The sequence below is a fragment of the Thalassophryne amazonica genome, chromosome 2 (assembly GCF_902500255.1).
Source record: "Thalassophryne amazonica chromosome 2, fThaAma1.1, whole genome shotgun sequence".
NCBI lineage: Eukaryota > Metazoa > Chordata > Actinopteri > Batrachoidiformes > Batrachoididae > Thalassophryne > Thalassophryne amazonica.
Window position 1 is genome coordinate 153,500,169 of NC_047104.1, and position 136,869 is coordinate 153,637,037.

General features: G+C 42.0%; 3 protein-coding genes across 3 annotated transcripts in view; 1 reads left to right on the plus strand and 2 right to left on the minus strand.

Annotated features, from left to right (window-relative positions):
* The window catches only part of LOC117500747 (immunoglobulin superfamily containing leucine-rich repeat protein 2-like), a 16,659-nt gene extending 4,491 nt beyond the window's left edge, over positions 1-12,168 (plus strand). The window contains exon 2 of the mRNA XM_034159520.1: positions 9,930-12,168. Coding sequence (XP_034015411.1) covers positions 9,933-11,999 — 2,067 coding nt within the window. The 5' untranslated portion in view covers positions 9,930-9,932 and the 3' untranslated portion in view covers positions 12,000-12,168. The remainder of the gene's footprint in view (positions 1-9,929) is intronic.
* A 28,720-nt stretch (positions 12,169-40,888) lies between these two features.
* Positions 40,889-108,984, minus strand: LOC117500756 (receptor for retinol uptake stra6-like). The gene is made up of 17 exons (XM_034159532.1): positions 108,823-108,984; positions 104,634-104,700; positions 94,182-94,267; positions 93,944-94,083; positions 91,353-91,519; positions 79,419-79,526; positions 77,505-77,572; positions 76,487-76,566; positions 74,642-74,703; positions 74,386-74,548; positions 73,876-73,951; positions 63,931-64,064; positions 55,450-55,567; positions 55,277-55,378; positions 54,159-54,322; positions 43,078-43,215; positions 40,889-41,363 (listed from the first exon to the last, which is right to left on the minus strand). The coding sequence occupies exons 1-17, from the start codon at positions 108,921-108,923 to the stop codon at positions 41,080-41,082; spliced, it is 2,058 nt and encodes a 685-aa protein (XP_034015423.1). The 5' UTR covers positions 108,924-108,984; the 3' UTR covers positions 40,889-41,079.
* Positions 108,985-115,950: 6,966 nt separating this feature from the next.
* Positions 115,951-121,185, minus strand: LOC117503264 (calmodulin-like protein 4). Its single transcript, XM_034162475.1, is given in 6 exon segments — positions 115,951-116,168; positions 118,900-118,918; positions 118,920-119,089; positions 120,412-120,552; positions 120,899-120,929; positions 121,015-121,185. Coding segments are annotated over 6 exon segments (462 nt in total). The 5' UTR covers positions 121,018-121,185; the 3' UTR covers positions 115,951-116,070.
* Between the last annotated feature and the right edge of the window lie 15,684 nt (positions 121,186-136,869).

A 136,869-nucleotide genomic window follows, 5' to 3' on the forward strand; every position in this document is an offset into this window, starting at 1 on the left:
AAACCTTCCCAGTTATACATTCTGTTCACAAACTGTCATGAAGCCAGGCATTTAGATAAATCTTATATGCACCTAGGTTTACAGTGATACATTATTCATTCATTTTCATTGTCTATTGGAATATTTAAATTATCCACAAAGTTTTTAAATGGTCCCCAGATTTTTTCAAAAAGCAACAACTTCCCTTTTTTAAAACAAGTTATTCTTTCCAGAGGAAACACTGCTAACATTTTTTTTTTACCCAGTGTGTCAGCTTGGGCAAGTTATTTTCTTTCCAGTATAGCAATTAATCGTTTTGCTTGTAAGAAACACATATTGATTAACATTTGCTCAATCTTCGTGAATTTGCTTTTTTTTTTTTTTTTTTTCTTGACAAATTTCAGTCTGGGTTCTGTCACTTGGATTTCACTGAAACTGCTCTTCATCGAGTTTCAAATGATATTTTAATGCACAGAGATGCAGGTGAATATTCAGTACTGGTATTTTTGGATCTGTTTGTGGTTTTTAATGGGGTTTATCATGGTGTGGGTGGGCATCTCTGGGTCAGCCCTAGATTGGTTTTCATCCTATCTCTCTAACAGGAGTTTCTCAGTTGCTGCAACTAAATATATGTTGTCTTCTGCCATTCTGTCCTCTGGTGTGCCCCAAGGTTTCATTCTGGGACCTATTTTATTTTCATTGTATTTGCTCCCACTTGGACACATCTTGAGTTATTTTGATGTTGTCTCATATAATTGTTAAGCAGATTATACCCAGCTTTACATCTCATTTATTCCTCAAAATGTTACTAAGGTATCTGTGCATAGTGCATGTTTTGCATTTTGTGCCACCAGTTATACAATTTCATGATGAAGAGATATAGAGGAGGATTTTCTTTAAAAGAAGACCTGAAAACTCAACTACAATTTGCCAGAAGGTACATCTAAGATGCAAACCTGAAACTGATCTTTTGGTGAAAGAAAACCCTCCTCTATACAACTTCATCATGAAGCTGTATAACAAGGGGATACAAAATGCAAAACATGTTGGACAGTATGTCCCATGATCCTAGGCTTAAAACGCAGGTAGAGCGCTGTGTAAGAGTGGTTTGCAAGCTGTAATAACAACTCTCTATTCAGGAAAGGCATCTTTTTAATGTGACATCTAAAACTGAAGTCCGTTTCCTGTCAGTGTCTGAGTCTTCTGAGTTCGCTCACCACATTAAACTACCGGTGCGGAATCAGCCAGCAAGAAAATCCCCAACAATGCACAGTTTCTCCAATCACAGCCACATAAGCCTATAACTTCTTCTGGGTTGTCTGGGTGTCTTGGTGGCTTTCCTCACTTTTCTCCTTCTTGCACAGTCACTCAGTTTTTGAGAACTGTCTACTCCACACAGAAATAGAAGACTTAACAGTATTCCCTGAAAACTCCCTTCTGTCTGATCATTTCTTAATAACATTTACATTTACTCTGATGGACTACCCAGCAGTGGGGAATAAGTTTCATTACACTAGAAGTCTTTCAGAAAGCGCTGTAACTAGGTTTAAGGATATGATTCCTTCTTTATGTTCTGTAATGCCATATACCAACACAGTGCAGAGTAGCTACCTAAACTCTGTAAGTGAGATAGAGTATCTCGTCAATAGTTTTACATCCTCATTGAAGACAACTTTGGATGCTGTAGCTCCTCTAAAAAAGAGAGCTTTAAATCAGAAGTGCCTGACTCCGTGGTATAACTCACAAACTCGTAGCTTAAAGCAGATAACCCGTAAGTTGGAGAGGAAATGGCGTCTCTGTTATGTGTCGACGCGAGTTGAGGAGCGGACCTGCGTCAGACGGAACCCAGCGCTACAAATAACCAGAAAGCAGTTCCAACAACAGAAACAATTTATTTTTCACCTGTGCATAATAATGTGTACAAAACTAAAAGAACGTCCTTCTGGTGGAGTGACTGTTGGCACGCTCTTAAGCGCCCAAAAGGATAGAAGCCCGGCGTTCCTGGACCCACTACCACCAGACAAACACCCCCCAGGTGGACACGACAAACTGACTCTCTGTGAAGCAAAGAAGAGGTGAGGTAAGTCAGCAGTTACAACATCTTTCAAAAGACACACGCTATCCGCAACACATTCAGGTCTGTATTTTTTAACTTTATGCAAATGAGCAGCTTCTCACAACAAGTGGAGGATCACTTATCCACACGCCACAGCAGTGAGAAGCAAACTGCACAATTCTCATCACAATTCCAGTATACTGCGTAACAAAACACCAAGTTACTATCAACAATTAGTCGAACACTTAATCACCTTTAATGTGTGCTGACAGCAAGTGTCCTCACCCTTCCTTGCTTCACGGGCTCGATGTGTCAAACCCAGGCGCGGTCCTCAGCGTCTCACAAACGGACATCACAAGGTCGAGTTCCCGGCAGTTCTGCTTGAATCACACATGCCTTAAATGCAGAACGCCATCCAATTATCTGCTTCAGCTGAAAGTCTTTAAGGTTGCATGTGAGCACCAGTCACAGGTGCTACACATCATGTTGATGAGGATTCTTCAGCCAGCACCTTCTCCACAGACAAATCAATTCTCATGCCACCTGAAGAGCAAAGAAAAGAAAAGAACACCAAAACATCCAGCCACACCCCCAACACACAACAGTACCCCCCCCATCAACGGGAAGCCTCCCGGCGACCGAACAGACCAGGCCCGAGAACAGCACCTCCCTCCGGGGTCCACGTCAGGAAGCAGACAGCACCACGCTCCTAAGGTCCACCACAGACAGCAGGACAGGCACCGCAGCTGGAAGGCCGGCTGGAATCAACAAAAGCCCCAAAACATTCCCCAGTACAATTCAACACACAGAAAAAAACATAAAACCCACCCAAAACCTCCCCAGGGGACCGTCCCATCAAACCCCGGGAAGAAAAGAAAAACTCCCAAACGCAAAAACCCAACACAGCCCCACAAACACAATACAAACGTAAATGCATAAAAGAAAAACAACAAACAACCCCCCCAGAATGACCTGCAGAGCCCAACCCCCCCCCCCCCAGAAGGCCTTCATCGCCAGTTCCAGGAGGAACAGCCAGAACCATAATCCCACAAAGGTCCCCAGGTGTACATGGAGCAAACCGGCGCCCCCCAGGGGACCGTACCATCAACCCCAGGAGGTACCCTCCCCACAACCCCGGAACCCCAGACCTGGTCACACTTGGCTAGTTGGCCCCAAGCCAATTCCCCCCCAGAGGACCGTCCCATCAACCCTGGAGGTGGAACCCGGAAGGAAACAGAACAAAATCAAAAATCAACCCCCGGAGGACTACCAAAAACAACCCCGGGGGAATATAAAATGACCGTAAACCCTGTTACCCTCCCCGGCACCCCGAAAGACCCCGGGTCCCTCCCAGAGCCCCTCGGCGGCTCAACTTTGGCGAACGGCTCAAAACATTAAGCCGGAGAAGGGAACAGGAAAAAACTAACCCAGCTCCAACCCCAAGGCGCAGCAGAGAACCGGAAATACGTCCGGTGCCCCAACGCGACCATACCCCAGCCTCTCGGGAGGGGTGGAACTACCGAAATGGCGAACGGCAACAGATCGGCCCACCCCTCCGACTGAGGTAAGTCTCCGCTGCACCACACCCCGGCAACACCAATGACGAACGGTACAAAGGCTCACCGAGGCTGGAGTGGAACCGGGCCCTAACCAAACCAAGAAAAACGCCTCTAACACCCCCCCCCCCCCCCCCAGGTGCAGAGGTCTTCTGAGAATGCTCAGCGTGACCAACCTGCACCACCCCACAACCCACAAGACAAACGGTCTTGGGGCAAGTGAGGTTGGGGTTAGGGATGTAGAGAAATAAAAAAAACAACAAAATAAAACTACCCAACAACCCAAACAGAAAATACCTAAAAACACATAAAAAATTAACAATTAAGTGAGCCCAGGCGGACTTCTAACCGCCTAACAGTCACTCCACCAGATACGCCTCTGACTCCCCATACAATTATAACCCCTATTTAAAGAAAACAAAACATTTACTCGTGCTAGATTTTTTTTTTTTTTATGTGTGTTATTTTGCCTGTCCCAGAACACTTGAAGATACGTCACCATTATTTCTCTTGACGCTTACATGTCGGGGAAATACAGTAATCTCTGCTGGTCCGAGCCGCATGGGCTCGTCAACAGGAGGAGCCAGAGGTCCCGTCGGAGGAGCTTCAGTGGGGCGAAGAAGAGGCGGCCCAGATCTGTGTCGGGGAAAGCCCCGAGACGAAAAAACCCGCTCTGATGGGCGTCCTCTCTCGCGTCCACGCTCCTTCATCCGATCATCTAGACGAATCACCAACGATATTAGCTCATCTAAATCGTTTGGCTCGTCACGGACTGCCGGCTCGTCTTTTAATGACTCATTTAACCCATCTACAAACATTCCTCGTAAAGCTGCGACGCTCCAACCTGACTGAGCAGAAACCAGAGAACATTGCATCACCGCAAAAGGCTCCGGACGACAAACAATCGGTTCGGACGCCGAATCTCTGGGTGACGGAGCTATCTGCACTAGTATCGATGATGCCGCAGCTGGAGCAGCAGGAAGCGGAATGGCTTGCGCTGCAAGCTCCGTAACACGGGCGTCTGTTTGTTTAATTTGGTTTGCGAGATGCTGTAATTGCTCCCATATTTTCTCCAAGTGTTCTTGAACTTTTTCGGCAAAAGGAACCGCTTCTGCCGCTGGGTCCATTATGGAATGGCTGGGAACTACTGTTATGTGTCGACGCGAGTTGAGGAGCGGACCTGCGTCAGACAGAACCCAGCGCTAAAAATAACCAGAAAGCAGTTCCAACAACAGAAACAATTTATTTTTCACCTGTGCATAATAATGTGTACAAAACTAAAAGAACGTCCTTCTGGTGGAGTGACTGTTGGCACGCTCTTAAGCGCCCAAAAGGATAGAAGCCCGGCGTTCCTGGACCCACTACCACCAGACAAACACCCCCCAGGTGGACACGACAAACTGACTCTCTGTGAAGCAAAGAAGAGGTGAGGTAAGTCAGCAGTTACAACAATATCTTTCAAAAGACACACGCTATCAGCAACACATTCAGGTCTGTATTTTTTAACTTTATGCAAATGAGGAGCTTCTCACAACAAGTGGAGGATCACTTATCCGCACGCCACAGCAGTGAGAAGCAAACTGCACAATTCTCATCACAATTCCAGTATACTGCGTAACAAAACACCACGTTACTATCAACAATTAGTCGAACACTTAATCACCTTTAATGTGTGCTGACAGCAAGTGTCCTCACCCTTCCTTGCTTCACGGGCTCGATGTGTCAAACCCAGGCGCGGTCCTCAGCGTCTCACAAACGGACATCACAAGGTCGAGTTCCCGGCAGTTCTGCTTGAATCACACATGCCTTAAATGCAGAACGCCATCCAATTATCTGCTTCAGCTGAAAGTCTTTAAGATTACATGTGAGCACCAGTCACAGGTGCTACACATGATGTTGATGAGGGTGAGGATTCTTCAGCCAGCACCTTCTCCACAGATAAATCAGTTCTCATGCCACCTGAAAAGAAAAGAACACCAAAACATCCAGCCACACCCCCCAACACACAACAGTCTCACTAATTTAGAAGATATTCACTTAGCCTGGAAAAAGAGTCTGTTGCTCTATAAAAAAGCCCTCCGTAAAGCTAGGACATCTTTCTACTCATCACTAATTGAAGAAAATAAGAACAACCCCAGGTTTCTTTTCAGCACTGTAGCCAGGCTGACAAAGAGTCAGAGCTCTATTGAGCTGAGTATTCCATTAACTTTAACTAGTAATGACTTCATGACTTTCTTTGCTAACAAAATTTTAACTATTAGAGAAAAAATTACTCATAACCATCCCAAAGACGTATCATTATCTTTGGCTGCTTTCAGTGATGCCGGTATTTGGTTAGACTCTTTCTCTCCGATTGTTCTGTCTGAGTTATTTTCATTAGTTACTTCATCCAAACCATCAACATGTTTATTAGACCCCATTCCTACCAGGCTGCTCAAGGAAGCCCTACCATTATTTAATGCTTCGATCTTAAATATGATCAATCTATCTTTGTTAGTTGGCTATGTACCACAGGCTTTTAAGGTGGCAGTAATTAAACCATTACTTAAAAAGCCATCACTTGACCCAGCTATCTTAGCTAATTATAGGCCAATCTCCAACCTTCCTTTTCTCTCAAAAATTCTTGAAAGGGTAGTTGTAAAACAGCTAACTGATCATCTGCAGAGGAATGGTCTATTTGAAGAGTTTCAGTCAGGTTTTAGAATTCATCATAGTACAGAAACAGCATTAGTGAAGGTTACAAATTATCTTCTTATGGCCTCGGACAGTGGACTCATCTCTGTGCTTGTTCTGTTAGACCTCAGTGCTGCTTTTGATACTGTTGACCATAAAATTTTATTACAGAGATTAGAGCATGCCATAGGTATTAAAGGCACTGCGCTGCGGTGGTTTGAATCATATTTGTCTAATAGATTACAATTTGTTCATGTAAATGGGGAATCTTCTTCACAGACTAAAGTTAATTATGGAGTTCCACAAGGTTCTGTGCTAGGACCAATTTTATTCACTTTATACATGCTTCCCTTAGGCAGTATTATTAGACGGTATTGCTTAAATTTTCATTGTTACGCAGATGATACCCAGCTTTATCTATCCATGAAGCCAGAGGACACACACCAATTAGCTAAACTGCAGGATTGTCTTACAGACATAAAGACATGGATGACCTCTAATTTCCTGCTTTTAAACTCAGATAAAACTGAAGTTATTGTACTTGGCCCCACAAATCTTAGAAACATGGTGTCTAACCAGATCCTTACTCTGGATGGCATTACCCTGACCTCTAGTAATACTGTGAGAAATCTTGGAGTCATTTTTGATCAGGATATGTCATTCAAAGCGCATATTAAACAAATATGTAGGACTGCTTTTTTGCATTTATGCAATATCTCTAAAATCAGAAAGGTCTTGTCTCAGAGTGATGCTGAAAAACTAATTCATGCATTTATTTCCTCTAGGCTGGACTATTGTAATTCATTATTATCAGGTTGTCCTAAAACTTCCCTAAAAAGCCTTCAGTTAATTCAAAATGCTGCAGCTAGAGTACTGACGGGGACTAGAAGGAGAGAGCATATCTCACCCATATTGGCCTCTCTTCATTGGCTTCCTGTTAATTCTAGAATAGAATTTAAAATTCTTCTTCTTACTTATAAGGTTTGAATAATCAGGTCCCATCTTATCTTAGGGACCTCGTAGTACCATATCACCCCAATAGAGCGCTTCGCTCTCAGACTGCAGGCTTACTTGTAGTTCCTAGGGTTTGTAAGAGTAGAATGGGAGGTAGAGCCTTCAGCTTTCAGGCTCCTCTCCTGTGGAACCAGCTCCCAATTCAGATCAGGGAGACAGACACCCTCTCTACTTTTAAGATTAGGCTTAAAACTTTCCTTTTTGCTAAAGCTTATAGTTAGGGCTGGATCAGGTGACCCTGAACCATCCCTTAGTTATGCTGCTATAGACGTAGACTGCTGGGGGGTTCCCATGATGCACTGTTTCTTTCTCTTTTTGCTCTGTATGCACCACTCTGCATTTAATCATTAGTGATCGATCTCTGCTCCCCTCCACAGCATGTCTTTTTCCTGGTTCTCTCCCTCAGCCCCAACCAGTCCCAGCAGAAGACTGCCCCTCCCTGAGCCTGGTTCTGCTGGAGGTTTCTTCCTGTTAAAAGGGAGTTTTTCCTTCCCACTGTAGCCAAGTGCTTGCTTACAGGGGGTCGTTTTGACCGTTGGGGTTTTACATAACTATTGTATGGCCTTGCCTTACAATATAAAGCACCTTGGGGCAACTGTTTGTTGTGATTTGGCGCTATATAAAAAAATTGATTGATTGATTGATTTACCATAGCGTGCCATACTGTTTGTATTCCTTCATAACGGATGTAAATAAACTCCAAGACATATTCAGTGACTTGGAAATGTTCGTCTATCCATCCCCTGACTTGTCTGAAGAAAACTGGCTATAAAACTGATTATTTACAGGTATTATACCAAAGTGTTCCATTACTTGTACAACCCATCATCTTGACTTTTATATTTTTTAATTAATTTATATCAGGTTGTAGACATTTGCTTTGAGTTTGAGTTTAAGGAAGATCATTTTAGAATTTTGTTAGTTTTTTGTGTAGTTTTTTGTATTTTTTGTATTCAAAATGGCATAAACAATTTAAAATACATGAAATACCAAGTGGCCGAATACTTTTGGACTGAACTGCATATTAACAAATGAAATTAAGTTGACTACACAAAACATAAAATGTCTTGGGTTCATACTTGGGTTCAGTGAAATAGAACTCAAAGTAAATGTAAGATCACATTTTCTTTGTTTTTGATATATATATATATATATATATATACACTCAACAAAAATATAAACGCAACACTTTTGGTTTTGCTCCCATTTTGTATGAGATGAACTCAAAGATCTAAAACTTTTTCCATATACACAATATCACCATTTCCCTCAAATATTGTTCACAAACCAGTCTAAATCTGTGATAGTGAGCACTTCTCCTTTGTTGAGATAATTCATCCCACCTCACAGGTGTGCCATATCAAGATGCTGATTAGACACCATGATTAGTGCACAGGTGTGCCTTAGACTGCCCACAATAAAAGGCCACTCTGAAAGGTGCAGTTTTATCACACAGCACAATGCCACAGATGTCGCAAGATTTGAGGGAGTGTGCAATTGGCATGCTGACAGCAGGAATGTCAACCAGAGCTGTTGCTCGTGTATTGAATGTTCATTTCTCTACCATAAGCCGTCTCCAAAGGCGTTTCAGAGAATTTAGCAGTACATCCAACCAGCCTCACAACCGCAGACCACATGTAACCACACCAGCCCAGGACCTCCACATCCAGCATGTTCACCTCCAAGATCGTCTGAGACCAGCCACTCGGACAGCTGCTGAAACAATCGGTTTGCATAACCAAAGAATTTCTGCACAAACTGTCAGAAACCGTCTCAGGGAAGCTCATTTGCATGCTCAGCGTCCTCATCGGGGTCTCGACCTGACTCCAGTTCATCGTCGCAACTTCGCACAGCCATTGAAGAGGAGTGGACCAACATTCCACAGGCCACAATTGACAACCTGATCAACTTTATGCGAAGGAGATGTGTTGCACTGCATGAGGCAAATGGTGGTCACACCAGATACTGACTGGTATCCCCCCCAATAAAACAAAACTGCACCTTTCAGAGTGTCCTTTTATTGTGGGCAGTCTAAGGCACACCTGTGCACTAATCATGGTGTCTAATCAGCATCTTGATATGGCACACCTGTGAGGTGGGATGAATTATCTCAGCAAAGGAGAAGTGCTCACTATCACAGATTTAGACTGGTTTGTGAACAATATTTGAGGGAAATGGTGATATTGTGTATGTGGAAAAAGTTTTAGATCTTTGAGTTCATCTCATACAAAATGGGAGCAAAACCAAAAGTGTTGCGTTTATATTTTTGTTGAGTATATTATTGTTCCAACTTTTTTCTGATTTGTGGTTTTATTATCTTTAAAATAACAGTTAAAAGCAGACTACAAGGTGGCCCAAGTATGAACAAAGAACCAATTTGTACTAAAGCCTGTTTCATTCACAGAGCAGAGGAACAACTGTAACTCCAGCTTCCTAAATGAAAAGTTAGGATCCTGTTTCCAGAAGAGACAGTCTCGATATCCTGTTCTTTAATAACCTGTTCAAGTGTTGGTTTGAGTTTAAAATGTCTGGATAACATGATATTACTGTTGAATTTGCATTGCAGTCACTGTTCGGTACATCATTTTGCATGAAATGTAGCAAATAATGAAGTCACCGATTGACAAGTGCACTGTGATTCTGTTTTACAGAAAATGGCAGCTTCAAAGGTCCTCTTCTTCTTCATGCTATGGATTACTGTGGTCTTCACATTTGTACATGGATGCCCTGAAGTCTGTAATTGCTCGAACAAATATGGTCAAGAGTTTGCTGATTGTTCCTACAAGGAGTTAACCAAAATCCCAAGTGGTGTACCTCCTAGTGTCGCACACTTGAACGTGGCATTTAACAAGATCAGTGTGATACCATTCAGGAGTTTCCACAATGTCACCAAAGTGATGTCTCTGTGGTTGTCCTGCAATATGATCACCACCATTGAACAAGGGGCAGTTGCCCCTTTGGCTAATCTGCGTGATTTTGACATCAGCCACAATAATATTGTACACTTTCCTTGGCCGGATCTACAGACCCTTACAGCTCTGCAGGTGTTGAAGATGAACCACAACAAGATGTTCAACTTGCCAAGGGATGCCTTCTCCACTCTGAAAGACCTGAGCTCCCTTCATCTTCACAACAACAAATTCTTAACCATAGCTGACGGCACATTTAATGGCTCGATTTCTTTGTCTCACTTACAGATTTATAACAATCCATTTGCATGTACTTGCTCCCTAAACTGGCTTAGACACTGGATTTTAACAACCACTGTCTCGGTTCCAGTTTCCCAACTAATTACTTGTGCAACACCTGAGAATCTCAAAGGTGAGGAGATTACAAATTTGCCAGAGTCAAAATGCACAAGCCCAAAAGTCACTATAAAATCAGAGCTGAATATCCAGAACAGAACTGTTTTTGAAGGTAGCGCCTTGATACTGATTTGCAAATTTGAGGGCAACCCAAAGCCACTGGTAATCTGGAATATAGGCAGCAAGATCCATCAGAAAGAGATGGTTTTGTTCCATTCTGAGGATGACACATCAGAATCCACCGTGGATTCTTCATCAGTTAAACATCCTATCAAAGTGTACAGCAATGGCACCCTTATTATTTCACACCTTAGGATGGAAGACAGTGGCAACTACAGCTGTTCAGCCACAAATGAACTTGGAAAAGCTGATGATTTGGTATCAGTGGAGGTGTTGGCTTCACCCAAACCAACACAGTTAAAAGAAACAACTACAGCATCCTTTTATACGAAGACATACTCAACTTCACACGTTATAATGAAGAAACCATTTCTTACTGATCCTGTTCACCTCCTCGATTTAAGGGTGGTTGAGATGATGCCCATTGCTCCCACATCCACACCTGGTGTAGTCTTCAATTCTAAGTATTATGACCAGCAGCCAAGACACCTATCACCTCCCACAAAATGTGGCTTGACAGTAAATACAAGATCTGTCCATGTTTTTAACAGCAGTCTGGATGACTTCAGCCAGTACATGTCTGACTTTGGAATCATTGCCTTAAAGGTGTCAGAAACACAGGCAATAGTACGTTTCAACCCTCTTCTTGTACCAGGATACAAAAGTGCCAACCATGCTCCTGCGACTAATACTACCATTACCACCCCTGAGACCTTCCATGCTGTGAGACAAGATCAACTGTTGGATGTTCCTTCAAGCATCAAGGCTAACGGATTGTACCTGTGTGTTACTGCTGCCACCAAAGACTCGGCTTTGCAGTGGGCGAGGATCAAAGAAGGTGTTGACACAAATCTGTTTGGTGGCTTGCAACCCAGTACCAACTACTCCCTGTGTCTGACCTACAGAGGCGAGGACTGTGACGTCCAGGTGTTGTTCACCACCAGGAGAAAGGCACCCAACATGCAGGTCATCATCTCGGTCAGCATCTGCCTTCTGACTGTGTCTACTGTTCCTCTGTTCCTGGCAACATGTTTCCACTTGGTGTATAAATACCACAGCAAGACACGCCAGCTGTTCCTGAAAGCCAAAGGCCAGTGCCACATGGAAAGAACCCTCACTGCCAACTTCAGCTTCTACACAGCTCACACTGAGTCACAAAGAAGGCTGGATGAGGAAGAAGGGGAAATGGGAAATGAACATGAAACAAAAGAGGAGGACATGGAGGAAACTGTTGTGGCTGAGTCGTTCACATTTTCTCAGAGTAGAGGCAACTTGAATGATGCTGAATCTGACTAACGTAATGAGCTGCCTTTGGGAGCTGAAGCAGTGAATATTACAAGCACACTGAAGAAAGTCGGGGAATAAAATAACGGCTTGTACCCAATTTGTTGGTCAACATGGAAGGACACAAAGTGGCCTTATAGAAGAGCCCAGGCAAGGTCCAAAGGCAGAGAAGGGCACTGGGATTCCTCTCCAAGAGAACGTACTGAAGTGCATTCTGGTCCACTGTGAATTTACACAGAAAATATCTTGTTGATACCTGAAGTTATTGTACCTTCTGTATTGCATAGCAATTGACTGATTCTGCTGTTTATCCAGGTCTGGGTTGCGGGGGTTTAGAGAATCTTCCTCCTACTTCCGAAAAATGCAAGTTAGGTAATGTAGGCATGTGTGCGTCTGTGAATGTGTTTGTCTTTTTGTGGCCTTCTGACAGACTGGCATCCTGTCCGGGGGGGGGGGGGGGGGGGGGGGGGGGCTCCACCTTACTCCCTAAGGCTCCTAGGATATGCTAGTGGGTATAGAAAATGAATGAATGAAGGAATATATACAATATAATGAAATTCAGCTCTTTTTTTTTTTTGGTGGGGTGGGGGGTGCGTTGGAAAGTCTTTACTGAGTTTAACTGTGTGTTGCACTTTGTGAACTGTATGGTTGGAAAGTGTTACAAAAATATACAAATTTAGATGTATTATTTGTTCCATTTATGCAGTCATAAAATTTTAATGCATCACAAGATTGAATGATATTTTTGACAGTAATATATCTGCAAGCCACACTGATAATAACAGAATTCTTTCCTGTCACAGACACACTGTGACTGACAAAACAGACAGCTTAAACATCCTCATGTTGCTAAGGTTAGAGGTAGTGTTACTGTACAAAACACAGTGGGAATGACTGGACAGGTATGAAGTCAACCATGCAAGGGCATTCCCAGTAATCCCAAAATAATTCTCTGGCCTATCAAATAGAACATGATGATCCACGGCATCAAACGCAGCACTGAGATCTAACAGCACCAGAAATGTAGTGGTGTCCGAATCCATTGCAAGCAGAAGATCGTTCACCACTTTAGTGAGAGCCGTCTTTGCGCAATGATATTTTCTAAAAGCAGACTGCAGTGGCTCAAAAAGATTATTATAAAGCATTTCCTTTATTTGCATTCTCACATGCTTGTAAAAGAAACCTCACCGTGTAGTTTAGGTCCTTCAGACTTTTTTCAGTAAATGCTTCTGAAGACCATATGCATGGCTAAAAATCTTCAGCTTCTGGGGAGCTTCACTCTCCAGACCCTCCCAACTTCACCCCTGTAAGCATTTTTTTTTTATGTTGATATAAATTCAGATTCTAACTTTTCAGCTACTTCACAGTAGGGCCGCACAATATGGCCGAATTAGCTTTCAGGTCTTGTTTTTAAGACAAACCTCCTCAGCACTCCTCCACCAAGAAGCTGTATTTTATATTTTCAATTAAATTTATACCAAGTTGTAGAGATTTGCTATCAGTTTGAGTTTAAAGAAGATAAGTTTAGACATTATAAAATGGCTGTTTATTCATCAATGTAACTAGGAATCTGTGGTTCAGATGACATGTTCAAATTCAAAACTGGCTCAAACATTTTTCTTCTTCTACTAAGGGGGATAAGAACTTTTTCTGTGGAACACAGCACCAACTACTGTACAGGAGGGCCCTTGCAGTCAATATGGGTCACTGATTTCAAAATGGCTCTTTTCAACCAGACTTGTGGTGCCGTGACATGTCAGTCATCCAGGTAGCATCTGGGGTGTCCAATCAGATTTCAGGGAAGTCCAGTGCAACCCAGCTACACCCATGCCAGGAAGTGTTGAACATTTGACATTTCCTGTTTCACTGTGGACTCAAAATTTAGCACTTCCTGTTTCAGTCTCAACATCCCACTGAATTCCCATGAGATCCCACAAGATCTTGTTTATTGTCAAACCAGGAGGTGTTCAACATTTGAATTTTTTATTATTTAATGAGACAAACAAAAAGTTACACAGAAACCTTACAGGGGATTAAATACAGCAGCCTAAACAACATACCAAAGAACAGGTTAATAAAAAACAGATCAAAACCAGGGAGGAATTATTTTTAAAAAACTTTCCAAAGTTAAACACATTTGACATTTCCTGTTTCACTGTGGACTCAAAATTTGGCACTTCCTGTTTCATTCTCAAGTTGCCATGAGATCCCATGAGGTGTCCTGTCTTGTCAATCCAGGAAGTGTTCAACATTTGACATTTCTTGTTTCACTGTGGGCTCAAAATTTGGCACTTCGTGTTTCAGTCTGAACTTGCCACAGAATTCCGCAAAATTCCACAAGATCCCGTCTACTGTCAATCCAGGAAGTGTTTGACATGTGACATTTCCTGTTTCACTGTGGACTCAAAATTTGGCACTTCCTGTTTGGGACTCCATGTACCATGAGCGAGTTTCACGCCGCACAGCAGCGTGAAGCTCGTATTAGTTAAGCTCATGGATTATCATCAGTTCACGCATGAACTGATGATAATTCGTGTACTCTTACAGTAAAGTGTAACCAAAAATAGTTTTCACTAAATTACCCCTGTAGGGCTTAGACTGTTTTAAGTATGATTTCACTACATTTCTTTTTAAGATTGCATCTTGGTCACTGCTTCCGTACTACAGCATCCCCGCGAGGGGAGGGTCCGGCATAGAGTTCAGTGGCTGCAGCTTAGCATGGTGGATGAAGAGCTAATTCAGCCAGCACCGTCTTTGCTGAAGGCACATGTTTGGGCGCATTTTGGAGTTTATTATTTGCTGCATAAGAAGGAGCTTGACATGACTTATGCAGTGTGCAAAATCTGCAAAATGAAAGTCAAGTACTTTGGAAATACTTCAAATCCGCAAGCCCACATGTGACACCATGACCCGGAGCTAAAAGGAGGGAAGCACCGGTATCTGCTGACTACTGACCAGTGCTTCGCTAAAGTGCCAGCCAACTCTGAACGAGCAAAGCAGATGAGTAAATTTAGATCTAGAATCACTTAATTAACCTTGTAAAGCTGCATTTTCTTAAACATAAACATTTTTTAAGTAATATAACTATTTCTCAGAGCTCTTTGAATCGAAAATCGATTCTGAATCGAATCGTCACCCCAAGAATCAGAATCGAATTGAATCATGAGTTGTTGTATGATTCATCTCCCTATTGGTCACTGTATGGTCAAATAAACAAGATATGTGTGGATAATACATAGTATATGCTGGGTTTTCTTTTTTCAGGACGGTCTTGTCTTTCTAGATCTTCCATGATTTAATTGTATGGTACTAACGTGTCTTATATCGGCCTTCATATCAAGGGGAAAAATGTGTGTTTTGAAACTGTCATGTTTTTCCACATATCTCACCACAAAATGCTGACAGTAGAGATATTTTTCATGAAGAGAGGATGTCTTGAATCTGCGAATATCAGAACCATGATGGTGGGGTATTCACAGATTTAGCAGTTTGAAATTATGTATATGTGGTTTGTGCCTAGCAAAAATAAAAGTCCATATTTTATTCACTGAAGGTTTGTGACTGACTAACTGATCAAATGTGTTTTCTATGAAACAAATGCAGTCCATTTAGCATTTAGAAAAGTGAAAATAAGTTAAATAAGTTCAATGTTATAACTGTAACAGCATGAAAATAAAAGATGTCTCAAAATAATACACGTTGACTTACTGTCTCTCTCACTCACGTTTATTCCACTGTTTGTAACTCAAAGTGATCTGAAGAAATGTGAGGTGACCTTTGTTAGCATGTGTATATATACACATTAGCATTCTTGTGCAAAAGTCCTGCATGCGTCTTTTGATCACAACAAAGTGGACTGTAATGTCAGCGCAATGATAGAGAGGATTCAGAGATTTATTGTGAACTCAGAACTGGGTTACTCAGAAAAGCTGAGTTGCAGAAAGTTGCTTATTTTGGTATTTGATACTTTGTGTAGCGACATGCACGTCTTGTGTTATTCACCTGAGAATCAGGAGAGTGAGAATGGATGGGCAAATTACTCAAGATTTCACTTTGCTAGATTAGATTACAACCCCGATTCCAATGAAGTTGGGACATCAATCAATCAATCAATTTTTTTTATATAGCGCCAAATCACAACAAACAGTTGCCCCAAGGCGCTTTATATTGTAAGGCAAGGCCATACAATAATTACGTAAAAACCCCAACGGTCAAAACGACCCCCTGTGAGCAAGCACTTGGCTACAGTGGGAAGGAAAAACTCCCTTTTAACAGGAAGAAACCTCCAGCAGAACCAGGCTCAGGGAGGGGCATTCTTCTGCTGGGACTGGTTGGGGCTGAGGGAGAGAACCAGGAAAAAGACATGCTGTGGAGGGGAGCAGAGATCGATCACTAATGATTAAATGCAGAGTGATGCATACAGAGCAAAAAGAGAAAGAAACAGTGCATCATGGGAACCCCCCAGCAGTCTACGTCTATAGCAGCATAACTAAGGGATGGTTCAGGGTCACCTGATCCAGCCCTAACTATAAGCTTTAGCAAAAAGGAAAGTTTTAAGCCTAATCTTAAAAGTAGAGAGGGTGTCTGTCTCCCTGATCTGAATTGGGAGCTGGTTCCACAGGAGAGGAGCCTGAAAGCTGAAGGCTCTGCCTCCCATTCTACTCTTACAAACCCTAGGAACTACAAGTAAGCCTGCAGTCTGAGAGCGAAGCGCTCTATTGGGGTGATATGGTACTACGAGGTCCCTAAGATAAGATGGGACCTGATTATTCAAAACCTTATAAGTAAGAAGAAGAATTTTAAATTCTATTCTAGAATTAACAGGAAGCCAATGAAGAGAGGCCAATATGGGTGAGATATGCTCTCTCCTTCTAGTCCCCGTCAGCAGCATTTTGAATTAACTGAAGGCTTTTTAGGGAACTTTTAGGACAACCTGATAATAATGAATTACAATAGTCCAGCCTAGAGGAAATAAATGCATGAATTAGTTTTTCAGCATCACTCTGAGACAAGACCTTTCTGATTTTAGAGATATTGCGTAAATGCAAAAAAGCAGTCCTACATATTTGTTTAATATGCGCTTTGAATGACATATCCTGATCAAAAATGACTCCAAGATTTCTCACAGTATTACTAGAGGTCAGGGTAATGCCATCCAGAGTAAGGATCTGGTTAGACACCATGTTTCTAAGATTTGTGGGGCCAAGTACAATAACTTCAGTTTTATCTGAGTTTAAAAGCAGGAAATTAGAGGTCATCCATGTCTTTATGTCTGTAAGACAATCCTGCAGTTTAGCTAATTGGTGTGTGTCCTCTGGCTTCATGGATAGATAAAGCTGGGTATCATCTGCGTAACAATGAAAATTTAAGCAATACCGTCTAATAATACTGCCTAAGGGAAGCATGTATAAAGTGAATAAAATTGGTCCTAGCACAGAACCTTGTGGAACTCCATAATTAACTTTAGTCTGTGAAGAAGATTCCCCATTTACATGAACAAATTGTAATCTATTAGACAAATATGATTCAAACCACCGCAGCGCAGTGCCTTTAATACCTATGGCATGCTCTAATCTCTGTAATAAAATTTTATGGTCAACAGTATCAAAAGCAGCACTGAGGTCTAACAGAACAAGCACAGAGATGAGTCCACTGTCCGAGGCCATAAGAAGATCATTTGTAACCTTCACTAATGCTGTTTCTGTACTATGATGAATTCTAAAACCTGACTGAAACTCTTCAAATAGACCATTCCTCTGCAGATGATCAGTGTGATCAGACATTGTGTGAAATGTAAATAAAAACAGAATACAATGATTTGCAAATCCTCTTCAACCTATATTCAATTGAATACACCACAAAGACAAGATATTTAATGTTCAAACTGATAAACTTTATTGTTTTTGTGCAAATATTTGCTCATTTTGAAATGGATGCCTGCAACACATTTCAAAAAAGCGAAGACAGGTGCAACAAAAGACTGGAAAAGTTGATGAATGCTCAAAGAACACCTGTTTGGAACATTCCACAGGTGAACAGGTTAATTGGAAACAGGTGAGTGTCATGATTGGGTATAAAAGGAGCATCCCCAAAAGGCTCAGCCATTCACAAGCAAAGATGAGGTGAAGCTGATCACTTTGTGAACAACTGCATAAAAAAAGTCCAACAGTTTAAGAACAATGTTTCTCAACATTCATTTGCAAGGAATTTAGGGATTCCATCATCTACAGTCCATAATATAATCAGAAGGTTCAGAGAATCTATCTACACATAAACGGCAAGGCTGAAAACCAACATTGAATGCCCGTGACCTTTGATCCCTCAGGTGGCACTGCATTAAAAACTGATATCATTGTGTAAAGGATCTTACCGCATGGGCTCAGGAGCACTTCAGAAAACCATTGTTAGTTACCACAGTTCATCGCTACATCTACAAGTGCAAGTTAAAACTCTACCATGCAAAGCGAAAGCCAAACATCAACAACATCCAGAAACGCCGCCGCCTTCTCTGGGCCTGAGCTCATTTGAAATGGACAGACGCAAAGTGGAAAAGTGTGCTGTGGTCTGAGTCCATGTTTCAGTTCAGAATCAGAATCAGAAGAAGTTTATTGCCATTGCCAGTGAACAGGATTCACAGACTAGGAATTTGCTTCGATATAATGGTGCAACATTAAGAAGAGATAAAATGCTAAGATAAAATATAACATATGTGTCAAAATAAGATAAAATATAAGATAAAAAAAAAGAAATATGAAATATGAAAGGCTGTGTGCAACAGAAAAACAGAGAAACAGAAAAAACAGTGCAGTGGGAGGAGTGCAATTAAAAACCAAAGTACATTGTCTAAAGTGACCCGTGATAAAATGATAAAGTGACAGAGTTAAGGTTAAGGTGACTGAGTTATGAGGAGTTCATGAGTCTAACGGCAGAGGGGAAGAAACTGTTCTTATGGCGGGAGGTTCTGGTCCGGATGGACCGTAGCCTCCTGCCCGAGGGGAGTGGTTTGAACAGACCGTGTGCAGGGTGAGAAGGGTCAGCTGTGATCCGACCTGCTCGGCCCAGAGTCCTGGAGACGTTATCATTTTCCTGACAAACAAGTGTGCAGCTGCAAAAAAGCCTATCGGACATGCCTCACGACAAATCGGCCCGACTTCGTTGCAGTCACTAGTAATCAGTGGTGTCTCTGGGTGAAAACACAACTTTTTTGTGTTTTTTTTTTTTTTGTAATGAGTAATGGCATGGCACATAGAAAATGTATCGCAGTAGAAGTATGCAATTAAGGTCGGAAATGTACTGAAGTAAAAGTGAAAGTAAGCTGAATTTAAAAACCTCAAGTACAAAGTCTCCCAAAACGTACTTAAGTACAGTAGTGAAGTATTTTTACTTCGTCACTATACAACACTGCAAGCCACATTCTGCACGTGTTACAACAGCATGGCTTCGTAGTAAAAGAGTGCAGGTACTAGACTGGCCTGTCTGAAGTCCAGACCTGTCGCCCATTGAAAATGTGTGGCACATTATGAAGTGCAAAATATGACAACGGAGACCCCGGACTGTTGAACAACTTAAGTTGTATATCAAGCAAGAATGGGAAAGAATTCCACCTACAAACCTTCAACAATTAGTGTCCTCATTCCCAAATGCTTATTGAGTGTTGTGAGAAGGAAAGGTGATGTAACACAGTGGTAAACATACCACTGTCCCAGCTTTTTTTGAAACGTGTTGCAGGCGTCCATTTCAAAATGAGCAAATATTTGCACAAAAACAATAAAGTTCATCAGTTTGAACATTAAATATCTTGTCTTTGTGGTGTATTCAATTGAATATAGGTTAAAGATGAATTGCAAATCATTGTATTCTGTTTTTTACATTTTATGCAACGTCCTAACTTCATTGGAATTGGGGTTGCAGAAAGAACTTTGTTAACCCCTTGTAAGACTCCCTCAAAAAAAAAAAAAAAAAAAAAAAAAGAGGTTCCAGCAGCACACAGTATCAAAAGGAGAAGTAAAAATTTGCAAAAATGTAAATAAATATTGTACAGTCTGATGGCCTGAGGAGTTTTTCAGTCTGTTGGTCCTGCACTTGGGAAGGAGCAGTCTGTGGCTGAAGAGGCTCCTCTGGTTGCTGATGACTGTGTGCAAAGGCTGGCATCATCCATATTGTCCAGTGTTCTCTTCTCCGCCACCAGAGAAGCCTGTTAATGTTTTACATAACATACAAATATGTAGCATCTTCAGGTGCAGTTCTAAGATTTTTCTGAGACAGGGGCCATATGCTACATTCAGGGGCCAAGTACACAGTCAGCATCCCACCACACAAATTATTTTTCATGTAGTAGAAATACATTTTGCCAGTCACCTTTTTCAAGGGCAGCACAGTGGCTTAGTGGTTAGCACTACTGCCTCATAGCAAAAAGGTTGCAGGAATGAGTCCCACCCTTTGTGGAGTTTGCCTGTTATGTCTGCATGGGTTCCCTCTGGGTGCTCCAGCTTCCTCCCACATCCAGATATGCAGGTTAATGCAGTCAGGGTTAACTATTTTTTTAGCCCTCTTTTAAAGGCACTCTTCTAGACAGCTTACAAGCGTTCCTTCTAACTTTACCATTCACTGCTGCTGTATTTGCCACCATTTTGAGCTCACATTTGTTTCCTGCAGCTTCATCAGAAACTTCAAATTCCTTTCTACAAGTGTCATTACAGGTACTGTGGCTGAAGGTTACAGCAGGTCACTCGGCAATTAGAGCATTTGCAAAGTTGCCATAACCTGATTTAGAAGAAAGGTGAAGTAGTTACAAGAAATAAACCAGCAACTCAAGTATGTAAAAGGGCTGCCTAAATCTGGCAACGTCAAGTGTTTACCAAGTAAGTGTAAGAAAACTCAGGCTCAAGGTGTGAGGGTTTTATTTATTTGGCAGCAGGAAGTTTACTACAGAGCAGTTTGCTGTCGTGTCGGACAGCCCAGCAGCCTTTTAGTGTGGTCAGGTTGTGGAACGCATCCTTGATATCTTGTGGGGTGATCTGAAGGCAGAGTTGCTGAAAGCTGTTGTGCAGCACATGAGCCCCTTCCAGCATCGCCCCCAGACTGTGGAGAGCACAGACGCTTTCTGTGGATGTCACAAGGCAAGTCATCTTCACTGAAAGCACCTGTAGGAGGGCTCGACACTGAAGTGGCTGTGAGCTGTTGCGTTGTTCTGGCTGAGCACCTTCCAGAACTGCCATGTTGTGTGATGCACACTTTCCGTTTCCTGTTGCAGTCTGGTAGACCATCACTTATTGTTTCTGATTGAGAGCTTTTTGACTATTGTGCTGCACAGATTACTTCTAAAACCATGACCAGGCTGAAGTGAACACACCAGGGGCCTGTACTACGAAGCGGGGGTTAACTTACTCAGATGTAACCCAGGGTCAACCTCTTAAACCGGGGTTGACAAAACCTAGTGTTCTCAAGTGGTGTTAATCGGTACTACGACGCTGAATAAGATGTTGATTTGTTGAACCTGTGTTAACCTAATTGAAGTATGTGCGCGTTCACATAAAAGGGGCAGGTTGCAGCACACGTCACCATTTTTCAATGATGGCATGGTCACCTTACTTTACCGAAGAAGAATGCACGATTATTATGCGGAGCTACGAGGAATTTAAATTAATGTTAAGGGGGAAATCGAACACATCGTCTGCCAATAAAGCAAGACAGGCTTGTTGGCAACGTATTGCTGATCGGGTAAATGCGTACGTACAATTCAGTTGTTCCCCAAATCTGTTACAGATGATTAACCTGTGGAATGTCTAATATGTGTAAAAAAAAAGTGACCTTTCATTAATTACGCCCAGATGTAACATGATTCAGAAGTGGGCATAGGCCTACTAATAAATGTTAGCCTATTTAGGAAACATTAAATTAACGTACCTTGACTGTATGATTGCTATTCCTAATCCTGTCAATATTTCAGATGCAATAGTAGTGCCAAACGCACCTGGCAGCAGGTGAAGATGAAATATAAAAACATCCTTCAGAATGGTAGGTTTATATTCATAGCTTGATAAGCCCCACTTCGCCTAATTAATGGACATGCATTAGACCTATTTTGATATTAGTAATTACCCGCGATTGCATAAAACCCTTCTTTGATTTGCATTGCAGATAAATGGCCAGGGAAAACGACAAATGCATCCAACAGTTTAGATAGAGCAAGTACTACCTTGCGAATCATACGACATACAGTATTCTTGCTCAGATGTTCAGCATCACCGATGGAATACAGAAATCGTCCACTGGCAAAATAGGCACAAGGCACATTATCTGGTCGATTGTCGGGGCATTGTTACACTGTAAAACAAACGACTTTTGTACAGGAAAATGTTGGCAGCTGTGGTTACCAGGGAATTCCTGTAAAACATACAGCAGCATAGTAGATAACATTACAGACATAATATGTATATGGATTTACAGTGAATGAACCACGGCTGACTCACATTAAAAGAACTGTTAAATCTACAAACAAGAGCTCTCTTTTTTTGTACATTTAACTGCTGTATTTTTTACAGGAATTCCCTGGTAACCACCCCTGCCAGTGTTTTCCTGTAAAAACAACAGTCTTTTTTTACAGTGTACGATGGGTGATGTTACAGACTTCTGGCCTGATCAGCTGACAAAGATAACGAATTCCCTCGGCTGAGAAGTTATATCTTTCATAGAGAATATCGTCCGGGTATGTCAGCGGATTCTGGCGGTCTTTAAAAACCCTCACCCTGTGAAGAGAGCCCCTCACAATTTGTGCCCCAATATCAAACTGATCATCCAGGTAGGCCGGCATTGTCTGAGTGATTGAAGGTGGATGGACGGTACTTATAAAGAGAGTGGTTAAGCAAAAACCTCAAGCTAACCGAGAACATAACCTGCTCGGAGCAGGTTTGGCACACAGCATAAATTGCCATGGCAGCATACCTCAATCAAAACCTATCCACCTTTCATAGTACGGGTTAACCAGGAAGTTACTCCACACGTCATCAACTTACTCCCGAAGTTACCCTGATAAGCCCAGTATCCCCGCTTCGTAGTACAGGCCCCTGGTGTCTTGTGGTTTGGTCTGAAGGCAGGTCATCTGCAATGGGGTTGTTGGGATCCAAGTCATCATGGAAGCTCCTTAGTGGTGCAGCAGAGCTGTGTGAAGGTGATTCATCTTCACTTGCTGTGAAAGTAAGAGGGCTCAACAATTGTGTTGTCTTGGGGTGTTGATCAGAACATGCCAAGTGTGTTCCAGCTCTGTCTTGTACAGTGCAGGCTTTATTCATTTGGGGCAGTACGTCCCCCGGAAGACTTTCAAGCTGCTGTGTAGCACATGCTGGATGTCTTGTACTAACACCATTGGACTGTTTAGAGCCTTGCCAAGGCCTTGTGGTGTGACTTGAAGGCAGCTCACCTAAAGTAGGGAGGTGATCTCCTACATGAGGGCTCAACATTGGTTGTTCAGTGCACACAGAGCATCTTCCAGAGGCAGCACTTTGTGCAGAGGATGACTGGCGCCTTCCAGAGCCATCTGTGCCCTTATGTTCTGGTGGTTGTGCAGCACATGCTGGCTGTCTCTCAGAGTGCTTTGAAAGTAGTTCATCTCCATTGGGAAGGTCTGTGGGAGGGCTCACAGACCAGCTCTTGGCCTGTTGTGTGGCACAAGCTGAACGCACTGCAGAAGAATCATATGAGGAACAGAATTCATACATTCTAGCATGGTCTGAAGTAACCTCATCTCCAGTGAGACCTTTGGGTTGTTGGGCAGCACATGGCAAGTGTCCGTCAACATTGCTGTTTGGAGCACACGCCATGCATCCCTGGGTGCAGCGAAGACTTGTCAGCTGAAGTGCTAGACAGTGACAGGCTCCTGGGATGTTGTGTCATGCATGCTTGATGCTGTTTATGAGCATCACCATGATATCTGGAGCACATGGCAGGCCTTCTAGCACCTTCTGCCAGAGGAGTATGTTTTGCACATACTGAACACCTTCTCTGGTCACTGTGTTGCTCAAAGTAGACTGGATGGTGCCTGGAGTGAGATTTTGTGCTTGAATTTGCTTTTAAATATTCAGGTGCAATTCTCAGAAAAATCAATCAGTGCTTCAAACTGAAATCAGCAGTGCAACTCAAGCTGAAAATTCAGTTGTTACAAAGCTTATACAACCCCTGGCAAAAATTATGGAATCACTGGCCTCGGATGATGTTCATTCAGTTGTTTAATTTTGTAGAAAAAAAGCAGATCACAGACATGACACAAAACTCAAGTCATTTCAAATGGCAACTTTCTGGCTTTAAGAAACACTATAAGAAATCAAGAAAAAAAGATTGTGACAGTAACGGTTACTTTTTTAGACCAAGCAGAGGAAAAAAATATGGAATCACTCAATTCTGAGGAATAAATTATGGAATCACCCTGTAAATTTTCATCCCCCAAACTAACACCTGCATCAAATCAGATCTGCTCGTTGACATTGACCCTATGTGTCTTTTTGCAAGGAATGTTTTTGCAGTTTTTGCTCTATGGCAAGATGCCTTATCATCTTGAAAAATGATTTCATCATCTCCAAACATCCTTTCAATTGTCCAAAATATCAACGTAAACTTGTGCATTTATTGATGATGTAATGACAGCCATCTCCCCAGTGCCTTTACCTGACATGCAGCCCCATATCATCAATGACTGTGGAAATTTACATGTTCTCTTCAGGCAGTCATCTTTATAAATCTCATTGGAACGGCACCAAACAAAAGTTCCAGCATCATCACCTTGCCCAATGCAGATTCGAGATTCATCACTGAATATGACTTTCATCCAGTCATCCACAGTCCACGATTGCTTTTCCATAGCCCATTGTAACCTTGTTTTTTTTTCTGTTTAGGTGTTAATGATGGCTTTTGTTTAGCTTTTCTGTATGTAAATCCCATTTCCTTTAGGCGGTTTCTTACAGTTCGGTCACAGACGTTGACTCCAGTTTCCTCCCATTCGTTCCTCATTTGTTTTGTTGTGCATTTTTCGATTTTTGAGACTTATTGCTTTAAGTTTCTGTCTTGACGCTTTGATGTCTTCCTTGGTCTACCAGTATGTTTGCCTTTAACAACCTTCCCATGTTGTTTGTATTTGGTCCAGAGTTTAGACACAGCTGACTGTGAACAACCAACATCTTTTGCAACATTGCGTGATGATTTACCCTCTTTTAAGAGTTTGATAATCCTCTCCTTTGTTTCAATTGACATCTCTCGTGTTGGAGCCATGATTCATGTCAGTCCACTTGGTGCAACAGCTCTCCAAGGTGTGATCACTCCTTTTTAGATGCAGACTAACGAGCAGATCTGATATGATGCAGGTGTTAGTTTTGGGGATGAAAATTTACAGGGTGATTCCATAATTTTTTCCTCAGAATTGAGTGATTCCATATTTTTTTCCTCTGCTTTGTCTAAAAAAGTAACCGTTACTGACTGCAACAATCTTTTTTTCTTGATTTCTTATAGTGTTTCTTAATGCCAGAAAGTTGCCATTTGAAATGACTTTAATTTTGTGTCATGTCTGTGATCTGCTTTTTTTCTACAAAATTAAACAACTGAATGAACATCCTCCGAGGCCAGTGATTCCATAATTTTTGCCAGGGGTTGTATTTGTGGTTGTAAAGAAACCCAAGCAGAAAGAAGCCATTCAAACATCAACTGCTTGGTGAATGACTCCATGTTATGATACTATGGACCTAATTAACACCAGACTTGTTAAGCGATCAGCTGTTTAATGAGTGAACACACTGATTAATGGTGCAGTTGAACAGTTAGTGTCATTTCAGTGGAACAACTGTGCAGTTTCATCAGTTTGTATGTCTGAGGCCAACGTGACAGTTTAGCTCCTTTATGATTTTTAAACCAAACTGTCAGCCTTTGAAAGTGCAGTCAAGCACAACTCCAAGTGTCAACTCTATTAACAAGACACTCAGGTTTCACTGAAGTGACATTTCTGCCAACTGTTCCAGCAGTGTAGACAAGAAATCATGTCCGTCTCCATGTTGCACCCTCCTGTTTCAGGATTATGGTCTACACCACATCTGTACGTTGAAGCCATTGTGTTGTCTACGCTGATTAACACACAAACCGTAGCTGACAGACCCAAGACATTCAGACCCAAGATTCAAAGTCCTTCTCTCCTTCAGTGTTGAGCCAAAGTGGACTCAACAAACCAACCCAAATCCAGAACATCAAAGACCTCTTCAACCATCCTGGAGATATGGCCATGATTCACTTCTTCAACCACTACAAGTAACAAGCTGCTGATCATGTCCACCTGAGGGTTCAAAAAGCCTCCAGGACAATCAGATACAACTGATCAGCACATAATTAGATGGTGGAAACTGAGGAGCACGTGAGTCCAAGCAGAGGGTTGCCATGCAAACTGCACTGTTGCCAGGTCTGCTTATTGGAACCGGTTTTTATCCTCCAACTGCAGGTTGGCGATTTGGGGTCTTCTGGCATTTGAAGAATAAAATGATCAAATAAACTTTCACTTATATTTTTCCATGAAAACCTGAAAAAGAAAAAGCAGAATAATTCAGGAAAGGGTTTAAATGTTCTTGGTGTTCTTTTTGTTTTGTTTATTTGTTTTTGTTGTTTTTTTTATAACTGTATATTTTATTAAATGTAATATTGCTTTTGAAATTTACATAGAACCATGTTATACTGTTTTCATGTTTTAATTTGGTCAAAGTAGATCCACAGTTTTTAAAACTGTTTATTTATTTCACACTGATATGTGTTTTATATTTTATATTCAGGGGGAACATTGGGTCAAATCCCACTCCTGCCACATTTCTCCATGTAATGTGGAGTTGCATCAGGAAGGCATCTGGCATAAAACTTCTGCCAGTTCAACATTCAGATCCACCTCAGATGTGCTGTGGTGACCCCGAGTGCAAAACAAGGGAGCAGCTGAAGGGACTCTTATTCAGGGGGAACATGGTAGAAGTTGTTGGGAGGAGATAAAGTTTCTTCACCTCCACCTCCAGCAACTTTGTACACTTTGTGATACAAGCTATATGGAGGCACTGCTGCATGCAAGCACAAGATGGCTTAGTTTGGAGATGGTGGTCAGTCGGATTTGTGTCTCTATAATGCACCCTGGAGTTATTTTGGAAGCATCCGTAAGTATGAGGCTACTTTAGATGATTCTGAAACCTATTTGATGAGTGATATTTCCATCTAATGTTACAATGTTACAATATTACAGAAGACAGACAAGAGAGATGGAGACAGACAGACCCAAGCAGGAAAAAACAGCAAGAGAATAAATATACAAGAAAACAAATGAACCTAAAAGTAACAAAACAGACCAGAAAATAAAACAAACGACATGACAAATCTCATATCCTGACATTTTTGCCATTTTGCAAGTGCAGATGATTCAGTTTCTCTGCATGAATCAGATGTCTCAAGTTTGTTTATTTGTTTCTTTACTTACGTATTTAACTTGTTAGTAATGTTGTGACAAATGACAATAAACTTCATCTCCTGCCAACAACCTCCAGCATTAATTTAAAATAACATATCAGGGTGAAATAAATAAAGAAAATAGACTTACAGTGTTAAAAACTGATTCAACCAAATTAAAGCATGCAAACACCTTAATATAGTTCTATATGTTTTCTTCATATGATTTATGTGGAAATGTCAAACGCAGTAATAAATATTATAAAATATACAGTTATCCAAAAACAGGGGGCAAAAAAACTTTTTTAACCCTTTCCTGAATTCTTCTTTTTTTCTTCGTCTTTTTTGAGTTTTCATGGAAAATATGACTTAAGGATTATTTGATTATTTTGCTCCAGTTTGGATATTATTATTGAAATGCAGGAAGAAGCCCAAATCAGCACCTGCAGGTGGAGGTTTAAAAAAGCTTCCAATAAGCAGACATGGCAACAGTGCAGTTTGCATGGCAACCCTCTGCTTGGCCTCACGTGCTCTTCAGCTTTCACCTTCTAATTATGTGCTGATCAGGTGTGTCTAATTGTCCTGGAGGCTTTTTCAACCTTCAGGTAGATGCTTTCATCAGCTTATTGGTTGTTTGTGGTTGATGGAGGTCAATCATGGCCACATCTTCAGAGTGTTTGAAGAGGTCTTTGAGGTTCTGGATTTGGGTTGGTTTGGTTTGCTGAGGCCAGTTTGGTTCAATATTGAAGGAGAGAAGGACTCTGAGTCTGAGCCGCCAGGTCCGCGGAACAAAGAAAGAAAAGCCCTGATGTCAGTGTAGAAGTTCTTGTTGAGTTTTATTTTTAACAATTACCATTTGGCCTGTGGTATATTTGGTGAATTTTTATATTATTTACGTAACATCCAAAATGCAAGTACATTTAATCAAGGAGTAATGAACCATAAATTCTGAACAAAATGAAACACTGGAATTGAAAGTTGGTGGGGGGAATAACATTTTGAAAGTACGTATTTCCCAAAACCATGGTAATGGGCTGAAGGCTCCTCAGGGCCTGAGGTGTTGGGCCTCCTGCAGTGATGGATGGATAGAAGCATTGTTACTCTTGAAAATGTTGGCATCTTGTATTAATAATACAAGTACTGTGGCCAGCGGAATGAGTATTTTTGTTTTACTTATGAAACGATAAGCTGATGCAGTAATTACTGTGACAGGCCTACTCGTCATGTGAAGTCAGCGTCCGTCTCCTGACGGATGATCAGCGGTATATGTAAGTGTTGCTATTTCTCAGTATCACTCTAGAAGGTTTCAGTTAGCTGTCAAAGTTCTCTAAAACATGAGGAGTCAATCAAACAATAAGCCTTGCAAGGAAAAACTTTTTTTTAAAGTGACAAATGGGCATCATTAAATTGTGTAAAAAAAAAAAAAAAAAAAAAAAAAAAAAAAAATGGCACTTTTATTATAACTTAAAGCTTCAGTTAAGTATTTCTGCTGATGTTGGTAGAACCTGAGGTAAATGAACTGTAGCTCTGCTGTGAACTAGATCTTGTTCTCCTTTCAGTCTTGGCTCATGGTGACAACAGCAAGAAGTCTGACTCTGGTCAGCCACATTATCGCTGTGGTGAAGATGCTCTTCTGATTTGCTTTTCCCTCATCAGACACACTGGTCTGCATTTGGAGGGTAAGTTAGAAATTTCCCATGAACAGAACATGCTGTTATCATAACTGCTGCATTCCTCAAGATCAAAGAATATTTTGTCTTTAAATGTCTGAATGCAGTAAGCACATTTAAATATCTTGGTTTGAAGTAGGACTGTAGATATTTATCTCTGAGATGTCTTTCCTGAAACCTCCTTATGTTGGCTGCTACGGAGACCTATGGGTAAATATTAACCATAGAAACAACTTAAAACATGTGCAAGCTAATGTTGTTGCAGATCACTTGGGTCTGTCTGTCTGCTACAGGATCAGATGGTTTACATGTCAGTCAGGGTAGACTACATATGACAAAGGTTTCAATGCACAGAGGGTGCAACATGGAGATGGGCATGACCTCTTGTGTAAGTCGATAGAACAGCTGGCCGACGTATTTTCACTTCAGTGAAACGTTTTGATGTTGTGTTAGTGGTGCATGATTCTTGCACTTTTCAAGTCTCGCATGAAACTGAACACTGCTCTTTACTTTGTAAATCCAACACAAGCTCAGCTTTGTTGCCCTCGACCATATGAATCTTGACGCGTTTTCAACATAATGAAATTACTCAGTCGTTCTACTGAAACTCTTTAAATGACAAACTGTTCAGAAGACCAGTTTCAGCTACATAATCAGTGTTTCCTCATTCAGTCTGTCACCCCAGTAGGCTGTTAATTTTAGCTTTTTCAGCTTTCAGGCTCCTCTCCTGTGGAACCAGCTCCCAATTCAGATCAGGGAGACAGACACCCTCTCTACTTTTAAGATTAGGCTTAAAACTTTCCTTTTTGCTAAAGCTTATAGTTAGGGCTGGATCAGGTGACCCTGAACCATCCCTTAGTTATGCTGCTATAGACTTAGACTGCTGGGGGGTTCCCATGATGCACTGAGTGTTTCTTTCTCTTTTTGCTCTGTATGCACCACTCTGCATTTAATCATTAGTGATTGATCTCTGCTCCCCTCCACAGTATGTCTTTTTCCTGGTTCTCTCCCTCAGCCCCAACCAGTCCCAGCAGAAGACTGCCCCTCCCTGAGCCTGGTTCTGCTGGAGGTTTCTTCCTGTTAAAAGGGAGTTTTTCCTTCCCACTGTCGCCAAGTGCTTGCTCACAGGGGGTCGTTTTGACCGTTGGGGTTTTTCCGTAATTGTATGGCCTTGCCTTGGGGCAACTGTTTGTTGTGATTTGGCGCTATATAAATAAAATTGATTTGATATAAATAAAATTGATTTGATTTTGATTTAATTTGAACTACAGTATCATAACACAATTTGGGGGGGGTATACTTGTCTGTCCATTACACGCTCCATGTATTGACCAAACGGGGTTTATGATCAACTAAATCTTCAGCTTCTGGTTTTAATTTGAAGTGCTGACTGGCTTCACTGAGATCTGCTCCTGAATATTACCTAAAATACACGCAAGCACAAAGTATCAACAGTGCAATTTGGGAAAACTGATAACTTGCTGCTAGTGGGTGGTGTATTACCCCTTAAAAATATGGGAACTCTTATGAATAAGAAAATGCACATCATGGACCAAATGATCTAGTCTACCCCCCCCCCCCCCCCCAAAAAAAACAAAACAAAACAAAACAAAGTATGCATGTTTCTCTCCAAAATGTTGCCTGTAAACCAATAAGGAAAGCTTTTTTTAGTAGCATTTTCTCATATCACACACAAAATATTACAGAAACATTGTCTCTAATGTGAGCATTTATGGCCAGTTTCTGAACTTCAGAAATGGGCAAATGGCTTTTTTTTTTTTTTTTTTTTTTTTTTTTTTTTAAGTTTTCAAGCTCTGTCAGACGGGCAGCTTTTTGGAGTGAAACCTGCATGATTTGGGGGGCAGGTTCAACTTCACAGGGGTTAGACTGGATCATGTGGTCAATGACTTGCATTTTCTTAACAGTCCCCATATTTTTATGAGGTACTTCAAAATATTTGTGCTAACATCAACCCCTGTTGCTGCCTCTGATTTTGAAGGTGGAAGAGATGCAGGTTATTCTTGGACCTTGTCAGTGATAGACAAAACAGAGACGGGTGTTGCTGAACCGTAACCCACCCCAATGTAGATAAAATGTGGCAGACCTAACTACGTGAGTGTGAATACCATCTGATCAACTGCAGTGGTAGAGTTGGTGACTGTTGGGTTAAACTGAAGCAAATATCTCTTTGTGAATGCTTCAGGTTCAGCCACTGGCAGTTCATTACTTTGATCAGCTACTGAAGGCAAATATGACGACTCTGGCAGCCTGTAAACATCCAGAGTCACTGCCTGTGGTTACTTGTGGAACAACAAATGTTACAGTGAAACTGCCTCTGGAAACGAGACCGAAGAGAATGAGGACAAGATGATGTGATCCAAAACAAAACTCAAGATGCTGTTATTGTCACATCAACACACATGGTAAAGGTGCACAACAGAATTAGTCTTGTCAGCTGTTGTCTAAAATAACAAGCTTCACAACTGGAAGACTCAGTGGGTGACAGCCTCAGACTGCCCCAGGAAATGGCACGCATGCTTCACGCAAGAGGCTTCGAGAAGGTGCTCAGCCTGTGCAACTCGGCAGCCCACAACTACTTTAATGTCGAGCCCTCCTCCAGATGAATCTAGTGGAGGTGAACCACCTGTAGATGACTTTCCTGCAGACCTTCCTAGAAACAATCTGTGCTCTCCACAGCCTGGTGACTCTGCTCAAAGAGGTTCTTGTGCTACACAGCAGCTGATGGACACTTCCCTGACAAATCTGCCTTCACATTACCCTGCAAAGTATAAAGGATGTGCTGTACGTGACTCCAAAAGGCTGTTGGCATGTGCAACACAACAGTCTGCTCTCTAGATGTTTTGCCAGCCAAGCCAGTATGGAAGAATCTTCTGATCATAATTGAAATGAAAAAGCAAACTTAAAGTTTAGCAGAAAGTCTTTCAGTTGACCTATCTGAATAGTCTTCTTTAAGTATGCATATTCTGGCTGCCATTGTCTCTTGAAAACTTCCTTGCAGTCTGTACAGCACCAGACGTGTGGGTGGGGTGTATTTGGTTTTTCTTTTCTTTTTTTTATGCCACCAAGGAAAGTAACACTATCTGCACTGAACAGTTTTCTGCCATGAAGAATTAAAAAGCCTGTTGCTCTGTGTAGTGGAGTCTTACAAGGACATGGTTAAAGTCCACTAACATTTTACCAATTTGTTTCTGACACCACATGCTAAGAGGGCTTCACTTAAACATCAAACTGGCCACAACCAGGTTGTGTGTGTCAGCCCAGCTAAGCAGGGTGACATAACCAGATCTAGTTTCCAACTTCAAGACTCTGTTAATTGACTTACTGAGTCTCTGCAACCTACTTACTTTATTTCATACCAAAGTAGCTTGCTTTAACCAACATTGTCAAATCAAATGTGAGTTTGTGCTTTTACCTGCAGTATATTCAACCACAAAATGCAGTTTCAGCTCTAAAGAACAGTTTGGTTAGTATTGTTGGGTCACATTCATCTCTACAGCTCAGTATGGTGCATCCAGAAAGTATTCACAGCGCTGCACATTTTGTTACAGCCTGATTCAAAAATGATGGAATTCATTTTTCACAGTTCTGCATGATACCCTGTAATGACTGAAAAAAGTTTAAAGGGTTGGTAAGGTTAGACCTTGTGTGAAGCATCTTGAGGCAACTTTGTGATTTGGCGTTAAATAAATTAATTGAAATTGAGGTTTTTGCAAACTCATGTACAAAGTATTCACAGCTTTTGTCGTGACGCTTAAAATTGTGTTTGGTGCATCCTGTTTCTACTGATCATCCGTAGATGTTTCTGCAGCTTAGTTGCAGTCCATCTGGGGTAAATTCAGTTGATTGGACATGTATACACACCTGTCTACATATAAGGTTCCCCAGTTGACAGTCAGAGCACAAACCAAGCATGAAGTCAAAGGAATTGTCTGTAGACCTCTGAGACAGGATTGTCTTGATGCACAAATTGGGGAAGGGTACAGAAACATTTCTGCTGCTTTGAAGGTCCCAATGAGCACAGTGGCCTACATCATCCATAAATGGAAGAAGTTGGGTTCCACCATGACTCTTCTTAGATCTGACCGCCCATCTAAACTGAATGATTGGAGAAGGGCCTTAGTGAGGGAGGTGACAAAGTACAAACCACATGGCAGCCCACTTGGAGTTTGCAAAAAGGCACCTGAAGGACTCTCAGACCATGAGAAACAAAATTCTCTGGTCTGATGAGACAAAGATTGAACTTTGGTGTGAATACCAGGAGTCATGTTTGGAGGAAACCAGGCACCATCCTTAGAATGAAGCATGGTGGTGGCAGCATCATGCTGTGAGGATATTTTCAGCAGCAGGAGCTGGGAGACTAGTCAGGATTGAGGGAAAGATCAATGCAGCAACGTACAGAGACATCCTGCATGAAAACCTGCTCCAGAGCGCTCTTGACCTCAGACTGCGGTGACGGTTCATCTTTCAGCAGGACAATGACCCTAAGCACACAGCGAAGATATCAAAGGAGTGGCTTCAGGACAACTCTGTGAATGTCCTTGAGTGGCCCAGCCAGAGACCAGACCTGAATCTGATTGAACATCTCTGGAGAGATCTGAAAATGTCTGTGCACCAACGCTCCCCATCCAACCTGATGGAGCTTGAGAGGTGCTGAAAAGAGGAATGGACCAAACTGCCCAAAGATAGGTCACATCTGTCTGTTTGTAGGCCTTCTCTGAGGTAATAGGGATTTTTTTTTTCCTGCCAAGGTTGGTCACGTTTGTCTGTCTGTTAGCAGGATTACATCAAAACTACTGCACAGATTTTGATGATCTTCTCACCATAGATAGATATTAGGCCATGGAAGACTCCATTAAATTTTGGAGGTGATCTGGATTTAGGATCAAGATTTCACTTCATATAGGCTTTGGAGGATTATGTCAAAACTACATCACGGAATCTCACAAAATTTGGGCAGCATGGTGGCTTAGTGGCTAGCACTGTTGCCTCACAGCAAGGAGGTCATGGGATCGATTCCCATCTGTGGTCTTTCTGGAGTTTGCACGTTTTCTCCGTGTTTGCGTGGGCTCTGTCCAGGTGCTCCAGCTTCCTCCCACATCCAAAGACATGCAGGTTAGGGGGATTAGAAACTTTTTAATTGTCCAGGTCTCCCTTGTAAAAGATGTCTCCTGGTTGGTTTAACCTGGTTAAATAAAGGTTAAAATTTGCACCACTGATAGATATTATGGCATGGAAGACTCCACTGAATTCTGGAGGTGATCTGGATCTGGATTGGCGGACGTCAGAAATCTTGGATTGCTCTTGTTCTTCATGTACCTACTCAACCTGTCTGCCAACACCTTGTGTCTTCTTGTCGATGGGTACCATTGCTTATTCTACATAACAATAAAGACCAAATATAACGATTCAGTTTCAACTCACTTTGAGCCTTTTATTGTTCTTCTGCATTTACAGATTAGTTATGTTAAAATAGCACACTGGAAATAAAAGCGTAAAATAACAGGTACCTATGACCTGTTCATCCTTTGTGAAATTATGGAACTTTCACCTCTGTATTTTTGATTTCGCTCTGTGATTAATACAAAAAGTTACACTTAACTACAGTATAAACAGACAAATTTCAATAGACAATTAGATCGATTAGATAACTGAATGGAAATTAAAAACATAAAAACCAGGGTTGTCTGAACCAAAATCATTGAAATATATGTGCAAGAACCCAATGTCTGTGCACATATGTATGAAATGACTAAATTAAGGATTTTACATGATTACACAAGCAAACCCAATGTTTCATATTCATGTAAGATCTTGGGGACATAAACCTTTCCACTGGGGCCCATATTGTTTCACCTCCAGTACTGTGCAAAAGTTTTAGACACATTTATTGCACCATAAAAACATTAAAAATATAAAAACCTGATAAATATTCATAAATAAATGAAATGTGTGATGAATTTTAACTTTGATGACAACTGATATGACAATTGGGTTCTGTCTACGTGTGACTTTTTGGTATATACACTCAACAAAAATATAAACGCAACACTTTTGGTTTTGCTCCCATTTTGTATGAGATGAACTCAAAGATCTAAAACTTTTTCCACATACACAATATCACCATTTCCCTCAAATATTGTTCACAAACCAGTCTAAATCTGTGATAGTGAGCACTTCTCCTTTGCTGAGATAATCCATCCCACCTCACAGGTGTGCCATACCAAGATGCTGATTAGACACCATGATTAGTGCACAGGTGTGCCTTAGACTGCCCACAATAAAAGGCCACTCTGAAAGGTGCAGTTTTATCACACAGCACAATGCCACAGATGTCGCAAGATTTGAGGGAGCGTGCAATTGGCATGCTGACAGCAGGAATGTCAACCAGAGCTGTTGCTCGTGTATTGAATGTTCATGTCTCTACCATAAGCCGTCTCCAAAGGCGTTTCAGAGAATTTGGCAGTACATCCAACCAGCCTCACAACCGCAGACCACGTGTAACCACACCAGCCCAGGACCTCCACATCCAGCATGTTCACCTCCAAGATCGTCTGAGACCAGCCACTCGGACAGCTGCTGAAACAATCGGTTTGCATAACCAAAGAATTTCTGCACAAACTGTCAGAAACCGTCTCAGGGAAGCTCATCTGCATGCTCGTCGTCCTCATCGGGGTCTCGACCTGACTCCAGTTCATCGTCGTAACCGACTTGAGTGGGCAAATACTCACATTCGCTGGCGTTTGGCACGTTGGAGAGGTGTTCTCTTCACAGATGATGCGAAGGAGATGTGTTGCACTGCATGAGGCAAATGGTGGTCACACCAGATACTGACTGGTATCCCCCCCCCAATAAAACAAAACTGCACCTTTCAGAGTGGCCTTTTATTGTGGGCAGTCTAAGGCACACCTGTGCACTAATCATGGTGTCTAATCAGCATCTTGGTATGGCACACCTGTGAGGTGGGATGGATTATCTCAGCAAAGGAGAAGTGCTCACTATCACAGATTTAGACTGGTTAGTGAACAATATTTGAGGGAAATGGTGATATTGTGTATGTGGAAAAAGTTTTAGATCTTTGAGTTCATCTCATACAAAATGGGAGCAAAACCAAAAGTGTTGCGTTTATATTTTTGTTGAGTATAAGTCACACCAGAGTATACGCCACAGGACCGTAAAACAATTTTAACGATAACGTGACTTAAACCATGAGTTTTACAATCATTTTAGTAATATTGCATGATCATTTGCAACTGTGTTTGTGTGGTATTCTACTGGCCAGTACACTTACAAAAAGTTATGATTATTGTGGAATTTAAAAAATGTAGCTCACATATTCACCTTTTATTGGAAATGATTATGTGTTAACATGCCCATTTAAAAAATGGGGCCGGTGGAGGGGCATCAAACGTTATTTTTAATATAAATCTGCGATGCCTAAAACCTTTGCACAGTATGTACTAGAGAATCCCAGTGAATTTAGAAAAAATAACCGTGTGTGAGTTTAAGGACTGAGATTCTAAAATCATTACCCCTGTTTTACACTTCCTGTGTTGTGTGCGTATCGCAGCTGAGCCGCTTCAATGCCGCAGCTCACACATGTGTATGTATTTACACTGGAGTGTGATTCAGCTGTGCTTCTATTGTGTATCTTCACACATTATTTGTCTTTGATAATGTTTTTTTTTTCTACACTATCTTTCTATGGAGTAACTGTCATTTTACAGAGACCAATCAGTGTGTCTGTATGTTTGTTAACCAGCACATGAAGCTGAATTTTCCAGTGGTCAGCTGACAGCTCATGTATAGGCCCTGAGGCTACATATTGGCAGGCCAGCTGCTTATCCACTGAACTATCTGCATATCTACATATACGAGGTCTCTTAGATAATAAACCGACCCTTTTATTTTTTTTTTAACTATATGGATTTGAATGACATGCGATTACACCAATCATGCTTGAACCCTCGTGCGCATGCGTGAGTTTTTTCACGCGTGTCGGTGACGTCATTTCCCTGTGGGCAGGCCTTGAGTGAGATGTGGTCCCGCCCTCTCGGCTGAATTCCTTTGTTTCACACGCTGCTCGAGACGGCGTGCGTTGCTTTATCAAAATTTTTTCTGGACCTGTGAGGAATATCCGAGTGGACACTATTCGAGAAATTAAGCTGGTTTTCTGTGAAAAGTTTAACGGCTGATGAGAGATTATGGGGTGTTTCTGTCGGTGTAAGGACTTCCCACGGAGCGGGACGTCCTGCAGCGCTTCCAGGCGCTGTCGTCGGCCTGTTTCGAGCTGAAAACATCCTAATTTAAGGCTTAATTCACCCAGGACATCGTGAGAGAACAGAGAAGATTCAGAAGAGGCCGGCATGAGGAATTTATGCGGACATTCCACTGTTTAAGGACATTTTTTTTAATGAAAGACGTACGCGCAAATTCGCAGAGTCGTTTCCGTGACGACTCGGCAAATCTGTGTGCGCCGCGACAGGAAAAACACCTCCGTGTTGAAAACCATTTGTAGAATTCAGGCGGCTTTTAATGGCTTTCAACAAGTGAGTAACTGAGAAATTGTTTAACAGCTTGGGCATGTTCTAACTTGCCCGTTAAGATTTCCAACGGAGGTGTTTTTCCTGCCGCGACCCCCCGCGGTCGGGTCCAGCCCGACATGCGACTCTGCCCGCACGTTCTTTCATTACAAAATGACCATTAACAATGGAATGTCCGAATAAACTCCTCATGCCGACTTCTTCTGAAAGTTCTCTGTTCTCTGACGACTTACTGCGTCAACAGAGCCTGAAATGTGGAAGTTTTCAACTTGAAACGGTGAGACGCTGCCGCCTCGAAGCGCAGATCGCCATCAGGCGCCGTGGACCGTCCTTAAAGCAACACTACCAGACCAAAATCTCTCATCAGCCGTTAAAATTTTTACCGAAAACCAGCTGAATTTATTGAATGGTGTCCACTCAGTTGTGCCTTACAGTTTTGAAAAAATTTTGATCAAACAAAGCAACAGTCTCTGAGCCATTCCTAAACAATGAAAAAAATCGACGAGCGGGTGGATGACTCCTCACTCAAAGACTGCCCACAGGCGAATGACGTAACCGACAGGCGTGAAAAAACTCTCGCATGCCCACGAGGGTTCAAGCATGTCTGATGTAATCACACGTGATTCAAATCCATATGGTTTTTGAAAAAAATAATAAGGTCGGATACTTTTCTAATAGACCTCGTATACATTACAACATATTACTATATTATACTTGGGACTCTCCTGGGATGCTTCCCTCGTGCAAGTGATGTGCAAGTTGCAATCAACTAGTGCAGCAGATCAATCAATCAATCAATTTTTTTATATAGCGCCAAATCACAACAAACAGTTGCCCCAAGGCACTTTATATTGTAAGGCAAGGCCATACAATAATTATGTAAAACCCCAACGGTCAAAACGACCCCCTGTGAGCAAGCACTTGGCTACAGTGGGAAGGAAAAACTCCCTTTTAACAGGAAGAAACCTCCAGCAGAACCAGGCTCAGGGAGGGGCAGTCTTCTGCTGGGACTGGTTGGGGCTGAGGGAGAGAACCAGGAAAAAGACATGCTGTGGAGGGGAGCAGAGATCGATCACTAATGATTAAATGCAGAGTGGTGCATACAGAGCAAAAGGAGAAAGAAACAGTGCATCATGGGAACCCCCCAGCAGTCTACGTCTATAGCAGCATAACTAAGGGATGGTTTAGGGTCACCTGATCCAGCCCTAACTATAAGCTTTAGCAAAAAGGAAGTTTTAAGCCTAATCTTAAAAGTAGAGAGGGTGTCTGTCTCCCTGATCTGAATTGGGAGCTGGTTCCACAGGAGAGGAGCCTGAAAGCTGAAGGCTCTGCCTCCCATTCTACTCTTACAAACCCTAGGAACTACAAGTAAGCCTGCAGTCTGAGAGCGAAGCGCTCTATTGGGGTGATATGGTACTACGAGGTCCCTAAGATAAGATGGGACCTGATTATTCAAAACCTTATAAGTAAGAAGAAGAATTTTAAATTCTATTCTAGAATTAACAGGAAGCCAATGAAGAGAGGCCAATATGGGTGAGATATGCTCTCTCCTTCTAGTCCCCGTCAGTACTCTAGCTGCAGCATTTTGAATTAACTAAAGGCTTTTTAGGGAACTTTTAGGACAACCTGATAATAATGAATTACAATAGTCCAGCCTAGAGGAAATAAATGCATGAATTAGTTTTTCAGCATCACTCTGAGACAAGACCTTTCTGATTTTAGAGATATTGCATAAATGCAAAAAAGCAGTCCTACATATTTGTTTAATATGCGCTTTGAATGACATATCCTGATCAAAAATGACTCCAAGATTTCTCACAGTATTACTAGAGGTCAGGGTAATGCCATCCAGAGTAAGGATCTGGTTAGACACCATGTTTCTAAGATTTGTGGGGCCAAGTACAATAACTTCAGTTTTATCTGAGTTTAAAAGCAGGAAATTAGAGGTCATCCATGTCTTTATGTCTGTAAGACAATCCTGCAGTTTAGCTAATTGGTGTGTGTCCTCTGGCTTCATGGATAGATAAAGCTGGGTATCATCTGCGTAACAATGAAAATTTAAGCAATACCGTCTAATAATACTGCCTAAGGGAAGCATGTATAAAGTGAATAAAATTGGTCCTAGCACAGAACCTTGTGGAACTCCATAATTAACCTTAGTCTGTGAAGAAGATTCCCCATTTACATGAACAAATTGTAATCTATTAGACAAATATGATTCAAACCACCGCAGCGCAGTGCCTTAGATAACTGAAACAATCCTTCAAATGGTGATACAAGCACCAAATCTGGCACAAATACACCCTAGATATTATTCTTTTGAAAAAAAAATGGATTAGCCACTTGAATTTTCAATCGGTGGTCAGGTAGGGGTCAAATGAAGAACAGTTTTGACAATGTTGAGTGGTTGGTCCCCAAAGTAAATGTCAAAGAAGGTCAACGTCCCTTGGATTCTATGACGTGACATATGTTACCGTGTAACGTAATAACTAAGCATCATACATGGTCCAAAATATTCCTTTTTAAAACTCTGTTAACTAATAATTTGCATCACTTGTTACCAAAATAGGAGCAACTTTAATTTTTGACCCTTGTACAAACTGAAACTGACCTTTGTCACCATTCTTGCTGTTTTTATCCCATAACTCCACAGAATTCAGTCACAGATAGTCCAAACTATACCTTTTTGGAATCTTTATGATTAGGCAAATAATGTGATATAGTTTTCAACATAATTGGAGCATCTTGTAATTTTGACCCCTGTGTAATTCTTCAATTGACCTCTACCTGACCACCGACTGAAAATTCAAGTGACCAGTTGTTGTTTTTTTCAACAGAGGAATGTCCAAGGAGTATTTGTGCTGAATGTGATGCTTGTATCACCATTTGCAGGATTCCACTCTAAATATTCTCTTATCTGCTGCACTAAACTGCTAAAATGAAAATCAACACGTGCCCTGCCTCCATGCATACACAACACATCTGGTGTGTTTCAGGCCAAATAACTACTGTGGTGGCTGAATTTGTTGTGCTCCACTCGTGCAAATCACAGCACATGGACTGGAATATAACAAACACAAATGATGGGAATCTGTGTTGAACATTTGTGATGCAGAGTAGATTGATAAACTGTCATATTACCACCACCACCACCCCCCCCCCACACACACACACACACACACACACACACACCTTCAGTTTGACGTACATTTGTATAAGGGATTGTCTTGTTAAAGCAGAGGTTAAGATTGTATTTCAAGACTACATTGTTGGAGGCCCAGTAATCCCCCTCACCTGTAGCTGGTGTAAAATGAACAGATCAGTATTCACAGTAAGTAGTCATTAGACATTTGAGAACATACCACAGATAGTATGATTTGAGCTGAAGCATTCTATGAGTCTTATGATCTCCTCTTATTCCAGAGCTTCCTCAATTTTATCTGAGTTAGTTGCGGTCTCTGTGGACTGGACAGACTCAACAGCCTGTTCAGCACCCAGCTCAGTGACCGGCTTACTGCCCTCCTTCTTGCTTCTGTGGTTTGGTGTGCCATTTGGGAAGGTCTCAGAGGTCTGCCGTGACTGGAAGTGCTTCCTGGAGCCCAGCAGTGATGGGTTGTGGACCAGCGTGTACAGCAACTGCCAGCGAGCGTGAACTCGTCGACTGTTGGATTCCGTTCTCTGTGGGTTCTCCTGAATCCCTAAAAGCCAAAAGGGAGGAGGACATCAAACCAGGAGTAAGAGATAAGTGTCAAAATATACAACACTAAACCAGAAAAAAGCTGAGACTGTATGGAAAATGTGTTGAAAATTTTGAAATTAAAAAATGCAGTAGCAACCCCATGTGCTACACTGTACCAACGTTTTCTGAAATGTGCTTGTACATCAGTTTCCTGTGCTTTGGGCACAAAGGTTAAATATCCCGTTCAGGACATGCAAAGGATTACATTTTACTTACAACATATTACAATCACTTTCTGAAAATCTATTGTATGTCACGGATTGGGCCAGGTCAGGGCGTCGAACCCTTATTTTTCCCCTTTTCGTGGTTTCCCATCTGCTGTGCCTTTGATTTATTAGTTATTATTTTCATCATGTGATTTTCTGTCATGTTTTTCTTGCCACTTTATTCTTATGATTCACTAGGTATTTCATTTTCATCATATGGTTATTTTCTGTTTTGTCACTTTGTTTTCTTTGTTACTTTTTACTTTGGCCTTTCACTCTGTTCTAGTTTTCAGTCATTGTTTAGTTATCTCTTGTTCTTCTTGGTTATAATATTTGTTGTACTGTTATGTCAGGATTTGTTTGTTTGTTATTGTTTGTTCACTGCTTCTTCTTATGATTGGTATTACTGCCTAGTTTTCTTTAGTCAGTTTTTGTTTAATGTCATTTTAGTATTTTGCTCCGTCTTGTATTCTAGTCCATGTTGCCAGTTCTTGTTTAGTCTAGTCCATGTTCCTGTTTGACTCTTATTCAGTTATAGCTCAGTTTTGTTTTTGCCTCTTGTTCCTACTTCACATCCTGCACCTGCTTTCATGTCCTTGTCTCACGCCCAGTTATTTATGTTCACTTCACATCCTGCACCTGTCATGTTTTTCTCTCACTTTAACTCTGTCCGATTTGTCTTCTTTCACTCACGCTTTGTGCACCTGTTCACATATCTTTGTCTTTTCTTCACTCCACCTTAAGTTGTCCTCCCTCACTGTCTTGCACAATGAAGTATCTTCGTTCACTAGCCACGCCTCCTTCTTGATTGTTCCTCACGTGTACCTAGTTAACTCCTGTCCTATTTAGTCTCCACCCAGCCACCACACCCTTGCTCGTTTGTTGTCTTTGTACACTCACCAGCGCTTTGTCTAGTCCTGTTTTTGCCGTGTATCCAGATCCTGCCTTGTGTTTTTTGACTGTGCCTTTTGCCTCGCCCATGAGGTCTGTGTCTGCTCGTGCCTTTGAACCCTGCTTGCCCATGACTGCGTTTTTGCCTGACCCTGTTTGTGCTTCTGCCTCGCCGACTGATCACCTGTGTACCAAACCAGAGCCTGAATTAAAGGCCATGAGTACTTCTACATCCAATAGTCCGAGAGTTGCAGGGTGCCTGGCACCTGCCGGGCATGACATTGTATAATCTGTACAAGAATACAAAACCTAAATGGTGATTATCCACATCATTTGGATTCATAAATTATTATTTTTTTAACTTTCTGTAATTGAACATTTTTCACAGTTGCTCTTTTTTAAAATCAGGAACTCTAAAATCAATACACATAGCTTGGATCAAACTGGAGTGAAGGTGCACCAGATTATTGTCAACAATTTGTTCCAGAGCCAGACAGAAACCCAGATCTGGTGGATTGCTGCCCTTTGCAGATATGCAAGAAGTGCTGCTGTTCTTCTGTGTAAGTGTGTCTCTACCTTCCTCTGCATCTTGTGCTTTCTGTTGCATGCTGCCACGGAGCACCATCATGTCCACCAGCAGCGCACAGAATGCCTTCATCACCGGGTGAGACTGACTCACGTCCACTTTCAGGAAGTTGGTGTAGTAGCTGTAGGCTGGATTGGGGTTGAGGTCAAAGAATGGTCAATTAAAATGAGTGTGAGACCATACACACATTTCTCCCTATCATATATATATATATATATATATATATATATATATATATATATACGAGGTCTGTCCGTAAAGTATCGTACCTTTTTATTTTTTTCAAAAACTATATGGATTTCATTCATATGTTTTTACGTCAGACATGCTTGAACCCTCGTGCGCATGCGTGAGTTTTTCCACGCCTGTCGGTGACGTCATTCGCCTGTGAGCACGCCTTGTGGAAGGAGTGGTCCCGCCCCCTCGTCGGATTTTCATTGTCTGGAAATGGCGGAATGAAAAGGACTTTTTTTCCATCAGAATTTTTTCAGAAGCTGTTAGACTGGCACCTGGAAACCATTCGAAAAATTTATCTGGCTTTCAGTGAAAATTTTACGGGCTTCACAGAGAATAAGGACTTTAACTACAGGTTTAAGGACCCCTTTAAAGGACGGTCGGTACGCCGAGCTGCGACGATGCGGCACAAACCACTGGATCATTTCTAAGCTGATGGCTCTGTGGATACGTGACCGTCGTGTGCTCTTTCTCTGGTTATCACAAGAGCTGGACATCAGCCATTTTCCAGCAGATTTCACTTTTAACAAGAGATTTTGTCATGGAAAGCCGCGCGGAGGCTTCACGCGTCACGACCGATTCGCTGATGAAGCGAGACAAAGGAATAGCTCCGTTTCGGCGTGTTAGAGGACAAGTTGGGACATGTCTATCTCGGCTTTCAGTGCTTACCAGTCGAGTGAGTATAAAAGAACTTGTGGAGAGCTGGACATGTCCCAACTTGTCCTCTAACACGCCGAAACGGAGCTGTTCCTTTGTCTCGCTTCATCAGCGAATCGGTCGTGACGCGCGAAGCCTCCGCTCGGCTTTCCATGACAAAATCTCTTGTTAAAAGTGAAATCTGCCGGAAAATGGCTGATGTCCAGGTCTTGTGATAACCAGAGAAAGAGCACACGACGGTCTCGTATCCACAGAGCCATCAGCTTAGAAATGATCCAGTGGTTTGTGCCGCATCGTCGCAGCTCGCAGCGCGGCGCACCGACCGTCCTTTAAAGGGGTCCTTAAACCTGTAGTTAAAGTCCTTATTCTCTGTGAAGCCCGTAAAATTTTCACTGAAAGCCAGATAAATTTTTCGAATGGTTTCCAGGTGCCAGTCTAACAGCTTCTGAAAAAATTCTGATGGAAAAAAAGTCCTTTTCATTCCGCCATTTCCAGATATAGTTATATATAGATATACACTCAACAAAAATATAAACGCAACACTTTTGGTTTTGCTCCCATTTCGTATGAGATGAACTCAAAGATCTAAAACTTTTTCCACATACACAATATCACCATTTCCCTCAAATATTGTTCACAAACCAGTCTAAATCTGTGATAGTGAGCACTTCTCCTTTGCTGAGATAATCCATCCCACCTCACACGTGTGCCATATCAAGATGCTGATTAGACACCATGATTAGTGCACAGGTGTGCCTTAGACTGCCCACAATAAAAGGCCACTCTGAAAGGTGCAGTTTTATCACACAGCACAATGCCACAGATGTCGCAAAATTTGAGGGAGCGTACAATTGGCATGATGACAGCAGGAATGTCAACCAGAGCTGTTGCTCGTGTATTGAATGTTCATTTCTCTACCATAAGCCGTCTCCAAAGGCGTTTCAGAGAATATGGCAGTACATCCAACCAGCCTCACAACCGCAGACCACGTGTAACCACACCAGCCCAGGACCTCCACATCCAGCATGTTCACCTCCAAGATCGTCTGAGACCAGCCACTCGGACAGCTGCTGAAACAATCAGTTTGCATAACCAAAGAATTTCTGCACAAACTGTCAGAAACCGTCTCAGGGAAGCTCATCTGCATGCTCGTCGTCCTCATCGGGGTCTCGACCTGACTCCAGTTCGTCGTCGTAACTGACTTGAGTGGGCAAATGCTCACATTCGCTGGCATTTGGCACGTTGGAGAGGTGTTCTCTTCATGGATGAATCCCAGTTCACACTGTTCAGGGCAGATGGCAGACAGCGTGTGTGGCGTCGTGTGGGTGAGCAGTTTTCTGATGTCAGTGTTATGGATCGAGTGGCCCATGGTGGCGGTGGGGTTATGGTATGGGCAGGCGTCTGTTATGGACGAAGAACACAGGTGCATTTTATTGATGGCATTTTGAATGCACAGAGATACAGTGACGAGATCCTGAGGCCCATTGTTGTGCCATACATCCAAGAACATCACCTCATGTTGCAGCAGGATAATGCACGGCCCCATGTTGCAAGGATCTGTACACAATTCCTGGAAGCTGAAAATGTCCCAGTTCTTGCATGGCCGGCATACTCACCGGACATGTCACCCATTGAGCATGTTTGGGATGCTCTGGACCGGCGTATACGACAGCGTGTACCAGTTCCTGCCAATATCCAGCAACTTCGCACAGCCATTGAAGAGGAGTGGACCAACATTCCACAGGCCACAATTGACAACCTGATCAACTCTATGCGAAGGAGATGTGTTGCACTGCATGAGGCAAATGGTGGTCACACCAGATAATGACTGGTATCCCCCCCCAATAAAACAAAACTGCACCTTTCAGAGTGGCCTTTTATTGTGGGCAGTCTAAGGCACACCTGTGCACTAATCATGGTGTCTAATCAGCATCTTGATATGGCACACCTGTGAGGTGGGATGGATTATCTCAGCAAAGGAGAAGTGCTCACTATCACAGATTTAGACTGGTTTGTGAACAATATTTGAGGGAAATGGTGATATTGTGTATGTGGAAAAAGTTTTAGATCTTTGAGTTCATCTCATACGAAATGGGAGCAAAACCAAAAGTGTTGCGTTTATATTTTTGTTGAGTGTAGATATATATAGTTTTTGAAAAAAATAAAAAGGTACGATACTTTATGGACAGACCTCGTATATATATATATATATATATATATATAATTTGAACACCCTGTGTGAGAAACATAATCTAAAAAACAAATCCGGAAATCACAATGTATGATTTTTTTTAATAATTTATTTGTATGTTACTGCTGCAAATAAGTACTTGACCCCCTACCAACCAGCAAGAATTCTGTCTCTCACAGGCCTGTTAATTTTTCTTTAAGGAGCCCTCTTATTCTGCACTCTTTACCTGTATTAATTGCACCTGTTCACACACTCAATCAATCACACTCCAACCTGTCCACCATAGCCAATCAATCAATCAATCAATTTTATTTATATAGCGCCAAATCACAACAAACAGTTGCCCCAAGGCGCTTTATATTGTAAGGCAAAGCCATACAATAATTACGTAAAACCCCAACGGTCAAAACGACCCCCTGTGAGCAAGCACTTGGCTACAGTGGGAAGGAAAAACTCCCTTTTAACAGGAAGAAACCTCCAGCAGAACCAGGCTCAGGGAGGGGCAGTCTTCTGCTGGGACTGGTTGGGGCTGAGGGAGAGAACCAGGAAAAAGACATGCTGTGGAGGGGAGCAGAGATCGATCACTAATGATTAAATGCAGAGTGGTGTCTAAGGACACCAGGGACAAAACTGTAGACCTGCACAAGGCTGGGATGGACTACAGGACAACAGGCAAGAAGCTTGGTAGAAGACAACAACTGTTATGATTATTTATTAGAAAGTGGAAGAAACACAAGATGACTCTCAGTCTCTCTCGGTCTGGGAAGATCTCACTTTGTGGGGGTAAGGATGATTCTGAGAAAGCTCAGAACTACATAGGAGGACCTGGTCAATGACCTGAAGGGAGCTGGGACCACAGTCACAAAGATTACATTAGTAACACATGATGCTGTCATAGTTTAAAATCCTGCAGGGCAGCAAGGTCCCCCTGCTCAAGCCAGTACATGTCCAGGCCCGTTTGAAGTTCACCAGTGACCATCTGGATGATCCAAAGGAGGCATGGGAGAAGGTCATGTGGTCAGATGAGACCAGAATGGAGCTTTTTGAAATCAACTCCACTTACCATGTTTAGAGGATGAGAACAACCCCAAGAAAACCATCCCAACCGTGAAGCATGGGGGTGGACACATCATACTCTGGGGGTGCTCTTCTGCAAAGGGGACAGGACGACTGTACCATATTGAAGGGAGGATGGATGGGGTCATGTATTGTGAGATTTTGGCAAACAACCTCCTTCCCTCAGTAAGAGCATTGAAGATGGGTCATGGCTGGGTCTTCCAGCATGACAATGACCCCAAACACACAGCCAGGGCAACTAAGGAGGGGCTCCATAAGAAGCATTTCAAGGTCCTGGAGTGGCCTGGCCAGTCTCCAGACCTGAACTCAATAGAAAATCTTTGGAGGGAGCTGAAACTCCAAACCTGAAAGATTTGGAGAAGATCTGTATGGAGGAGTGGACCAAAATCCCTGCTGCAGTGTGTGCAAACCTGGTGAAAAAACTACAGGAAACGTTTGACCTCTGTAATTGCAAACAAAGGCTACTGTACTAAATATTAACATTGATTTTCACAGGTGCCGAAGTACTTATTTGCAGCAGTAACATACAAATAAATTATTAAAAAAATCATACATTGTGATTTCTGGATTTTTTTTTATTTTTTTTTTAATTGTCTAAAAATTATGTATAAAATTTCAGACCCCTCCATGATTTCTAAGTGGGAGAACTTGCAAAATCACAGGGTGTTCAAATACTTATTTTCCTCTCTGTATATATATATTTACACACACAGGTTCTGGTCATATAATTAGAATATCATGAAAAAGATGATTTATTTCAGTAATTCCATTCAAAAAGTGAAACTTGTATATTATATTCATTCATTCCACACAGACTGATATATTTCAAGTGTTTATTTCTTTTAATTTTGATGATTATAACTGATAACTAATAAAAACCCCAAATTCAGTATCTCAGAAAATTAGAATATTGTGAAAAGGTTCAATATTGAAGACACCTAGTGTCACACTCTAATCAGCTATGTAACATTTTAATTAAATCTTTATTACTGAATTGCGCCACATGGGGCACCAAAAGATGTAATGTTTTTGTTTAAATCTTTATGCCTCCACATGGGCGCACCATAAGATGTAACATTTATTTAATAAAATAATTTATTTATTACTGAATCACCCACACACGGGGAACCATAAATATGTAGCAATTTATAGTGAATAAGTAATTAAACTCCTAAATTGAATTAGATTGGACTAGGCCCAATGTAACGGGTCACCAAAATAATTAATTTAGGGTTTAATACTTATTATTTAATCAGTAATTGGGGCACCATCTATTAATTTTTTATATAGCATAGGTACTATAATTTAAACATTAATTTATCAGTCTCAAATGAATTAATCAGTCTCGTTTTAATTTAATCAATCTCTGATCTGAAAGTCTGAATTCTCACAATACGGCTGACCATGAGTTTCCTTTTGAGCACAAAATAAGCCACAGCATAAAATATTTACAATTTATTTACAATTTATACAAGAAATGGACATTTTACTGGCATTTTATGGACAGTGATCGAAAATAAGTTCATTCATGGAAACAATTTTCTTACTCACTCATGAGACATTGGAACGAAGAGAGATAAAGCTCAAAACTTTAAGAAATAAATCTGATTGGAATTTAGTGATGAATTGTGAAGCCAATTATGAAGAAAAATATTAAACAAGCATGAATATTTTTTAAAAAGGGAGCCACCTGTATCCATTGACAACAAACCTCTTTCATGGAGCTTGGACTGGGACAGTTAGCTGCTGTTGGAGGGTTGGTTCTGTCCATCCATCGTCAATATTTCTGCTCTGGGCAGTGTGAGCTCACTTGGGTCAGAGGTTATAGCTGCCTGCAGTCAGGTTTGAAATCAGCTCCATTGTCAGCTTGCAGGAACCAAGAGGTAGAAGGTGTTTGTTGAAAATGGTTCCTAGTAGCTTTTTAAAAAAGGTTGTTTGAACCAGATTAAAAATCTTTGTGAATTTAGAAAAAGGTAAACTTTAAAAGCCTTGAAAAATTATGAAAAGGAAAAGTCACTTTTCTGTAAATCCCCTTAAAAAATCAAGAGACTTGACGCACCTTAAAGCGTCAGGTTAAAACTTCGTTTGTCCAAAACTAAAGAATGAATGAATGCCACGTGGTATCTTAGCTTAGCTTAGCAATGCGGCCTTGCCCCCCCCCCCCCCCCCCAAAAAAAAAAAATTAAGCGTTTACAAAGAAGAAAGCAGAGAGAAGGAGGTAGAAGCGGCAGAAAATGGACAGGGAGGGGCAAGACTCTGTTCTAATTTTTAAAGGGGACTGACATCACCAAACTCCACCCATTGAGGGTGTGTAATCTCACAAAAACTTCATGTCTTCAAAAAAGGTCAGACAGAAATGATTCAACTATTTAAACACATTAATTAATTTGAACTACTATTATTCTAAGACACTCAAATGGACACATTATTCATAGTCACTTAAACACACCCTTTGGATAAACAGAATACTTCAGTCTCAACATTTTAGATACTGCAGAAAGGTCACATACACACATCAGTTAAAATGAACACGTCAATAAATGGAATGATTACATGCAAAGCAGTTTGAATAATCAATACAAACAAACATTATAAGTCTTTAGATATCAATGAAAGAAATACTGATCTAATTTTTTATTTCAAACCAAAGGTGTTTTCCTTTGCTTTAAACAAAGAAAGTAGTTGGTCGTGGAGACTCAAAGATTTATGGCCCCATCTTGTCGTGGGGGACGTTTTGTAGTCTTGAGAGGTTCCTGCCTTAGTTTGATCATAACGTTTGGGTTCTCCTGGCCTGGAGAAGCTCAAATTCTGACGTGAAGCAATTATAATGTCATGTAATTCATAATGACCGAAATTTAACCAATAAAAGCCGAGGGCTTCCCTTTGAAGAACTTTGAATTACAGCTTTGTTTTCCTCTGGAAGCAGTGTTGGACCATCTGGGGACATCTCCAAAACTTATCTGAAGATCTCCAGATGACTTAGGAATTTCTCAACTGGGGTGGAAAGCACAGTCTCTGTCTCCAGCTGCAAACTCAGGTTTTTGTGTTGAGACAGCATTAATGTACTTTATTTAATCAGGGCAAATTGAGGCCATGGCGCTACAGCTAATTAACTCATAACACCTCCAGAGGTCTTTAACTGGTCTCTCAGTCTAGTTCTGTAGGCTACACAATCACGGGGAAGACTGCTGACTTGACGTCTTGGCTGAGCTAAAGACAAAAAGGACTGGACTGCTGCTGAGTGGTCCAAAGTTATGTTCTCTGATGAAAGTAAATTTTGCATTTCCATTGGAAATCAAGGTCCCAGAGTCTGGAGGAAGAGAGGAGAGACACAGAATCCATGTTGCTTGAGGTCCAGTGTAAAGTTTCCACAGTCAGTGATGGTTTGGGGTGCCGTGTCGTCTGCTGGTGTTGGTCCACTGTGCTTTCTGAGGTCCAAGGTCAACGCAGCCGTCTACCAGGAAGTTGTAGAGCACTTCATGCTTCCTGCTGCTGACCAACTTTATGGAGATGCAGATTTCATTATCCAACAAGACTTGGCACCTGCACACAGTGCCAAAGCTACCAGTACCTGGTTTAAGGACCGTGGTATCCCTGTTTTTAATTGGCCAGCAAACTTGTCTGAACTCAACCCCATAGAAAATCTATGGGGTATTGTGAAGAGGAAGATGCCACACGCCAGACCCAACAATGCAGAAGAGCTGAAGGCCACTATCAGAGCAGCCTGGGCTCTCATCCCACCTGAGCAGTGCCACAGACTGATCGACTCCATGCAACACCGAATTGCTGCAGTAATTCAGGCAAAAGGAGCCCCAGCTACATATTGAGTGCTGTACATGCTCATACTTTTCATGTTCATACTTTTCAGTTCGCCAACATTTCTAAAAATCCCTTTTTTTTTGTTGGTCTTAAGCAATATTCTAATTTTCTGAGATACTGAATGTGGGATTTTCATTAGTTGTCAGTTATAATCATCAAAATCAAAGAAATAAACATTTGAAATATATCAGTCTGTGTGTAATGAATGAATATAATATACAAGTTTCACTTTTTGAATGGAATTACTGAAATAAATCAACTTTTTCATGATATTCTAATTATATGACCAGCACCTACATGTGTGTACACACTTCATGGTTTTGGTTATTCAGACTTCACATGTCTTTGTCTGCCTTAATACACAACTTCCATGAGGTTGGCATGACGTTATTAAGCTGTTAGGATTTTACCTTTTCTGTTTGTATCTTCTGCTGTGTTCCCCCCATATCTCTGTTTGTTTTGTTAGTCTATGATGGGCGTGGCTCACCTTTTGACATTTCGCACCTACAATCTATCAACCACTCCTGTGCAGTTTAAAGACCGGCTCATTCTTCCACTTCTCGCCTTTTCGTTGATGTCCTGTGGTGAACATGGCTCTCGTTCATAGTTCTTTTTTTATTAGGAAACGGAGCAGGCCACAGCTTTTATTGAAGCTTAGGGCTAGTGGCTGGCGATAACCTTAGTATTTCTTTTGTTTTTCTTGTTGTCACTGTTTGCGGTGCAGCTTCATCCAGAGATGGGTGGTGTAGATGTTCCAGTAACCGTAGTGGACCAAAAACATTTTCTGTATATTCGTTTTGTGAATTGTTTTGTAATTTACAGTGAGGAAAATAAGTATTTGAACACCCTGCGATTTTGCAAGTTCTCCCACTTAGAAATCATGGAGGGGTCTGAAATTTTCATCTTCGGTGCATGTCCATTGTGAGAGACATAATCTAAGAAAAAAAATCCAGAAATCACAATGTTTAATTTTTTTAATAATTTATTTGTATGTTACTGCTGCAAATATGTATTTGAACACCTACCAACCAGCAAGAATTCTGGCTCACACAGACCTGTTAATTTTTCTTTAAGAAGCCCTCTTATTCTGCAGTCTTTACCTGTATTAATTGCACCTGTTTGAACTTGTTACCTGTATAAAAGACACCTGTTCACACACTCAATCAATCACACTCCAACCTGTCTATCATAGCCAAGACCAAAGAGCTGTCTAAGGACACCAGGGACAAAACTGCAGACCTGCACAAGGTTGGGATGGACTACAGGACAACAGGCAAGCAGCTTGGTAGAAGACAACAACTGTTATGATTATTTATTAGAAAGTGGAAGAAACACAAGATGACTGTCAATCTCCCTCGGTCTGGGATTCCATGCAATATCTCACTTTGTGGGGTAAGGATGATTCTGAGAAAGCTCAGAACTACACAGGAGAACCTGGTCAATGACCTGAAGAGAGCTGGGACCACAGTCACAAAGATTATATTAGTAACACATGATGCTGTCATGGTTTAAAATCCTGCAGGGCAGCAAGGTCCCCCTGCTCAAGCCAGCACATGTCCAGGCCCATTTGAAGTTCACCAGTGACCATCTGGATGATCCAGAGGAGGCATGGGAGAAGTTCATGTGGTCAGATGAGACCAGAATAGAGCTTTTTGGAATCAACTCCACTTACCATGTTTAGAGGATGAGAACAACCCCAAGAAAACCATCCCAACCGTGAAGCATGGGGGTGGAAACATCATACTCTGGGGGTGCTCTTCTGCAAAGGGGACAGGACGATTGCACCGTCTTGAAGGGAGGATGGATGGGGTCATGTATTGCGAGATTTTGGCAAACAACCTCCTTCCCTCAGTAAGAGCATTGAAGATGGGTCATGGCTGGGTCTTCCAGCATGACAATGACCCCAAACACACAGCCAGGGCAACTAAGGAGGGGCTCCGTAAGAAGCATTTCAAGGTCCTGGAGTGGCCTGGCCAGTCTCCAGACCTGAACTCAATAGAAAATCTTTGGAGGGAGCTGAAACTCCAAACCTGAAAGATCTAGAGAAGATCTGTATGGAGGAGTGGAACAAAATCCCTGCTGCAGTGTGTGCAAACCTGGTGAAAAACTACAGAAAACGTTTGACCTCTGTAATTGCAAACAAAGGCTACTGTACCAAATATTAACATTGATTTTCACAGGTGTTGAAATACTTATTTGCAGCAGTAACATACAAATAAATAATTAAAAAATCATACATTGTGATTTCTGGATTTTGTTTTTTTTAGATTATGTCTCTCACGGTGGACATGCACCTAAGATGAAAATTTCAGACCCCTCCATGATTTCTAAGTGGGAGAAATTGCAAAATCGCAGGGTGTTCAAATACTTACTTTCCTCATGTCTGTAGCATGGCCCAAGCAGAGGGTCACCCCTTTGAGTCTGGTCTGCTTGAGGTTTCTTCCTCAGAGGGAGTTTTTCTTTACCACTGTTACTCTGGGAGTTGGTAAGGTTAGACCTTACTTGTGTGAAGGGCCTTGAGGCAACTCTGTTGTGATTTGGCGCTATATAAATAAATGAAAATGAAATGAAATGAAATGAAACATGTTAAATAAAACATAACTGCCAGATGCTTCAAAGTGAAACAATTCATGTGAATATGACTCTTTGCGGTACATTCTGGGTACATTTTTGCCCACATGCGATCAGGAGAATTCAATTGACTGTCTGACCTTTGATGACATGATAACATGTCATCAGTAAAGGGGTGATACATTTCAAATACTGTGGCAAGTAAGGCATGAAGAATCCAGAATGTGACATGGATTTTAGGTTTTCTTGTCGATTCCAGTGACTTCTACACTGCAAATCCCCATGTTGTGCCATCTGTTTGACAGATCCAAACTTAATATGAATATGACCATAAGTACTTGGACAGTGACAGTTGTCATTTTACTTCTGTTCACCACCACAATGAAGTTGAAACTGAAACATATCAAGATGTGGTTGTAGTGGAGACTTTAATCAGGATGACACACTGTTGTTAACCACTAAAGACATTGAGACCTGCAATAAGTAGTAAGACCCAACTTGGAGTCTTGAACACTTTGTTACCTGGGTCACAGGACTCTGAGTTTCGGTGCATCAGGCTGATGTCAATGCGGCCCAGGTGGATGATGTTGTACAAAGCAGTAATCACCATTCTCCATATTGCTGCTATTAGACCCACCACAGTGTTGATCAGGAACAGCAGATATGTCAGAAGGAACAAACTCTCCCTGGATGTCACCAAGAACTGAGTTAGTTTGATCTCTGAGTAGTAAAATAATACCTTAAAATGTTCTTGAATTTTAGTTGGATGCTCATATCAGTCAGGTCAATATCACCAGAGATTCTGGCCAAAAGTTGTGGCTGCCTTCTAAGAGCAACAAATCCTATCGGAACAATTTGGAATTACAGCTGATGTTGAAGGAAGGATCAAAACTGGCTACGTTTACATGCCATTAATATTCGGGATAAGGCCAATATTCCGGTTTCTGAATCATTAGGAATAACCAGTTTACATGCTTTAACAGACAGAGTTACTCCTGTATACATGGTCATTGGTATAATTTGGAATATCCCCATCTAAACAGTGACGCACGTCTTCCACTGGTTCTTGATTTGGTCTGGCGTTCGTGCAAATCCTGCTTCGCGTAACTTTTCGGCCACCTTCTTGTAAATGTCGCTATCTCGGTACTTTCTACATCAATAAAAGACATTATATTCACGTCTTTCACGATACTAATGAAGTACTCGGTTTCCTCCTCGCTCCAAAAGTGTGGTGCTGTGCTGCCGCATCTGGATTTCCCCATGCTTGTTTACCTCTGCTTCTGTGGTGTCCGGTGGGTTGCGCGCACCGCATACAAGTAGTTGCCGTACTCAAAAGACCATGATTCCTTGCAGATAGGACATGCGTAGAACACAAACAATGTTCCTTTCTATGGGGATATTCTGATGCGCGTTTATATGACCTGATATTCGAGTTAGAAAAGGAGTAACCCAGGGGTCATATTCGGGTTTTTAAAAACCGGAATATGAGCATATTCAGATTTTTGTGGGTGTTTACATGGCCATGCGCAACTGGGTTATTGCTAATATTCTGGTTATGAAAGGGTTATGAAAGGGTTATTGGCTGCATGTAAATGTAGTCACTGTGAAGGCATTAAACACCTGGAAGACGTTTCACGTACCTGTTGTTCAGGTCTGATGCTGATGCGTCCTTGTTGATGAAAGCAAATTTAGCAGTGACATGCTGAAGTGCTGTGACCAGAATCAGCGTGACCCAGGCTGGCCTGACACATGGAAAATGATGCATTATCTCAGCTCTGATCACAAAACCACATACTTCAGGTTGCAGACTCACCATGACTTTGCAGCCACTTGGAAGACAATGACATTACGAGCATAAAACACAGGGACAATGATCAAAAAGACCAGGAATAAGAAGCAGATGAAGAACACAATAGTCTGGATGACCACTGCTGCAAAGACAGAGACATGAAGAAAAAAGTTTTTCTTCATTTTGAATTAAAATACATTTCCAAAAACTATTATGAATCTTCAACAAAGAAAATCACAGAATATTATCTGGGATCTAGATCTGTACATTAGCTGTTCTACAGCAAATTGGACATTCACTCAGAAGTAATAAAGTGCTCGTTTATTACTGTTCAGCCTGTAAATAGACACACTGAATTCATCTTAATTTGGCTTTGGGAACTTGGTTTTGTAGAGGAATTTAAACCTGCTCAATATTTCACCAGTCTGATGCAGGTTGCTTCCCCAACAAAGGCCACATTTACAGCTGGGTGGACTGACACAATGCAGATTAAGTGTCTTGGCTGAGGACATGGACAGGAAGCATGAGCAGGATTGTTACTCAGGTCCACATATTGGCAGACCAGCTCCATATCCACTGAGCTACATGCCACAAACTGATGAGCTCATTCATGTGTCTGTTAGTTCTCAACTGGCTGAGCACACCTGAATGAGGTAATCAGTTTGTAGAAGAACAGGGAGAAATTGAAAAGGTGCAGTGATTCCCCCAGGACCAGGGTTGGAAACTATTGTTCTCCACACTTTAAAATGCATATATTGTAGCATGTGCTTCACAACAACTAAAAAAACCCAAACACTACAAGAATTTGAAGTACAGAAGGCCTGCCTGCACCTGTTTGTCCTGGTGTGCCCTAAACAACCTATTGATGGTTCTCAAAGACGCCAATCAAGTGCTGAACAGCAGCTTGAACATCTACCACTGTCAGAAGATGGTTTACCTTGAGATCACCCACAACTGCACCAAGCATGCACTGTATGTGAAAGCTCTGAAAGCCATGCAGCATGCATTGGTCAACAGCCCAGGACAACACAAACCCTCCTCCTGCATATAATCCCACTGGAGATAGACAACAGACAAACATCTACGGTGCACCACTAAGAATCTTCCTCGATTACACTCTTCCGAACAGCCCTACTGCAGATGACCTACTGTCAGACCACCACACAAGGCACCTGGTGTGACCCTGCAACCCAGCAATTTAAGGTATCCAGCCTGTGGCACACATAGCCAAAAATGCCCATGAAGATCAGTTTGCCCTCAGACTGCCCCAGAAAACATCAAGCATACACCTGAAAGGTACTCAGCATGCACTGCACAACTGGCCATGACAACACCCATGTCAAGCCCTCTTGCAGACACTTTAAAAATGTAGATGACCTCCTCAGAAACCATCTGTGCTATCCACAGCTTGGAGACCATGCTGGAAAGGGTCCAACATGGACTGCTCAATAACTCACATGTCCACCACTAACAGAAAATCTGTCTTCACATTATCCTAGAGGACATCAAGCCCACTCTGCACAATATCACCCTTGGTGTGCCATTCTCATCAGCCTGCTGCTGTCCAACCCTCCTGCCAGCCGCAGCACAGATGGTTCCCCCAACAGTAGACACAGCAGTCCTGGGGCCTGTACTACGAAGCGGGGTTACTGGCTTATCAGGGTAACTTCGGGAGTAAGTTGATAACGTGTGGAGTAACTTCCTGGTTAACCCATACTACAAAAGGTGGATAGGTTTTGATCGAGGTATGCTGCCATGGCAATTTACGCTGCGTGCCAAACCTGCTCCGAGCAGGTTATGTTCTAAGTTAGCTTGAGGTTTTCGCTTAACCACTCCCTTTATAAGTACCGCCCATCCACCGTCAATCACTCCGAAGACAATGCCAGCCTACCTGGATGATCCGTTTGATATTGGGGCACAAATTGTGAGGGGCTCTCGTCGCAGGGTGAGGGTTTTTAAAGACTGCCAGAATCCGCTGACATACCCGGACGATATTCTCCATGAAAGATATAGATTCTCAGCCGAGGGAATTCGTTATCTTTGTCAGCTGATCGGGCCAGACGTCTGTAACATCACTCATCGTAGCAATGCCCTGACGATCAAGCAGATAATGTGCCTTGCGCTTAGATATTTTGCCAGTGGACAATTTATGTATTCCATCGGTGATGCTGAACATCTGAGCAAGAATACTGTATGTCGTATGATTCGCAAGGTAGTACTTGCTCTATCTAAACTGTTGGATGCATTTGTCGTTTTCCCTGGCCATTTATCCGCAATGCATATCAAAGAAGGTTTTTATGCAATCGCGGGTAATTACTAATATCAAAATAGGTCTAATGCATGTCCATTAATTAGGCGAAGTGGGGCTTATCAATAGCAATTTCTCCTAGGTTTCCGAAGAGTAATAGGAGCCATTGATTACACGCAAATCACAATCAGTGCACCCCTGGGAGAGCACGAGGGCGATTATGTCAATCGCAAATCTTTTCACAGTATCAATGTGCAGGTATAGCCGTTCTATTCAGCCTATTTCATATACCCATTATCGTGTAGTCCACTCTAAGCTCACCTTCTTTTCACTTATTTCAGCCACATAAGGGTTGCTTTGGTTTGGGTGATTTTTCTAAATATTCTAATATACAATTACTATAATTACATATTTCACATTCTTTTTCTCCCCACATGGGGCTGTCCTGTTGGATAACCTTCATGCCAAAGTGATATATATGTAACTATGTTAACAGAATGACCATTAATGGCTTTAAATCCTTAGCTAGGTAGCCTATTTAGGAAACATTAAATTAACCTAACATTTATTAGTAGGCCTATGCCCACTTCTGAATCGTGTTGCATCTGTGTTGTGTGGGCCGCTGAAGAGGAGGTACTGCTGGCCCACCACCACCAGATGGCGCCCTGCTTGGAGTGCGGGCTCCAAGCACGAGAGGGCGTTGGAGCCGCCGGGAGTAACAGCTGTCACTTATCAGCACCAGCTGTCACTCATCACCATCACTACATAAGCAGGACTGCAACTCCACCTCCCCGCCGAGAAATCAGCAACCGAGAGGTAATCTGACTCAACTGTGATTATCTGGTTAAACTGAACTCTTTTTGCAGCCGTTTTTCTGAGTGGTTCCTTATCTGAGGATTGGCGTTTGGTGTGGACTGCGATGGCTTCGCCTCACACCCCACCTCAGATAAGTGGTGTAACAGGAGCTGCACGAGTGTGTGATTGGAGGTGGAGGTGCTCCCTCCCTACAGGAACATTGACTGTGACATTACTGAGTGTGTGGACTCTCACTCACCTGAACTGTTTCTGTTCTCTGACAGCTGTACCAGGTCTGACAGCCGAAGACCGTGGCCACCTGGGGATTCGGGACTTGGCGGCTCCGGTGTTCTTCAGATCCGTTGGCGGTGGAAGCCGTGTGGGGTCCGGCTCTTCTCTCACCGGAGGTCTTCTATCTTCGAGCCTGCCCACACGTCACCTATCTGTAGAATTGGCTGTCTATATTGTCTGGCTTTGTCTGTATGTAGTTGTGCGATTCACAACATTAAATTGTTACTCTTTTGGCTTATCCATTGTCCGTTCATTAACGCCCCCTGTTGTGGGTCCGTGTCACTACACCATCACAACAATCTGGGCGTAATTAATGAAAGAAGGTCATTATTTTACACATAGACACTCCACGGGTTAATCATCTGTAACAGATTTGGAGAACAACTGAACTGTACGTACGCATTTACCCGATCAGCAATACGTTGCCAACAAGCCTGTCTTGCTTTATTGGCAGACGATGTGTTCGATTTCCCCCTTAACATTAATTTAAATTCCTCGTAGCTCCGCATAATAATCGTGCATTCTTCTTCAGTAAAGTAAGGTGACCGCGCCATCATTGAAAAATGGTGACGTGTGCTGCAACCCGCCCGTTTTATGTGAACGCGCACAAACTCCAATTAGGTTAACACAGGTTCAACAAATCAACATCTTAATCAGCGTCGTAGTACCGATTAACACCACTTGAGAACACCAGGTTTTGTCAACCCCGGTTTAAGAAGTTAACCCTGGGTTACATCTGAGTAAGTTAACCCCGCTTCATAGTACAGGCCCCTGCTGTTCAACCTGCATCGTGTACTCAACAGAATACTCTCTTTAAAATACTGATCAGGTTTGCATTTGGACTTTGTATTTAGATTTTATGGACTTTACTGGCTAGTTTGCTCGTTTCTTATGTGAAACTTGGTCTGAAACTGCCTCAGCTTGTGATTTATGCACCAGGCAATGGCAACTTTAAAAAAAATCCAACTTAACCATATTGGTAACCTCAGCCTTCCAGCCCTTCAAAGTAAAATCCTTAAGAGTTTCTCACTTTAGTCTGAACAAAGTTATATTGTGACAAACATCAAGCATTACTAGCTAATGGAGGGGCCCCTGAATATTGATTTTCAGTTGGGAACACATCAGTCTGTATTGTTGGACTACATAACATCCAGAATTATGCAAATATTAACAAAGATGTCAATTCTACAAGTTTAACACTTCTTGTACAATCCCAATTCCAATGAAGTTGGGACATTGTGTGAAGTGTAAATAAAAATAGAATATTGTTTCTGTGAAGGATCTCCAGGTGATTTCCATAGCAGAGAAGCTTGAATCTTTGACTGGACTGTCCCAGCTTTTTTGAAAACATGTTGCAGGCATCCATTTCAAAATGAGCAAATAGTCGCACAAAAACAATAAAGTTTATCAGTTTGAATATTAAATATCTTGTCTTTGTGGTGTATTCAATTGAATATAGGTTGAAGAGGATTTGCAAATCATTGTATTCTGTTTTTATTTAAATTTTACACAATGTCCCAACTTCATTGGAATTGAGGTTGTAGGTTCTAACAAGAAAAAATTCACTCCAGGAGACATTTCAGGCAAAGAACTTGCATAAGGACATTTTATATTAGAATTTTCTACTGTCACTCATTAAAGTATGACACTCCCTTTCTTACCCCACAAAAAAAAACCTGCCGACAAATGATATTTCGATAGCAGTTCCTTGAAGTATAAGTAACTCAGCTACACTGGTTGTGCTCCAATGCTAGAAGGCTATATGTGTTTAGTGACTTTTGGGCCTGCTTTTCAAAAAGTTGGGGGCACAGCTGGCGCCCTTTCTACCTCTTCTGGATCACTCTCCAGATGGCTGGTCTTGATATAGCTATGTGTCTGGTGGATGATAGGTGATGCTCCCCCTTCGGTTCTGATGCTGGATCCTCAGTCTCAGTGGTGCTCGTGGGACTATGACCTTTCTTTCATGTGGAGTTTGGGGGGGGCTGTCGTATGCTTTATACTCATAGTCCTGTTTTGCTCTTGCATGGGCCACAGTGTCATGTGGCAGGTCTCGTTCCCTGCAGGTACTCTGGGCAGCCTGGCCTGTCCTCTTGGTACATGTCCTTTCCCATATGGGCTGGTGTAGTTGGCGTGTGGTACCAGCTGTGACTGGCTGATGTAACTTGTATTTACTTGGTATACTTTTTAATTCATGCATATTAAGGAGGAATTAGCACAATCTGTTTTCACTTATTGTCTTAGTTGTGCTTGTTTCCAGAGCAGAATGGTTCTGGTTCAAGACGACCCTGTCTGTTGTCCATTTAATGTGGAGTTGCATCAGGAAGGGCAAAACCTGTGCCAAATCAACATGCACACCCATCTTGGATCTGCTGTGGCGACCACGATTAGAAAAAAAGAGAGAAGCCGAAGGGTTGAAAGACTGAATGTTTCATTCAACACAACTGGTGCCTTGTTGAATTAGAATGTTCAATCTTAAAACTCGTGCAAGTATTCACACACTAATTATTTGTATACTAGTTCCTGCTGCCTTCAGATTAATCCATCCAGTTTTCTTGTTGAGTTTATCATGATGGAAAATGGATTTGTTGCATGCGACTAACTATGTTACAAGATCTGACTTGGACTCAACTGAACTCTCAACTCAACTTTATTTATATAGCACTTTAAAACAACTGTAGTTGAAAACAAAGTGCTGTACATACAGACATAAAACAATTAAAAGCAATAAAATAAATAAGAACAGTTGTTTCACTGTCTTTAAAAGAAATTAGAAACAATAAAACAATAAATTAAAGCAAACCATAAAACACTAAAACAAAAACAGAGTGTCGTGCAGAACTGAAAGCCAGGGAGTAAAAATGGGTTTTAGGACTGGATTTAAAAATGGACAGTGAGGATGCTTGTCTAATGTGCAATCGTAGCTCGTTCTATAACGTTGGAGCAGCAGTAGAGAAAGCCCTGTCCCCTCTGAGCTTCCGTTTGGACCTCGGTACCTCCAGGACCAGCAGGTCAGCTGACCTGAGGCACCGAGCAGGAACGTAGAGTTGAAGAAGCTCAGAGAGGTAAGGGGGGGCGAGACCATTTAAAGACTTAAAAACAAATAAAACAAGCTTTAAAAGGACTCTAAAGTGCACAGGCAGCCAGTGGAGGGAGACCAGGATGGGGTTATGTGCTTCCTCTTACGTGCTCCAGTTAGGAGGCAAGTGGCTGCATTTTGCACCAACTGATGTGCGAGGGAGGACTGGCTGACTCCAAAATAAAGTGCATTACAGTAATCCAGCCAAGATGTTAAGAATGCGTGGATCACTGTCTCAAAGTGCTTTTGTGCAAGGAAAGGCTTCACTTTTTCCAGCTGCCTAATCTGAAAGAAGGTGGACTTCACTACAGAACTATTTTGCCGATCCAATTTAAAATCACTGTCCATCTTAAAACCCAAGCTTGTGACTGGTGGCTTTACATAGTCTGCCAAAGGGCCTAAGTCAACAGTTCACGAGAGCAGCTGGGGCCAAACACCATCACTTCTGTTTTATTTTCATTAAAATTTAAAAAGTTCAAGGCCATCCAGGCTTTGATGTCTTCGAGACATGACAGAAGTGGTGTGAGGGAGAAAGCTTTCTTTTTTTTTTTTTTTTTTCAGTGGCACATACTGTATATCTGGCTATCGTCTAAATTCAAATCAAATTTTAATTTATATAGCGCCAATTCATGATGAGATTGTCTCAAGGCATTTCACACAGCATAATAAAAACAGAAAAAACTGAATTAAAAATAAAAAAAAACAATAAAAAAGGCAAAACCATAAAAGAATACAAGAATAAAAACACATAACACTAATGATAAAACAAGGAAAACAAATGAGTCTTTAAACGTGATTTAAAAGTCTCCACAGTATCTGACTGCCATATGTGTGCCGGGAGATCGTTCCACAGAGCTGGTGCACGGTAGGAGAAAGCTCTGTGACCGGCACACTTTTTATTCACCCTGGGAACACACAGAAGTCCTGCACCCTGAGAACGCAGGGCCCGAGCTGGTACACAGGGGCTTACCAGGTCATCCAGATAGGGAGGTGCAAGTCCATGAACAGTCTTATGAACTAATAACATTATCTTAAAATCCGATCTTACAGAAACTGCAAGCCAGTGAAGGGACGCCAAAACGGGCGTAATGGTTGAATTTTCTGCTTTGTGTCAAAAGTCTGGCAGCAGCATTTTGAACCAGTTGAAGACCCCTAATCCTGGACTGCGGTAAACCAGAAAATAGAGCATTACAATAATCCAATCTAGAAGAGACAAACGAATGAATCAGAGTCTCAGCATCAGCCATAGACAGGATGGGACGAATCTTTGCTATATTTCACAAATGGAAGAAAGCAGTCCCCGTAATGTCTCTAATGTGGAGGTCAAAAGACAACATAGGATCCAAAATTACCCCAAGATTCCTCGCTTTATCCGTATGATGTATAACATACAAACCTAAGCTAAGCGCTAGCTGATCAAATTGATACTGATACCTTGCTGGACCAAGAACCTTCACTTCAGTCTTTCAGAATTTAAAAGTAGGGTGTGCCTAAGAATGAAAAGACATGGTGCCATGCTTTCTCAGGATGGAGCCCAGGGGCAATAAATACAAAGAAAAAAGCAGCAGCCCAAAAATGGACCCCTGTGGAACCCCATACAACAGTGGAGCAGAGCTGGACTCCAAATTCCCAAGGCTTGCACTCATGCTTCTGTCAGCCAGATAACACAAAAGTGTTGTGGTCCACACTGTCAAAGGCCACAGTTAGGTCCAACAGAACAAGAATTACATGGTCACCAAAGTCATTAGCCATGAGGATGTCATTAAAAACCCTTACTAGAGCTGACTCTGTGCTATGCAGAGTTTTGAAAATGAAGGTGCACAGACCAATGATGTTGCCAAACATAACTTCCATTAAGATCAATTTAGTACACATGCATTGTTAAATTGCAATGTAACAATTAAAATAAAAATTCTTGGTAAGAAAATAAACCCTTGCACCATGAAAGGATTTATTTGTGTGCGTGCTTGTGTGTGCATGTGTGTGTGTGTGTGTGTGTGTGTGTGTGTGTGTGTGTGTGTGTGTGTGTGTGTGTGTGTGTGTGTGTGTGTGTGTGTGTGTGTGTGTGTGTGTGTGTGTGTGTGTGTGTGCCTACCAAGAGAAATGATTGCCGCGTGGTATCCTGTAAAACCCATCCAGCAAACAATTCCTGCTCGAGATGGACAGACTGTCTTCTGGCTGTTATAAATGCTGTAAATATCTCCTTTATAGAGCCCTTTGAGGTTTGACCTGAAACAAAGCAAACGGGTAAAGTTTTCCAAAAATGTTTAACAATTTAAGAAGGCTAATGCAGATTGCTGGGACAGAGGTCTCTGCATTCAACTGCTTTGCCTCTGACTCTTACAATAAATAACCATTAGAACTCAGTATCAGTTTGTTTCAGGCTTCAAAACATAGCAAATTCACTGTGGGACATTGGGTTGTGGTAGTATCATGCTCTAGGACTATTTTCCTGCCAGTGGTTCTGGTGCATTTCACAAAATGGACAGAATAATGAAGAAGGAGGAGTGCCTCCAAATTCTTCAACATCACCTCAAATCAACAGCGTTGAAACTTGGCAAAACTGGGTGGGCCATCAGGACAAACACATTCAAACTGGTTGTGGGTTGGATAAAGCAGGATAACATGAAGCTTCCAAAACCATCTGGTCAAGGTGCAGCTTGCTATGGGATATTTAAAGTGTGTGTGTGTGTGTGTGTGTGTGTGTGTGTGTGTGTGTGTGTGTGTGTGTGTGTGTGTGTGTGTGTGTGTGTGTGTGTGTGTGTGTGTGTGTGTGTGTGTGTGTGTGTGTGTGTGTGTGTGTGTGTATATAAATTTGAGTCTGCATGTATAATTTGACCCTGTGTAAATTAGAAAAGACCCAAAATAAATTCAAACTTGTGCACTCTGTTGTTGTTTTTTAGTCATTAATGTCATTAAAACATCATTAATGATTAATGATTTTTTTTTCTTCAAATTATAGGCCAATTACCTCTTACCACAATTTTCTAAAATTCTGGAAAATGTATTTGTAATGAGGTTAAATGATTTCTTACCTAAACATCATATCCTTAGCGAACAAATCACACTACTTCACTGGCAGTAATGGATTTTGTTGAACAAATTTCCAATGTGATCGAGAACAGGCAATATACTGTAGGGGTCTTTTTTGATTTACAGAAAGCATTTGATACTATTGATCATACTTTGCTACTGAACAAATTAAAGATGTCTGGTATCAGGGGACTGGCACATGACTGGATAACGAGCTGCTTGTACAATAGGTATCAGTGTGTCCACACTGATGGGACAAATTCTTTTTGAGTTTTTGAGGATTACATGTGGGGTACCCCAGGGTTCAGTCCTTGGGCCATTGCTGTTTCTTTTGTACATTAATGATATATGTTTGGTTTCCAAGTCTGAAGTTGTATTTTGTTTGCTGATGATATGACTCTGTTTTGTAGTTGGGATCACTTGGGACAGCTCCTGGACACAACGTAGAATTAATTACATAAAATTAAGCAGTGGTTTGATTCAAACAAATTATTGCTCCATTTTGGTAAATCTAAGTACAGTATATATATTTGGTAATAAGTCCAGGAACCTAAGCAGAAATGTATTATTACATGATATTGAAACTGAAATTATAACAAATACTAAATTTTTTGGTGTTTATATTGATGATAAATTAAGCTGGAAAATGCATATTAATTACAGTGAGGAAAATAAGTATTCACTGAACACTGTGATTTTGCAAGTTCTCCCACTTAGAAATCATGGAGGGGTCTGAAATTTTCATCTTAGGTGCATGTCCACTGTGAGAGACATAATCTAAATTAAAAAAAAATCCGGAAATCACAATGTATGATTTTTTTAATAATTGATTTGCATGTTACTGCTGCAAATACGCATTTGAACCCCTACCAACCAGCAAGAATTCTGGCTCACACAGACCTGTTAATTTTTCTTTAAGAAGCCCTCTTATTCTGCACTCTTTACCTGTATTAATTGCACCTGTTTGAACTTGTTACCTGTATAAAAGACACCTGTTCACACACTCAATCAATCACACTCCAACCTGTCCACTATAGCCAAGACCAAAGAGCTGTCTAAGGACACCAGGGACAAAACTGTAGACCTGCACAAGGCTGGGATGGACTACAGGACAACAGACAAGCAGCTTGGTAGAAGACAACAACTGTTATGATTATTTATTAGAAAGTGGAAGAAACACAAGATGACTGTCAATCTCCCTCGGTCTGGGATTCCATGCAAGATCTTACTTTGTAGGGTAACGATGATTCTGAGAAAGCTCAGAACTACATAGGAGGACCTGGTCAATGACCAGAAGAGAGCTGGGACCACAGTCACAAAGATTACATTAGTAACACATGATGCTGTCATGGTTTAAAATCCTGCAGGGCAGCAAGGTCCCCCTGCTCAAGCCAGCACATGTCCAGGCGCGTTTGAAGTTCACCAGTGACCATCTGGATGATCCAGAGGAGGCATGGGAGAAGGTCATGTGGTCAGATGAGACCAGAATAGAGCTTTTTAGAATCAACTCCACTTACCATGTTTAGAGGATGAGAACAACCCCAAGAAAACCATCCCAACCGTGAAGCATGGGGTGGAAACATCATACTCTGGGGGTGCTCTTCTGCAAAGGGGACAGGATGATTGCACCGTCTTGAAGGGAGGATGGATGAGGTCATGTATTGTGAGATTTTGGCAAACAACCTCCTTCCCTCAGTAAGAGCATTGAAGATGGGTCATGGCTGGGTCTTCCAGCATGACAATGACCCCAAACACATAGCCAGGGTAACTAAGGAGGGGCTCCGTAAGAAGCATTTCAAGGTCCTGGAGTGGCCTGGCCAGTCTCCAGACCTGAACTCAATAGAAAATCTTTGGAGGGAGCTGAAACCCCAAACCTGAAAGATCTAGAGAAGATCTGTATGGAGGAGTGGACCAAAATCCCTGCTGCAGTGTGTGAAAACCTGGTGAAAAACTACAGGAAACATCTGACCTCTGTAATTGCAAACAAAGGCTACTGTACCAAATATTAACATTGATTTTCACAGGTGTTCAAATACTTATTTGCAGCAGTAACATACAAATAAATAATTTAAAAAATCATAGATTGTGATTTCTGGATTTTTTTTTTTTTTTTTTTTAGATTATGTCTCTCACAGTGGACATGCACCTAAGATGAAAATTTCAGACCCCTCCATGATTTCTAAGTGGGAGAACTTGCAAAATTGCAGGGTGTTCAAATACTTATTTTCCTCACTGTATGTTAAATCTAAAACATCAAAAGTCATTGCAATTCTGCATAAAGCGCAAGACTTCCTCTCCCAACTTTCTTTGGCCATTTTGTATCATACATTACTTGTTCCACATATGACATATTGTGTTGAGGTTTGGGGAAGCACATATAGAACTAATACTAATCCAATATTTCTATTGCAAAAGAAAGCTATAAGAATTATCAGTAATAAGCCATATCGTGAGCCAACAAATCCGTTATTTGCTGGTTCCCAAATTTAAAAATTCTGGGACTTGGTTGATTATATCACAATACAAATTGTTGTGTGGGCCGCTGAAGAGGAGGTACTGCTGGCCCACCACCACCAGATGGTGCCCTGCTTGGAGTGCGGGCTTCAAGCACAAGAGGGCGCCGAAACTTCCACAATATTGTTATTGTCTGTACTTCGTTGTGCGATTCACAACATTAAATTGTTACTTTTTGGCTTATCCATTGTCCGTTCATTAACGCCCCCTGTTGTGGGTCCGTGTCACGACACCTTCCCAACAGGATTTCTCGGCCAATGTCATGGATCCTGAGGGGCGTCAACCAGAGCTTGAACAGCCAATGGAAGAGCGAGGTGCACAGGTGCCAGCAGGAGGCGTGTTAGGTGAACTGCAGCAAATTCTAACCGCTTTCACTGCTCGGTTGGATTTGGTAACCGAGCAGAACGTTATTCTCAATCGGAGGATGGAGGCTCTCACCGCCAGGGTGGAGGCGCACGATCAAAGCGCTGCTGCAGCACCTCCTCCTGCTGGTCCCATGTCAGACACAGACGTTCCACTGGTCGTTCAACGACCCCCCCCACCCCCCACCCCCCCACCGTCCCCTGAAGCATACATAAGCCCTCCGGAGCCGTACGGAGGTTGTGTCGAGACGTGCGCGGACTTCCTAATGCAGTGTTCGCTCGTCTTTGCACAGCGTCCCGTCATGTACGCGTCAGACGCTAGCCGGGTGGCTTATGTCATTAATCTGCTTCGAGGAGAGGCACGCGCCTGGGCTATGGCGCTCTGGGAGCAGAACTCACGGCTCCTAACGTCATACGCTGGGTTTGTAAGGGAGTTCAAACAGGTTTTTGATCATCCCAACAGAGGCGAGACCGCTTCGAGCGTGCTGCTGTCAATGAGACAGGGGCGCCGGAGTGCAGCCGAGTATGCAGTCGACTTCCGCATCGCGGCTGCGAGGTCCGGCTGGAATACCGTTGCACTCTGCGCCACCTTCATAAACGGACTGTCTCCGGTCCTGAAGGAGCATCTGCTGGCTAAGGAGGAACCGCTGGATTTTGACGGGCTTGTCGACCTGGTTATACGCTTACACAACCGCTTAGAGGAACACCGTCGGGAGCAGGGCGGGGGGCATGACCGGGCACGAGCCGTCCCTCTTCCTTCCGGGTCCGAAAGGGTGCCATCGTCCCCACGCTCCACAGCCAGAGGGCCCCGTGTGGCAACAGCTCCCCCTGCTGACGAAGCTATGGACACGAGCAGGGCCAAAGTGAAACCAAATGACAGACAAAGGAGGCTGGCCCGCAGGGAGTGTTTTGTCTGTGGCTCTAGTGGTCATATACAGAGGAACTGCCCCAAACGGTCAAACGACAAACGCCCGTCCTTAGAAACTGGGCTAAGGGTGGGCCATAACATGCATGCGGGGAAGCCCCGTAGATCCGCACGAATCCCAGTCACGATCCTTAGTGAGGAGTTAACCCTTCACGCCCCAGCACTCGTAGACACGGGGTCGGAAGGGAATCTGCTGGACAGCAGATGGGCAAAGGAAGTAGGGCTCCCTCTGGTGGCTCTGCCTTCACCTTTGAAGGTACGGGCACTAGATGGCACCCTTCTTCCATTAATCACACACCAGACACAGCCCGTGACATTGGTTGTGTCTGGGAATCACAGGGAGGAGATTGTGTTTTATGTAACACCTTCTACCTCCCGAGTGATTTTGGGTTTTCCATGGGTGTTGAAACACAATCCCCGGATTGATTGGCCGTCTGGGGTTGTGACGCAGTGGAGCGAAACCTGCCACCGGGAGTGTTTAGGATCCTCAGTTCCACCCGGTGTGACAGCTAAAGAGGAGGTCAAAGTCCCCCCCAATCTGACGGCGGTACCGGAGGAGTACCACGATCTTGCTGACGTCTTCAGCAAAGATCTGGCACTCGCCCTTCCCCCGCACCGACCGTATGATTGCGCCATCGATTTGATCCTGGGCGCTGAGTATCCGTCCAGCAGGCTGTACAACCTCTCACGTCCGGAACGCGAATCAATGGAGACCTACATCCGGGACTTCTTAGCTGCCGGGTTGATCCGGAACTCCATCTCTCCGATGGGCGCGGGTTTCTTTTTTGTGGGTAAGAAGGACGGCGGACTCCGTCCATGCATCGATTACAGAGGGCTGACCGAGATTACGGTTCGCAATCGATACCCATTACCTCTGTTGGATTCGGTGTTCACGCCCCTGCATGGAGCCCAAATATTCACCAAACTCGATCTTAGGAATGCGTACCACTTGGTTCGGATCCGGAAGGGAGACGAGTGGAAGACGGCATTTAACACCCCCTTAGGTCACTTTGAGTACCTGGTCATGCCATTCGGCCTCACAAACGCCTCCGCGATGTTCCAAGCGTTGGTTAATGACGTCTTGCGGGACTTCTTGCATCGGTTTGTCTTCGTATATCTAGACGACATACTCATCTTTTCTCCGGACCCTGAGACTCATGTCCAGCATGTACGTCAGGTCCTACAGCGGTTGTTGGAGAACCGGCTGTTTGTGAAGGGCGAGAAGTGCGAGTTTCACCGCACTTCTTTGTCCTTCCTGGGGTTCATCATCTCCTCCAACTCCGTCGCCCCTGATCCGGCCAAGGTTGCGGCGGTGAGAGATTGGCCCCAACCAACAAGCCGTAGGAAGCTGCAACAGTTCCTCGGCTTTGCAAATTTCTACAGGAGGTTCATTAAGGGCTACAGTCATGTAGTTAGCCCCCTGACAGCCCTGACCTCCACTAAGGTCCCCTTCACCTGGTCGGATCGGTGCAAAGCCGCATTTAGGGAGTTGAAACGCCGGTTCTCGTCTGCACCAGTTCTGGTGCACCCTGATCCTAATCGCCAGTTCACAGTGGAAGTGGATGCCTCTGACTCAGGGATAGGAGCCATGCTGTCCCAGAGCGGGGAGTCCAATAAGGTTCTCCACCCTTGTGCCTATTTTTCCCGCAGGTTGACCCCGGCTGAGAGGAACTATGACGTTGGCAATCGGGAACTCCTGGCGGTGAAGGAGGCTCTTGAAGAGTGGAGACACCTGTTGGAGGGAGCGACGGTGCCCTTCACGGTTTTCACGGACCATCGGAACCTGGAGTACATCCGGACTGCCAAGTGGCTGATCCCCAGGCAAGCCTGCTGGTCACTGTTCTTCGGGCGCTTTGACTTCCAGATTACATACCGCCCCCGGACCAAGAACCAACGATCGAATGCCCTGTCCCGGGTGCATGAAGAGGAGGCCAAGGCCGAGTTGTCAGACCCCACAGAGACCATCATCCCCGAGTCCACTGTCGTGGCCACTCTCACCTGGGACGTGGAGAAGACCGTCCGGGAGGCCCTGACACGGAACCCGGACCCGGGGACCAGCCCGAAGAACAAACTGTACGTCCCACCAGAGGCCAGAGCTGCGGTTTTGGACTTCTGTCATGGTTCCAAGCTCTCCTGTCATCCCGGGGTGTGCAGAACCATGGCAGTGGTCCAGCAGCGCTTCTGGTGGGCGTCTATGGAGGCCGACGTCCGGGACTATGTCCAGGCCTGTACCACCTGTGCCAGGGGCAAGGCTGACCATAAGAGGACTTCGGGACTCCTCCAGCCCCTACCGGTACCTCACCGCCCACCAGCCCGGGCAGGAGGTGTGGTTATCAACCAAGGACATCCCGCTGCAAGTGGAATCACAGAAACTCAAAGACAGGTTTATCGGACCGTTTCCCATCCTCAAAGTCGTCAGTCCGGCCGCAGTGAAGCTAAAGCTGCCAGCTTCACTGCGGATCCACCCGGTGTTCCACGTGTCACATCTCAAACCCCATCACACCTCACCACTCTGCACCCCTGGACCTGCACCGCCTCCTGCCCGGATCATCGACGGGGAGCCGGCATGGACCGTGCGTCGGCTCCTGGATGTCCGTCGTAAGGGTCGGGGGTTCCAGTATCTGGTGGACTGGGAGGGGTATGGACCCGAAGAACGCTCCTGGGTGAAGAGGAGCTTCATCCTGGACCCGGCCCTCCTGGCCGATTTCTACAACAGTCACCCGGACAAGCCAGGTCGGGCCAGGAGGCGCCCGTTGAGGGGAGGGTCCTGTTGTGTGGGCCGCTGAAGAGGAGGTACTGCTGGCCCACCACCACCAGTTGGCGCCCTGCTTGGAGTGCGGGCTTCAAGCACGAGAGGGCGCCGAAACTAGTGGAGTGACAGCTGTCACATTATCAACACCAGCTGTCACTCATCTACGTCATCCTCCATAAAAGCCAGACTGCAACTCCACCTTCCCGCCGAGAAATCAGCTACCATTCAGGTAATTTTCTCTGCTGACTTAAAACATTGAGTAATAATCTGAAGTTCTTTGCAGCCGTTTTCCTGTGGTGTTTTCCTTATCTGTGTGATTGGCGTTTGGTGTGATCAGCGACGGCTTCGCTTCACACCCCAACCAGATAAGTGATTAGACAGGAGCTGCAGGAGTGTGTGATTGGAGGTGGAGGTGCTCCCTCCCAAAAGAACACTGACTGTGGGATTACTGAGTGTGCGAACTCACACTCATCAATACTGTTTCTGTTCTCTGCCAGCAGTACCGGGTCTGACTGCTGAAGACAGTGGCCACCTGGGGCGCAGGGCTTGGCGGCTCCGGTGTTCTTCAGATCCGTTGGTGGTGGAAGCTGTATGGGATCCGGCTCTTCTCTCGCCAGATGTCTTCTATCTTCGAGCCTGCCCACCCGTCACCTTGTGTATAATTGACATTCCACAATATTGTTATTGTCTGTACTTCGTTGTGCGATTCACAACATTAAATTGATACTTTTTGGCTTATCCATTGTCCATTCATTAACGCCCCCTGTTGTGGGTCCGTGTCACGACACCTTCCCAACAACAAATTATGTATAAAGTCAAACATAAACTCATGTCCAAGATCTGTTTAAAATGAGGGATTCCAGCTACAATTTGAGAGGGACATTAATATTTGAGAAACTAAGGATCAGAACTACTGCAAAAAGTCATTGTGTTTCCGTTAAGGGTGTTAATATTTGAAATAATTGTCCTGATAATATTAAGTTACTTGGTACCTTAGTCGGCTTTAAAAGGCTTTGCAAAAATAATATACTTACCTGTTATAGCTTGGAAAATTAGGTTTACCATTTTGTTGTGTTTGGGTTTATGCACTGTTGCTCATTTGGTTGTGTTTTAAAATTTTGTGCACTGTCTAGAGTTGTTTTGTTTGTGCACATTTCTTTTGTATTGTTGTTATGAGTATATATATATTTATATATGTATACATTCTTTACTTCTTTATTTTTTATGGTATAAGGGGAGGGTATCTATAAGCTTTGCTTCTGCCTTCACCCTTTCAGCCACACGGGTTCATTGCATGTTGTTCTTTTTATGAGTGTGTTATTGTCTGTGTTGTTATTCTGTGTGCTGAATAAATTCATTCATTCATTCATTCATTCAAAAAAATTATTCATTCATGTTTGCTGCCTCAAATTACTGTGATATTCATGCCCATGGTGACTGTATGTAAACCTCCGGCCAGAACTGTAGCTTGCTCGCCTAATTAATTCAAACAAACCATTTCTTTTTAACTTGCATTTACAACACCAAGTTTAGATTGTATTACTGCATGAACTAATAAAAATTGTATTCAACATATATAATTACGGATGACTGACAATTTTTGCCTCAGCCTGGACATTTAAAGGGTCATAAAGGTTTTACTTTTAAATCTATTTATTCGATGTTCTTATTATTTCATAGTTTCATGGTTTTGCAAGGTAGGACTCTGCCATATGGAAAACATAAGACTGAAATGTTTAATTTTTAGAACATATTACTCAGATTATAGCTCTGATTCGTACTTGGATCATGGAGACCTCTTGGGAAGACCAGCAGCTGTGTGTGTGTTTCTCCAGGTAAAACTCAAGTTGCATCAGGAAGGGCATTCGGCATAAAAATGTGTGCCAAATCCCAATGTGACTATAAACTGGATCCACTGTCGCGACTGTGTACAACATTAGTCATCAGGAGATGACATAAGCCCCCGAGTCCTCACATGTTGGGGATCACCCAAGTCCACCCTTATGTTAAATATGAATGAAATTGGTCAACTGGTTCATGAGACATTTTGTTAAGGGTGGCAATGACTATATCTTGAATATCTCACTGTGACCTTGAAATCAACTCCAACATCACTGTAATCACCTGTTGTTGGGGGATCGTCCAAGTACACTATTATGTTAAATATGAATGAAATTGGTCAACTGGTTCTTGAGATATCGCACAAACAAGCTAATATGGACAGACGGACAGAAGGACGGGCTGATCGCTAAACAGTATCCCGCCATATTTCATACCAGGGGGATAAAAAAAAGGGGGCACCCAAAAGACAATACAACAACTCAGATTATAGCTCCATTTCGTTTAAATTTAATTGCAAAACTTTGATCTTTGGATTACCTCCCGGTGCTACATCAAACTATGTTCCTGGTCCCCACCTAACTGTTCATCTCTATGAGTTTGGTGTGTACTCACCGGTGAAGCACCATGGACTTCATAAGCATGATGAGACTGAGCAAACAAGACAGGGTCATGGCACAGAGGTAGCACACTAACAAACAAAAAAAAACAGAAAAGTAAAATCTAATTTGGTTTCTTCTTATTTATAAAGTTTAACATTCATCCACCAATCTTCAAACTGTTCATTATTCCAATGAGTAATTACTTAAAACACTCAGTAGTAAATGAATCACACTACTTAGCAATTCCAAAGCCTCAGTAAATATTTAGTAAGAATATCAAAGTGATCAAATTCAATAGCATGAGCTTTTAGTACCATCAGTTAGTGATATTCAAGAGTATCATTTAGTAATTGATGAAGAGTCTGAGTTATTTAGTAAATTAACAGCAGTAAGCAGTAATTACAAAACAACAGGAGTAAAGATGGACAACTATTAATTCAAGAATCGAATGAAGGTGAGGTAGAGTCGATTTACAGACAGAATATTTAATTTGAAATATCTGGGGACATTTAAAACCACATACCCTCCAGCAACCAAGTGTAGAAAGTCAGAATCCTGACAACCTCCATCCTGTCGTCTGATAGGATAATCCCAAACCCAAGTAACAGGAAGGCAATGTTTTCATCAATACCAGCACGAACAATATGGAGGGTGGGGATTACAAGGACGACTAACAGCAATGCCACCTGATGCAAAAAACACAAAGGAAGACATCTGTAACAGACTTCAGTCCGATTTAAAAGATGAAAGTACAAAAGCTGAGCCAATGGAAAACTTACATGATATACTGCAAGAAATGCAACAAACGCTGATACAGCGAGCTTCAGAGGGAAGTGGAACACTGAAAGAGAAATGAAAGTATTTAGAGAAATTTCATCTTATTATGCACATTTATTATCCATATCACTCCACTAGTGGCTATTAATGAAATTACTTTGTACTTGTTTTTTTAAAGCGTGTTAACCATCACATGTGAGACCTGTTTCACACCACGTGCTTCGGAGGCGCATGGTGGCTGCAGAGCACATATATATGTCAGGTTTGGCAGCTGTGTTAACAGGTTATAGTTTGCACATGGACTGAGACAAGTGTTGCAGAAGCACGGTATACATCTGTCCTCACAGCTGCTGTGACACTCAAAATTCAGAGTGGCATCAATTTCTATACATACTGCTTATGCATGCAATGATGCATAGGTACAGGTATTTGGCATTGTGACATCAGGCCAGCAGAATCATATAATTAATTTTGACCATTTCAAAAGTCTTTGCTTGATCAGAAGTTCATTTCAAGTTGCTGGTCTGTAATTCTGCTATCTTATATTTGTTCTTCATGTAATGATTTATGTATACCACCAGATATGAGGGTCAGCTGAAACATTCTGAATCCATGTCATTATTTCAATAACAAACAAGATATCAAAGTGAAACTGGAACAAGAATAATTCTTTACATATTGACTATCGCTACACCAAATGGTTTCCGCCTGCAATTTTAGCTTTTGAAACAGCAATGAATTTCTCACAGCACAGGGTTGTACACCTGCAGACATTCATCAGCAAAATGTTTTCTATAGCAATGCTTGTGTGGATGTTAGTACAGAGAGTTGGAGGGCAAGAAGTCTGACAATTGGTCTGACCAACATTTGGACACTTTATGACTGCTCTGCGTACATGCTTGAAGCAGGTTCCTCCTGGAAAGGACAAAGTTTTCGGAATGACAATGTTCGTCAATGAACACAGGATGCATTGCAGCGGCTCAAATTTGATCTTATCTTATTATTGCGGTGCTAAAATTTGATCTTATTTTATTTTTATCTTACCACACCTCCCATTCGGTCTGGATCTCGCACCCTCCAATTTTTTTCCCTTTTCCCCAAGCTGAAAGAACACCTAAAGGGACACAGTTACACTAATGATGCAGAGGTGCAAGCAGCTGCTGTGTGTCACTGGTGCCAAGAGAAGACACCAGATTTCTTCATCAGTGACTTACAGAAAACTTGTTCGGTGTTGGTGTAAATGTGAGGAAAGGGAAGGTGACTGCATGGAAAAGCAATGACACTGCCAGATGGAGACCTTTCCAAGCTTTAAGCAGATATGCAATTCATGTGAGTATCTTGTTTGCTATTGCTTGTTATCTTGCTTGTTGGGGAGGTGATGGTCTGGTGGATAAGCGGTGGGCTTGAAACCAGAGGATCCTCAGTTCAAGCTGCCATCTGGTTGGAAAAACCAATAAGGGCCCTTGGGCAAGGTCCTTAATTCCAAAGTTGCTCCCCATGTGTAGTGAGCGCCTTGCATGACAGCACCTGACATCTGTGTGTGTGTGTGTGTGTGTGTGTGTGTGTGTGTGTGTGTGTGTGTGTGTGTGTGTGTGTGTGTGTGTGTGTGTGTGTGTGTGTGTTTATATATATATATATATATATATATATATATATATATATATATATATATATATATATATATATATATATATATATATATATATATATATATATATATATATATATATATATATATATATATATTGACCCTTTTACATACCAAAAATAAAACATTTGCTTTCCCATGGATTTAAAATGGGCGTTGTAATAAAGAAGCATATGAATATGTAAGTAGATGTCTGCACCTTTTTCTGGTATGTATATGTAACTCTTGGGCACCTCCAGGATTCTCTGTGACAGCGTTGGTTTGTCTGTAGAAGAAGAGCTGCAGTATAAAAACACAGAAGATATGAAAGCTACAGAGTGCCACATACTTTGATACACCAAACATATAGCCTAATGTAGTCTTCAGCTAATATTTAATAAGGGAGTGATTCTCACTCAGCTACAGAAGCTTGTAACTCCTGCAGAGCTGTGTATCTTGGTGACTTCCCTCACTAGTCGTCTTCTTCTTGTATGGTCACACAGATTTGCAATAGAGCACCATAATGTTGAATTTCTTAATGATTGGTGAAAATGAAGTCCAAGAAATAATCTGAGTCTTTGAAATGTTCGTGTACACATATAACGACTTGTCTAAAGAAAATTGGCTGTAAAAGTGATGATGTGAATTTCTAAATGATTCATTCCACATTTTTAGTTAAACCTTTTTAATTAGAGCTGAAAAGCTACACTTCAATCCTTTTTTTAATGTAATTTCAACTTTAATTTGTTGGTGTGCAGAGTCAAAAATTAATAATAAAAAAATACTTATACTTATTGATCTGACTGTATGTTCATTCACAGTGACACCGTTAGAAGGAGCTCGTTCGCTCCGTCAGCATTCAGCCTGGTTGATCCAAATTCACATTATCAGGAGAGAATTCAAAAGTGACTCCTGTAAAAAGCTGTATGGGAGCCTTCTACTTGAACAGTAACACCATAAAAGATCCACTGTCTCTGTGTTATTTTTAAAAGAATACAATTTAAGTGGGTAGGAAATTATGACTGGCCAAGTGTGTGTGTGTGTGTGTGTGTGTGTGTGTGTGTGTGTGTGTGTGTGTGTGTGTGTGTGTGTGTGTGTGTGTGTGTGTGTGTGTGTGTGTGTGTGTGTGTGTGTGTGTGTGTGTGTGTGTGTGTGTGTGTGTCTATATATATACATAGCTTTATGCTTTTACTGGAGGAGCTTTTAAGAAATAAAATGAGCATGTTCTCTCCATTCACCTGTCATTGGAGGACTTTTTCTGAAAAAGTAATTTCACATAGTTGGTGTAGTACCTGCTGTCAAGATCCTGCAAGAAAATAAAAAAAAAAAGTATAGAATTAACATGTAGAATAACCTATGTAGTAGTTTAACAGGAAAGGGGGAGAACAAGCAACACTGTGATGAAATAATACTGTAATGTGTGAATTTAATAATGGGGTATAATTCGTGCTTGAATATGGAAAAGAACATCTTCAGAACATTTCAAATAAACATTATTTTTATTGGGGCAGCACAGTGGATTAGTGGTTAGCTCTGATCCCTCACAGCAAGAAGGTTGTTGGATTGCTCCCCCTTATTATTTATTTATTTTATTTTTAATTTTTTTTTTTTTTTTTTGGCACACACACAAAAACTTAACAAAGAAATTTCTCACAAGACCAAACAAAGAAAAACAAAAGCAAACAAAACCTCAAGCAATTGCAAAAAAAACTATTAGTATTAGTGCAAGAGAAAGCTATGACCTTAGACAACAGCAGAAGGTCTTTCACAATAATAATAATAATACAAATACAACCCCAATTCCAATGAAGTTGGGACGTTGTGTAAAATGTAAATAAAAACAGAATACAATGATTTTTAAATCCTCTTCAACCCATATTCAATTGAATACACCACAAAGACAAGATATTTAATGTTCAAACAGATAAACTTTATTGTTTTTGTGCAAATATTTGCTCATTTTGAAATGGATGCCCGGTAACACGTTTCAAAAAAGCTGGGACAGTAGTATGTTTACCACTGTGTTACATCACCTTTCCTTCTAACAACACTCAATAAGCGTTTGTGATCTGAGGACACTAATTGTTGAAGGTTTGTAGGTGGAATTCTTTCCCATTCTTGCTTGATGTACAACTTCAGTTGTTCAACAGTCCGGGGTCTCCGTTGTCGTATTTTGCGCTTCATAATGCGCCACACATTTTCAATGGGCAACAGGTCTGGACTGCAGGCAGGTCAGTCTAGTACCCGCACTATTTTACTACGAAGCCACGCTGTTGTAACACGTGCAGAATGTGGCTTGGCATTGTCTTACTAAAATAAGCAGGGACGTCCCTGAAAAAGACGTTGCTTGGATGGCAGCATGTGTTGCTCCAAAACCTGGATGGACCTTTCAGCATTGATGGTGCCATCACATATAAATACAATAGCAATATAACAAGTGCAATACTGTTGTAATAGTGTCCAGTTTGCATAGTAAAAGACATCAAGGTATCAAGATTTTTTTACATCAAGTTAATTAATCATATCATCGCCATAATAAAACAATAAATGTAGCATTGTATAATGCAGAATTATAAATTCTGGACAGTCTCTATGTTTTCATGTTGCCATGTTTGAAAATCCATTTAACCATAGTTTTCTAACAATAATTTGTTCCCTGAGCCTGTCTGTAAAGACCCACCCCAGATGAGAGAGGTCTGTTCTTTCTCCCTCTCTGTCTTTTACTTGCTCCACCTTTCAGAGTGTCTAAAGGCATGCCAAACCCCAGGATTGAAGTAGAAAAGAAAAAAAGATTTCCCTCTTTATTTGCACATCAGATTTTTTTTTTTCCTCAATGTGTTTTAGAAATTAGCAGAATAAAGCTGTTGTTGAAACAAATACCTTGTTGTTTGGGTAAATCTAGAGAGAATAACAATCCTAACATCATAATCTGTCCCAGGATGCTGAGTTAAATCCACTTTATTCTTCAGAATCAGCTTAACATAATCATGTTGGACATAGCACAAATTCCAACATCAGCTGCATCAGAGGCTCAACAAGATTCGTTTACACTAATTGTATCAGGAATATTTTCGGTGGCCATGGCACAGACATGGAAACGTTAATGCTTTTTTCCCCCACGAAAAAAGCTTTACTGGAGTGAGTTATTGTACCTGATCAGACTTTGGCCCTTTGATAAAAAGCAAAGGAAACTGGATGCAGAGATACAAAAGACAGCCCAGCTGAGGAAGACTAGCAAGCAGAGAGTAGAATTTATAGATCTGTGGACAGAAAACAGACACAAATCACATTTATGCAATCAGATTTCCCAAATGGCAAGGAAAAAAAAATACCCTTTCCTTCCAAACCACATTGTTTAAAGGTGTCTGAAGATTTTCTAAAGGAGGCCAGATTAGTCCCTGTGAAAAATCCTAAAGGATGACTGCACCTTCTCACATGTACTTAAATTACAATGTCCTGTCATTAAAAAAGAAATAAATAAAAAGGAAAACAAATTTTACTGAAAATCCTGGCTAAATATAGGAATACAAGAAAAAAACAGTAAAACGTCAAAGGAAGCAGAAAACACAACATATATTTAAAAAAAAAAAAAAAAAAACCCTTCTCTCTGTCTCTGTGCCAGAACAGCCCAGTCTCATTTTTTTTTTTTCGTGCTCCCGGCACGAAATGAGTCAAATTTTTGTGACGGGGTTTTATTTAACTCACTATTACTAACCCTACTCCAACCCGCAACCTTAACCTTAAACATAACCTAATCCTACTCCTTCCCCCCACCCTAACCATAACCACCCCGACCCCCCCGACCACTTTTAATTTCGTGCAGCCATCACGGAATGAATGAGCATGAATTTGTGCTGACGTGACCAAAATGAGGCACTTTTCATAACAATATCACGAACCAATAGATTAATGTATATTTCGTGCTCCTGAATCACAACTTGCCGTGAGACAGGGTTGGTCAAAATGACTTGTGTGTAATTCCAAGTCTTCCCATATCCACTGTGCTCTTGTGTCTCTATTATTGAACATTGCTACCTGTCCCTGACTGCTCCTTTGGGCTCTGGCAGAGGTCAGGAGGTCAGACAGGAGGTCAAAAAACACTGTTTTGACCTCCTGTCTGTCATAGAGACCTGCCTCTATGTTTTGACCTCCTGTCTGTCATAGAGACCTGTCTCTGTGTTTTGACCTCCTGCATGTCATAGAGACCTGTCTCTGTGTTTTGACCTCCTGTCTGTCATAGAGACCTGCCTCTGTGTTTTGACCTCTTGTCTGTCATCGTGACCTGCCTCTGTTTTGACCTCCTGTCTGTCATAGAGACCTGTCTCTGTGTTTTGACCTCCTGCATGTCATAGAGACCTGCCTCTGTGTTTTTACCTTCTATCTGTCATAGAGACCTGCCTCTGTGTTTTGACCTCCTGCATGTCATAGAGACCTGCCTCTGTGTTTTGACCTCCTGCATGTCATAGAGACCTGCCTCTGTGTTTTGACCTCCTGCATGTCATAGAGACCTGCCTCTGTGTTTTGACCTCCTGTCTGTCATAGAGACCTGCCTCTGTGTTTTGACCTCCTGCATGTCATAGAGACCTGCCTCTGTGTTTTGACCTCCTGTCTGTCATAGAGACCTGCCTCTGTGTTTTTACCTTCTATCTGTCATAGAGACCTGCCTCTGTTTTTTGACCTACTGCATGTCATAGAGACCTGTCTCTGTGTTTTGACCTTCTATCTGTCATAGAGACCTGCCTCTGTGTTTTGACCTCCTGCATGTCATAGAGACCTGCCTCTGTGTTTTGACCTCCTGTCTGTCATAGAGACCTGCCTCTGTGTTTTGACCTCCTGCATGTCATAGAGACCTGCCTCTGTGTTTTGACCTCCTGCATGTCATAGAGACCTGCCTCTGTGTTTTGACCTCCTGTCTGTCATAGAGACCTGCCTCTGTGTTTTTACCTTCTATCTGTCATAGAGACCTGCCTCTGTTTTTTGACCTACTGCATGTCATAGAGACCTGTCTCTGTGTTTTGACCTTCTATCTGTCATAGAGACCTGTCTCTGTGTTTTGTCCTCCTGCATGTCATAGAGACCTGCCTCTGTGTTTTGTCCTCCTGTCTGTCATAGAGACCTGTCTCTGTGTTTTGACCTCCTGCATGTCATAGAGACCTGCCTCTGTGTTTTTACCTTCTATCTGTCATAGAGACCTGTCTCTGTGTTTTGTCCTCCTGTCTGTCATAGAGACCTGCCTCTGTGTTTTGACCTCCTGCATGTCATAGAGACCTGCCTCTGTGTTTTTACCTTCTATCTGTCATAGAGACCTGCCTCTGTGTTTTTACCTTCTATCTGTCATAGAGACCTGTCTCTGTGTTTTGTCCTCCTGCATGTCATAGAGACCTGCCTCTGTGTTTTGTCCTCCTGTCTGTCATAGAGACCTGTCTCTGTGTTTTGACCTCCTGTCTGTCATAGAGACCTGTCTCTGTGTTTTGTCCTCCTGCATGTCATAGAGACCTGCCTCTGTGTTTTGACCTCCTGTCTGTCATAGAGACCTGTCTCTGTGTTTTGACCTCCTGTCTGTCATAGAGACCTGTCTCTGTGTTTTGTCCTCCTGCCTGTCATAGAGACCTGCCTCTGTGTTTTGTCCTCCTGTCTGTCATAGAGACCTGTCTCTGTGTTTTGACCTCCTGTCTGTCATAGAGACCTGCCTCTGTGTTTTGACCTCCTGCATGTCATAGAGACCTGCCTCTGTGTTTTGACCTCCTGCATGTCATAGAGACCTGCCTCTGTTTTTTGACCTACTGCATGTCATAGAGACCTGTCTCTGTGTTTTGACCTTCTATCTGTCATAGAGACCTGTCTCTGTGTTTTGACCTCCTGCATGCCATAGAGACCTGTCTCTGTGTTTTGACCTCCTGTCTGCCATAGAGAGCTGCCTCTATTTTGACCTCCTGTCTGTCATAGAGACCTGTCTCTGTGTTTTGACCTCCTGTCTGCCATAGAGACCTGCCTCTGTTTTGCCTTCCTGTCTGTCATTGCGACCTGCCTCTGTGTTCTGACCTCTTGTCTGTCATCGTGACCTGCCTCTGTTTTGACCTCCTGTCTGTCATAGAGACCTGCCTCTGTTTTTTGTCCTCCTGTCTGTCATAGAGACCTGCCTCTGTGTTTTTACCTCCTGTCTGCCATAGAGACCTGCCTCTGTGTTTTGACCTCCTGTCTGTCATAGAGACCTGCCTCTGTGTTTTTACCTCCTGTCTGCCATAGAGACCTGCCTCTGTGTTTTGACCTCCTGTCTGCCATAGAGACCTGCCTCTGTGTTTTGACCTTCTATCTGTCATAGAGACCTGTCTCTGTGTTTTGACCTCCTGCATGTCATAGAGACCTGTCTCTGTGTTTTGTCCTCCTGTCTGTCATAGAGACCTGCCTCTGTGTTTTGTCCTCCTGCATGTCATAGAGACCTGTCTCTGTGTTTTGTCCTCCTGCATGTCATAGAGACCTGCCTCTGTGTTTTGACCTCCTGTCTGTCATAGAGACCTGTCTCTGTGTTTTGTCCTCCTGTCTGTCATAGAGACCTGCCTCTGTGTTTTGTCCTCCTGCATGTCATAGAGACCTGTCTCTGTGTTTTGTCCTCCTGCATGTCATAGAGACCTGTCTCTGTGTTTTGTCCTCCTGTCTGTCATAGAGACCTGCCTCTGTGTTTTGACCTCCTGTCTGTCATAGAGACCTGTCTCTGTGTTTTGTCCTCCTGCATGTCATAGAGACCTGCCTCTGTGTTTTGTCCTCCTGTCTGTCATAGAGACCTGCCTCTGTGTTTTTACCTCCTGTCTGCCATAGAGACCTGCCTCTGTGTTTTGACCTCCTGTCTGCCATAGAGACCTGCCTCTGTGTTTTGACCTTCTATCTGTCATAGAGACCTGTCTCTGTGTTTTGACCTCCTGCATGTCATAGAGACCTGTCTCTGTGTTTTGACCTCCTGTCTGCCATAGAGAGCTGCCTCTGTTTTGACCTCCTGTCTGTCATAGAGACCTGTCTCTGTTTTGCCCTCCTGTCTGTCATTGCGACCTGCCTCTGTGTTTTGACCTCTTGTCTGTCATTGTGACCTGCCTCTGTTTTGACCTCCTGTCTGTCATAGAGACCTGCCTCTGTTTTTTGTCCTCCTGTCTGTCATAGAGACCTGCCTCTGTGTTTTTACCTCCTGTCTGCCATAGAGACCTGCCTCTGTGTTTTGACCTCCTGTCTGCCATAGAGACCTGCCTCTGTGTTTTGACCTTCTATCTGTCATAGAGACCTGTCTCTGTGTTTTGACCTCCTGCATGTCATAGAGACCTGTCTCTGTGTTTTGACCTCCTGTCTGTCATAGAGACCTGCCTCTGTGTTTTGACCTCTTGTCTGTCATCGTGACCTGCCTCTGTTTTGACCTCCTGTCTGTCATAGAGACCTGTCTCTGTGTTTTGACCTCCTGCATGTCATAGAGACCTGCCTCTGTGTTTTTACCTTCTATCTGTCATAGAGACCTGCCTCTGTGTTTTGACCTCCTGCATGTCATAGAGACCTGCCTCTGTGTTTTGACCTCCTGCATGTCATAGAGACCTGCCTCTGTGTTTTGACCTCCTGCATGTCATAGAGACCTGCCTCTGTGTTTTGACCTCCTGTCTGTCATAGAGACCTGCCTCTGTGTTTTGACCTCCTGCATGTCATAGAGACCTGCCTCTGTGTTTTGACCTCCTGTCTGTCATAGAGACCTGCCTCTGTGTTTTTACCTTCTATCTGTCATAGAGACCTGCCTCTGTTTTTTGACCTACTGCATGTCATAGAGACCTGTCTCTGTGTTTTGACCTTCTATCTGTCATAGAGACCTGCCTCTGTGTTTTGACCTCCTGCATGTCATAGAGACCTGCCTCTGTGTTTTGACCTCCTGTCTGTCATAGATACCTGCCTCTGTGTTTTGACCTCCTGCATGTCATAGAGACCTGCCTCTGTGTTTTGACCTCCTGCATGTCATAGAGACCTGCCTCTGTGTTTTGACCTCCTGTCTGTCATAGAGACCTGCCTCTGTGTTTTTACCTTCTATCTGTCATAGAGACCTGCCTCTGTTTTTTGACCTACTGCATGTCATAGAGACCTGTCTCTGTGTTTTGACCTTCTATCTGTCATAGAGACCTGTCTCTGTGTTTTGTCCTCCTGCATGTCATAGAGACCTGCCTCTGTGTTTTGTCCTCCTGTCTGTCATAGAGACCTGTCTCTGTGTTTTGACCTCCTGCATGTCATAGAGACCTGCCTCTGTGTTTTTACCTTCTATCTGTCATAGAGACCTGTCTCTGTGTTTTGTCCTCCTGTCTGTCATAGAGACCTGCCTCTGTGTTTTGACCTCCTGCATGTCATAGAGACCTGCCTCTGTGTTTTTACCTTCTATCTGTCATAGAGACCTGCCTCTGTGTTTTTACCTTCTATCTGTCATAGAGACCTGTCTCTGTGTTTTGTCCTCCTGCATGTCATAGAGACCTGCCTCTGTGTTTTGTCCTCCTGTCTGTCATAGAGACCTGTCTCTGTGTTTTGACCTCCTGTCTGTCATAGAGACCTGTCTCTGTGTTTTGTCCTCCTGCATGTCATAGAGACCTGCCTCTGTGTTTTGACCTCCTGTCTGTCATAGAGACCTGTCTCTGTGTTTTGACCTCCTGTCTGTCATAGAGACCTGTCTCTGTGTTTTGTCCTCCTGCCTGTCATAGAGACCTGCCTCTGTGTTTTGTCCTCCTGTCTGTCATAGAGACCTGTCTCTGTGTTTTGACCTCCTGTCTGTCATAGAGACCTGCCTCTGTGTTTTGACCTCCTGCATGTCATAGAGACCTGCCTCTGTGTTTTGACCTCCTGCATGTCATAGAGACCTGCCTCTGTTTTTTGACCTACTGCATGTCATAGAGACCTGTCTCTGTGTTTTGACCTTCTATCTGTCATAGAGACCTGTCTCTGTGTTTTGACCTCCTGCATGCCATAGAGACCTGTCTCTGTGTTTTGACCTCCTGTCTGCCATAGAGAGCTGCCTCTATTTTGACCTCCTGTCTGTCATAGAGACCTGTCTCTGTGTTTTGACCTCCTGTCTGCCATAGAGACCTGCCTCTGTTTTGCCTTCCTGTCTGTCATTGCGACCTGCCTCTGTGTTCTGACCTCTTGTCTGTCATCGTGACCTGCCTCTGTTTTGACCTCCTGTCTGTCATAGAGACCTGCCTCTGTTTTTTGTCCTCCTGTCTGTCATAGAGACCTGCCTCTGTGTTTTTACCTCCTGTCTGCCATAGAGACCTGCCTCTGTGTTTTGACCTCCTGTCTGTCATAGAGACCTGCCTCTGTGTTTTTACCTCCTGTCTGCCATAGAGACCTGCCTCTGTGTTTTGACCTCCTGTCTGCCATAGAGACCTGCCTCTGTGTTTTGACCTTCTATCTGTCATAGAGACCTGTCTCTGTGTTTTGACCTCCTGCATGTCATAGAGACCTGTCTCTGTGTTTTGTCCTCCTGTCTGTCATAGAGACCTGCCTCTGTGTTTTGTCCTCCTGCATGTCATAGAGACCTGTCTCTGTGTTTTGTCCTCCTGCATGTCATAGAGACCTGCCTCTGTGTTTTGACCTCCTGTCTGTCATAGAGACCTGTCTCTGTGTTTTGTCCTCCTGTCTGTCATAGAGACCTGCCTCTGTGTTTTGTCCTCCTGCATGTCATAGAGACCTGTCTCTGTGTTTTGTCCTCCTGCATGTCATAGAGACCTGTCTCTGTGTTTTGTCCTCCTGTCTGTCATAGAGACCTGCCTCTGTGTTTTGACCTCCTGTCTGTCATAGAGACCTGTCTCTGTGTTTTGTCCTCCTGCATGTCATAGAGACCTGCCTCTGTGTTTTGTCCTCCTGTCTGTCATAGAGACCTGCCTCTGTGTTTTTACCTCCTGTCTGCCATAGAGACCTGCCTCTGTGTTTTGACCTCCTGTCTGCCATAGAGACCTGCCTCTGTGTTTTGACCTTCTATCTGTCATAGAGACCTGTCTCTGTGTTTTGACCTCCTGCATGTCATAGAGACCTGTCTCTGTGTTTTGACCTCCTGTCTGCCATAGAGAGCTGCCTCTGTTTTGACCTCCTGTCTGTCATAGAGACCTGTCTCTGTTTTGCCCTCCTGTCTGTCATTGCGACCTGCCTCTGTGTTTTGACCTCTTGTCTGTCATTGTGACCTGCCTCTGTTTTGACCTCCTGTCTGTCATAGAGACCTGCCTCTGTTTTTTGTCCTCCTGTCTGTCATAGAGACCTGCCTCTGTGTTTTTACCTCCTGTCTGCCATAGAGACCTGCCTCTGTGTTTTGACCTCCTGTCTGCCATAGAGACCTGCCTCTGTGTTTTGACCTTCTATCTGTCATAGAGACCTGTCTCTGTGTTTTGACCTCCTGCATGTCATAGAGACCTGTCTCTGTGTTTTGACCTTCTATCTGTCATAGAGACCTGTCTCTGTGTTTTGACCTCCTGCATGTCATAGAGACCTGTCTCTGTGTTTTGACCTCCTGTCTGCCATAGAGAGCTGCCTCTGTTTTGACCTCCTGTCTGTCATAGAGACCTGCCTCTGTTTTGCCCTCCTGTCTGTCATTGCGACCTGCCTCTGTGTTTTGACCTCTTGTCTGTCATAGAGACCTGCCTCTGTGTTTTTACCTCTTGTCTGTCATCGTGACCTGCCTCTGTTTTGACCTTCTGTCTGTCATAGAGACCTGCCTCTGTGTTTTGACCTCCTGCATGTCATAGAGACCTGCCTCTGTGTTTTTACCTTCTATCTGTCATAGAGACCTGCCTCTGTGTTTTGACCTCCTGTCTGCCATAGAGACCTGCCTCTGTGTTTTGACCTTCTATCTGTCATAGAGACCTGTCTCTGTGTTTTGACCTCCTGCATGTCATAGAGACCTGTCTCTGTGTTTTGACCTCCTGTCTGCCATAGAGACCTGCCTCTGTTTTGACCTCCTGTCTGTCATAGAGACCTGCCTCTGTGTTTTGACCTCCTGCATGTCATAGAGACCTGTCTCTGTGTTTTGACCTCCTGTCTGCCATAGAGACCTGCCTCTGTTTTGACCTCCTGTCTGTCATTGCGACCTGCCTCTGTGTTTTGACCTCCTGTCTGTCATAGAGACCTGCCTCTGTTTTGACCTCCTGTCTGTCATAGAGACCTGCCTCTGTGTTTTGACCTCTTGTCTGTCATCGTGACCTGCCTCTGTTTTGACCTCCTGTCTGTCATAGAGACCTGCCTCTGTTTTGACCTCCTGTCTGTCATAGAGACCTGCCTCTGTGTTTTGACCTCCTGCATGTCATAGAGACCTGCCTCTGTGTTTTGACCTCCTGTCTGCCATAGAGACCTGCCTCTGTTTTGACCTCCTGTCTGTCATTGCGACCTGCCTCTGTGTTTTGACCTCCTGTCTGTCATAGAGACCTGTCTCTGTGTTTTGACATCCTGTCTGCCATAGAGACCTGCCTCTGTTTTGACCTCCTGTCTGTCATTGCGACCTGCCTCTGTGTTTTGACCTCCTGTCTGTCATAGAGACCTGCCTCTGTTTTGACCTCTTGTCTGTCATTGTGACCTGCCTCTGTTTTGACCTCCTGTCTGTCATAGAGACCTGCCTCTGTGTTTTGACCTCCTGCATTTCATAGGGACCTGCCTTTGTGTTTTTACCTTCTATCTGTCATAGAGACCTGCCTCTGTTTTTTGACCTCCTGCATGTCATAGAGACCTGTCTCTGTGTTTTGACCTCCTGCATGTCATAGAGACCTGCCTTTGTGTTTTTACCTTCTATCTGTCATAGAGACCTGCCTCTGTTTTTTGACCTCCTGCATGTCATAGAGACCTGTCTCTGTGTTTTGACCTCCTGTCTGTCATTGTGACCTGCCTCTGTTTTTTGACCTCCTGTCTGTCATAGAGACCTGCCTCTGTGTTTTGACCTCCTGCATGTCATAGAGACCTGCCTTTGTGTTTTTACCTTCTATCTGTCATAGAGACCTGCCTCTGTTTTTTGACCTCCTGCATGTCATAGAGACCTGTCTCTGTGTTTTGACCTCTTGTCTGTCATTGTGACCTGCCTCTGTTTTTTGACCTCCTGTCTGTCATAGAGACCTGCCTCTGTGTTTTGACCTCCTGCATGTCATAGAGACCTGCCTTTGTGTTTTTACCTTCTATCTGTCATAGAGACCTGCCTCTGTTTTTTGACCTCCTGCATGTCATAGAGACCTGTCTCTGTGTTTTGACCTTCTATCTGTCATAGAGACCTGTCTCTGTGTTTTGACCTCCTGCATGTCATAGAGACCTGTCTCTGTGTTTTGACCTCCTGCATGTCATAGAGACCTGTCTCTGTGTTTTGGCCTCCTGTCTGCCATAGAGAGCTGCCTCTGTTTTGACCTCCTGTCTGTCATAGAGACCTGCCTCTGTGTTTTGACCTCCTGTCTGCCATAGAGACCTGCCTCTGTTTTGCCCTCCTGTCTGTCATTGCGACCTGCCTCTGTGTTTTGACCTCTTGTCTGTCATCGTGACCTGCCTCTGTTTTGACCTCCTGTCTGTCATAGAGACCTGCCTCTGTGTTTTGACCTCCTGTCTGTCATAGAGTCCTGCCTCTGTGTTTTTACCTCCTGTCTGCCATAGAGACCTGCCTCTGTGTTTTGACCTCCTGTCTGTCATAGAGACCTGCCTCTGTTTTTTGTCCTCCTGTCTGCCATAGAGACCTGCCTCTGTTTTAACCTCCTGTCTGTCATAGAGACCTGCCTCTGTGTTTTGACCTCCTGTCTGTCATAGAGACCTGCCTCTGTGTTTTGACCTTCTATCAGTCATAGAGACCTGTCTCTGTGTTTTGACCTCCTGCATGTCATAGAGACCTGTCTCTGTGTTTTGGCCTCCTGTCTGCCATAGAGAGCTGCCTCTGTTTTGACCTCCTGTCTGTCATAGAGACCTGCCTCTGTGTTTTGACCTCCTGTCTGCCATAGAGACCTGCCTCTGTTTTGCCCTCCTGTCTGTCATTGCGACCTGCCTCTGTGTTTTGACCTCTTGTCTGTCATCGTGACCTGCCTCTGTTTTGACCTCCTGTCTGTCATAGAGACCTGCCTCTGTGTTTTGACCTCCTGTCTGTCATAGAGTCCTGCCTCTGTGTTTTTACCTCCTGTCTGCCATAGAGACCTGCCTCTGTGTTTTGACCTCCTGTCTGTCATAGAGACCTGCCTCTGTTTTTTGTCCTCCTGTCTGCCATAGAGACCTGCCTCTGTTTTAACCTCCTGTCTGTCATAGAGACCTGCCTCTGTGTTTTGACCTCCTGTCTGTCATAGAGACCTGCCTCTGTGTTTTGACCTTCTATCAGTCATAGAGACCTGTCTCTGTGTTTTGACCTCCTGTCTGTCATAGAGACCTGCCTCTGTTTTGACCTCCTGTCTGTCATTGCGACCTGCCTCTGTGTTTTGACCTCTTGTCTGTCATAGAGACCTGCCTCTGTGTTTTGACCTCCTGTCTGCCATAGAGACCTGTCTCTGTGTTTTGACCTCTTGTCTGTCATAGAGACCTGCCTCTGTGTTTTGACCTCCTGTCTGTCATTGCGACCTGTCTCTGTGTTTTGACCTCTTGTCTGTCATAGAGACATGCCTCTGTTTTGACCTCCTGTCTGTCATTGCGACCTGCCTCTGTGTTTTGACCTCCTGTCTGTCATAGAGACCTGCCTCTGTGTTTTGACCTCCTGTCTGTCATAGAGACCTGCCTCTGTTTTGACCTCTTGTCTGTCATCGTGACCTGCCTCTGTGTTTTGACCTCCTGTCTGTCATTGCGACCTGCCTCTGTGTTTTTACCTTCTATCTGTCATAGAGACCTGCCTCTGTATTTTGACCTCTTGTCTGTCATCATGACCTGCCTCTGTTTTGACCTCCTGTCTGTCATTGCGACCTGCCTCTGTGTTTTGACCTCTTGTCTGTCATCGTGACCTGCCTCTGTTTTGACTTCTTGTCTGTCATCGTGACCTGCCTCTGTTTTGACCTCTTGTCTGTCATTGCGACCTGCCTCTGTGTTTTGACCTCTTGTCTGTCATCGTGACCTGCCTCTGTTTTGACCTCCTGTCTGTCATAGTGACCTGCCTCTGTTTTGACCTCTTGTCTGTCATCGTGACCTGCCTCTGTTTTGACCTCTTGTCTGTCATTGCGACCTGCCTCTGTGTTTTGACCTCTTGTCTGTCATCGTGACCTGCCTCTGTTTTGACCTCCTGTCTGTCATAGTGACCTGCCTCTGTGTTTTGACCTCTTGTCTGTCATTGCGACCTGCCTCTGTTTTGACCTCCTGTCTGTCATAGTGACCTGCCTCTGTTTTGACTTCTTGTCTGTCATCGTGACCTGCCTCTGTTTTGACCTCTTGTCTGTCATTGCGACCTGCCTCTGTGTTTTGACCTCTTGTCTGTCATCGTGACCTGCCTCTGTTTTGACCTCCTGTCTGTCATAGTGACCTGCCTCTGTTTTGACCTCTTGTCTGTCATCGTGACCTGCCTCTGTTTTGACCTCTTGTCTGTCATTGCGACCTGCCTCTGTGTTTTGACCTCTTGTCTGTCATCGTGACCTGCCTCTGTTTTGACCTCCTGTCTGTCATAGTGACCTGCCTCTGTTTTGACCTCTTGTCTGTCATTGCGACCTGCCTCTGTTTTGACCTCCTGTCTGTCATAGTGACCTGCCTCTGTTTTGACCTCTTGTCTGTCATTGTGACCTGTCTCTGTGTTTTGACCTTGCTTATTTTGAACAAAAATGGATTTCCTACAAATGAAGTTGTCATTGGTGAATGCAGCACTCAAAGTCTTGGTTTATAGTGTTTTAATATGATGAGGGCTATAAAAATGTGACCTTAATCATCATTTAATAAAACATCAGTCTTAACTGCATGGTTGATAATTTTCATTATTTGTATAAAATTACCTTGACAATAATGAATAACATCTTTAAAACGACTGATCTGCTGTGGTGACCCCTAACGGGAGCAGTCAAAAGAAGAAGAAGAAGAAGAAGAAGAAGAAGAAGAAGAAGAAGAACTAACATTTTTCTCTTACTTAAAATTCTTAACCACAGTCTGTTTGATGAATGACAGTAAAATGTCACCTCTGGTGTCTTTTGACAGTCAATCTTCTGCCACAGCATGACCCCAAAGTGAGTAAAAGAGAGGAGGGTCCCGATCCCATAACCTGCTTTGTGCTGCAGAGCACCACAGACCAACAGAGGATAATAAAGGACTGGATAGTAGAAGATGGAAAGTATCTTCATGTACTCTGAAAAATAATAAATGACGTTACTCTTAGAATGTAAATAAAAAGTTCTTATTTGGTGTATTTTCCAGTATTGCCAGTAACATCAATGTAACAGGAATTCATCAGAGCATCCGACATGCAGGTTTAGTGGTTAGCACTGTTGCCTCACAGCAAAAAAAGGTCATGGGATTGTTTCCCACCAGTGCCTCATCATTTCTCAGGCTTCAGGCTTCCTCTCACCTCAAAAGACATGCGGGGTAAGTCCCTTCTGCGTCTCTTATGCAACCAGAAATTCATGGAGGAATCACAGGATGCTGAAGGAAGGCACAACATGTGCCTAGATCATATAAAGAACGTTCAGCGGAAGCACACAGGTCACCATGGTCACGGTGAATTTTTGAGCATGTTCAAAACAAATGCAGAAGGGATGCAGAGGCTGGAGAAAATTCAAAGGATGCACAGACAATGCACAAAGAAGGCACATGTTCGTCAATGGATGTTGAATGAACTCACAATGATCTGAGCTGTTTGCCATGTTTTTATGAATAAAGTTTGTTACAAAGTACTGTTGTTGTTATACAGTGCATCCAGAAAGTATTCACAGCACTTCACTTTTTCCATTTTGTTATGTTACACCCTAATTCCAAAATGACGTAAATTAATTATTCCCCCCCAAAAAAATTCTACTCACAACACCCCATAATGACATGAAAAACATTTTGTTTTGTGATTTTTTGCAAATTTATTAAAAATAAAAACTAAGAAGCTACGCGTACATAAGAATTCACAGCCTTTCCTCAATACTTTGTTCATGCACCTTTGGCAGCAATTACAGACTCAGGTCTTCTTGAATATGATGTCACAAGCTTGGTGCACCTATGTTTGGGCAGTTTGGTCCATTCCTCTTTGCAGCACCTCTCAAGCTCCATCAGGTTGGATGGGGAGTGTCAGTGAACAGACATTTTCAGATCTCTCCAGAGATGTTCAATCAGATTCAGGTCTGGGCTCTGGCTGGGCCACTCAAGCACATCCACAGAGTTGTCCTGAAGCCACTCCTTTGATATCTTGGCTGTGTGCTTAGGGTCATTGTCCTGCTGAAAGATGAACCATCCCAGTCTAAAGCGCTCTGGAGCAGGTTTTCATCCAGGATGTCATCCATATGTCTTTTACTAAGGAGTGGCTTCTGTCTGGACACTCTACCATACAGGCCTGATTGGAGGATTGCTGCAGAGATGGTTGTCCTTCTGGAAGGTTCAACTCTCTCCACAGAGGAATGCTGGAGCTCTGACAGAGTGACCATCATGTTCTTGGTCACCTCCCTGACTAAGGTCCTTCTCCCCCAATCACTCAGTTGAGACGGGTGACCAGCTCTAGGAAGAGTCCTGGTGGATCCGAACATTTGGCATTTGGCAAAACAGTCAGCACTGGTCACATCTGGACAATATTTCAGTGACTTTTTAAAAGCAAAAGTCTGCAGAAAAAAATGTCTTCCTCTCATAAAACTGATCAGTGTTGTTTGGACTTGTCCTCTTCATCTTGGGCTTCTTGTGGCAGAACACCAAGATTATCTGGCTTGTTAGCAAACTTGACTAATTCTGCCTTTTTGTGGTTATTTGTTGTGATATTTCTCTTGTTCAAATGCCTGTGAATGTCTTTCAGTGGGATGGCACGGTGGATTAGTGGTTAGCACTGTTGCCTCACAGGAAGACAGTCATGGGATTGATTCACAGCCGGGCCTTTTTGTATGGAGTTTGCATGTTCTGCCCGTGTTCATGCTGGTTCCCTCCGGGTGCTCCGGCTTTCTCATACTCCAAACACATGCAGTTTAGGTGAACTGGAAACTTTATTAAATTGACCGTAGGTGTGTTTGTGAGTATGAATGACTTGTTTGTCTATATGTGGCCCTGTGATAAGCTGGCATCCTGTCCAGGGTGTACCCCGCCTCACGCCCTACAACTGCTGGGATAGTCTCCACCCCCCCACCCCACTCCGACCCTTAATTAGAGTAAGCAGGAATAGAAAATAGATGGATGTATTTGTCTCTTTGCCATTTTTGCATATTTTGTGAAAAATGTCCTTATAAACCACCCATTCGTTTGTGCTGTCGGCTCACCCTGAAGCTGCCCAGCTGCCCTGTTGTGCAGCCAGGAGTCTCCAGGTTGACATGTGCAAATGCATGATAACATTAACCATGATAAGTGCTATTGCACACCCTGCACTGGTGCATTGTTTTTTTTATTAAACTGAACAATAAAATAGTGGAACACCAAATACTCTCAAAGTGATTAGAGCCAATGTTACTTACTGCATGTTTTTGATGTTTGTCACATTCTCTTGTGTCACAACCACCAACATTATCTTTAACTGAAATTTAAAAAACTGTTCCTGTGTGTTTTGAAGAAAATGCACAGACTGATAGCATCACATGGATGATAAATGCTCCACCTTTGATTTCCACTGGAGTGTCTTTGATAAAAGGCAGCGGGTCCGGAGTGATGACCAGCACTGCCAGCTTGCTGAACACGAGTCCAAACACAGCCACAGCGAGGCCTTTTTCTTGAGTCTGTTCCAGGAAGTTGACTGGACTGAGGGATCGCACAGAAACAGTTACATCAGCTGCAATCCATTAATTCATTGATTAAAATAGATTCTATTAACTCTATGAGCAAGCTATCAAACTCACCTGAAGACACTGTTAGATCCTCGAATAAATCCTTGGCAGAGTTTATTTTTCCTGATGAGGGCTGCCAGGATCAACATGATCCCCAGCTACAGGGAATTAAACAATTGAATTGAATTGAATTTGAATTGAATTTATTAGACACCTGTGCATAACACAAATTCACTCGTATACAAACAACCAAACTGATAATAGAAAAGTCAAAGGTGAAAAGAAATATAAGAAAAGAAATATAAGACAATATACAAAATGCATGGTGCCTAAAGGCGTAGGAAGAAGCAACACTTATCAACTCCTAAACCCTTGTATAACGTCAAATCAAACCAGCCATATATGCCTGATCGTAGACATTCATATCCAAACACAATCCGAACAACAACAGCATATAGCTACAGATAAAAGAAGTCAAATATTTCTCCAGACAGCACCCAAAACAAACTAAAACACAAAAAAGACCAATTAATTATTAAATTACTTAAGTTTGTGCAGCAAGCACTGACATTCTGCCCAATAAATAAAACCATAACACCAGTGTATATGACTAAATTATGATTTTTTTAAGTCTGCTAGTTAGCAGGTACAAAGATTACCTTCTAATTTATTGTACTAAATAGAAGAGGAAGTAAGTCATATATAGGCCCAACACGCATTGGTGCTGATGCTTATACACAGACTTGCGTATTGTCGGTGGGGATCCACTGGCTCAAGACTGGGTAGTGTTTATAAAATAGGTAGCTGACATTTTTCAAAGGTTGGTAATAAACTGTGCAAAGTTTCTATAATGAGTTGCAATGGTGTGTGAGTCAATAATGTTTTTAGAGCCATAGACCTCAAAAGTTTTTAGAAGAAAAACTCATCCCTTTTATTTCCTGTTTATTACGCAATTTTTTTCATGTTAACTTACTGTCTTAACGTATTTAGAAATTGTTTAGGTTCTTGTTATCATATACACACTTGTATAATTATTACCATTATTATTATCAGAATTATTCTTACTATTATCATATAATAATTACTATTATTATATAATTATTACTTCGATTTTGTCATTAGAGTTTAAATGGACCACAATGGAAATAAGTTTTTTCACTTTCTTGTGTCATCATGTATTTTTAATGTATTTACAATTATATTATGTACTTACATTGAACTTACTAAATAAAATCACACTCGCATGCACATATACACATACACAGATGCCGCTTGGCTTTTAATATATAGATGATTTACTGCCCCCTGCTGGAATGGCGTGTGAGTCTAGAATTTACTTAACATCCATTGTTCACAGTTGTTAGCTAATATCCCTAATTTCTCCAAAAATATTAGTCCTATCAACTTTCCATTTTTGCAATGTTCATCCTTGACCCAAGATACTTCAGCATACCAAATGGCAAATGTCAGCTCTGTATTAAATGTCTTGTCTGTATTCGAACTTATACATGCACACAGAGGCCACTTGGCTATTAATATATGGATTGATACTGCAGCATAAATCGGATGAGAGTCTGCAGTGCCTCCTAGATGGGAATCCAGTCAGGTTACTTCCCCAACCAAGGCTGGTACCCATTTACAAGTGGGTGGACTGAGACAATCCAGACAAAATGTCTTCTCCAAGGACACAAACAGGTAGCGTGACTGAGACTCATGGTGCCTAGATACCATATGCTACAAGAACCATAGTCGTGCAGATGTAGTCACAATGTCACACAAGAGCAATGTTGAACACATACGTTTTGTGCCTCTTGCCTTGTTTGCAGATCTCATTTGAATATTCACATAAATCCTCCCAATCTGAAATTTTAATCTTTGAGGAGTTTTTCAGTGAGGGACAACTAATGAAAATCACTCAAGTAGTCAGGTACCATTAGTCGATGACTTGTCTGGTCTTGGCATTAAATTAAGGTCCATTCTAAGCAGGTGAACTTCAAGTTTACTTTTTAAGTATACAACCCCAATTCCAATGAAGTTGGGATGTTGTGTAAAATGTAAATAAAAACAGAATACAATGATTTGCGAATCCTCTTCAACCTATATTCAATTGAATACACCACAACATGATATTTAATGTTCAAACTGATAAACTTTATTATTTTTGTGCAAATATTTGCTCATTTTGAAATGGATGCCTGCAACACATTTCAAAAAAGTTGGGACGGGGCAACAAAAGACTGGGAAGGTCAATGAATGCTCAAAGAACACCTAATTGGAAACAGGTGAGTGTCATGATTGGGTATAAAAGGAGCATCCCCAAAAGGCTCAGTCATTCACAAGCAAAGATGGGGCGAGGATCACCACTTTGTGAACAACTGCGTGAAAAAATAGTCCAACAGTTTAAGAACAATGTTTCTCAATGTTCAATTGCAAGGAATTTAGGGATTCCATCATCTACTGTCCATAATATAATCAGAAGATTTAGAGAATCTGGAGAACTTTCCACACGTAAGCAGCAAGGCCGAAAACCAACATTGAATGCCCGTGACCTTCGATCCCTCAGGCGGCACTGCATTAAAAACCAACATCATTGTGTAAAGGATTTTACTGCGTGGGCTCAGGAACACTTCAGAAAACCATTGTCAGTTAACACAGTTCATCGCTACAACTATAAGTGCAAGTTAAAACTCTACCATTCAAAGTGAAATCATACATCAACAACATCCAGAAACACTGCCGCCTTCTCTGGGCCCGAGCTCATTTGAAATGGACAGACGCAAAGTGGAAAAGTGTGCTGTGGTCTGATGAGTCCACATTTCAAATTGTTTTTGGAAATCATGGACATCGTGTCCTCTGGACAAAAGAGGAAAAAGACCATCCAGATTGTTACCAGCACAAAGTTCAAAAGCCAGAATCTGTGATGGTATGGGGGTGTGTTAGTGCTCATGGCATGGACAACTTACACATCTGTGATGGCACCATCAATGCTGAAAGGTACATCCAGGTTTTGGAGCAACACATGCTGCCATCCAAGCAACGTCTTTTTCAGGAACGTCCCTGCTTATTTCAGCAAGACAATGCCAAGACACATTCTGCAGCATGGCTTTGTAGTAAAAGAGTGCGTGGCCTGCCTGCAGTCCAGACCTTGTCGCCCATTGAAAATGTGTGGCCCATTGTGAAGTGCAAAATATGACAACGGAGACCCCGGACTACTGAACAACTGAAGTCGTACATCAAGCAAAAATGGGAAAGAATTCCACCTACAAAGCTTCAATAATTAGTGTCCTCAGTTCCAAAACACTTATTGAGTGTTGTTAGAAGGAAAAAATGGGCTGAATGGGCTAGAAGGAAAAGGTGATGTAACACAGTGGTAAACATACCACTGTCCCAGCTTTTTTGAAATGTGTGGCAGGCATCCATTTCAAAATGAGCAAATATTTGCACAAAACAATAAAGTTTATCAGTTTGAAAATTACATTTCTTGTCTTTGTGGTGTATTCAATTGAATATAGGTTGAAGAGGATTTGCAAATCATTGTATTCTGTTTTATTTACATTTTACACAACATGCCAACTTTACTGGAATTGGGGTTGTAGAACTACAAGTTGAAATGTCATTAACACAGTGAACTACATGGAAACAATTGTGGTACTACTATATGCAAATATTTATTCAAAACCCTTCAGTAAAAGGGTTGCTGGCTGTGGGTGGATGTTGGTGAGTGTTGGCTCCTGCTTGATCTCTGTCTTCACTCATACAATCTCTTAAAGGGTATGCTGTCATCCACTGCATCTGTCCAGATGTGCCCTGTCCTTGGTAATAACCTGTCTAGTCAACTAAAAAGAAAAGTAGTTGTGTACTTGTATATTAGTTAGTTGTAGTCGACCGTTATGACTTTCAGGCTCTGAGTATAGGCTTAGACATTTTCTGTTTTCTTTCTTTTTTTTCAAAATTATTTCAACATGTTATAACTTGAATTGTGTTCTAATAATCTTTCTGTTATATTATACAGTGCCAATTTGTAAGTTACCTCAAAGCGCTATACATAAATAAAAAAAAGACCTTAGTCCTTTGTCAGGATTTCCCCCAGATCCTGGTTTTAACTGTCTTTTAATGTGTCATGTGCTAGTTTCTCCAGCAGATGGCACCCTCTGTTATTTTCACACCTGGATCAAATCAAATCAAAATCAAATCAATTTTATTTATATAGCGCCAAATCACAACAAACAGTTGCCCCAAGGCGCTTTATATTGTAAGGCAAAAGCCATATAATAATTACAGAAAAACCCCAACGGTCAAAACGACCCCCTATGAGCAAGCACTTGGCAACAGTGGGAAGGAAAACTCCCTTTTAACAGGAAGAAACCTCCAGCAGAACCAGGCTCAGGGAGGGGCAGTCTTCTGCTAGGACTGGTTGGGGCTGAGGGGAGAGAATCAGGAAAAAGACATGCTGTGGAAGAGAGCAGAGATCAATCACTAATGATTAAATGCAGAGTGGTGCATACAGAGCAAAAAGAGAAAGAAACACTCAGTGCATCATGGGAACCCCCCAGCAGTCTAAGTCTATAGCAGCATAACTAAGGGATGGTTCAGGGTCACCTGATCCAGCCCTAACTATAAGCTTTAGCAAAAAGGAAAGTTTTAAGCCTAATCTTAAAAGTAGAGAGGGTGTCTGTCTCCCTGATCCGAATTGGGAGCTGGTTCCACAGGAGAGGAGCCTGAAAGCTGAAGACTCTGCCTACCATTCTACTCTTACTGTTATGTGTCGGACGCAGCCCGGAGAACTGACCAGCGTTTGAAGGACCCAGTATAAAATAAGCAGAGCACGGTACAAAGGATAACTGACTTTAATAACATAACAGTGAGGTGATAATACAAACAAATAAGTGCGCGGTCTGGCGTGGTGGAATGCCGGTGTGCTCCCAGCAGCACTAACGGTCCGGAGCCAGAAACAGTTCGGACCCAAGGACCCCGCCGACACCCCCCAGGTGGCCGCGACAAACCGAGTCTGTGAAAGAAGAAACCATCATGTGAGTCCACACTCCACACACAGAGAGACCGCTCAAAGGTGTACATAAACAGCAAACACTTCCTGGCTTAATCACTAATCAGCTTCCCACCCTGCAGGCATGGAACACCCTGTTCACATACTCAAACTGCAGTGGAAGCTGATTAAACGACTAACATAACAGCTCAATACAATAAGGTGTGAGGGACACCACATATACTGACTGTATAAATGTTAGTCACAAAACCTAACGTACCTCAGGAAGTGTGCTGACGAGCGTGAGACCTCACCCCCTCCTCTTTCACAGACCATGGTGTCAAACCTGGTACAGTCTCTGCATCCACTGATGATGAGATGGCTCTAGAGACGACGATCTCACCCATCTGGTCACAAGGTCGAGTCTCTGGCAAATACACACTGTGTACTCCAGACTTAAATGCCACCATGCTCCAATCCGTGTAGATGCACCACAGCTGTGAGTCCTGACGAGCTGCACATGATCAGCCACAGGTGATCAGGGTGAGGTCCTGATGACTCAGCCACAGAGCCACTCAGTCCTAAACGCGCGCCACCTGGAAGGAAAAACAAGAGACAGCACAGAAGACAGAAACAAAAGGCAGCCAGGCCCCCCCAGCCATACAACACTTACAAACCCTAGGAACTACAAGTAAGCCTGCAGTCTGAGAGCGAAGCGCTCTATTGGGGTGATATGGTACTATGAGGTCCCTAAGATAAGATGGGACCTGATTATTCAAAACCTTATAAGTAAGAAGAAGAATTTTAAATTCTATTCTGGAATTAACAGGGAGCCAATGAAGAGAGGCCAATATGGGTGAGATATGCTCTCTCCTTCTAGTCCCCGTTAGTACTCTAGCTGCAGCATTTTGAATTAACTGAAGGCTTTTCAGGGAACTTTTAGGACAACCTGATAATAATGAATTACAATAGTCCAGCCTAGAGGAAATAAATGCATGAATTAGTTTTTCAGCATCACTCTGAGACATGACCTTTCTCATTTTAGAGATATTGCGTAAATGCAAAAAAGCAGTCTTACATATTTGTTTAATATGCGCATTGAATGACATATCCTGATCAAAAATGACTCCAAGATTTCTCACAGTATTACTAGAGGTCAGGGTAATGCCATCCAGAGTAAGGATCTGGTTAGACACCATGTTTCTAAGATTTGTGTGGCCAAGTACAATAACTTCAGTTTTATCTGAATTTAAACACAGGAAATTAGAGGTCATCCATGTCTTTATGTCTGTAAGACATTCCTGCAGTTTAACTAATTGGTGTGTGTCCTCTGGCTTCATGGATAGATAAAGCTGGATATCATCTGCGTAACAAAGAAAATTTAAGCAATGCTTTCTAATAATACTGCCTAAGGGAAGCATGTATAAAGTGAATAAAATTGGTCCTAGCACAGAATCTTGTGGAACTCCATAATTAACTTTAGTCTGTGAAGAAGACTCCCCATTTACATGAACAAATTGCAATCTATTAGATAAATATGATTCAAACCACCGCAGCGCAGTGCCTTTAATACCTATGGCATGCTCTAATCTCTGTAATAAAATTTTATGGTCAACAGTATCAAAAGCAGCACTGAGGTCTAACAGAACAAGCACAGAGATGAGTCCACTGTCTGAGGCCATAAGAAGATCACTTGTAACCTTCACTAATGCTGTTTCTGTACTATGATGAATTCTGAAACCTGACTGAAACTCTTCAAATAGACCATTCCTCTGCAGATGATCAGTTAGCTGTTTTACAACTACCCTTTCAAGAATTTTTGAGAGAAAAGGAAGGTTGGAGATTGGCCTATAATTAGCTAAGATAGCTGGATCAAGTGATGGATGAGATGAGTGATTGATTGATTATTGACAGACTATTTAAACCCTGACTTTCTGTTCAGTAGTTGCCAGATACTTGTGAGCATTGCATTCTTCCAGAGCCATGAGCCATGATCCAGGCTGTTACCAGGAGTACCAAGCCTGAATGCCTCTCTGTGACTTTGACCACGTCTTCCTGCTGTGTGCTTAAGATGCCAGAGCTTCCTGTAGCTAAACTCTGCTCAGAGCGCAACTCTGCTACATGCCAATTAAGTTCCTCCTCGTCTTAGTGGGATCCCATTCCCACTCATTCCTGTCTGTGACTGTGTTATGATAAAGAACTGTTCCAAGAACTTTTCCTAAAAACTGCATGAACTCCGATATTAAGAACCCAGCTGTATCAAGTCCTGCTTAATTGGAACTGCATCGCAACATGCAGCACTTGACCTCTGACCTCTGTATACAATTCCTGAACAGTAAACCTTATTTGCAAACCTTATTTGTGCAAAAAGTTGCACAAAAACAACAAAGTCTATCAGTTTAAACATTAAATATCTTGTCTTTGTGGTGTATTCAATTGAATGTCGGTTGAAGAGGATTTTCATATCATTCTATTCTGTTTTTAAATACATTTTACACAATGTCCCAGCTTCATTGGAATTGGGGTTGTAGAAGGTACAACTGGATTTGTTAAATTTTTCCCCACATTGGCAAAATAATCATTAAAATTATCTACTATAGCTTTCTTTTCCTTGATGACTGTATCAGAATTTGAGTAAAAATATGTTGAGTAATCTTTGACAAGCTTCCAAGTACCCTTGATGTTTGTTTTTTCCAAGAAATCACTATAATACTGCCTTTTACAAGATCGCATAATATTAGTTAACTTGTTTTTATATGTATTATATTTACACTCAGCCTCAATTGTTCTGTGTTTTCAAAATTGCTTGAACATTTTTTTTCTTTTTACATGCATTCAGCAGTCTCTTTGTGATCCAAGGTTTATGAGTAATTCACTTTGTCCAATGTTTAATATCAATAGACAATGTTTGTCATATAATTTGGAGATAATGGAGATAAATGATTTATATGATTGGTCAATGTCTTCAGTGTAGATGTCACACAAATTTTGATGTGATAGATCCATTCTCAGCTTAACCATAGATTCCTCAGTTATTTTCATTTTAAAATTTGGGATGTTCATATGGTCGACTTTATCAACTAAGGAATTGTAAACAACAAATCCGGCAAGTGATCACTGATGTCACTAATAAGTAATCTACCAGTTAAATTCCCAACAATAACATTTGTTAATATATTGTCAATGTGTTTGTAGTAATCCTGGTTGGGTGTGTTATCGTTGGATATAATCCCATACAGAACACAGAATTGAAGAATTCCGCTCTATGTATACGGCCAAGAGGATTTAGAAAATCTATGTTAAAGTCTCCACAGGCAAATAAAAGCTTATTGTTTTTACTTGAGTTGTACATTTCAGTCAACTTCTCCACAAAAATGTTTATATTTGATCCAGGGACTCTATAAATGTAACATGTGATTATGTTTTATGACTTTTCACATGCAATTACCACAGTGACACATTCCATAATGCCGTCCAAAGAAAAAGACACATTCAGAACAATTTCACAGTGATGATTAGATCTGACATAAAGAGCCACACCACCACCCTGTTTATTTGCCCTATTAAAAAAAATCATAACCCTCAAACTGGACAGAATCAGTATACTTATCTCTCAACCATGTCTCAGTAACTGCAATAACTGAAATATATTTATTAGCGATTTTTAAACAGTCCGGAATTTTGGAAAAATTTGTAGAAAGGCATTGCAACGAGAAAAGTGGCTACTAGCTGAACTACAACTGAGTAAAAGTCAAGCTAAGAGGGAAAGTCAGGTCTGGAAGAATGTGGTCGTGCTGCCCTTAACCACATCCACCACACTCTAGAACCATCTTTGGTCCTGGATGGCAACCACCCAGGTTGTCTTCCTTGGTGGCTTCCTGTAGTGGACACACTTCTCTTTCATCTGTATATACCCTGATGCCGTTGTCCCCTAACTGTTGGAATTTTCACTGACATGTTTGGCTCCTGAAAGGTGTTCTTACTACAGCCACCTGCCACGGAGAGTTTTTGCATAAGAGAAAAAGGTCTTTTGTCACCCAATCATGTAGCCACCCCGTCCCTCAAACACAACCACACACACCACTGCACCAAGAGACAATATACTTTTAAGCAGTGAGGAGTGACACAACTACTCTTGGTACATGGAGCTGGATCTCTTACTGAGACTGGCTCAAATCTGGATCCCTAAAACTCCAGCAAATCAGAAAGGGTTAGTTATTAAACACAGTAACAACTGGCCTTCATACACCAGAGCCCAGCCAAAAGCTACTCTGTGAACTGTCTCAACTGGCATTAGTTTTTTCAATTTATATAGTTAATTATTTCAATTAACACTTGGATATTTCAATTATGCAGCATTATAATATTCCCCATGAAAAAACTCATAAGTTTTGTTGGAACATTTATTTTCCTGTTTTGCTTCTGTGCACTTGCTTTGCATATACGGAGTGAATATTTACCACCCACATCAGTCAGGTACCTCAGCAAGTGACACAGAAAGACATCTAAGAAAAGTTTTATACCTTTGTGAGAGAACAAAGGTCCAAATCTTTATGGTCATGGTCAGGGCTTAATTTGAGGGGGAGCAAGCCGCAGTGCGCTCCGGAACCTCTGACGTTGGCTCCGCCAGCAAATTTATACTGGATTCGGTGATCCGCCACCTCTCTTGACTAACAAAATATTTTTAAAAAATCACCACGATTGCTCTCCCCCCCCCCCCCCCCTTCTTTTTTTTCTGCACCGGAGCCACCCATCCTCTGTGCTCCGGGACCTCCCACTTTACAAATTAAGCACTGGTCATGGTGCTTCCCGTCTTAGTGTATGGTTGTGAGACCTGGACTCTAACCTGTGACCTAAGTTGATGACTAGATGTCTTTGGTACTAAGTCTCTCCAGGAATCCATGGTTACCTCTGTAATACCTTCGTGTCAGATGAAGGCTTCCTTAAGGAGACTCAAATATAGGTATTGTGAGGGAATTTCACTTGGACCATGTTGCATGGTTCCATGAGCAAGGTCCAGTACATTGCGCCTCAGTGCTGAGGCCCCCAAGAATGGAAAAACGCCAAAGAGACACCTATGGCTGATAGATGACTACTTTCAGGAAGTGAGAACGGACAAGTTGTCTGTCTGTGTGGTTTCCAACCAGGGCCCAGGATGGTTCTGCTATGTGACGGCAACATGCGGCAAATGTGGAATGGACCACATGGGCCAATCCAACGGAACATCAGTCATCCAACACCACAGTTTCTAAGTGCTGCCTCTGAGAAGGCCCACGGTTGAAGATGACACATTTTCCCTATATGCATCGATGAGCTCAGCAGCTTGTAATCATCGAACCACAGTTTAGCCCTTGTGTACATCACTCAAATTCTTCTAACATATCAACTTTGAGGGAAAAATGTTCACTTGCTACCTGATATATTGCACCCACTGTCAGGTCTTGTAACAAGAAAACATTGTTCACTTCACCTGCACAATATTATGGCTGATTGGTGCATTTATTTAGTGACTTTTTTTTTTTACTGAGGAGTATACTTACAGATATTGATAGTATGCATATGTGGAAGAGTTGATCATCTGCTGTAGGGTCACATGGTAAAATAACTCTGAAGAAAATGCAAAAAAAAAAAAAATCAAAAATAAGCAAATCTGTACATCATGCTTGTGAAACAAATGAAAGACAAAAGAAACTGAGATAATCTTCTGCATGCCTTCCACTGGCAGCACCATAAATTGTCACAGTCTCCGTTGATACTTTCATGCTGATAACATTCAACTGAACATCTCCACTAAATCTATCACCACTGAAACTCACACCACTCTGACAAAGTGCATCACTGAAACTATGAACAACAACATTCTCTGAGATTACAAAATCATACATTTGTGAGAATAACAACAAAAAAAACCTCAGATTTTTTTTTTTTTTTTTTTTTTTTTTTTTTAGTTTAAAACTGCAAGTTAATAAGAAAAAAAATAGATATACACTGAAATTTTCAATTCATAAATTTGGGAGAAAAACAAATCACAAATTTACCATAAAAACACCCTCAAATATTCTCTGAGATCTCAATCATAAATTCATGAGTAAAAAAACTTGGAAAGTAGCAGGTGCACACAACAGCTTGAACATGGCTGCATGTTGATATTGTCATCGGGTGATTCTTTAACTACGGGCGCTATTGGCCTTGTAAACTGTTTGTTGTGATTTGGCACTATATACATGTGCTCTGATGTCACTGTTTATCTCCATAGAAACTACCTAAACAATCTTTCATACAAACTGTTTAAAGGGACATTATAGTGTTGTGGTGGAAATTACAGCAATAGTGTGGGACAACTACATTTTGTTTAAAAAAATCACAACAGTTGTATGACATTGAATACCCCAATTATGTTTTGATTATTTTACTGATATTTTATTCAGAGATATTTTAAAACATTAGAAAAAAAACGTTTCTTTACCATTCATTTTTATCATTGAAGATCAAAAGTCTGGGTGTGGGACAAGCACAAAACGGCAATATTTCAATCAATCAATTCAATCAATTTTTTTTTATATAGCGCCAAATCACAACAAACAGTTGCCACAAGGCGCTTTATATTGTAAGGCAAGGCCATACAATAATTATGTAAAACCCCAATGGTCAAAACGACCCCCTGTGAGCAAGCACTTGGCTACAGTGGGAAGGAAAAACTCCCTTTTAACAGGAAGAAACCTCCAGCAGAACCAGGCTCAGGGAGGGGCAGTCTTCTGCTGGGACTGGTTGGGGCTGAGGGAGAGAACCAGGAAAAAGACATGCTGTGGAGGGGAGCAGAGATCAATCACTAATGATTAAATGCAGAGTGGTGCATACAGAGCAAAAAGAGAAAGAAACAATGCATCATGGGAACCCCCCAGCAGTCTACATCTATAGCAGCATAACTAAGGATGGTTCAGGGTCACCTGATCCAGCCCTAACTATAAGCTTTAGCAAAAAGGAAAGTTTTAAGCCTAATCTTAAAAGTAGAGAGGGTGTCTGTCTCCCTGATCTGAATTGGGAGCTGGTTCCACAGGAGAGGAGCCTGAAAGCTGAAGGCTCTGCCTCCCATTCTACTCTTACAAACCCTAGGAACTACAAGTAAGCCTGCAGTCTGAGAGTGAAGCGCTCTATTGGGGTGATATGGTACTATGAGGTCCCTAAGATAAGATGGGACCTGATTATTCAAAACCTTATAAGTAAGAAGAAGAATTTTAAATTCTATTCTAGAATTAACAGGAAGCCAATGAAGAGAGGCCAATATGGGTGAGATATGCTCTCTCCTTCTAGTCCCCGTCAGTACTCTAGCTGCAGCATTTTGAATTAACTGAAGGCTTTTCAGGGAACTTTTAGGACAACCTGATAATAATGAATTACAATAGTCCAGCCTAGAGGAAATAAATGCATGAATTAGTTTTTCAGCATCACTCTGAGACAAGACCTTTCTGATTTTAGAGATATTGCGTAAATGCAAAAAAGCAGTCCTACATATTTGTTTAATATGCGCTTTGAATGACATATCCTGATCAAAAATGACTCCAAGATTTCTCACAGTATTACTAGAGGTCAGGGTAATGCCATCCAGAGTAAGGATCTGGTTAGACACCATGTTTCTAAGATTTGTGGGGCCAAGTACAATAACTTCAGTTTTATCTGAGTTTAAAAGCAGGAAATTAGAGGTCATCCATGTCTTTATGTCTGTAAGACAATCCTGCAGTTTAGCTAATTGGTGTGTGTCCTCTGGCTTCATGGATAGATAAAGCTGGGTATCATCTGTGTAACAATGAAAATTTAAGCAATACCGTCTAATAATACTGCCTAAGGGAAGCATGTATAAAGTGAATAAAATTGGTCCTAGCACAGAACCTTGTGGAACTCCATAATTAACTTTAGTCTGTGAAGAAGATTCCCCATTTACATGAACAAATTGTAATCTATTAGACAAATATGATTCAAACCACCGCAGCGCAGTGCCTTTAATACCTATGGCATGCTCTAATCTCTGTAATAAAATTTTATGGTCAACAGTATCAAAAGCAGCACTGAGGTCTAACAGAACAAGCGCAGAGATGAGTCCACTGTCCGAGGCCGATTAAAAATATTAATCCAGGTTTTGAGTATATTTCTTATTGTTACATGGGAAACAAGTTACCAGTAGATTCAGTAGATTCTCACAAATCCAACAAGACCAAGCATTCATGATATGCACACTCATAAGGCTATGAAATTGGGCTATTAGTAAAAAAAAGTACAAAACAGGGTGTTCATAATAATAGTAGCATCTGCCGTTGACGCTACAAACTCAAAACTGTTATGTTCAAACTGCTTTTTTAGCAATCCTGTGAATCACTAAACTAGTATTTAGTTGTATAACCACAGTTTTTCATGATTTCTTCACATCTGCGAGGCATTAATTTTGTTGGTTTGGAACCAAGATTTTGCTCGGTTACAAGTGTGCTTGGGGTCATTGTCTTGTTGAAACACCCATTTCAAGGGCATGTCCTCTTCAGCATAAGGCAACATGACCTCTTCAAGTATTTTGACATATCCAAACTGATCCATGATACCTGGTATGCGATATATAGGCCCAACACCATAGTAGGAGAAACATGCCCATATTATGATGCTTGCACCACCATGCTTCACTGTCTTCACTGTGAACTGTGGCTTGAATTCAGAGTTTGGGGGTCATCTCACAAACTGTCTGTGGCCCTTGGACCCAAAAAGAACAATTTTACTCTCATCAGTCCACAAAATATTCCTCCATTTCTCTTTAGGCCAGTTGATGTGTTCTTTGGCAAATTGTAACCTCTTCTGCACATGTCTTTTTTTTAACAGAGGGACTTTGCGGGGAATTCTTCCAAATAAATTAGCTTCACACAGGCATCTTCTAACTGTCACAGCACTTACAGGTAACTCCAGACTGTCTTTGATCATCCTGGAGCTGATCAATGGGTGCACCTTTGTCATTCTGGTTATTCTTCTATCCATTTTGATGGTTGTTTTCCATTTTCTTCCACGCGTCTCTGGTTTTTTTGTCCATTTTAAAGCATTGGAGATCATTGTAGATGAACAGCCTATAATTTTTTGCACCTGCGTATATGTTTTCCCCTCTCCAATCAACTTTTTAATCAAACTACGCTGTTCTTCTGAACAATGTCTTGAACGTCCCATTTTCCTCAGGCTTTCAAAGAGAAAAGCATGTTCAACAGGTGCTGGCTTCATCCTTAAATAGGGGACACCTGATTCACAGCTGTTTGTTCCACAAAATTGACAAACTCACTGACTGAATGCCACACTACTATTATTGTGAACACCCCCTTTTCTACTTTTTTTACTAATAGCCCAATTTCATAGCCTTAAGAGTGTGCATATCATGAATGCTTGGTCTTGTTGGATTTGTGAGAATCTACCGAATCTGCTGGTACCTTGTTTCCCATGTAACAGTAAGAAATATACTCAAAACCTGGATTAATCTTTTTAGTCACATAGCACTACTATTATTCTGAACACTACTGTAAAGTCAATGGGGTCATAAATAAGACCATTCGGTCATATTAGTCGCTAAAATAGCTTGGTCGCTTGAGGGTTAAATGATTTCCTCTCTACAAAAAAACAACTCTGTATTGGAAAACACTGAACTACAACACTGCCGGGTTTCCCTTTTTTCTTTTTCAGGGTTACTGTCGCGGAGACTTTCATACTCACTCTTTCGGTGGCTTTGTTGGCTCTGCATTGTTTGAGTACCAGTCTGAATAATCATAGTAGCTGTAGTCAAACGGCTCCAGCTCCACTTTGCTCTGGTTCATTGCTGATGTTTAATTGAGTTGAGCAGCTTAATGAAGATGTCAAGAGATCAAATGAAGACTCACAACCCAGAGAACAGGTCCCGTTTTTGCACTTTGCTCTGACAGATCTGCTGGTGCTGTAGTCTGTGGGAAGCCTTTCTGCCTCCCTCTGCCTGTTACCTAAGAGATTAATGCTATAATACGATGAAAATCCTCATTTAAACAAGGCTGCCTTTGTGTGAAACGAGTTCAGGAAGGGAAAAAAAAGTTTCCTTGACATGTGAGGTGAGGCATTACTATACCGTTTTAATCAATTTTTAAAAAAGAGAGAGAAAGAGTAGAAAACACAAATATATGGTAAATGGACTGCATTTATATAGTGCTTTTCCATCTGCACACTCAAAAAACTGACTCATTGGACTGGATTTCCATCTAATAAATATAAGTAGTCCCAATTAAATTATCTGCAAGGATGTGCTTTTTTTTGAGTTGGAGCTACATGTATTTATTAGATGGACATCCTGCACATAAATGAATTGAGTTCATCCAATGAGTCTTTTTTTGAGTGCATCAGAAGCTTAAAGTGCTTTACAATTATGCCTCACATTCACACAGACACGCTCCGATGTCAGGGTGCTGCCATGCAAGGCGCACACTACACACCGGGAGAAACTAGGGGATGGACCTTGTCCAAGGACCCTTAGTGATTTTCCACTGTGGCTGGGTTTTGAACTGAGAATCCTCTGGTCTGAAACCAAACACTTAACCACTAGACCATCACCTCCCCAAATACATCACATATTCAACTTCACAAAACTGAAGCAAAAAGATGCAAACAGTATAGTCCAGTGAGTGTTTTCATATTTCTTGCAACAAGTTAAAGCATCACTCATATGATAGGAACTGGGGATGGAACAACAAATGAAAACCATTAGTTGACAAGATAATCTTTAATCTAAGAAGTAAAACTCTACAACCCCAATTCCAATGAAGTTGAGACATTGTGTAAAATGTAAATAAAAACAGAATACAATGATTTGCAAATCCTCTTCAACCTATATTCAATTGAATACACCACAAGGACAAGATATTTAATGTTCAAAATTGATAAACATTATTGTTTTTGTGCAAATATTTGCACATTTTGAAATGGATGCCTGCAACACGTTTTCTGAAGTGTTCCTGAGCCCACGTGGTAAGATCCTTTACACAATGTCGGTTTTTAATGCAGTGCCACTTGAGGGATCGAAGGTCACAGGCATTCAGTGTTGATTTTCGGCCTTGCCGCTTACATGTAAAACGTTCTCCAGATTCTCTGAATCTTCTGATTATTTTATGGACTGTAGATGATGGATTCCCTAAATTCCTTGCAATTGAACATTGAGAAACATTGTTCTTAAACTGTTGGACTATTTTTGCACGCAGTTGTTCACAAAGTGATCCTCGCCCCATCTTTGCTTGTGAACAGCTGAGCCTTTTGGGGATGCTCCTTTTATGCCAATCATGACACTCACGTACTTCCAGTTAGATGTTCTTTGAGTATTCACCACCTTTTCTATTTTTTTGTTGCCCCGTCCCAACTTTTCTGAAACGTGTTGCAGGCTTCCATTTCAAAATGAACAAATATTTGCACAAAAACAATAAGGTTTATCAGTTTGAACATTAAATATCTTGTCTTCTTGAATTCAATTGAATATAGGTTTGCAAATCAATGTATTTTGTTTTTATTTACATTTTACACAATGTCCCAACTTCACTGGAATTGGGGTTGTAAAATAACTTAAAAAAATATATATATAAAAAAAAAATAAATATATATATATATATATATTATATAAAATATATATATAAATATAAATATATTTATATATAAATATATATATAAATATAAATATATATATATAAAATCTATATATATATATATATATATATATATATATATATATATATATATATATATAAAAGTTGAAAATATGGCATTAAGACATTAGTCAGGGAGCACAGGTCTCGACATGGATGCGTCTTGTTGTCAAATGTTGTCCTGTGTTTTTGGTACCTTTGGACCATCTACAGTATTATTCCAGTGGACAGCCTTCTCAGTGTAGCTTGCCTTCAAAAATAGACTTACATTTGGTCCTGATGGCTCTTTGACACGCTGACAATAAGCCCAGCACTTGCCAACGAAGAGTGATAAGTTGCTAACTACTGACCAGTGTCGAGATCTGCCAGATGCCAGTCAGGCAACACTTATGTTCATCATGGTCCCACAAAAATTTTCAACATGCTCAAAATGTTCGATGTTCATGCTAAATCACCGGCAAGAGTTAGGCTCCGCTACCACTACATCACCTCTGCTTATACGTTATTACTGCTCCGTTGCCCTCTGCCGGCCTCCGCTGGTCAACATCAAAGGCTTGACTGGATCTCCTCTGGATTCTTGGCCATGAAAGTATGTACAAATATGCAGAATCTGTCTCAACAATGCACCTGTAGCAAGTGACGCAATCACGGAGTTATACATCCAGTTTATATAGGTTATGTCACACTACATCTCAAATGTTGAGTTGATGATCAGTTCTGCCAAGATGCTGGTGATTTCATGAAGAGTTTCCAAACTAATGATGACATCACTGTGATTTCATGGGCTAGGGCAACATTTAGAGGATTGACATTATTAAGAGTTAAAATATCATAGGACTACTACATTAGATTTTAGTGGCATTGTGGGAATTGATGCTGCTTGACAGAGGTTTATAATCTCTGAATTTTGTCTAATTCAGCTTTCAATTTATAAAATAGCTTAAAGATAACAGATACTCGGAATGAAGTTTATTCAGCATTGTAGAATAATCACTGAGTGTTTTTCATTTGTGCTCATGTCCTGCATTCATATCCATTATCATCTGTAATCCAAATTGGCAACCCCAAGAATTCTTAATACAGGTACTTTCATATGTATTTAGGTTCTTTCCACTCATACGTTCAAATCAGACAGTAAGAAACTGTTGACCTGCTGCAAGAACATTTTTTCAAGCATTTGCTAGCAGCACATTTACAGCGAGTGAGGGACTTGAGAATTTGTGCGAATGGTGGTATCTTCCACCCTAATTCCAACTTGGGTTCCTTTGGCTGTGGTAGACTCCTGCCTCTATGAACCTGGTGCATAGGGCCTGTTTTTGTGCTGCCTTGATCAGGGCCTCTGTGCTCTCCTTTAGGCTGGCGTTTTTAGACACTAGTAGGATTTCCTTACATTATCCATTTCCTCTGTCTGTAGGTAGTACATCCATAATGCCTCTTCCTCCTGTTCCATATCATCATCTGTCTTCAGCGGTCTGAGGCACCCCTGTGCAGCTTATTTTGAGGGGCCATCTTCCTGATATATTCATGGATGCTAGTCATTTTATCCCGGATTCTTGCTCTGACTCTCACTTATCCTCACCCTCCCTCTTTCAATTGTTCATAGAGCCTCGGGGTGGTGCACTTTGGGTGTAATCCTCCTTGCAATGTGAGTTTTTCAGTCTTGGCATCAGTTGCATTGGTCTTGCGTGATGCCTCTTTCTCCCAGAGGCTCTCCATCTCAGCTCTGGGTGTCCTTGTGCCATTTTTTCCCTTTCTAGTGCCTCAGTTATGGACATCTTGTAATACTTCTTATCCATCCAGGACCTATCTCTCATGATACCCTTCTGTATCTTCTGGACTTCCTGGATTAATCGGGGAGCACAGGTCTCAGCATGGATGCGTCTTGTTGTCAAAGGTTGTCTTGTGTTTTTGGTACCTTTGGACCATCTACAGTCTTTCAGTGGACAGCCTTCTCAGTGTAGCTCGCCTTCAAAAATAGACTTACATTTGGTCCTGATGGCTCTTTGACACGCTGACAATAAGCCCAGCACTTGCCGACGAAGAGTGATAAATTGTTAACCACTGACCAGCTTGTTCTTCTCCGTGGAGGTGCTCTCTATGCCCACATTCATGATCTTATATCCTAGTGTTTCTAGGATTACTGTAGTAGTGGCTCATTGGTTTCTGTAATGATGGTAGTAGGGGATGGTGAGAAGAGCTGTGTTAACATCTCTATCTACTCTGAATTGACTTTCTGGAAAAAGCCAGCTCTCCAAGGTGAAATTAAAGTTTTGTATGTCTGTATGAATCTTAACTCTTATGTTGTTTAAAAACTGTTAGCAAATGATTTTCATTGTGTGTTTTACACCTATAATCTCACCTGATTGTTTAAATTTTAATTTTTTCTTTGCTTGTACCAGCTGTAACACCATTGCAGGAGACTGCAGATCTGTACCTTGTGAGCGTGCTTGTGCAAGGTGTGATGAGTGTTGTGCTTGTTGTTGTGTAGCACTGGTCAACACTGGACGCTGTATGTTTTCTGGTAATCTGATGATACGAGTGTTATGATGATACGTAGTGTTCTGGTGAACACTTTCTGTGACAGATGATACAAATGCACCAACTCTGTGCTCATCCACGTCATCATTACACTGAAAAAGAGGAAACGTGACTTAAATCTGTACATTGGCTGCACGTGATCAGAATGTGTCCAAATAACATCATTTTGCTAAATCCACCAGAGTTTTTTCCATTGAGCAACATGCCCATTGTGCAGATGCAGAGCATAAAAATGACAACTGCTATCTCCCCACTGAATAAACTCCAATCACTAGAGGTGGGTGGATCGATAGCAATAATATCGATATTGATATTGAACGATCCTCGTGTAAAAAGCTTACTCAAGCTTTTTTCCTCTCTCGCACGTACTGACTGCTGCACACGCAGATTCATCAAATTCTGCCCTCTGTCTGTAAGAGCAGCGCTGCGCTGCGTCACACAACACGGAGCAGCGCGCCCTTGTATTGTGGTTTGTCAGCCCTCTACCTCAGGAGATTTTGTTTTAAGTTGTGTTGAGTGATTTTTTTAAAACAAAAATGTTGATTGTGATAATAAAGTATTTTGTTGTCACGTACAATGTTTGGCAAAATTCTGTCCTAGGTGTTTTGGATCCTTTGGATCTATGACGCTTAAATATGAAAAAGTATTGGTATCTCTATCGATACTGGTGATACTGGGCCTGTATTTACTTGGTATCGGATCATTACCAAAATTCCCGGTATCGCCCACCTCTACCAATCACATTTCAAGGAAAATGTTAGTCTTTAGTTAATGCACTTATTATTGCATGTGGAATTATTATTTGTATATCGGTTGTGAACACTCTTTCAGTGTTTGTACTTTAAAGTCACAAAGCCAAATCCTAAATTCAAAAACATCAAATTCTGAAGACCTCTGGGGACTGCAGTGGCTCATACCACAAACTAATCCCCAAAGTAAGAAATATCTTTACATCCATGTAGGCCAGCAGGTGTCGCTGTGCAGATGTAGCTAGTAAACCTCACTCCCAACAGCTCAAAAGGATTCGCTAATCACAAGGCCACAGCCCTGGGTTTTAGCCTTCTGGTTGGAGAGTCTGACTTCCATGCCAAGGATCGTGAGTTAGTGTCTTGAGGGGAGCGAATGGGCGGAGTCATAACAACACAGCGCAGAGTGCAGCTGCTACATCCATACTGCATTTCCAGAGTATACGTAAGTCAAACCTTTTTGCTGTATTTTTTGGCAATTTTTGTGTATTGTTGTGGTTTACGTTTTAATATTGCCATTTCTTCTTTTATTATGAGAGTTTATTTTGTTCAGTGTTCAGTAATTCCTGGTAAAGTTATGTAGAAATCGTCATTATATTAATTACATCTGCCAACAAAGTTGGAGGAGGTTATATTTTCACCCCTGTTTGTTTGTTTGTCTGATTTTGAACAGCCTGGAGCCCACAATTTTTCATATATATCATTATGACATTTTTACTGAAGATTCATATCCTGATAGGCAAGAACTTATTCAGTTTTAAGGTCATAGGTCAAAGGGCAAAGTAAGGAAAAATCCCTATCTTTAACACTGAGCAATTTTTTTTTTTTTAATTCATAACTGTCAAAAAAACGATCAGATTTCTTTCATATTTGAGAGTGTTACGTAGGGTGATATCCTTTATCAACTGACAAAGTTTGATCTGGATCGGATCCAGTTTACAGATTTTGTGGCATTTAAATTTAACACTGAAAACCCCATTTGATGTATATTTTATATCTTAATCAAACGTGCCCCAATCACTCTGATATTTGAAAGTGAGGTGCAGACTGACACTCACTATCACCTGACAAAGTTTAATCCAGATCTGATCCGGATTGTGGATTTTGTGGACATTTGAATTTAATATTACATTTAAAAGCCCATTTGATGTACATTTTGCATTATATCACAATCAAAAGTGCCTCAATCACTCTCATTTGTGACAGTGAGGTGCACAATAGCTCTCTTGGTGACTAAATTAAGTTTGATCCACATCTGATCCGTATTGTGGATATCTGATTTTATATTGAAAAGCCTTTTTGATCTATATTTTGAATTATATTTTAGCCACTTCTAACAGGACTTTGACCTTGAAAATTTTTCCAAGGTAATATTTTGTGGAATTGGAAACTAGTGTTGGCGGAGGTTTGCGTTCTATGGGCGCGGTGCTCTAGTCATTTTTAGTAATGAATGTGTGATTTTTCAGTATATAAGTTGCTCCAGAGTAAATCACAGGACTTCTTGAACAAGTAAAAAGAAAAAAATGCCACTTATACTCTTGGAAATAGGGTACCTATGAAAAACATTAAATTCAATCGTCACATTTTGTTACAGGTAAGGTGTAAACAACATGCAACCTACTGCATATGTCTTTGCTATAAACAATGACAGTAGTACTGCATATTCTTGTAGGACTTTTAACAGCCTTCAAGGAAAATATGGAAGAGAGCAGAGGTTCTACATTAATATATTGAATTTGGGAATAATTTATGTATGGGGTATTTTAAGATTATGTGTGAGAATGACTAAAACCACAGTGTAAAAATATGTCGAAACACTGGAGTTGCCAGGATCCACATAATACAGGTTTCCAGAATAACTACTCCGTCAGCCCAGTTATTCCACTGCTCCTAGTGTCTGGATTGCGTTTAACAGTAATTCGGATGGTTAAATGCAGAGACAAATTTCATTGTATGTATTGTGTATGTACAATGTCAATAAAGGCCCTTCTTCTTCTTCTTCTTCTTCTTCTTCTAGTTGACAATCAGTAATCGACAGGTGGTAATGTCACCATCTTTGTGAATGCTTCGTAGTTGATGGCTCCATTGGACTTGACATTTGCTTCTTTAAACAGCTCATCCACTAGAAAAGAAGAAAGCAGCACTGAGTTTGACAAGAGAACTGAGCCTACTTATAACAGTTATCATCTGAGATTATGGACAACACTGGTGAGAAATCCATGAGTGTAGTTTGTTAGACCAGAACGTCTCTGTCCTGACCCTGGAGGCTTCCCGAGGTGCCTATTTAACCTGTATTTATCTGAATCAATTGAACATCTTGACCTAACAAACTATTCTGGAATGGAATAATTACAGTGAGGAAAATAAGTATTTGAACACCCTGCGATTTTGCAAGTTCTCCGACTTAGAAATCATGGAGGGGTCTGAAATTTTCATCTTAGGTGCATGTCCACTGTGAGAGACATAATCTAAAAAAAAAAAAAAAAAATCCAGATATATGATTTTTTAATAACTGATTTGTATGTGACTGCTGCAAATAAGTATTTCAACACCTGTGAAAATCAATGTTAATATTTGGTACAGTAGCCTTTGTTTGCAATTAGAGAGGTCAAAAGTTTCCTGTAGTTTTTCACTAGGTTTGCACACACTGCAGCAGGGATTTTGGTCCACTCCTCTATACAGATCTTCTCTAGATCAGCCAGGTTACTAGGCTGTCACTGAGAAACACGGAGTTTAAGCTCCCAATTGGGTTTAGGTCTGTAGACTGACTAGGCCACTCCAGAACCTTGATATGCTTCTTACGGAGCTCCTCCTTGGTTATTCTGGCTGTGTGCTTCGGGTCATTGTCATGTTGGAAGACCCATCCACGACCCATCTTCAATGCTCTAACTGAGGGAAGGAGGTTGTTCCACAAAATCTCCCAATACATGGCCCCGGTCATCCTCTCCTTAATACAGTGCAGTCGTCCTGTTCCATGTGCAGAAAAACACCCCCAAAGCATGATGCTTCCACCCCAAAGCTTCACAGTAGGGACGGTGTTTTTGGGATGGTACTCAGCATTCTTCTTCCTCCAAACACGGTGAGTGGAATTAAGACCAAAAACTTCTATTTTGGTCTCATCTGACCACATAACTTTCTCCCATGACTCCTCTGGATCATCTAAATGGTCCTGGGCAAACTTAAGACGGGCCTGGACGTGTGCTGATTGAAGCAGGGGAACCTTCCGTGCCATGCATGATTTTAACCCATGACGTCTTAGTGTATTACCCACAGTAACCTTGGAAAAAGTGGTGCCAGCTCTCTTCAGGTCATTGACCAGCTCCTCCCGTGCAGTTCTGGGCTGATTCCTCACCTTTCTTAGGATCATTAATACGCCATGAGGTGGGGTCTTGCATGGAGCCTCAGTCCGAGGGAGATTGACAGTCATGTTTAGCTTCTTCCATTTTCTAATAATTGCTCCAACAGTTGATGTTTTTTCACCAAGCTGCTTGGCAATTGCCCTGTAACCCTTTCCAGCCTTGTGGAGGTCTACAATTTTGTCTCTGGTGTCTTTGGACAGCTCTTTGGTCTTAGCCATGTTAGTAGTTAGATTCTTACTGATTGTGTGGGGTGGACAGGTGTCTTTATGCAGCTAATGACCTCAAATAGGTGCTTCTAATTTGGAATAATAAGTGGAGTGGAGGTGGACTTTTTAGAGGCGGACTAACAGGTTTTTGAGGGCCAGAATTTCTGCTGATTGACAGGTGTTGAAATACTTATTTGCATCAGTAGCATGCAAATAAACTATTAAAAAAATCATACATTGTGATTTACGGATTTTTTTTAAGATTATTTCTCTCACAGTGGACATGCACCTAAGATGAAAATTTCAGACCCCTCCATGATTTCTAAGTGGGAGATCTTGCAAAATTGCAGGGTGTTCAAATACTTATTTTCCTCACTGTAAGCGGCCATTGGCTGATCAGGAAATATGGCAAATATGAAAGATGCAGGTCCTCCAGGATCAGGTTAGTTTAGCCCTTAGTTACACTGTATGTACATGACTTGGTCACTGAAAGAGTTAGTCCAGTTTTTCTGCAATACGCCAACATGTGGGTGAAGCTCTCTGAGTTAACATGAAATTAAATGTGATCCAAGCCATTACATTGAAAAGATGAAACAAATACTACAAGAACTGCAATCCATTAATGTTATTATTACTATTATTATTATTATTGGGTGTCAAAATCAAACCCCTCGTGAACATCATGACACCTGGGGAATGTTCAGCAAAATGGATAAAATTAAATAAAAACCTAAGGGCTGTCATTCCAAAACAGATGCAAACCTAATATTTGGCATTTATCCACAAGTTTGGTGTAGGAACACCTGTGATTTTTTTTCAGGAGGATCCAAGAAGGTGACCTAGTTAGGAGCCCCAGTGGGGCCGTCATATTGAATGACCTGAAGTTAGCTGTGTCCATGGTCACCGTCTATCTAACATGTTTGACCTCAAACAGGCACACAGGTGTGGTCTTTACCTCCGCCCTCAGTTGTTGGGTGGTATAGAGGTAAAAGTACCATGGAACTTAAAGCTGTTGCTTCAACGATTTGAGCAACCAGGGGCCGGGTGCTTTGAGCAGCTGTTTCAATGTTGACAGATTTAAAAGTTTAAAAAAAAAGCTTAAATCCCCACTTTTACCTCTTAAAACTCGTGTTCGTTTTCAATCCTAATATGGTGACATACAAAGCTGACTTCAAATCACACTACAGTATGTTGTTGATTCGAAATAGTCTGCATGTTTTTTTTACATTGTTAAGTATCAACAGTTAATTACACTGTTCTCCATTATCTTGTAGCAGCTGTACTTCACCTTCCTTGTGTGTGAGTTTTCTCTCCTAATAGCGTGAGTTTGGCTCGGAGCTCAGACGCCTGGATGTACCCTTTCTTCTGTTTGTCTGTCATCCTCAAGGCCTCCAGGATTTCAGTCGTGGGGTCTTCTTGTTGCATCTGTCTGTGCATCATGGTCAGGAAAGTTGAGAAGTCCAGCTCACCTGTCTTTTCTGAATACAAATGTGACACAGTTATTAGTAAACCCATTATTTTGACCAGACTTGCATTTTCTCATGTTAGATCTGGACCGTACAGCAGGGTTGCTAGTTTGGGCAGGTCATTTATTATGTTAGGTTACAAAAATTACCATTAGACAGCATATTAAACACAGCTGTAATGAGGTTTGAGTACTGACATGCCACCAGATGGCAGCTTTGCACTTTGTTTCAGTCATGGCAAGCTTTGGACACACTTTCCCATTCAGTTTAATGGGAAAGTGTGTCCAAACGTTTAATTGGTACTATACCTCACTCTATCCAAACCACTGAGTTGGGACTGTCCACTGGATGAAGTAAACTGATTTCTTCTCCACCCAACAGGTACAGTGCATAGGCATTTGATCTGTGACCATTGTACACAACAACAATGGAGAAACTCTACAAAGTGCAACGTTTCTCTGTTGCAATACCAGCCACAGCTTCATGGTTGATTTGGACACTAGGTGTTTTCGTACAATAAAACAGAACAAAGTCAGTCTCCTATGTGCCTTGGAACTGAAATTTCATGTCTTGGTTTTAAGGAAATCCTTCCCTGTGCTACTCCTCCATGAATCTATTATTATAAATATAAATCCTTTCTGTCAGTAAGGATAATCATTTCAGCACTGGCTGTTTTCTGAGGTTCAGCGATGTGGAAGTGGCGAGGTCTTAGTGGGTTGATGCAGCTAGTTTGAGTATGTTCACCCCAAGGGATGGCGTAGTCAGGCAGATGCTGTGGCAGACTGACTCCTTCTAATAGTGTCAAAGGTCACCCCTGTCAAGGAGTGCAGGACCAGGCTCAGATTTGTGTATCCTCTGGGAGTTTTGTGTGTTGTCCTCCAGTCATTGCCATGAATGACTGATATCTTTCTACTCACAGAATCACTTGGTGATGGATGACTTTCCCTGAGGTGTCACTCCACTGGTCATGGGTAATGTCAATGCAACTGGTGGCACTGAAAGGGTTGAGGACAACAATGATCCTCTTGGATTTGGCAGCCATAAGGAAAATGACTCAATGCTGCTCAACTTTTGCAACTAGTCAAGAGAACTTGTGAACACTGTCACAGACTTGTTGTGGCTTCCCTAAGGATTCAGTTGAAGCCTCGCAGACTGCTGTCTGCCCAGTGTCTAAGATTAAATCTGGCTTGACTGGCGAACACACAGCAGAAAATGAATAAATGAATCTTGAGTGTCCACCCATGTTTAAAATTGTGAAAATTTTCCTTCTAAGGGAATCCTCCTTTTTAAAACTCACATCAAGAACAGACTTTTGCTTTGGGTTTGTACTGTACCTATTTTATGAACTTGAAGATGTCGATCGATCTCATTGAAAGTGGGACTTGTACCCAGGCAGCGCATAACTGTGATCAGATCTTTGGTGTTAATCTTTCCCTTGTGCTTCCTGTCATACAAGGAGAAGCACTCCTTGAATTCTGCAAGGAAAAAGGAGTTCATTTTATCAAAATGACATTATTATTATTATTATTTATTGAAGACATTTTTAATATAATACAGTAAATCACAAATTGACATGTTTTGTATAAATGTGATTAACTTTTCAGGAAGTACTCTGATAGGGAAGTAATAAGAATGGGCCAAGTCACTTTCATCGTGAAAGCAGTTCTAAAATTTTCATTTCTAATCTACCATCAACTTATTATGAAATGATAGGGATAGATATCACATACATGTACATACTATCTAGTCACATGTCACAAAGACTAAATGGTAAATGTGAACAGCTGGAAAACAGTACGAAGGGCTCTGAAGTTCTCTTACCATTGATTTGAGCCGGTGTGAAGAATTTAGCCTGCAAGGTGACAAGACACCTATAAGTACATAAGAAAATACTTTTAAAATAAAAATAAAGCGTCAACAGAATCGACTCCTCTTACCATGATCACCCGTTTTGTTCCAGGAAGCAGAGTGCTCTGGACAGACTTTGGCACCTGTGTCTCCTCCTTGGTTTAAAGTCCACCACCTGCACACATCTACATAATTTAATACGTGTTGCTGTGGAAACACAGATACCGGATCTGCAGTGTTGCATTATCTTTTCCCTTTCCAGCCCTGAAATGAAACAACTGGACAATTTAATTTATTAATACCAAACACTGTAGCAGCAAAACACACAAGGTTTTAGTTTTTTTTTAAAGGTGTCATTTTACACATCTTTTCAGCAAGAAAATGTGTCACCAATGTATAAAAAACTGTAGCTAAATATATCTCACATACACAGACATGAATTGCCCTTATAGAAAAACAACGATTCAGTAGTGTTCAGAATAATAGCAGTGCTATGTGACTAAAAGATTAATCCAGGTTTTGAGTATATTTGTTATTGTTACATGGGAAACAAGGTACCAGTAGATTCAGTAGATTCTCACAAATCCAACAAGACCAAGCATTCATGATATGCACACTCTTAAGGCTATGAAATTGGGCTATTAGTAAAAAAAAAAGTAGAATTGTAGCAACAGGTGTACAAGGCAGCTCCGATTTTTCACGAATGGCATGCAATTCCTCCTTCATGCACTAGTCAGCTCCAATCATGTTCTGTGTGAAGGGGCCCTTAGAGCATTAGCTGTAATGTTCTCAGAATATTTGTAAGGAAAGTTTCTTTTTGGTTCCCAGAATGTTTGACAATAACATTAGCACAACCATTCCCAGAATGTTAAGTCTAACATTTGTGCCTGGGCTACATAAAAGCAAGGTAAGCCCCTTCGGCTGCTCCCTTGTTTTCATTAGGAATCACCACAGCACATCCAAGGTGGGTGTACGTTTGCACAAGTTCTACAGCAGATGTCCTTCCTGATGCAACTCCACATTAAATGGAGAAATGTGGCAGGGGTAAGGTTTGAAGCAGGAAACTTCCACACTGAAACGATGAAAGAAGACAACTTAAAGAAGATGACTACACTGCAGTACTGAACGCTCTATGATAACAACAGAACCTCTGGCAGAGGATCTTACCAGATGCTGTATATAAGGAGGCACCATTTGAACTGGTTGCAATTGAAAGTAAAAGGTGCAAAAGGTGCACTACCTCTGCAACATCCTGCGATCTCTTCCTATATATGCTATAACTTTTAAATTGTAATTATTACAACTTTTACTTTTCATGTGTAAGTCGCATCTCTGCTGCACCTGTGTGTTTTGTTTTATTATCCCATGTTCCTGTCACCCTGGCTTGAGTAAGCTTGTTCTCTATTGCAGAGGTGGGACTAAGTCACCATCAAGTCACTCTCAAGTCATGAATCAGCAAGTCTCAAGTCAAGTCTCAAGTCATAATCACCACCAATTGTTTGCAAGCTGACTTGAGACTTGACTTGGGACTTGCAGATTGATGACTTGAGAATTACTTGACAGTGACTTACTCCCAGCTCTGTTGCTCCCTTGTGTTCCCATTTGGTTAATATATGTGTTTGCCATTTAATCAGTACACTTGCGTCTAATTAGTCCAGTCGGTTGTGTTAGTCTTTGCGGGTCCATTGATGTTTCTTTCTGTGTCATGCGCTACCAGTCACCTGTGTCACCCTACTTTCCAGTTGTAGTAAGTTACCAGTGGGGTTTTCTTTGCACTCCTTTTTGAATTGAATCTGTCTTGGTTTTTGTACTCTTTATATTGACTGTCTTAGTTTTACCTTGCTTATAAGGTCACACCTTTGTGTTAATTTTAGTGGGTCCATTGTTGTTTATTTATTTGTTTTATTTCTGTGTCATGCACTACCAGTCACCCTACTTTCCAGTCGTAAGTAGTAAGTAAGTAACCAGTGTGGTTCTCTTTGCACTCCTTTTTGGATTGACTGTCTTAGTTTTATCTTGCTTCCTCTTGTCTTGGATTCATCTCACCCAGAGTTTAGGGTAGAACTGTATTTTTGTTGGAACTTCCCCTCTCTTGTTTTTGCATTCTTGGATTCCCTCACCCTGTGTGGGTGTTGAATTTTTGTTCAGAATGTTTCTTACTTGGATTTTGTGATTTGTTAACCTCTAGTTGTATATTAAACACTGGTTTTTGGAACTCACCTTTTGTGTCTCGACTGACCTGCATCTTGGGGTTTTACTTGGTTAATTCCACGCTACTAATCATAATAAAGTGCAATGATCTTGTACCACTGACTGAATGGAATTTTAAAAAGAGGAGAGCGGTTATCAGAACATTAGCTGTAAAGTTCTCGGACTGTTTCAGAGGAAAGTTTTTTATTTTGGTTCCCAGAACGTTTGACAATAACGTTAGCACAAATGTTTTGAGAATGTTAGTGTAAATGCAGCCATTAATCCAAATTATTTTGTAAATACTTTTCCTTATATACACAAATTGCACTATGGTTTTTATGCTTACAGGGTTCAAATGGAGTATTTCATTTATTTACCCTGCATCTATACACTTTGCAAGAATCACTGTTAAAACTCATTTCTTTGGTGCAATTACAGTGTTTGGCCACCTGTCTGGGGGGCGCTCTAATTTATTTTTAAATTTAAGATCATGGTTTTGTGGTTTATACATCCTGTTTGGTTTACATCCTGGCCGCAGATGCACGTTTTTCTGTCAGCAACAGGCAGAAGTTTATCATGAAAGCATTGTGTTATTCAAGACAGTAAGTGAAGCGTTAAATCACAAATATGTTGACACTAAAAGATTCTGTACAAGGCATTGTTAACTCATGAAAGGTGTGCTCAGTGTGCCACTCTCGTTGGCGCGACATCTCTGCTATTTTGGAATTGTGGGATAACTCACCGGACTACTTTTGCCTGACCCAGCACTGAATTTGCTGACATGAGAAGGCACTGGTGGAGGAGTGTGAGTATTTACTTACGATGATTTAGGCATAAAAACACACAAGATACACAAGTTCTTGTGCCAAATATACTCCTTATGTTTTTGTTACCCATGAAAACGCACTGTCATCGCAAATACAGCACTGTTTGCGAACTATTTTTTTGTGTAGGAATTCATCAAGCACGTCAGCCACGGGCGCGCACTAACACAGAATACCCAGAAACTGGGTAGTTGTTTGGCCAAAACGAGAGCATCTACTTTTAGCTTGCCATAAGCTAAGCTAGTGGCGCTCATGAGAGTGTGGTGTGAAGCATCTTCAAGGCATCCATGCTAACCCTCCCATTGGTTGCAAGCAGGCAAAGTGGTTAGTGGTTGTTTTAACCTTGGTTATAATGTGAATGTGTTCTTCAACAAATGTGTTAATTTAAGAATTAATATTTTGTCAGTTTTTCTTTATTTGTCTGTATTTTTAGTTCTACGGTGTTATAAGGTGTTCAAGTCACAAAGTTAATATCAGTAAAAAAGAACCTGAGTCTTGAGTGATCAATGGGCAGCATAGTTAGACCTAATGTTCTGGGAATGTTTTGAAGGAAAGTTTTTTGGGGGGGTTCCCAGAACATTTGGCAATAATGTTAGCACAAATGTTTTGACAGCGTTAGGCCTAATGTTCTGATAACGTTACCTAAAGTTAGTCTAGTCATTGAAAGAAATTTGGAGTAAGAAAGATGGTGAGACTAGAATTAATATATTTATCAAATAAAAATTACAAATGATCCTGCACTAATTAGTATGTGTGCAGCTGTAGCAGCTGCACTCTGCATTGTGTTGTTATGACTCCGCCCATTCACTCCCCTCGGGGCACGAACTCACAATCTTCGGCATGGAAGTTGGACCCTCTAACCACATGGCTAAAACCCAGGGCTCTGGCCTTGTGACCAGAGAATCCTTTTGAGCTATTGGGAGTGAGGTTTACTAACTACATCTGCACAGCGACACCTGCTGGCCTCCATTACACAGCCATCTCAGAAAACAGCATCCTCACCTATAACCACCAACACCAACTTGGTCCATACAACACACAACATCTGCTGACATTTTTAGACACTCTTTACATGGATATAATCCTTGAGAATGAGAGGAGTCTAACTGGAGGCCATCTGAACAAGTATGTTGTTGTTTTGCATAATGTGGGTTTTCAGCACTCAGGTGTGGTCAGTCGGTGGTTTGCTGGTGGAATATCTCCTTCCCTACTCAGCGTTCCTAAGTCCAATAGGAGTTTTTTTCTCTTCCTGGAGGTGGAAGGTATATGACCAGCATCCACATACCCAAATGGCCCTGCTTGCGGCCATGGATGCAGCATGTGATGACATCACAGCAGAGTCCTGCAGAAGGTGGATTCGCCACTCGAGGAGATACTTTCCTCACATTTCAAGAGATGCTATTCCCTGTGATGTATATGGAAATATGTGGCCGGACAGAGAAAAACATCTGGATGTGCATGAATGCTTTACAGCACTTGTATGTTCAATTCCAATATGTACTGCAGTATTGTTGACAGTTGTGCACAGCTCTGCCCAAAGGGAGTTTCTTTGTTATAAATAAGGGTGTATTGTTTTCTTTTTCACAATGCTGCGAACAAACTATAACTGCAAAGTGCATATGCAGTAAAAATGTGAGACATACATATTCAGTGTCTTGTACTCAGTTACCTCACAAAATACTGTGATGTGTGTGTAACCCAGTGGGTTTTAGTGCCCAGAAGAAGAAAACTATTGTAATGTCAATCATTTTTATTTTAGTGCCCAAAAGAAGAAAACTATTTATTGTAACTTCAATCATTTCTAATCTGTAAATCAAGGCCACTTATAGGCCAAAATGGAAAAACTGTCTCCCCATTGGCTCAAGACTCTAATTAACCCACCCCTCCCCTTGCCGAAGCGAGTACATGCTCATGTTCTTTTTTCTTTCTGCCGATTGAGAGAGGCGAAAGCGCACACAAGAGAACCTGAGGATTTTAAACTGAATAAAATCAAAGATAATCCAATCACATCATCTTAAAGAAACCACATTGAATCTGACACATAGGAGGACCCGACCCGACCCACCGCTGCAATTTGGAAGCCATTGGAACACTTTGATCTGCGGGGAACTGGGCTGGAGGACTGGACTCTGATGAGAATAACTATAGAAGCATCTCAGCTAGTTCCCCCCATTCCATCTACTGGATTTGGATCTGGAATTCTCCCTGACAAGGGAGATGGCGAGCCTACGCTGTTGAACTAAACCGAGCCGGAGTTGGCCTTTTGAGAGAGCAGGCCACTCTTCCAGCAACACGGACAAGTGGAGTGTGGTAGGACGGAACCACACAATGGACTTTTGACTTGACTAAGACACTAACTAAGCCGGCAGGACCGACAATTGTTTTGAGCTCACATAGGGACACTGGGGTTTTATATTTTGTTTATTTCAACAATGAATGTGAACTGGGTCTTTACAGTTACTTGGTTCAAATTATTCTGTTCAATATAATTAATCTAAATGTTAACTGTGGCTCCAGTAACCGTTTTTTGACTCTTGCTCTTGTCTCATTACTCTCCTTCCCGAATCTAGTCTCTGGTCCATCTTAATTATACGGTCATTTCATCATTACCGCAGAATCCTGGTTACAGCATTATATCTTGGCGAGCCAGCCAGGAGGGTTTTAAGCATTTGTAGAGTCATTAGCCACCCCAAAATATTGGTGACTAACTTCAGTGTTTCTGGAGCTTCACAGATTGTTTTATTTTTATTTGCTGGTACTTACGTGTTCTAAACATGGATATTGTGAGATCTGAGAATGTTAAAGTCAACCAAGCTGTGTTGGTCAGTGGTTTAATTAACACTGAAATTGACGATGAAGTTTTTGAGTTTCTAAAACAGTTTGGTCCTGTCAAAAGACTTGTTGAACTACAAAGTAGTGATAAGGTCATTGTAGAGTATGTACATGAAGCTACGGTTGATGAGCTTGCAAAACAATTACCTTATGACAGACCTTGTATTGCAAAACCAGATGTTATCCATCATATTTAAAACCTAGCCAGCGCTTATAGCATTGAAACTAGTGCCTCAGCTACTGATACTTATCTGTCAAGGTTAAAAGATGTAGCTACTCAAAGTAAAAGATCATTTGAAGACATTCTGAAGGGGGAGTTAGCCAAGATTGAGAAGTCACTGGGAGGGGAGAGAACCACTGAATCTGCTGAACCCTTTGAACAAGAACCAGTGCCCTCCAGTTATCTGCCTCTTCTGTCACCTCCTCCTTCACCAGTTAAGTCTGATTCCACTGTCTTAAATGACTCTCAACCAATTGCAGAAACTGCTAAGCAGACACAAAACATTCCTGCTGATCTTTTGAACACTCCTGAAGTCCAGCAAGTCATTGTAGAGCACATTGTTAGAAGTAATGAAGTTGCATCTCATTCAAACTCTCATTAGAAGCTGAAACCTTTCTCTGGCAGAGTTCCACACCCTTCCTTTGAAACTGACTATGGCACTTGGCGCAACAGCGTAGAGTTTTTCTTAACGGATCCTTCATTCACTGACACTCAAGTTGTACGCAAAATTGCTGAAAGTTTGTCACCACCTGTGGCAAACATTGTCAGAAGTCTCAGGCCGAAATCAAGTCCCAAAACTTACCTTGAACTGCTTGACTCTGCTTACGCCACAGCTGAAGATGGCGTAAGCAGAGTCAAGCAGCACCTGTTTGCCCGTTTCCTCCACACCAATCAAAATGTCAGTGAGAAACCTTCAGACTTCATGCAAAGATTACACATTGCCTTGAACTCAGTCATCAGCAGAAACCACCTTGCTTCAACTGACTCAGGCAAACTGCTTCTCAGGCAGTTCTGCAGGGGCTGTTGGGACAGTGCACTAATCTCCAATCTCCATCTGGAGCAAAAGAAAAGTGATCCACCCCATTTTGCAGAACTACTATTGCAACTAAGAACAGAGGAAGGCAAGCAGGCAAGTAAAGTGACACGAACGAAACAGCACTTGGGGATGCAAAGGACACGAGTTTATTCCAACATACAAATGTGCCCCCAAGGTAGGACCAGTTACGAGCATGACATGGACAAGGAAATGGACATTCAGGAACAAATTGCAGACCTTCAGATGCAAATTGCACAATTCAAAGCTGACAAGACAGGGAAAAGAACAAAGAACCCCCCCCAAAGAAACCAAAAGAAAACCAAATGCTAACAGTCAAAGTGAGCCCAAAGAAATCCAACAAATAAGTACAGCGCTGCCCAAACCAAAGCCTGGATATTGCTTCAAATGTAGCGAGAATGGTCACATCTCCTCCAACTGCACCAATGACCCAAATCCTGCCCTCATAGCAGCTAAAAGAAATACTTTGAGACAAAAACAAAGTGAATGGGACATAGTCCACAAAGTCACACACTATGTTGATTTAAACTAGAGAAAGCACCTATCGCGGGACAGACAGGTGCTAAAGACAAACAATGTCCCATAGAGAAAAAGACAAAGAAAGCCTCTTGCAAACCCGCAAACATCAATCCAGATCTCAAACTTCCAAAAAGACTTGTGGGTAGAAAATGTACAGCCAGAGTTCCCATCAGCAGAGTAGACTGCAGCTGTTTTCTCGACACAGGCTCTCGGGTGACAACTATCGCAAAGTGTTTCTACCAAGAACATCTTTCTGAACACGCCATACCACCCATCAGTGACCTTCTTGAAGTTGAAGGGGCAAATGGTCAGCCAGTGCCATACTTAGGGTATATTGAAACCAATATGAAGTTTCCAAAAGACTTTCTTCAGACCGAGCCTGAAGTGCTTATTCTTGCTCTTATTGTACCCGACCTCCACTCTAACTCAGACACACCCTTATTAATTGGCACCAACACACTTGATCCTTTGTATGAGCAGCTCTGTGAACACACTTACCCCAATCACAAGTCACTCCCATATGGTTATCAGCAAGTGTTAAAGACTCTTGAAATCAGAAAAAAGCAAAGTGACAACGGCAAGATTGGCTTAGTTAAACTTAAGGGCAGACTCCAAGAAGTCCTTCCAGCCAGTCAGAAAATCCTACTTGAAGGTTTTGTGCACGCTAACCACGCCAAGTCTTATCAGTGTGCACTCATTGAACAACCCACCACTTCTTCCTTGCCCGGTGGTGTGTTTGTAGATTGTTGTCTTATTGACTTGCTGAGAAATGAGCCATACAAAGTTCCAGTGCTCTTGAGAAATGAAACCAACCACGACATTACTTTGCCCACCAACTGTGTCCTTGCTGAGTTACATGTTCCTGATTCTGTCATACCTTGCCAGAAGCCAGAGAGAACTGATCCAAAGGCCTCTATTACCCGTCACTCACAGCAGCAGACCACTAACTCGAAACCTCCTCTTTCTTTTGATTTTGGCACTTCACCACTGTCTGAAGAGTGGAAGCAACAGATAACAGAAAAGTTGAACACGTTCTCTGATGTTTTCTCTACAATGATCTTGACTTTAGCCATGCCACACACATTAACCCTCTGGGGCCGACGCCATCGTATACGACGGCTAAGACCAAGCTTTACTAAATTATAAATAACTTTTTAATGATATGAGATAGAAACATACTTTTTTGCTGAAAAGTTAACTCCGTGGACTTTCGAACCAGCCATTGGGCATCTTTGTACTCCTCATAGAAGCTGTGTGATGACATGCGCAATGTGAGTGTCCAATCGGAATTGGTTCACTGTCACATGGTTTTCCAAAATCTAATCGTAGGGCAGATTTACCTCATGTAAAAAGCCAAAGATCGTTTTCAGGAGTGATATGTTACTAGTTGGCCCATTTGAATAGCCCCCTGGGTGCTCCAATGAGTACATACTATTAGTACATACTCAGTGTGCCCTGCGCCATTATGCACAGCGATCAGTGAAAGCAGACGGAGAGCCTCTGATGACAATCTCACATGCTCAAACAAAGAGTGTGTAACTAGCAGGATTGCTCCACTAGTTTGCATGTGAGTGTTACTGGATAACTCTGGCCCACTTTGTCTCCTTACAGTCTGAGGAGCGGCCCTCCCCCTCACTTCACTGATATGGTAAACAAGTGCTTTACGCCGAGAAAGCAACAAAGTGTGAATAAAAGCTGCGTTAGGATCAGCACAGAACAGTCCAAAACAGAGTAGAAGTAGAAGTTTGTGTTGTAACCTTTGTGTAATAGCAGACAGAAATTGCTTTGAGATGAAGACAACAAAACGCATAGACCATTTTGTATATATTGTTCAAAATGTGCATTTGTGTTTATTGTTTGAACCTTTTTGTTGTACAGTCTTTCACACAAGACCTCAAATTACCTTTATAAAGTGTCAAAACAGTTGTTTATTATAGTTTGCTGTGTGTTTTGAATAAATGTGTGTGGAAAATTATTTCTGCTTTAGTTTTCTTTCTTATTTTTGTTTGTAAACCATTATTACACTTATAAAACACAACAAAAGCATATATATTCTGAAAGCATAGATTGTTCTGAAAAAAAGAGACATAAAACTTGATTGTGGGATGCAGGGAGAGCTGTTAACAGCAATAATAAAACATTTATGCCAGGCGAGTGAACTGTACAAAAAATGCCCGCGGACCCCAGAGGGTTAAACACCACATCACTTTGAAAGACGAAACACCTTTTAAACAGAGATCCCGCCCGATTTGACAACACAAAAACTTTTTTTCAATCATGGTTAGTGGTTGCATGAAGCCATTTATTGTCAAACAACTGTGTTTCCTCTTTTTAAATCAAAATGAAGGGAGACCTACCCAAATGAACCTGATCAAAAGTTTACATACCCCTGTTCTTAATACTGTGTGTTGCCCCCTTTAACATCAATGACAGCTTGGAGTCTTTTGTGGTGGTTGTGGACAATGCTCTCTGATGGTAAAGCTGCCACAGAATATGTTTCAGACTTTATTTACATCAATTACAAAGAAATACAAACAGTATGGCACTTTATGGTAAATCTGCACGGAGTAGACAGTTCTCAAAAACTGAGTGACTGTGCAAGAAGGAGAAGAGTGAGGAAAGCCACCAAGACACCCAGACAACCCAGAAGAAGTTATAGGCTTACGTAGCTGTAATTGGAGAAATTATGCACAGTGCAAGCTTTGCATTTTGTATCACCAGTTATCCATCTTCATGATGAAGTGGTATAGAGGAGGACTTTCTTAAAAAGAAGACCTGAAAGTTTAGCTACAAATTGCCAAAAGGTACATCTGAGATGCAAGCCTGGATTTGATCTGTTTTGGTGAAAGAAAATCGTTCTCTGCTCTACTCCTCTATGAAGCTAAGAGTAGTGAAGCAAAATGCAAAGCTTGCACTGTGCACAATTTCTCCAATCACAGCCACATAATCCCATAACTTCTCCTGGGTTGTCTGGGTGTCTTGGTGGCTTTCCTCACTCTTCTACTTCTTGCACAGTCACTCAGTTTTTGAGAACTGTCTACTCCATGCAGATTTACTATAAAGTGTCATACTGCTTGTATTTCTTTGTAATTAATGTAAATAATGTCCAAGATATATTCAGTGGCAGCGTTACCATCACAGAGCCTTGTCCAAATCTACCACAAAAGCTGTCATTGATGTTAAAGGGGGCAACACACAGTATTAAGAACAGGGGTATGCAAACTTTTGATCAGGTTCATTTGGGTAGTTCTCTTGTCATTTTGATTTAAAAAGAGTAAACCTGGTTGTTTGACAATAAATGGCTTCACCCAACTACCAGTGGCGGCGCCAAGGGGGGGCTTGGGGGGGGCTTAAGTCCCCCCAATAATGAGCCAAGCCCCCCCTCAGCCCCCCAATAATTCTGCCAATAATGTGAATAGCGACTGACATATTTGTGGATATCAACTCCAGTTTTGTGCTGAGAATGTCTCAATATTGCGTAACTGAGCAAAGTGATGAATGTGTGTGTTCAGTGATCCACAAATGCTGAATCACCTTTCACAAACAGAATTTTCAGTTTTGCAAATAAACATTTATTTGTAAAAACCCACACACAAGTTACAAATCAGAAATTTGTGTTTGTGGATCACAAAGCAGGTGTACAAATCAAAGGATATTTGTAAATCACCCTCTGTGCATTTGCAAGTATTAATGAGACAAATGTAACTCCATACTCCAAAAATTTAAGTTTCCTCAATATTTATTACGGCCACTCTTAAAACTTCACTTATCTTTATAATTTTATTACTGGTAAATTTTAGAATTGATTTAGATGAGATATACTTATTATCGCACAGGAATATATCACAATTATCTGGGAACTACTTTTTGCGCAGGAATTCATCAAGCACGTCGGCCGCAGCTGCATATTAACACAGAATATACAGAAGCTGTATATCGTTGTTCGGCAATCATTCTAAGTGATGTGTCTGTGCATTGATACCACATTTTAGAGGCGCACGGGTGACTAAAACATATACCTTGGTAGTTATAAAGCAATTTACTATATATTGTTCATTTCGACGACATTTTGTGGAGCCCCTTCAACTTTTATCCCAGCTCCCCCCTCAGCCCCCCCAACAAAAATTTCCTGGTGCCGCCACTGCCAACCACTAACCATGAGTGAAAAAAGTTTTTGTGTTGTCATTCAAATTCTCTTAAAAATGGCCAAAAAAGCAAAAATTCTGCTAGGGGATGTAAACTTTTGAGCATAACTGTATAAAACGGACAAAATGTAATATCCCCCCACCTTCTTTCTTTTTCTTCCTCCCTTCCCTTACCGCTCTATTTCCTTATTAGCATAGCATACATTAGACTCCATTGATGCTCTGTGTTGGTTTGCAAACAACCAATAAACTCAACAGAAGAAGAAGAGGTTATTGCATTTTAGCATGCCATCACAGTGGCGCTGGAGAGGCGGGAACTGTAGGCAGTGTACCTGAGTGGACAGGTATGTATTTCGCCTGCCAGTCAAGTAAAGTTACTGAATGTGAGCTCATGGTAGTTTTTTATTGAAGTGTTAAGAATATAATACGATATGGTGTCAGAAGTGGAGCTGCGGATTTAGTACTGCTATAACGGACCGATGCAGAAGGTGGCAGTAATACAACAATAACGATGCCGACTGCTGTTAAACACCATAGAAGAAGGAGCAGAAGCGGAGCTGCCTTGAGCCAGAAAGGTGTAACGCCTGGGTGGAGCATGGGGTTCCAGTGGAAATCACTTGAAGTATGGGGGTTTCAGCGGAAACCATTTTAAGCAAGTTGTTATGTGTCGGACGCAGTCGGAGCACCGGCCAGCGTTTGACAGTAGGACCCAGCATAAAGGAAACAGAGCACGGTTCAAAGGATAACAGAATTTAATAACATAACAGTGAGTGCTCCATTAATAACAAATAAGTGCGCGGTCTGGCGAGGTGGAAAAACGGTGCGCTCCCAGCAGCACAAACGGTCCGGAGCCAGAACAGTTCGGACCCAAGGACCCCGCCGACACCCCCCAGGTGGCCGCGACCAACCGAGTCTGTGAAAGAAGAAACCATAATGTGAGTCCACCACTCCACACACAGAGAGACCACTCAAAGGTGTACATAATCAGCAAACACTTCCTGGCTTAATCAACAATCAACTTCCCACCCTGCAGGCATGGAACACCCAGTTCAATTCTCCACTGCAGTGGAAGCTGATTAAACGACTAACATAACAGCTCAATATAATAAGGTGTGAGGGACACCACATCTACTGACTGTACTCATGTTAGTCACAAAACCTAAAGTACCTCAGGAAGTGTGCTGACGAGCGTGAGACCTCACCCCCTCCTCTTTCACAGACCATGGCATCAAACCTGGTACGGTCTCTGCGTCCATAAAGATGAGATGGTTCTCCAAACGTTGATCTCACCCGTCTGGTCACAAGGTCGAGTCTCTGGCAAATACACACTGTGTACTCCAGACTTAAATGCAACCATGCCCCAATCCATACAGATGCACCACAGCTGTGAGTCCTGACGAGCTGCACATGACCAGCCTCAGGTGATCAGGGTGAGGTCCTAATAACTCAGCCACACATCAGCCACTCAGTCCTGAACGCGCGCCACCTGGAAGGAAAAACAGAAGACAGAAACAAAAGCCAGCCAGGCACCCCAGCCACACAACACAAGTTATGTGATTTAAGTGTTGCCCAACAGGGTGCCGGTGGAAATTGGGCTACTGCTGGGCGAAGACGATGAAGAAGAGGAGGAAAACGTTGCCACGAACAGCGGGAGAAGAAGAAAACTAGAAGGGTGGAAATGAGAGTGGGGACTTTGAATGTTGGTAGTATGACTGGTAAAGGGAGAGAGCTGGCTGATATGATGGAGAGGAGAAAGGTAGACATATTGTGTGTGCAAGAGACCAAGTGGAAGGGAAGTAAGAGAAGGAGCATCGGCGGTGGGTACAAGTTGTTGTACCATGGTGAGGAGAGGAAGAGAAATGGTGTTGGGGTCATTTTAAAGGAAGAGTATGTTAAAAGTGTGTTGGAGGTTAAGCAAGTGTCTGACAGGGTGATGAGTGTGAAGTTGGAAATTGAAGGGGTGATGATAAATATCATCAGTGCATATGCCCCACAGGTAGGTTGTGAGATGAAGGAGAAAGAAGATTTCTGGAGTGTGTTAGATGAGGTGGTGGAGAGTGTGCCCAAGCATGAAAGAGTGGTGATAGGAGCAGACTTCAATGGGCATGTTGGTGAAGGGAACAGAGGTGATGAGGAAGTAATGGGTAGATATGGTATCAAGGATAGGAATGAGGAACGACAGATGGTAGTTGATTTTGCAAAAAGGATGGAAATGGCTGTGGTGAATACCTACTTTAAGAAAAGGGAGGAGCACAGGGTAACATATAAGAGTGGAGGAAGGTGCACACAGGTGGACTACATTCTTTATAGGAGATGCAAGCTAAAAGAAATCACAGACTGTAAGGTGGTAGCAGGAGAGAGTGTCACTAGACAGCATAGGATGGTTGTTTGTAGGATGACTTTAGAGGTAAAGAAGAAGAAGAGAGTGAGAGCTCAACAAAGGATCAGATGGTAGAAGCTGAAGGAGGAAGACTGTTGTGTGAAATTTAGCGAGCAGGTGAGAGAAGCACTAGTTGGAGGGGAAGCAATTTTGGACAACTGGAAAAGTACTGCAGATGTGGTGAGGGAGACAGCTAGGGCAGTACTGGGTATGACATCTGGACAGTGGAAGGAAGACAAGGAGACTTGGTGGTGGAATGAAGAGGTCCAGGAAAGCATAAGGAGAAAGAGGTTGGCGAAAACGTTTTGGGATAGTTGGAGAGATGAAGAAAGTAGACAGGAGTACAAGGAGATGCGGCGTAAGGCGAGAAGAGAAGTGGCAAAATCAAAGGAAAAGGCATATTGCGAGCTGTACAAGAAGTTGAATAGTAAGGAAGGAGAAAAGGACTGGCCGATTGGCCAGACAAAGGGACAGAGATGGAAAGGATGTGCAGCAGGTTAGGGTGGTAAAAGATGCACATGGTAATGTGCTGACAAGTGAGGAGTGTGTGCTGAGAAGGTGGAGGGAATATTTCGTAGAGTTGATGAATAAAGAAAATGAGAGAGAGAAAAGGCTGGATGATGTGGTGAGAGTAAATCAGGAAGTAAAAGAGATTATCAAGGAAGAAGTGAGGGCTGCTATGAAGAGGATGAAGAGTGGAAAGGCAGTTGGTCCAGATGACATTCCAGTGGAGGCATGGAAATGTCTAGGAGAGATGGGAGTAGAGTTTCTAACCAGATTGTTTAATAAAATCTTGGAAAGTGAGAGGATGCCTGAGGAGTGGAGACGAAGTGTGCTTGTTCCTATTTTCAAGAACAAGGGTGATGTGCAGAGCTGCAGTAACTACAGAGGCATAAAGCTGATCAGCCACAGCATGAAGTTATGGGAAAGAGTAGTAGAAGCTAGGCTTAGAAAACAGGTGAAGATCTGTGAGCAGCAATATGGTTTCATGCCGAGAAAGAGCACTACAGATGCAATGTTTGCTCTGAGAATACTGTTGGAAAAGTACAGAGAAGGACAGAAAGAGTTACATTGTGTGTTTGTGGACTTAGAAAAAGCTTATGATAGGGTGCCAAGAGAAGAGTTGTGGCATTGTATGAGGAAGTCTGGAGTGGCAGAGAAGTATGTTAGGGTAGTGCAGGACATGTACAAGAATAGTGTGACAGCGGTGAGATGCGCAGTCGGAATGACAGACTCATTCAAGGTGGAGGTGGGATTACACCAAGGATCAGCTCTGAGTCCTTTCTTGTTTGCAGTGGTGATGGACAGGTTGACAGATGAGATCAGACAGGAGTCCCCATGGACTATGATGTTTGCAGATGACATTGTGATCTGTAGTGAGAGTAGAGAGCAAGTTGAATCTAGTCTGGAGAAGTGGAGATATGCTTTGGAGAGAAGGGGAATGAAAGTCAGTAGAAGCAAGACTGAGTACGTGTGTGAACAAGAGGGAGCCCAGTGGAATAGTGCAGTTACAAGGAGTAGAAGTGGTGAAAGTAGATGAGTTTAAATATTTGGGGTCAACTGTTCAAAGTAATGGAAAGTGTGGTAGAGAGGTGAAGAAGAGAGTGCAGGCAGAGTGGAGTGGGTGGAGAAAGGTGGCAGGAGTGATTTGTGACCGAAGAATATCAGCAAGAGAGAAGGGGAAAGTTTAGAAAACAGTAGTGAGACCAGCTATGTTGTATGGTTTAGAGACAGTGGCACTAACAAAAAGACAGGAGGCAGAGCTGGAGGTGGCAGAGCTGAAGATGTTGAGATTCTCTTTGGGAGTGAAAAAAATGGAAAAGATTAGGAATGAACATATCAGAGGGACAGCTCAGGCGGGACGGTTTGGAGACAAAGTCAGAGAGGCGAGACTGAGATGGTTTGGACATGTGCAGAGGAGGGACCCAGGGTATATAGGGAGAAGGATGCTGAGGATGGAGCCACCAGGCAGGAGGAGAAGAGGGAGACCAAAGAGGAG

What these genes read in the sequence shown, in the direction of transcription:
- LOC117500756 (XM_034159532.1), bottom strand. Translation starts at nt 108,923, where the DNA reads ATGAACCAGAGCAAAGTGGAGCTGGAGCCGTTTGACTACAGCTACTAT. An exon ending in AAGGGCCAAAGTCTGATCAG is followed by an intron (nt 77,573 to 79,418) that starts GTACAATAACTC and finishes ATTTTCTTGCAG; the next exon opens with GATCTTGACAGCAGGTACTA. An exon ending in CAAGTGGCTGCAAAGTCATG is followed by an intron (nt 55,379 to 55,449) that starts GTGAGTCTGCAA and finishes TCCATGTGTCAG; the next exon opens with GCCAGCCTGGGTCACGCTGA.